Source organism: Oncorhynchus kisutch, linkage group LG20 (assembly GCF_002021735.2).
Source record: "Oncorhynchus kisutch isolate 150728-3 linkage group LG20, Okis_V2, whole genome shotgun sequence".
In the NCBI taxonomy this organism is placed as follows: Eukaryota; Metazoa; Chordata; class Actinopteri; order Salmoniformes; family Salmonidae; genus Oncorhynchus; species Oncorhynchus kisutch.
The window spans coordinates 23,842,440-23,966,227 of NC_034193.2; the positions used below are offsets into that span (position 1 = coordinate 23,842,440).

A 123,788-nucleotide genomic window follows, 5' to 3' on the forward strand; every position below is an offset into this window, starting at 1 on the left:
CACCATGTCTAGGAGCTTATTGATATTATAGTCCAAGAGAGTATTGCTAAATAAAGAAAGAGTCATTTTGTAACACTTAGCTTTATATATGCTCATGTTTTCTAGTGAAGTATGACTAGGCTGTCTGCAGATATCCAGTGAAAATACCAGCTAGATCATGTTACTAATTATATTCTAAAACACTGAATAACAATACAATGAAAATACCAAAAGCAGCAAGGATGCTCAAGTAGAGATACTAAAATGGAGGAATAGGCCAGACAAACCAGGGCAGTTCTTTTGGAGAAATGCTTAAACACATCACACCATAAATAGCTAATAAGTGCTGAGTGTTTGGAAGGTTCGAGCCAACATAATGAACCCTTTGATTTATTAGGATCCCCATTAGCCTGATGCCAATGGCGACAGCTAGTCTTACTGGGGTCCGACATATAACGAAAAATACATTACTTTACATACACTTAAAAACATAAACGTGTGTGTGTGTGTGTGTGTGTGTGTGTGTGTGTGTGTGTGTGTGTGTGTGTGTGTGTGTGTGTGTGTGTGTGTGTGTGTGTGTGTGTGTGTGTGTGAATCTATCAGTTACACATGGAGTACTAGGGGGCAACTAGCCCCCCCCCCCTAAGAACAATGTGTAATTGTTGACACGAAAAAGCAACATTTGGAAGAAAGAAACAGTATGTGGATGAAGATCATGCTTAGGCAAATAAACTATAAAGGGAAATAAATGGCTACAGTTTACACTGGGTGTTTTTTTTAAAGTACCCAGGTACCTTGACATTCAGGAGCAAAAGGTATTTAATCGTTTTTAATTCATAAAAAAAATATTAATTGGAATATAATATTGGAATGGAATATAACTAATAACAGTAAATAACATTGGAATGTAACATTTAGTAACAATAACTGAACTAATTAACTCAGTGTAACATTGATGTGGCAACTTTCATGCTCTGCTATTGCACGATTATAATTTGTACATACAGTTGAAGTCTGAAGTTAACATAAACCTTAAGCCAAATCAATTTAAACTCAGTTTTTCACAATTCCTGATATTTAATCCTAATAAAAATTACCTGTCTTAGGTCAGTTAGGATCACCACTTTATTTTAAGAATGTGAAATGTCAGAATAATAATCAAGATATTTATTTCAGCTTTTATTTCTTTCATCAAATTCCCAGTGGGCCAGAAGTTTACATACACTCAATTAGTATTTGGTAGCATTGCTTTTAAATTGTTAAATTTGAGTCAAATGTTTAGGGTGGCCTTCCACAAGCTTCCCACAATAAATTGGATTAATTTTGGCCCATTCCTCCTGACAGAGCTGGTGTAACTGAGTCAGGTTTGTAGGCCTCCTTGCTCGCACACGCTTTTTCAGTTCCGCCCACAATTTTCCTATAGGTTTGAGGTCAGGGCTTTGTGATGGCCACTCCAATACCTTGACTTCGTTGTCCTTAAGCCGTTTTGCCACAACTTTGGAAGAATGCTTGGGGTCATTGTCCATTTGGAAGATCCATTTGCGACCAAGCTTTAACCTCCTGACTGATGTCTTGAGATGTTGCTTCAAGATATCCACATAATTTTCCCTACCTCATGATGCCATCTATTTTCTGAGGTGCACCAGTCCCTCCTGCAGCAAAGCACCTCCACAACATGATGCTGCCACACCCGTGCTTCACGTTGGGATGGTGTTCTTCAGCTTTTTTTACCCCACCAAACATAAAGATGGTCATTATGGCCAAACAGTTCTATTTTTGTGTCATCAGACACTTATAGGACTTGTTTTACTGTGGATATACAGTGCCTTGCGAAAGTATTCGGCCCCCTTGAACTTTGCGACCTTTTGCCACATTTCAGGCTTCAAACATAAAGATATAAAACTGTATTTTTTTGTGAAGAATCAACAACAAGTGGGACACAATCATGAAGTGGAACGACATTTATTGGATATTTCAAACTTTTTTAACAAATCAAAAACTGAGAAATTGGGCGTGCGAAATTATTCAGCCCCCTTAAGTTAATACTTTGTAGCGCCACCTTTTGCTGCGATTCCCCAAGCGAATTACAGCTGTAATGTCTCTATCAGTTTTGCACATCGAGAGACTGAACTTTTTTCCCATTCCTCCTTGCAAAACAGCTCGAGCTCAGTGAGGTTGGATGGAGAGCATTTGTGAACAGCAGTTTTCAGTTCTTTCCACAGATTCTCGATTGGATTCAGGTCTGGACTTTGACTTGGCCATTCTAACATCTGGATATGTTTATTTTTGAACCATTCCATTGTAGATTTTGCTTTATGTTTTGGATCATTGTCTTGTTGGAAGACAAATCTCCGTCCCAGTCTCAGGTCTTTTGCAGACTCCATCAGGTTTTCTTCCAGAATGGTCTTGTATTTGGCTCCATCCATCTTCCCATCAATTTTAACCATCTTCCCTGTCCCTGCTGAAGAAAAGCAGGCCCAAACCATGATGCTGCCATCACCATGTTTGACAGTGAGGATGATGTGTTCAGGGTGATGAGCTGTGTTGCTTTTACGCCAAACATAACGTTTTGCATTGTTGCCAAAAAGTTCAATTTTGGTTTCATCTGACCAGAGCACCTTCTTCCACATGTTTGGTGTGTCTCCCAGGTGGCTTGTGGCAAACTTTAAACAACACTTTTTATGGATATCTTTAAGAAATGGCTTTTTTCTTGCCACTCTTCCATAAAGGCCAGATTTGTGCAATATACGACTGATTGTTGTCCTATGGACAGAGTCTCCCACCTCAGCTGTAGATCTCTGCAGTTCATCCAGAGTGATCATGGTCCTCTTGGCTGCATCTCTGATCAGTCTTCTCCTTGTATGAGCTGAAAGTTTAGAGGGACGGCCAGGTCTTGGTAGATTTGCAGTGATCTGATACTCCTTCCATTTCAATATTATCGCTTGCACAGTGCTCCTTGGGATGTTTAAAGCTTGGGAAATATTTTTGTATCCAAATCCGGCTTTAAACTTCTTCACAACAGTATCTCGGACCTGCCTGGTGTGTTCCTTGTTCTTCATGATGCTCTCTGCGCTTTTAACGGACCTCTGAGACTATCACAGTGCAGGTGCATTTATACGGAGACTTGATTACACACAGGTGGATTGTATTTATCATCATTAGTCATTTAGGTCAACATTGGATCATTCAGAGATCCTCACTGAACTTCTGGAGAGAGTTTGCTGCACTGAAAGTAAAGGGGCTGAATAATTTTGCACGCCCAATTTTTCAGTTTTTGATTTGTTAAAAAAGTTTGAAATATCCAATAAATGTCGTTCCACTTCATGATTGTGTCCCACTTGTTGTTGATTCTTCACAAAAAATACAGTTTTATATCTTTATGTTTGAAGCCTGAAATGTGGCAAAAGTTCGCAAAGTTCAAGGGGGCCGAATACTTTCGCAAGGCACTGTAGATACTTTTGTACCTGTTTCCTCCAGCATCTTCACAAGGTCCTTTGCTGCTGTTCTGAGATTGTTTTGCACTTTTCGCACCAAAGTACATTCATCTCTAGGAGACAGAACGCATCTCCTTCCTGAGCGGTATGACGGCTGCGTGGTCCCATGGTGTTTATACTTGTATACTATTGTTTGTACAGATGAAAGTGATGCCTTCAGGCGTTTGGAAATGGCTCCCAAGGATGAACCAGGCTTGTGAAGGTCTACAATTTTTTTCTGAGGTCTTGGCTGATTTCTTTTGATATTCCCATGATGTTAAGCAAAGAGGCACTGAGTTTGAAGGTAGGCCTTGAAATACTTCCACAGGTACACCTCCAATTGACTCAAATGATGTCAATTAGCCTATCAGAAGCTTCTAAAGCCATGACATAATTTTCTGGCATTTTCCAAGCTGTTTAAAGCACAATTAACTTAGCATATGTAAACTTCTGACCCACTGGAATTGTGATACTGTGAATTATAAGTGAAATAATCTTCTTTAAACAATCGTTGGAAAAATGACTTGTGTCATGCACAAAGTAGATGTACTAACCAACTTGCCAAAACTATAGGGCGAGTTGTCCCCAACACACTCAGCCAATATATTACTACTACTCATATTAAGGCTTTCCTACTTGTATATTTAAATATTATAAATATTTAAAAAACAATTATAGATCTAATTTCATTGGAATATATATATATATATACATATATATGACTTTTATAACATTTCCAGAAAATTGATACATTTACCACAAAATGGTTTCGTTGAAATATGTCCAAAAGTTGTGATGACACAGGAATTATTTGTCGTTGAGCAAGAGCAGTGGCAGCCAGGGAAAGTGTTGGGGAAATCATTTGGTGACATCTTGTGGTCTCAATGTGGTACAACATGTAGGTCACATGGAGAGGCATTGTGCCATGGTGTTGCTTTGTTTTGTTTTTTTAAACCAGGTTTGCTGTTCACTTGCGCTATATGAGATGGAATGGAGTTCCACGCCCTCATGCCTCTGCATAAGACTGTAGTTTCCTTGAATTTGTTCTGGACCTGGGTACTGTGAAAATAATGGTTGGGTAAGTGTGTGTGTCAGTTGACTATGCAAACCGTTTGTAATTTCCAACACATTAATGTTTCTTATAAAAACAAGAAGTGGCACAGTCAATCTTGCCACAACCAACTCCTAGCCAAGAGAGACGGCATTCATAGTATTAATATTAGCCCTCTGATTACAATGAAGAGCAAGACGTGCCGCTCTGTTCTGGGCTTTCTTCGCAGCACTTAAGCATATGACAGAGCAATAATCAAGATATGATAAAACTAGAGCCTGCATAACTTGCTTTGTGGAGTGTGGTGTCAAAAAAACTGAGCATTTATTTGTTACAGACTTTAGAGCACTCCCTCGTGGTGGATGTACGATTGATGTTGGTTTGGACTGCCCTCTAGTGGACATAAAAGCACATCATTCACCAAGACAGTATGTTGCTTCTAGAAAAGGCCCTGGGATTTTTATTTTTTATTTAACTAGGCAAGCCAGTTAAGAACAAATTCTTATTTACAATGACGGCCTACCCCGGTCAAACACCGGACGACACTGGGCCAATTGTGCACCGCCCTGTGGAACTCCCAATCATCGGCCGGATGTGATACAGCCTGGATTTGAACCTGAGATCCAGTGCCTTAGACCCCTGTGCCACTCGGATGCTCAGAGAGAGATGCTGTACAGCAATTCAGCTCGACTCCGAGGGTAGATTGTGGGGGCTCATCCTGGATCTGAGTTTTTACAGAAATGTCTCAGAAATAAAAAATGGAAACACATGACTATTAAAAAAATCAACATTTGCATGTGTAATTGTCCTCTACCATCTTTTCAGCAGTCTCTTTTCCCAAAGCTTCAACCGAAGGGCGGTCCACAGAATAAAATTTATTATCCAGAAAATAAATATTTCATTAATGTCTCTAGCTCTAGCTAGAGTTTCACCTGTTCTCTGAAGAAGGGAACGCGGCGAGAATTCCATTAAATGTAGCATTTCTGATTATCAACAGCAATGGACGGCACACGGCATCTTAAGAAAATTTACAAAATATAAACTTTATTAAAAACAACACATACACAAATATCGGCCTTTCACACCAAGTTACCCTGAGAATAAACGACCTCCACGCTCCTTCCCTCTAAATTGGTAACAATACGTTCGGTGATCTGATCAGAGATCAGATGATACAGTAATAGGAACCAGAATGTTGCTACATGTATGTAGCTCCAGCCATCAGGAAATATTGGCTCTACAGTATAAACTTGAGAAGAAGTCACACAATCATCATAAGCATGCTGTAGCTGTAGTCCGATTGAGAATGTTAAAGTGGCATGTAAAACCTTGTTATCTATAAGCATTAGCACATGCGTCATTGGGATGGCGAAGCTGTGACTGAGTAACATTGTGCACTATGTCTATCTCATAGTTGCTCCTTGTCTGTGTTGACCGACATTTGCTTATTCATTCGGAAAGCGCTCTTTCATAGTACATCTGAATAAATAAGTAAATAAATATACATTTTACAAACTGTATAATCTAGATCAGATTAAAGAGGAGAAGACACCATGGTTTTATATTGACGGCACTAAAACGACAAGGAAGATTCAACTCTTTAAAAGAACACACAAGCTCATACTACAATGAATAGTTTACAACTCATAGTTTAAATAATAAATAGCATGACCATGGAAAGCGATAAGCATGTCACTCAATCTCCTTTATTTTTCTGGCAAGCAATTTACGGTAGTGTAATTCTATGTTCCTACACCAGTCAATCGTTTAATGCCTCCCCTGGTGAGTGTAGTGTTAAACAGGCATGTATGTTTTTCTGCTACACGTATTGCTGCTTTCACACTTTAGGCCAGTGACAGTTTGCCATTCAGCTGTCTTAAACATTTGTAAATCCCTGTTTTTCAATCCCTATTTTTTCACTCTTTTGTTTCTCTCTCTTTTTGTGACAGGATCACAACTGAGGGTCATCCTGTTATCACATCCTGTTGTCACACCTGAGTTACCAGGGGTTCCCTGAGGTACATATTCGCCCCACTCGACTCCCTGCTCTGCCCAGTGCACAGCCCCCCCAACAGAGTCCTATTCAGAGGGTTGCAGATGCCCTCTATGGCATTGTAATCTCCTTCTCCGTCCCCTTCTTCCTCCCCCTCCTGGTGCTCCTCGTCCTCCCACAGCGAGGTCCTGATGTGTGTGTACTGGGTCTGGTCCTCGCACTCCGTCTCGCGGTGGTAGAAGTAGCTGAAGTTGGACACGATGACGGGCACGGGCAGCGAGATGGTAAGCACGCCGGCGATGGCGCACATGGAGCCAACCAGCTTGCCCCACACCGTCTCTGGGTACATGTCACCGTAGCCCACAGTGGTCATGGTAACCACGGCCCACCAGAAGGCGCAGGGGATGCTGACAAACGCGGTGTCCTTGTGGTCGGCCTCGGCGAAGAAGACGGCGCTGGCGAAGATGATGACGCCAATGAAGAGGAAAAAGATGAGTAGGCCTAGCTCACGCATGCTGGCCCTCAGCGTCTGGCCCAGGATCTGCAGGCCCTTGGAGTGGCGGGACAGCTTGAAGATCCTGAACACTCTAACTAACCGGATTACACGGATGATGGCCAGTGACATTCCCGGTGCGTTCTCCGTGTCCTTGGAGAGCTCAGTGATCAGTGTCACGAAGAAGGGCAGGATGGCGGTGAAGTCGATGACGTTCATCACGTCCTTGAAAAAGTGCATCTTGCTGGGCGAGCAAATGAAACGCATGAACAGCTCAAAAGAGAACCAGCAGATACATATAGTCTCCACCAGGAAGAAGGGATCCTGGAAGACACTGGCAGGGGGAAGCATGTGTATGGAGATGTTCTTGTCGTGGGCGTGGTACTTGTAGAAGTACTCCTGGACAAAGGGAGAGGAGAAGACAGGGAGGCAGGGAGGAAGAGGGGGAAATGAGTAAGAAAAAAATGCTAATTTAACTTCTAATCTGTCAGAGGATAAAGATGAGACATTATGGGCCTACTGTGATTTGTAGAGCATTTTTCTGTGTTATGTATTGCAACATTTTCGGTATATTTGGGTTTGGTATCTTGGAGCGAAAACTGAGCAGATAATGGGACTTGAAATAAACTTTCATTTCGATTTACAGATTTCACTTCCTAAAAACATAATTATACTTCCCCCTCTGCTTATTATTAGTTTATGCCTTACTAATCATCTAGTACTTATTGCCAATGAAAAATACTGTTTTGTTGGTCCAGCCTGATCACACAATGTTCTCCTCAGTTAGTTATAAACAATTCATATTTTTATGATGATGAAGTAACAAAATGTACTACAAGCAAATACAAAATGTTGCGCCATTTCTTGGGGGTTCATTTGTTCCCTTACGGAAAAAGCACGTCAAATTTGCAGATGCCCATTTTCACATGTGAAATAGCTGTTTTCACACTTTGAGCTCAAATTATTTCTGGCTTTGAGTTTCAATCTGTCCGGTGACAGTCGATAGACTGTCCAACTGTCTGTCTATTTTCCCCTGTCAGAGTGCCAGACTGTACACCGATTATTTCTTTCAGCCTCTCACATTTAATGTCGAGTGATCAAAACGTCTCGAGGGGAAAAAAGTCACCACAACAACCAGGAGTGCAATGTGTGAAATATGACTGTGTGTCTGGAGATACAATACAAGTCAAACGTATAATCTAGTAGGACCTATTCACGATTTCTCTCTGGTAGGAGGTCGCAGTCGACGTGTTTATTAATAAAGGCAGATATCTACGTGTTGATGTACTCTTAGGAGTGTCCCGGCACTATATATAGCCCCCTGAGATCGCCAAGGAGAAACATGAGTGTTCACGCTACTCCCCATCCATCTCCACTGTCCGCTATATCCCGTCTTCCTCCCAGCATAGCCAACACAAGTCTTCAAGTCAGCCAGCCGCTCCTCACTGCGTTTCTTGGCCGTCGGCCCTCGCGCAAAAAGGCAGCCGCCATCAGCCTAGCACAGCTCTCCTGAAGGAATGTGTTAACATGACACAACTTATGTCGCTTTATCTCCCAAGGTCTTCCCATCTCATCTTCGTGACTGAAGTATATTGTAGAGGTCTTAGGCCACCAGCTGACTAAAATAATCACGCGTCAGCCTTACTCTTATCTCTCCTTGATTTGTCTCCCTGTCAATATTTCTCCACATAATTCACTGTAATCAGCTATGCACACCGGTAGTGTTTACCTAAACACCTGCTGGTTAGTGGTATCCGGTTGCCGTTTGACACATGTGACAACACACATCCCATTCAAGACACACAGACCATGTGAGGTAGGCAATTGCTTGATGAGTTGACTGTACGACACAAAACACGTGTCACCCTACTCATTCAATCCCATATCTGAAGTAAATATCCAATATCCGATTTGAACGGTTCCAATTATTATTATGATTTAAAAAATGACACATGGCTCTCATTTATCTTTCCCTCCATCCATCTTGTTCTCGTGACGCGTTTCAAAATTCTATTAAATATTCAAAAGCAGATAAGTGGGAGCTAGACCAAAATGTAGTATTTCATTTGATTGTTTCAATGACATCATTGTTTTTATGAAGTAATTCTTTTATTGACGTCATTGCCTCGCTTCTTATATGCTTGTTATGCATCTTTCACAAAATATAATATTTACCCTCTCCCTTTCCAATACATGTCCAGTATGTCACAATGTTCTGTAACACTTTCCTTCTACTGAATGTTCACTCCAAAAGCCTTTGCCCACTCAATCTCCTTCTATAGCATCAGTGCTTGATTTGGGCAGGAGCTCACCAGAGCTGAGTACCGGCACCTCACATTTTCTACTGCTTGAGCTCCAGTTCGTTCCTCTTATAGAATATTAGCGTAATTGCTCCTGCACCTAACTATAAACAATACCGGCACCCAAAATGAGTACCAGCACTTATTTCAGTCCAAGTTGAACACTGAATTTGAAGAATCAAACAAGAATAAGTAAGTCCTCCAGTTGGCCACTAACATATTCTATCTGACTTCCAGTTATACAGAGCTCTCAGATTAGTGCCGATGAAGATGAGGAAACAAGTGGAGGATGCCAGTTTGGACTATTGAGAAACTACCCCACACACACAAAACACCAACTTGTTCCATTGTCCTTGTCTCCTATTTATCCCACCTCACTCCTCCCTTGCCCTCTCGCTGCCTTACCTCACGAAGCTCCTTCTCGCTCCTGAAGTCAGGCAGCGTCTCTAGGCAGAAGATGAGGATGGACACCACGATCACCATGACGCTGACGATGGCGATGATGCGCGCGCCCGATGACGACTCCGGGTGCTCGAAAAGCATCCACAGACTCCGCTGGACCTCGTTGACGGGCAGCGATGGGGCTTCCTCCTTGGGGAAACCCTCATCCTCCTTGAAGCGTGCCATGATCTCCTCGCCCAGCTCATAGAAATACAGCTCGTCTATGAAAATGTCCAGGGGCACGTTGGCGGGCCGCCGGAGCCGCCCGCCCGACTGGTAGAAGTAGAGGATGGCGTCAAAACAGGCCCGGTTGCGGTCCAAGAAGAGCTCCTTGCGCAATGGGTCGAAGTAGCGAAGCCGCCGCCTGGGGTCGCCCAGCATGGAGTCTGGGAACTGGGCCAAGGTGCGGAGCTGGGTCTCGTAGCGCATCCCTGAGACGTTGATCGCAAGACGTTCGCTCGGCACCCAGCCGCTCCTCCACAGTGATCCGGACCGCCGGCTCACCCGCTTCCTCTCCTTCTCACCGCCCACTTGGTTCTCTTTCTCGCCCTTCTCCTCGCTGTTGAGTTGGTTCTTCAGCCGTTTGTCTTTCTCTCCTTCTATGTCTCTCCTTCCTCCTTCTCCACCTCCTTCTGGGTCGTTGTTTTCCATCCCTGCCTTTATTGGCGTAGTCCACAATCCGGGCCCTTTCTCCTTTGTGTGTAGTAAGGACAGTTTGGACTTAAAGAGGATGTGGGTCTGAAACCAGAGTGGGAATTGGATCAGTGTGGGAATAGAGGCATTATCACTACACATATGATATAGTCATTATTAGTTGCAGGATGTAAGCTGTGCAAGAGGAAGTAGTCATGTCGAACATCTTTGTTACTGTTGAGTTCTCTGTCAGACATGTAAATGTACAAAAGCCTGTACTGTACAAAATCCTCTTCAAACTATGTGTAATTATGTCTAAGGTACGCTATGTCCACATAATCCAAACATGTTTGTACAGTATACTCTTCATTTATTTCACACATTTCATTGGTAATGGTTATGCAACACCTTTCATCCATAAAATAATTGTTTGAGACAGAACAGTAACGACAATGCACTATAAACGTGAGGTATAATGACTAATGAGCAATCGATAGCCAGATGTAGCGTGTCACTCACTGAGTGACTGGCAGCCGCTAACGGAGACTAATTGCGGGATGGAAAGTCACATTGTTTTTCTCCCATGAATCTTTCGGTCTGTCACCATGTCGGCCTGTCCGTCCAACACGTGGTCTTCTACGGTTGTCCCCAACCCCGAGACACTCCTTGATGGACACTCCTCCAGTACTCGTCCACTCCTGTCTCTCACCTCTCTGACCTGTTCACGAATTATCCTTTCTACCTGTTTGCTGTTCAATACTCACAATTCTGTCCTTCCCTCTTCTCTCTCTTATGTTGTCTGTCTTAAATTTTTTTGGGAATGCTGTCCTGTTGAAATTCAATCTGCGCCTGGCCCCTCCCGTCCTTTCGCTCCCTTTTGCTCCAGGGCCGGGAACAACCTTCACCCTCCCTCTCAAATGTCACCGCCTCTGCACTGGTACTTGGTGTGTTACAGTAAGCTCCCTAACTGAAATGGGGCCCGCTCCATGAGACTGACAACTGAGATGGCTGACTGTCAATTTGTTGGATCGAGTGCCCTTTGAATGCCAGGATTGATTTCAGTGATGGACTGTATAAAGTTCTAATGTATAAGGATAAACATCATGTCAGCCCACAAATCTAAATGATCAGTGATGTGCTGCTTAGGTAGATGTGATGTTCATCAGGTTCTCAACTTATGATGATCTGAACATTCCAAATCTAGCAGGTTAGAAAATGTATTGGCAATGAAATACAGAAATATCTTATTTACATAAGTATTCACACCCCTGAGTCAATACTATCTAGAAGAACCTTTGGCAGCGATGACATCTGTGAGTCTTTCTGGGTAAGTCTCTAAGAGATATCCATTCCTGGATTGTGCAACATTCGCCCATTATTCTTTTCAAAATTCTTCAAGCTCTGTGAAATTGGTGGTTGATCATTGACAAACAACCATTTTCAGGTCTTGCCGTAGACTTTCATGTAGAGACCTTAACCCGGCCTCTCAGGAACATTCACTGTCTTCTCGGTAAGAAACTACAGTGTAGTTTTGGCCTTGTGTTTTAGGTTCATGTTCTGCTGAAAGGAGAATTCATCTCCCAGTGTCTGGAGGAAAGTAGACTGAATTTGTGATTTCCAACTTGTTGTGTAATGTTTTTGTCCAATGGCTGATGAGCACCGATACATTTTATCTTTGATTTCTTTTCATTATTTATTTTCTTATGACAAATGTTAAAAAGGATTTGCCAGTAGATTGTCGACTTGATTCATGACGATGACAGCTAGCTTAGATTTTGAAAGTATGATGTTGACATGATCAGTCCAATAAAAGCTACTGTAGATTTAACGTGATATGACGTCATTTTATCTGTGGCCAATAACCTTGAGCCTTCTTGGATGGGCACTTCTAATGTAACTCTATGGCAGCACCCAAGGGGCTTGAAATTTCGAGCTCTCTCGATAGATTTGGCGGTGACATAATGTCCTCACGAGTGACAGAACACTGAGCCAATCACAGCGCAACAAGAGAACATTACCAACCCCTACACTCCGTATTTTCCACTGGTTGCCCCACCACCACTGAAAGCACTGAGCTAGCCTGAAACACCTGCATTTTGGAGCTGCCTTACTCAAGAATACAAAATGTTTGTATGGGGCTTTATGACCTCAATTATATACAGTGGGGCAAAAAAGTATTTAGTCAGCCACCAATTGTGCAAGTTCTCCCACTTAAAAAGATGAGAGAGGCCTGTAATTTTCAATATAGGTACACTTCAACTATGACAGACAAAATGAGAAGAAAAAAAATATCCAGAAAATCACATTGTAGGATTTTTAATGAATTTATTTGCAAATTATGGTGGAAAATAAGTATTTGGTCACCTACAAACAAGCAAGATTTCTGGCTCTCACAGACCTGTAACTTCTTCTTTAAGAGGCTCCTCTGTCCTCCACTCGTTACTTGTATTAATGGCACCTGCCTGAACTTGTTATCAGTATAAAAGACACCTGTCCACAACCTCAAACAGTCACACTCCAAACTCCACTATGGCCAGACCAAAGAGCTGTCAAAGGACACCAGAAACAAAATTGTAGACCTGCACCAGGCTGGGAAGACTGAATCTGCAATAGGTAAGCAGCTTGGTTTGAAGAAATCAACTGTGGGAGTAATTATTAGGAAATGGAAGACATACAAGACCACTGATAATCTCCCTCGATCTGGGGCTCCATGCAAGATCTCACCCCGTGGGGTCAAAATGATCACAATAACGGTGAGCAAAAATCCCAGAACCACACGGGGGGACCTAGTGAATGACCTGCAGAGAGCTGGGACCAAAGTAACAAAGCCTACCATCAGTAACACACTACGCCGCCAGGGACTCAAATCCTGCAGTGCCAGATGTGTCTCCCTGCTTAAGCCAGTACATGTCCAGGCCCGTCTGAAGTTTGCTAGAGAGCATTTGGATGATCCAGAAGAGGATTGGGAGAATGTCATATGGTCAGATGAAACCAAAATATAACTTTTTGGTAAAAACTCAACTCGTCGTGTTTGGAGGACAAAGAATGCTGAGTTGCATCCAAAGAACACCATACCTACTGTGAAGCATGGGGGTGGAAACGTCATGCTTTGGGGCTGTATTTCTGCAAAGGGACCAGGACGACTGATCCGTGTAAAGGAAAGAATGAATGGGGCCATGTATCTTGAGATTTTGAGTGAAAACCTCCTTCTATCAGCAAGGGCATTGAAGATGAAACGTGGCTGGGTCTTTCAGCATGACAATGATCCCAAACACACCGCCCGGTCAATGAAGGAGTGGCTTCGTAAGAAGCATTTCAAGGTCCTGGAGTGGCCTAGCCAGTCTCCAGATCTCAACCCCATAGAACATCTTTGGAGGGAGTTGAAAGTCCGTGTTGCCCAGCAACAGCCCCAAAACATCACTGCTCTAGAGGAGATCTGCATGGAGGAATGGGCCAAAATACCAGCAACAGTGTGTGAAAACCTTGTGAAGACTTACAGAAAACGTTTGACCTCTGTCATTGCTAACAAAGGGTATATAACAAAATATTGAGATAAACTTTTGTTATTGACCAAATACTTATTTTCCACCATAATTTGCAAATAAATTCATAAAAAATCCTACAATGTGATTTTCTGGATTTTTTTTTCTCATTTTGTCTGTCATAGTTGAAGTGTACCTATGATGAAAATTACAGGCCTTTCTCATCTTTTTTAAGTGGGAGAACTTGCACAATTGGTGGCTGACTAAATACTTTTTTGCATGGTTTGAAAACTGATATGTGACATGTATTAATGCCAAAATAACATGCAAAAAAGGCAACCCCCCCAACAAACAAAAAACATATTTAACACCAATACAACACAAGTTTTATTTGTATTTTTGTTTTGTTGGGCTCAAAGTCAGGAACATTCAATGTCATCTTGGTAAGCAATTCCATTGTATATTAGGCCTTCTTCGAAGAAGGCACTGTAATGCCGAAACGTGATTTACCCAATAAATCACTGGGAGTTTATACATAGAGTGTGCGATTCTCTTTATGATTTTAAATACATTCAAGTGATTGGATATGATTTGGAAAGGCACACACCTGTCTAAGGTCCCACAGTTGACAGTGCATGTCAGAGCAAAAACCAAGCCATGATGTTGAAGGAATTGTCCATAGAGATCTGAGACAAGATTGTGTCGAGGCGCAGATCTGGGGAATGGTACTTAAACATGTCTGCAGTTTTGAATGTCCCCAAAAACACGGTGGTCTCCATCATTCTTAAATGGAAGAAGTTTGGAACCATCAAGACTCTTCCAAGAGCTGGCCGCCCGGCGAAACCGAGCAATCGGGGGAGAAGGGCCTTGGTCAGGGAGGTGACCAAGAACCCGATGGTCACTCTGACAGAGCTCCAGAGTTCCTCTGTGGAGATGGGAGAACCTTCCAGAAGTACAACCATCTCTACAGCACTCCACCAATCAGGCCTTTATGGTAGAGTGGCCAGACGGAAGCCACTCCTCAGTAAAAGGCACATGACAGCCCGCTTGGAGTTTGCCAAAAGACACCGAAAGGACTCAGACCATGAGAAACAAAATTCTCCTTTCAGCACTATTTGGCCTGAATGCCAAGTGTCACATCTGGAGGAAACCTGGCATCATCCCTACGGTGAAGCATGGTGGTGGCAGCATCATGCTGTGGGGATGTTTTTCAGGAGCAGGGACTGGGAGACTAATCAGGATCAAGGGAAAGATGAACAAAGCAAAGTACAGAGAGATCCTTCATGAAAACCTGCTCCAGAGTGCTCAGGACCTCAGACTGGGCTGAAGGTTCACCTTCCAACAGGACAAGAACCCTAAGCACACAGCCAAGACAACGCAGAGCTCGGACTTGAATCTGATCTAACATCTCTGGAGAGATCTGAAAATAGCAGCGACGCTCCCCATCCAGTCTGACAAAGCTTGAGAGGATCTGTAGAGAAGAATAGGAGAAACTCCCCAAATACAAGTGTGCCAAGCTTGTAGCGTCATACCCAAGAAGACTCGAGGCTGTAATCTCTGCCAAAGGTGCTTCAACAAAGTCCTGAGTAAAGTGTCTGAATACTTATGTAAATGTAATATTTCCGTTTTTTATTTTTAATAAAGTTGCAAAAATGTCAAAAAACCTGTTTTTGCTTTGTCATGAAGTGGTATTGTGTGTAGATTGAATCCATTTTAGAATAAGGCTGTAAAGTAAATTATTTTGGGGAAAAGTGAAGGGGTATGAATACTTCTCAAATGCACTGTAATAGTAAAAGTCAAACATTGCCTCAACTGAACTGAAACCCAACGGATAGACGCGGAACTACATGTGGTCATCTTGTTTTGAGAGAAAGGTTGTGAGGAAATTCCCAGGGAGGGGTGTCCCAGGCTTGTGCCAGGGGTGTGTCCTGAAGGTCAACTGGTGTCACAATGAAGGGGTTTCATTTCTTGTAGTGCTTTGGTACTGTACTAAATGTTTTCCATCTCAATTACTAGTCAGACTTCACGGCCAAGACTAAATCTCACCACCTGAGGGGGGTGGTGTATTGGCACATTGCAGTAAAAGCTGAAAAAGGCCCCTGCTGACATTTGCTCAGGCGGCCTGCACACACAAACACACACACCGACTGCTTTTTTGTCCGTAACGTTATCTAGTAATATTGAACAAGCACTCAATTTATCCCACTTAATGTGTGTGATTTATTGTATTGGCACACTAAAAGGATGAATCATGAGAGCCATCAAGAGCATTCTGACCAGTTGCATCACCACCCAAGTTTTAGACTGTTTTCTCTTCTACCGCACGGCAAGCGGTACCGGAGGGCCAAGTCTAGGACCAAAAGGCTCCTCAACAGCTTCTACCCTCAAGCCATTAGACTGCTGAATAATTCATAAAAATCATAACCGGACAATTTACATTGACCCCCCCCCCCCCTCCCTCTTGTACACTGCTGGTACTCGCTGTTTGTTTATTATCTATGCATAGTCACTTCGCCCCCACCTACATGTACAGATTACCTCACCTAGCCTGTACCCCCGCACACTGACTCGGTACCGGTGCCCCCTGTATATAGCCTCGTTATTGTTATTCTTATTGTGTTATTTGTTATTACTACTTTTTATTTTAGCCTACTTGGTAAATATTTTCTTCTTCTTGAACTGCACTGTTGGTTAAGGGCTTGTAAGTAAGCATTTCACGGTAAAGTCCACACTTGTTGTATTCGGCGCGTGTGGCAAACAAAGTTTGATTTGATTGGACGATTCTCTCATGGAATGGACATCCTATGTGTTGTTTTTGTCCTTGATTGGTCATTCATCTTTCCGTGGATTGTCAATTGCGGTAACACACATAGGCATAATGTTACAAAACCATTTTATATGGCTTCAGTGTACTATATGTCTATTTGCAATGACACATTAGTCCATGTGATGTCAGCTGCAGCCATTTGATAGTGAGTATTCTGCCACACCAGAGTTATATATAGAGATACATGGCTCTGAGCCACACTATGATGAAATGTCATGTGACATTATGCAGTGAACACTGGTGTATAGATTTTGTGTTATTTGGCAATAAGGCCTACCTACACATTCACTTGACACAATGTCACAAAAAAAACATTTATCTGGTGTATGAAGAATATAATGGCCTGAAATATCTACTTTAAGCACCTTCTCTTATATCTTATGAGTGCCCACAATTTCAATTGATATTACAGATTTAGTGTATTATCATGAATAAGGTTAAAGTCATGCTATTTTGTTTGCAAACTAAATTGTGCATCATCAAATATCTCCAGCCCCATGTCTTCAACATTAAAACGAAGTCAACATAAAACTCATTTATGTTTTGAAATGTTTCTGTTTCTCATGGAATGGGCAACACACACGTTTAAATGAAACAGACACTGATCATACAGTGCCTTCAGAAAGTATTCATGGAGCTCCGAGACAGGATTGTGTCAGGATTGTGACAGGATTGTGTCAAGGCACAGATCTGGGGAAGGGTACCAAACATTTCTACAGCATTGAAGGTCCCCAAGAACACAGTGGCCTCCATCATTTTTAAATTGAAGAAATGTGGAACCACCTAGACTCTTCCTAGAGCTGACTGCCTGGCCAAACTGAGAAATCTGGTAAGGTGAGCAAGCTTTGGTCAGGGAGGTGACCAAGAACCCGATGGTCACTCTGACAGAGCACCAGAGTTCCTCTGTGGAGATGGGAGAACTTTTCAGAAGGACAACCATGTCTGCAGCACTACACCAATCAGGCCTTTATGGCAAAGTGGCCAGACGGAAGCCACTAGTCAGGATCAAGGGAAAAATGAACGGAGCAAAGTACAGAGAGATCCTTGATTTTTTTAAACTGTTCCAGAGAGCTCAGGACCTCAGACTGGGGTGGAGGTTCACTTTCCAACAGGACAACGACTCTAAGTACACAGCCAAGACAACGCAGGAGTGACTTCGGGACAAGTCTCTGAATGTCCTTGAGTGGCCCAGCCAGAGGCCGGACATGAAACCGATGGAACATCTCTTGAGAGACCTGAAATTAGCCGTGCAGTGACACTGCCCATCCAACCTGACAGAGCTTGAGAGGATTTGTAGAGAAGAATGGGAGAAACTCCTCAAATATTGGTATTCCAAGCTTGTAGCGTCATACCAAAGAAGACTCGAGGCTGTAATCGCTGCCAAAGGTGCTTCAACAAAGTACTGAGTAAAGGATCTGAATACTTATGTAAATTTAATATTTCAGTTTTTTATATGCCTACCTGGTTAAATAAAGGTAAAATAAAAATAAATAAATAAATAAATATTTAATAAATTTGCAAACATTTCTAAAAATCTGTTTTTTCTTTTTCATTGTGGGGTATTGTATGCAGGTTGATGAGGGGGGGAAAACATGTGATCCATTTTAGAATAAGGCTGTAATGTAACAAAATGTGTAAAAAGTCAAGGGGTCTGAATACTTTCAGAATACACTGTAAGCATTCACACCCCTGAGTCAATACTTCTTCAAGCTGGTTGTTGGTCAAATTGGTTGTTGGTCATTACTAAACAACCATTTTCGGGTCTTGTCATAGATTTTCAAGTACAATAGATTTAAGTCAAAACTGTACCTCCGCCATTCCGGGACACTCCGTGTATTTTTGGTAAGCGACTCCGGTGTAGAAGGTGAATTCATCTCCCAGTGTCTGGTGAAAAGTAGACTGAACCAGGATTTTTCCTGTGCTGAGCTTCATTTCAGTTATTTTTTTATCCTGAAAAACTCCCCAGTCCTTAATGATTACAAGCATACTCATAACATGATGCAGCCACCACTATGCTTGAAAATATGGAAAGTGTCACTCAATACTGTGTTGTATTGGATTTGCCACAAACATAACACTTTGTATTCAGGACAAAAAGTGAATTGCTTTGCCATATTCTTTGCGGTATTACTTTACTGCCTTGTTTCAAACAGGATGCATGTTTTGTAATATCTGTATTCTGTACAGGCTTCCTTTTTTTCACTCTGTCATTTAGGTTTGTATTGTGGAGTAACTAATATGTTGTTGATCCATCCTCAGTGTTCTCCTATCACAGCCATTAAACTCTGTAACTGATTTAAAGTCACCATTGGCCTCGTGATGAAATCCCTGAGCAGTTTCCTTTCTCTTCAGCAACTGAGTTAGGAAGGACACCTGTGTCTTTGTTGTGACTGGGTGTATTGATACATAATCCAAAGTTTAATTAACAACCTCACCAATCTCAAAGGGATATTCAATGTCTGCTTTTTTTACCCATATACCAATAGCTGCCCTTTGCAAAGCATTGGAAAATCTTACTGGTCTTTGTGGTTGAATCGGTGTTTTGAAATTCATTGCTCGACTGAGGGACCTTACAGATAATTGTACGTGAGGGACACAAAGATGAGGTAGTTCAAAAATCATATTTAACACTATTATTGGTCACAGAGTGTGTCCATGCAACCTATTATCTGACTTGTTAAGCACATTTGTATTTAGACTTGCCATAACTAAAGGGTTGAATACTTATTGACTCAAGACATTTCAGATTTTCATTTTTAATTCATTTGTAAACATCTTGAAAAACAATTCCACTTTGACATTATGGGGTATTGTGTGTAAGCCAATGACAAACAAATCTCAATTTAATTCATTTTAAATTCAGGCTGTAAAAGAACAAAATGTGGAAAAGTCAAGGGGTGTGAATATTTTCTGAAAGCGTTGTAGTTATGATGATCGATACAATATTAAAGTGTCGACGCAGACATAATGCAAACAACACTATTGATTTGAAATATTTTGTCATTTATTTGAAGTTCATTTCAATGATTCGAAGCAATTGAGTGTCTTTGAAAAAGCAGTTCATGACTTTAATCATTTATTCGTTCAAGCTGCTAAGGAGATTTCTGTTCACATTAGATCGCATTGACATTCATACATTTTAAGTCTCAATAGTCGAAATAATGTGCAATTATGATACTTTATTGATATGTTTCTATTTTTTTCTTCAGAATATAAAAAGATAGATCATGAACATTCCATCGAAATAAATATACTTTATACAGTTTCTTGATGAATAATACTTTTGTGTTTCCAACATTTCAAAAATAAAATACAGCGTTAGTCTCAACCATGTGTTCCAGTGACCACTTCTTTTCTCCTATTCCTTCTCCTACCATGGCAGCAAACAATAACACCTAAGTCTGTTTTTTACAAAGTGTTGTGAAAAAATGAGATACATTTTGTCTTTGGAATGCTGATGACTAGGTTTACATATGTCTGTCGATATTTCAACTCAAGGCCGTGCGTGAACTGAGGGTCCACAGGTAATAATATGTTTTTTTAATGAGTTTGTGGTGACCCTTAATAACAACTTTCAAGTATACGCATTCAACTATGTAAGTAGTATACATACTATTAATAAACAGGTTTTTTACTTTTTTATTTATTTTGCAAGCATTTCAGTAACATGTATCATCATTTCTAATGGCTTGTTCATGAGTTATTATAAAGTGTTACTGTATTTGCCTTTAGGTTGTGTCTGTATATATCCATATGGGTATGATACAGTAGGTTCAATAGGTATATCTATGTTTCTCTGTCTGTCATTATACTATGTGTTGAGGTAATACAACTGCATTAGGGTAAGAGTTAGTTGTTTGTTTTCTTACAGACAACTTACTACTCGAAACTAGCTTGGCAATGTATTTATCCATACCCATAGTATACCCATACAAGTAGTTCAACCGCATAGTTGTCTCTGGTTTCTATCACACACAAAACAATTGTTGATAGTACATGAAATACATAAGTAGTACCAGTGGAATTTACGGTGAACCTTCAATTCAAAATGAGAACAAACGGAAATCAGAGAATCCATTGACTGTAGATAGATCATCCAGGTATACAAAAGGGGTCGGTGAGGGTAAATAAGGACTTCATAATACCATTGAGTGGATATGTTAAAGTCACTTAACTCGTTGCATGTGTGGGTGAATCTCACATAATGTGTCATCTACAGTAGCTGTTGTTGAGGATTGGTTATGAAGTCCATATCTACGTATATCCCTTGGTAAAAAAAAAAAAAGAAGGCATTTTGTAAATGGAACATAAAACAGACTTAGCACTCTTAACACTGTAACCCATTGTGTTCAACATTGTTAAATCAAATGTCAGTATTGTGCAATAGAAAACGAGAAAAAAAAAAGACATCTTGTTTTTAGCCTGAAGTGGGCAGTCACATATAATATAATAATGATAATAAAGGAATGTAATACTCATCAGTCAATAACAGAGAAAGTATTAACAATACTGTGCTATATTATAACATAACCACCCCAAAAAATATCAAAAATTCGTAGGAATTTGCGAGTGTGTTCAGTTCACGAACCGTGGTTACTGGAAGTTTACCCCTGGAATATTTATCAACACTACAGTTCGCAACCCCCAAAGCCTAAGTGGCTTAATGCCTTCTAAAAAAATCCTGAAATCATAGTTTGAAAGGAAAAAGTGAACAAAACACATTGAGGAAGAAGAAAAATATCATGGACCAATTTTCGCGGGAAAGTGGACAACGTTGTAGACCCTGTAAAAACCAACATAGATTGAACTAAATAAGTGAGTAGCCTCCGTAGTTCATTCATTTAAGTCTAGTCTAGTGGTGATAGTCCAATTAGAATGCATGATTAGGGATGGACAGAGATAGCTTTTTTATTTTTTATTTTTTACAGCTGCCTGGGCTGATCCTGGACCTGCCAGGGCTTACACCCTCAAGAGAAAGCCACTGTTATTAAAGATAGTGTCTGGAAAACCAACATTCACCCAACCTGTTCAACAGTGGAGAACTCTAGTGAAATACACATTTCTACACCTACCCAACTTGCACAGTAGTGGCCACTGGTTCTTTCAATCTCACCCCTCCATTTTAAAGTACTTCAATGACATCAGTTTGGAAGCTCTGGGTCTTTGTATGAAGTGTGATATAACATGTTATAACGTGTATGAAGCGTGTTATAACATTACGTATGCTACCGTGAGCTGCTGCCCGTCGACGACTATCAGCTGGATGGTTCTCGAATGGATGACGAACGAATGCAAGACCTGACCACCTAACAACAAGGACAAGCTACCTCTACACACCCATGCTGACACTGAGAGTGTGTGTAGTGTTCAGTTGTCTCTCCGAGGAAGACGTTGCTGCTCTACGACACGGCACAGTGTTCATAACATCAGGACTGGTTTCATGACACACAACAAAGGAGCTTGGGATATGGCGAGACCGCGTTCCCTCAGGAGATCGACAATCAAGTCACAATGCATGCGTTTCACGTCACTGTAAGGTGTTCACATTATTTTATCTATATACTAGAATTTATTATATACGGAAAATAGCAAACCACCTAAATCCACACAAACCACCGACACACCTGAGTCTCTTTTAAAACAGACACAACTTTGGAATGGCAGTTTGTTTCATGCAAACCTGAAATCTCTCGACTAGTAACAAATCTCTCTCTCTCTCTCTCTCTCTCTCTCTCTCATGAACAGATATTGCACTTTATTGGATAACTAACTAAGGCCCTGGATTCAATCCAGCACAGAAATTGATTTCAAAAGACACAGATAATGTTCGCTGCAAAAGCCGCAGATGTCGACTCAAACAGTTTAAATCGCCTTTAAAAATCGATCGCAGTGCACAGGTCATTCATCTGCATTCGTTTGAACCCCGGGCCAAAGTCTGTGATTCAATCCAATCGCACTTTGTCAGCTATGCACCTTTTAAAGGTAACGTACCCACGTTTGCGGAGACCGTGTTCACGGCTCAATTGGAAATTACCTTTAAATCTCAAGCGCACTATAACACGGATCTACCGCTGATCAGATTAAATCCCGGCCTAACCCCCCTTTTCACCGTCTCTCCCCTGAGGACTGATGGAAGAAGACTGCCTTCCCCAGAACATAACCACCCAGCCACTTCCAAAAACAAACGGTTACAAACTTCCCCAAACGGGCATAGAAGGTAACCATCCATGGTATCAATTTGCCCTGCTACAATCATATGACAAATAGTCTATTATTCTCAACAACAACTAAAAGCAAACATTGAATATTTGTAATGTATACACCCTTCAAACATACAGTATGGAGCGCTATCGATTTAAAATGGCTGCTACAGTGGTGGCGAAAATGATTCAAGGAAGGGAAACATTGAGTTTTTGAATCGATGAAAAGGGCTAAGATCACTTCTCAAAAATGAAGAGTGAAATTAACCCTTAAATGCAAATTTTAGATAGAATTATAACTGGCTAGAATGAAAAACAAAAATGAAACAACAAACAACAAACACTTAAGTACAGCTTAATAAAAGCAGACAGTACTGCAGAGGTCAATAAAATTGAATGAATGAATGCAGAATGTGGGGCAGTAGTAGCAGAGAGATTTCATCTAACAAAACATAGTTCAGTGTGTATTTTGCAAACATACATGTTTCAATTTTCACATTTTTTACTTTTTCAAAACAAAATATAGCTCTTCTCTTTCATTATAATCTTTTTTTCATATATATTAATTGCATATAACATTTTTTAAATAATTCCTTTTATATATGTGGTTTTTTTGTTGTATCTCTAGCACCCTTGTCTTCAACAAAGGGCTTGCAGAAAAGACAGTCATGCAGGGTAGTCATGCTGGTAAACAAAGTTACAAAAATGCATTTTCTTTTTTTTCCTTCTTCATTGTTTAGTACAGCGTCCACCTACTCCGGGCCATCCCTACTCTGGGCCCCACCCACTCTGGGCTGTCCCTACTCCGGGTCCCACCCACTCTGGGCCGTCCCCACTCCGGGCCCCACCCACTCCGGGCCGTCCCCACTCCGGGCCGTCCCCACTCCGGGCCGCCCCCATAGCTTTCTCTCACTCATGTGACTCTCCATTATTATACTCTCCATGTGTTCTCAAACACAGTCGCTCCTGTCAAACCACCACACCAACCTTCCAAAAACGTAATTCTCATATATTATTATTCCTCTACTTTTCTCTTTCTTTTTTTGCCAAACCAGTTCCGATATAGGTTTTCATGATATTCACAGACGTTTGCAACTGCTTTTCCCAATGGCATTTTGACCCTGTTTTCAGTTGGTGCTCCTTCTCCGTCTGAAGCCATGGATAGCTGATTTGTTTATCAAAATATAGATTTGTTCTCTTTGTACACGTCCCCCCCTTTTTACTTCCTTGGTCCATTTCTCCACCGTTTTACTTTATTAATGGTCTCATTTGGAGGGCATCGCTTTCTTGTTGGAGGCTTGACTTAACCCTGAAGCAGTCATTGGTCATTGCTTGGCAGCAAGGGAACAAGAGAGAGATGAGGGAAGTATATGCGTCTGGGGAGGGGGGGCAGTATAAGCATAAGGGGACGTATTTTCCTCATTGGCAGTATATATGCATCTGATATAATAATAATAGTAGTATTATGTGCATGTTTAGTTCCTTGTAAAAAACACAGCAGAGGACTTTTTCCCCCACCGGATACACTTTGATGTGACTTCAAGGTATCCTTATTATGGAGGCCTCCTCTGTGCTGTATTTAAGTTAGAACCTTATTCCTCCTGTTGGCAGGTCTGTGCATGGGACTTGACCTTTAGTCAGTCTGTGCTCTACTCATGATTGATTTGAGCAGCAGGTAAGTTAGTCAATTTATAGTGACCGATACCAGTGTCTGTCATACGCATACGTTCATGAAGTATTTTTTTGTTTGTTCAAGAGGAATGTAATTGTAATAAATATAATTCAATTAAATATGTTTTAAAATATACTCAGGAATTACCTCTGTTATATACACACACACACACACACACGAGTGGCATTTCCAGCTTGCACGTTTGTACCAAAGCGAGGCGATAATGAAGGTGTCGAGGGCAGTTCAAAGCTTTGCACTAGATATATGGAATGTTCATCCCATAGCAGCCCGTACTGTTGTTACTTTATAGGCAAGTCATACAGCGAGTGCATGCATAGGACCTTTGGTACAGTATGCCACGTGGATTTCAAAGTCAGTACGTGAGAGACAGAGAGAGTCTTGTTCACCAATAATTATTTTGCAGGGGGGGGGGGGGGGGGGGGGGGGGGGGAATATAGTACTAATTGGTCCTCTGTTGATGCTACGTCCATTTTGGTATGGTCATCTATGTACTTCTATCATATGTACGTAGTACTTCTATCATATGGACGTAGTACACTATGTTGAGGGCCTGGCATCGTCTTTCCAGATTGGATGGAAATTAATGGGAGACGTAAAGGCTTGATTGATAACCAGTCTCTTTAACTTCTACAAGTCATGAACTCCTTCATGAGGTGGGAGAACAGATATATTATCAAACGTCCAAATTCAGTTCTCTGATTCATTTAACCTGCAACTGGTTCAGTTGCTCTCACACATTTTTTTTGAAAAAAAAAAGAACAGTTCGAGGGCAACTTGTCTTTGTCTCTCATGTACAATAGTTTCTTGTAAAAAGGAAATAACACAAGAGGACAACGGCATGTAAAGTTTTCATTTAGTGCGTCGTTCCGCATCACTCTGTTCAAAACTGTCAAAGGATAAGGTCATGACGTTACTTTCCCAGCTAACAAATGCTACAGTGTTAGCAGAGATGCTACATAGTTAGTTAGACCTGGTCGCTCGTTTATAGGTGAGTGATAATTAATTGATTCTCTAAGTTTCTCAGTAGATCAGCACTGCAGTCGGTTATTGGTCACTGTACTGTGAGATGGTTGAGCGTCACAATATAATGTCTTCTGGAATGTTGCAGTAGGAGTCCTTTTCTCTCTGAGTGTGTCAGTGCAATGCTCAGTCAGTCGTCATTGTGATCTGTCAGACAGTCTTCAAAAGTGTGGCCGGAGTTTCCAAGAGGCTGCTTTGGTAACAACGTAAAGATCCAACCTCATGTTTATCTTGATCTCCCTCTGGTCTCTCTCTCTCTCGTCACGCCAAAGATATGCCTTTTAACTGTCCATCCGTGTCACACGTCTTGGTTAAAGTGGCTCCCTCCGCTCATTTCTGATTAACTGACTCAGTATGTCTTCGTCAGAGAAATTGCTAGAAACTTAACACTGCAAAGACAAGAATAAACAGCTGTTAATTTTGTACACTTTAAGATTGAATAGGATTACAATGAATGTTTAGAAATTAGCATGCTACCAATACAGAAGTTTATTAATGTATTTCTGAGTATAAAAGGACAAATAAGGCCCCCAACTGTTACTCATTTCCCTAAATGTATATCAACATGGTATTACATATATTCCTAGGTCATATTAAATGTAACTTATACATAATTGACAATATGAAATGATGTGGGATCTGCTTTACCTGGATGCTGCAGGTTTACTGTGTATGTGAGAGTAAAATGGACATATATTGTACTATAAATTACAATTCTATAGACATCAAGGACATTTGACATACATTGGGGGCATTTCTCTACATTAACGATGTACCTTCACCTGCAACTACAGGTGACAGATTTATTTGCAGTCACACGTTACATCCAATGACACCATCACCCAACCAACCAACCAATCCACTCTCCAGTCAAACTACTGTACACACATTCAATCTTCACTTTGCATTATATACCTTTTTTTTGTTGCAAAAAAATACTTGACCAACATCTTGTGTGTGTTAGTTAGTGTGTGTGTGTGAGGGGTATTGTAGAATTGTATGTGTTTGTTTGTACTGTATGTTAGTGTGTGTGTGTGAGGGGTATTGTAGAATTGTATGTGTTTGTTTGTACTGTATGTGCGTGTGTGTGCGTGTGTGTGTGTTTGTGTTTGTGTGAGACACAAATGGCACAACACTTTCAAGACAGACACAGACAAGACAGACAGACAGATATATGATCTTAATAATCTTATGTCAACAGGACAGGCACTGTACATCCGAGTAGACTCAACACTACATTAGAACTTCATATCATCTTTATAAGCCCTGCATAATACCTTGGGAATCAAATACATTAACATGAATAAAGTAAGTATAAATACATGTGTGGTAGCAACTGGTAATGTTGTGGCATTACCTGTTATTTCAAATATGTTTGTGTTTCTCATAAGAGCACAATGCATTGCATATGGATGTGTTAAGAAATTCTTATATAGTCTCACCACAAATTACACAACATTCTCTCACACTTAGAATGTCTCTTCTCAAACTGATCTTCATTCCATCTCTCTTCATCTGTCAATGTCCACTGAAAAATAGCTGGTTAAAGTTTTCTCCAGGAAAACGTGCAAGTATCCACATAAATATCCTGCTATTCATTGATGTTATTTTTGTTTAGTTTATATTCATAAAACTGAATGATGTCATCCTTTTTACTAATTCAACACGCTGCTACATTCACAATTTATGATTATTCTATTGGGTCTGTTGGCTCCTGCATTTTTTATAAACTACTAGCAGGTTTCAAACATAACAGCACAGTTTGAGGATGCATATCAACTCATAAATCATCTACTGTAGGTGTTTATATATCCTGAAATTCATAAGCGAAAAGCTGATTGGAATTAAAGTGAGCGAAGAAATTAGGCCAAAACTAACAGAGATAATCATTAAGTATAAAATCAAGTCAATAAATTATATATTTAAAAAAATAGTACATCATCTAGTGGTGTAAGACAAGGATGCCCTTTATCACCATATCTATTTTTTTAGGGATTGAAAAACTTTCAAACATGAAAAACACTTTCAAATTACAAATAGGAACACATCATACATGTTTTTGTTCAAATTTAACTGATTATCAATGATAAAACATAATGCAAGTCCTTTATACTGCAAAATGTTATGTTTATGCATTGTTAAAGTACTTATGTCAAGAAAAATGGCTTATCCAAGCAGTGGATTGTAGTAACATGCATAAAGTTGTAAAGTTGTAGTAACATGTTTTTGTGATTCAGCGATATCTATCTATTGTTTTGAATGCTAGAAAGCATCCAAAAGTATTTAAGATATTGTATAGATAGAAAATCAAAGGCTATTAAATCCCTATTTTGTGTGTGTTTCCAAAAATGCTGTGGAATTAGTGTTACTGCCCTTGAAAATCTGTCATTTTAAAGATATACAAGGACCTTGAGCATTTCCTCCAGTGGCAAACTGTTATTGCAGGAGGGTCTCTGTCGAAGAAAATGACTAGCTAATCACAGTGTGATTTAGTGTCATATATTTTAGGATTCCATTGATAATTTGGTATAAAAAGTGTAATTTGTGTTACTCAATTAAAATGAAGGGAAATTACATTGTGAACAAATTATTGATCAAATCACTTCAGTTTAAAAAATGTAAAGGGTTACTGACCTTAGATTTTAGCATCTGTGGCTTTCATTTAAGAACATCCTAAATTATCAAAAATGTGTAATTGGTGTTAATCAATCAATCAATCAACATCATTGGTTTTACTACTCCTGTTGCTGGCACAATGTATTCATAATGGTAAAAATATTTGTGGTCATTAAGCTGCCATAGTAGTTGATTTAGAATGGGAAATACCCAAATACATTTTTTTTAAATTAAAAAATCCAAAATGCCATGCCCAAATGCCACCGCAATTCAAGAACTACCCTGCTATAAAGGTAACATGTTACCATCAAAGGGGAGCTCCCCAAAAAAACGTGGGAACTTTATATACTGAACAAAAAATATAAATACAACATGCAACAATTTCAAAGATTTTGCTGAGATACAGTTCATTTAAGGAAATCAGTCTACTTAAATTCATCAGGCCCTAAGATATGGGTTTTACAATACTGGGCAGGGGCGCAGCCATGGGTGGGCTTGGGAGGACACTTGGGAGCCAGGCACACCCACTCGGAAGTCAGGCCCAGCCAATCAGAATGAGTTTTTTCCCACAAAAGGGCTTGATTACAGACAGAAATACTACTCAGCACCCTGTCCCCTCTGAGGATCTTGCAGGTGAAGAAGCTGGATGTGGAGGTCTGGCATGGTTACACGTGGTCTGCGGTTGTGAGGCCGGTTGGAAATAATTTTCTAAAACGATGTTGGAGGCAGCTTATGGTAGAGAATTAACATTCAATTCTCTGGAAACAGCTCTGGTGGACATTCATGCCAATTGCATGCTCCCTCAAAACTCGAAACATCTGTGGCATTGTATTGCCTGACAAAACTGCACATTTTAGAGTGGCCTTTTATTGTCCCCTGCTCAAGGTGCACCTGTGTAATGATCATGCTATTTAATCAGCTGGCAGGATTATCTTGACAAAGGATCAAATGCTCACTAACAGGAATGGAAACAAATTTGTGCACAACATTTGAGAGAAATTTGCTTTATGTGCATATGGAACATTTCAGGGATCTTTTATTTCAGCTCATGAAACATGGGACCAACACTTTACATGTTGCGTTTATATTTTGTTCAGTGTATTATTTCCTTTTTAAGCTTTACCTTTACAGTACATGTCTTTCACCACTGACCATACAGTTACCTTATGTCAAAGTGTGTATAGTTCTCAAATATTACATTCCTATGTACAGTTGAAGTCTGAAGTTTACATACACCTTAGCCAAATACATTTAAACTCCGTTTTTCACAATTCCTGACATTTTAATCCTAGTAACAATTCCCTGTCTTAGGTCAGTTAGGATCACCACTTTATTTTAAGAATGTGAAATGTCAGAATAATAGTAGAGAGAATAATTTCATTCAGCTTTTATTTCTTTCATCACATTCCCAGTGGGTCAGAAGTTTACATACACTCAATTAGTATTTGGTAGCATTGTCTTTAAAATGTTTAACTTGGGTCAAACGTTTTGGGTAGCCTTCCACAAGCTTCCCACTATAAGTTGGGTGAATTTTGGCCCATTCCTCCTGACAGAGCTGGTGTAACTGAATCAGCTTTGTAGGCCTCCTTGCTCGCACATGCTTTTTCAGTTCTGCCCACATTTTTCTATAGATTGAGGTCAGGGCTTTGTGATGGCCACTCCAATACCTTGACTTTGTTGTCCTTAAGCTATTTTGCCACAACTTTGGAAGTATGCTTGGGAGTCATTGACCATTTGGAAGACCCATTTGCGACCAAGCTTTAACTTCCTGACTGATGTCTTCAGATGTTGCTTCAATATATCCACGTAATTTTCCTTCCTCATGATCTATTTTGTGAAGTGCACCAGTCCCTCCTGCAGCAAATCACCCCCACAACATGATGCTGCCACCCCCACAACATGATTTTGCCACCCCCACAACATGATTCTGCCACCCCTGTGCTTCACGGTTGGGATGGTGTTCTTTGGGCTTGCAAGTCCTCCCCTTTTTCCTCCAAACATAACGATGGTCATTATGGCCACACAGTTCTATTTTTGTTTCATCAGACCAGAGGATATTACTCCAAAAGTACAATCTTTGTCCCCATGTGCAGTTGCAAACCGTAGTCTGGCTTTTTTATGGAGGTTTTGGAGCAGTGGCTTCTTCCTTGCTGAGCGGCCTTTCAGGTTATGTCACTATAGGACTAGTTTTACTGTGGATATACATACTTTAATACCTGTTTCCTCCATCATCTTCACAAGGTCCTTTGCTGTTGTTCTGGGATTTATTTGCACTTTTCGCACCAAAGTACGTTCATCTCTAGGACACAGAACGAGTCTCCTTCCTGAGCGGTATGATGGCAGCATGGTCCCATGGTGTTTGTACTTGCGTACTATTGTTTGTAGAGATGAACCTGGTACCTTCAGGCGTTTGAAAATTGCTCAAATTGCTCAAAATGATGAACCAGACTTGTGGAGGTCTACAATTTTTTTCCCGAGGTCTTGGCTGATTTCTTTTGATTTTCCCATGATGTCAAACAATTCAAGCACTGAGTTTGAAGGTCAGCCTTTAAATACATCCACAGGTACACCTCCAATTGACTCAAATGATGTCAATTAGCCTACCAGAAGCTTCTAAAGCCATAACATCATTTTCTGGAATTTTCCAAGCTGTTTAAAGGCACAGCCAACTTAGTGTATGTAAACTTCTGACCCACTGGAATTGTGATACAGTGAATTATAAGTGAAATAATCTGTCTGTAAACAATTGTTGGAAAAATTACTTGTGTCATGCACAAAGTAGATGTCCTAACCGACTTGCCAAAACTATAGTTTGTTAACAAGAAATTTGTGGAGTGGTTGAAAAACAGGTTTTAAGGACTCCAACCTAAGTGTATGTAAACTTCAGACTTCAACTGTACATAAAAGAAGCAGATATGACCATGTATAGCATACATCCAGCATTAGTAAACTATTTTACTGAATGTTTAAGATCATTTCAGCTGAGTTGCATATGTTGCTTTTTTTTACAGGAATTCAAATAGCCCACACAAACATGACATAAACATGACAGTTTAAATACGACATAATGATTAACAGTTATGGAAATGAAACTGAGAATGTTGTACAATTCCCCTCTTAGCATATTCACAGACACATGGTGTTTGTAGCATTAATAATAAACTATTAAAATAACCATCTGGATCAGGCTAAATCCAATTTGGCAATCACATCCAAGCTTGCCTCTTCCCCACAGACAAAGTATACATCGAAAAATGAATTTCAGGTGACTTTAATATATATTCACATATGTCGATACAGTTATGTGCTTATTCAATATTCACCATTTCATTGACAAGCATTGCTTTGCAGGTGTAGCTAGGTAAATCTAGCTAGCTTGTATGGGTTCCTAGATTGACATTGCAGCCTATAGAATCCTCATAGAGGCCCTTTCAACATTTTGTCGGTCTGTTCTAAGTGTGTTGTATTGAGCACAGCAATATGATACCAGCCTTCATTCTCTACAGAAACAAAGTTTATACATTCTTATATGTCAGGTACAATTATGAACAGGTGGTATGTTTACAAATGGAGAATGAAAATACGAGTAAATCGAACTATGTGACTATGCAAATGACACACAAAAAAAGTTCGAAACCACCATTGATCATAAACTATAGACAATCAGTCATCGTAGAACGAAAACATTCCAATGAAGAGAAATGGGTGGGCATTTTCTTTAATTGCTTAATTTACATAACAGCTGTGTTTCCTTCAAATTAGCACAGCAATTGCATTCAAATATTATTTGAATAGCACCTGCTGTAGTAATGATACATATTCTACATGTTTTCCTCTATAGACAATGTGCAGGTGTGCAGAAATATGGACACGTCCTAACCTAAGATATGCATGTGCAATGCAAATGTTAACTTACATCAATCACTGACATCAATGGAGGCTTTGCTTTAAAAAAAGGCACATGCATATCTCAAATTGGGATATGGCCTTACATCAGGATTCTGGAAACTCAAATGTAGGGAAGCTCTTGGATTTCCAGGAAAAAATAAATGCTTTTCAGAGTCATACAATAAGCTGCTAGACAAAGAGTAGTGAGGGGAGACTACGACGACTTTGACTGTCGGTCAATAATATATGTAGGTCCATAATAAGTACTGGTAGGCAGGATGTACTGATAGGCAGAATTTGGCTCAGCCAAGATTCAAATCTTGATTGAATCCCATAGGACCGATTCCAAACATGCGATCTGCGTGCACAACTTGCGCTATCACGTAAATCATGCGTTGATAGCAAATAGGAAATTTGTGTGAGAACTCGAGTGACATGCGCAGATCTCAAGTTGGGATTCGGCTTTTTCGTATTTTTTTTCTCTTTCTGCTTTTCACAAATTTGTCTGTCATATTTCCTTTGTGTTATGTTATGGAATGTAGGTACTTACGATGATATGGATCTGAAGGTAGTGGTGAGACCTTTTGAGGACAAATATTTGTTTAAATATGGATGGGTACAGAAAATACATTTCTTACAATGAATACACACGACCAATACAAGAAATACAAAATGATCTCAGCTTACAAAATAAAAAAAAGAACATCTACATCTACAACATCAAAATCTATAAGACCATCAAGACAAGACCAACTTGAACAAGACAAATGGCTCATGTCATTCTTATACAGTAAGTACATTTAGATTGTGAACAGTTTTTTATTTAACCAGGCAAGTCAGTTAAGAACAAATGATTATTTACAATGATGGCCTAGGAACAGTGGGTTAACTGCCTTGTTCAGGGGCAGAATGACAGAGTTTTTTTACCTTGTCAGCTCGGGGATTCAATCTAGCAACCTTTCAGTAAATGGCCCGACGCTCTAACCACTAGGCTACCTACCGCCCCAATTAGATTGCCTATTAAGTCTGTGCACTCTTTGAAGATTAAAAATAGATTTGCATAATTACGTGTATGTGCTCAGTATGTTTCCCGCATTAATGTTATATTGCATGTAATATTGCATATATGAGCATGAGTGATTCTCTTTTCATAGGACATGTTCATATCTATTCATTATTGTATACGAAGATGGCAATCCAAGAGGGAAGACTGGTTGTGGAAATTGATGACAATCTGTTGTACTTAATAAAGATCATTCAAAATATATATTGACTGTATTCTAGCTAGATTGTTCTTCTTCACTGTATCCCATTTGAGGACCAGTCTCATCCCCTCTATTGAATTACTTTTGAGAGGTGGAATAAATTGTTTCATAGAATTGTTCTATTCCTTTTCTTTTCATTCTTTTTTTGATTTTCAAGAAGCAAAAGACGAACTAATAATGAAAAAGTACAAAATGATTATCAAAAGTAAAAGGTGAAACAGATATTTATAAAAACGAAACATCCTACTGTTAGAAATATTGATCCTGAAGGTTGAGCCTTCAGTGGGTTGGAATAAATGTAAAATATTGACGTCCCTGTTATGCTTTTTACGATAATGTATATATCTTTCATGTATTGTAAAGTGGTGTGTGTTTATGTATAATCTGCACATGCAACTTGTAAAGTAATAATACACGTTGGTAAAGTGTTTCCATTAGTGATACCTAATACATACAGTATACTAGTCAATCCGGCTTATTTTATACATCATTTTGTATAATTCAGAGTATTTGAACAAATATTTGAATATTCTAGTAATATATATTTACTTATTTCCATTCTCTCCATTCACCCACACTTCCTATCACTCACTAACATGGATGTATCTTCTTATTCTAACTACTTATATCAACTATTTTACTCAACGCTACAGTGTTGAGCAACACTACAGTAGAAGCAACACTACAGTGTTGAGCAACACTACAGTAGAAGCAACACTACAGTAGAAGCAACGACCTTTACACAACAGTTCATGACAGTGTATAACAAACACCAGTGTCTTAACCATCGAGTGTGATGTTCAAATATTAATTCAACATTTCGTCTTAGCCGTGACAACTGTCGATAGTTATTGTCATAATCTTTCGTGACCTGCTAGGACAGGACTTAAGTTGCAGTTGTATCGTTTCGCTATGAGAGTGTTATTTTGAGGTCGCTCAAAGGGGTACTCTAAGTCTTTGGGATTTTGGCAATGATGCCCTTTATCTAATTCCCCCATAATCAGATGAACTCCAGTCATTGCGCTAACGCTACTTAGCATTGGCTCGAATAACTACCTCTGACGTCCTTCATACTGGACACCAGAGGAGCTTGGTGGGAGGAGCTATAGGAGGATGGGCTCATTGTAATGGCTGAAATGGAATAAATGGAACAGAGAGTCAAACATGTGGTTTCCGTATGGTTGATGTGTTTGATAGAATTTAATGTATTCCATTCCAGCCATTACAATGAGCCCTTCCTCCTATAGCTCCTCCCACCAAGCTCCTCTGCTGGACCTGGAAACATAAAAATGGTATCCAGGAGTTCATCCAACTCTGGGGAAGTAGGTAAAGGGCCTCATTGCCAACGTCCTGAAGTATCCCTTTAAATGTGTTAGAAACTATTAACTGAAAGTGCCTTGTGATTATTAAATGGATAGTTCTTCATTTTGAGCCTATATTTATATACATTTTTTTTTAAGGAGCATGTGATGAATACCAAAAAAAGGTGTCTATACAGGTGTATATTGATATTTACATGTAGAAACCTACTTAAAATTGACCATATCTACAACAACAACAAAAAATTCCCTTTGGCTACATGAATTGTAGACGTTTCATTTCTTCACTTTTTTTCTGGACAGAATTAGCTTCGGTTGTTTGGTCAAGAAAGCACAAAAATGGCAGTATAGTTAATCTACACACATATTCTGCAATTGAATATGTAACTGTAGTTTGAGAAACAGACGCCTCACAAGTCCTCAACTGGCAGCTTCATTAAATAGTACCCGCAAAACACCAGCCTCAACGTCAACAATGAAGAGGGGACTCCGGGATGCTGGCCTTCTAGGCAGAATTCCTCTTTCCAGTGTCTTTTGCCCATCTAAATCTTTAATTTTTATTGGCCAGTCTGAGATATGGCTTTTTCTTTGCAACTCTGCCAACATCCCGGAGTCACCTCTTCACTGAAAATAACATTTGTTGCCACATAGTTTCTTAGTTAACTTAATACCATGTAAATACCAGGTAAATACCAGGTAAATACCATGTAAATACCAGGTAAATACCAGCTTAAACTGGGCTGTAAAATAAAACATTACCACTAAATCTTCATTTGACCCCATCAGCTACCTGACGCATGCATCTTAAACCATGTTTTTACAAGACAAGTGGTCAGAATCTTTCTACGTTCAAAATCATTATCGTTATTGCTATTTGTTTTGCATTGTACACAACCCTAGTGGCAGCATGAATGCATTCTGTCCTTATCCATCATTTTGTTTGTCCTGAACCTCCTTTCTGCTACAAAATGGAGGGGATGGGGGAACGGCAGCGGCGCAATGGTCCTGGGGCCTCATAGGTTTCAAAGGGCGGGCTAGTAATTGGAGTGAGGCGCAAGGTTGACCCAGCCATTCCTGATATGCTGTTCAGGCTGTGAGATTTCTCATAGCCAGTTGCTTTAGAGGAGAACATTGAATGAAAGGAAATAGTTTACAACAATTATTTTGTTTAGTTGTGGGATTTGTTATTTAGGATTAAATTAAATGCAAGTAAAAAATAAAAAAAAAAGTTGAAATGTTTATGCATGTGATGACAAGGTGGACATGGGAAATTTACATATTGATGGTTATTTGGGTGTTGAATGAAGGATGCATATAATTGAAAAATATATTGAGAGTGTTAGCATATAGAGGTAAGATAGAGGTTAGTAACAGTACACGATAGAAAGTAATCAAATGAGAATAAATCAAATTGTGATTAAATCATATTAAAACGTTAGGAGACATACAAAAGACAGACGAGGACAGACATAGAGACAAGACAGGACGGGACAGAACAAGAAAATGCGAGTTATGATTTATGTCAAGTCATTATTCTTTTCAATAGAGAAAACAAAAAAAGTTCTGATTAAATAGGTATTTAGGATTAGAACATTCAAACCTTCAGACCAGTTGAATAAAGCACCCAACATAGCCGAATAAGACAACAGCTCTGACCAGGTTCCTATGTTCAGGTGTTTTAGACAACCATTTGGTCAAAGGCAAAGCAGTTCTTTTCAGACCAAGACACAGCAGCAAATACACAAAGCTCAGGTTTCACTGACCAAAACGGTCGACCAAATGAAGTTGTCAGGGACGTAAAATAGCCATTTTTTTGAAAATGGTGTCTCATTCTGAGTCATACATGTGTCCATTTTCCCGACTAACGTGAGAGTGATACGAGCCAAGACTCATGGACACAAAATCCGTGGTTACAAACAGGCCATTTCTCGAGACTCCCTTTGGAGTCCTGACAATTTCACATGGCCAACATCAGAACACATTTCCCCCCCCCCCACATTCAAACTCACTTCCTCTTTCCTGGGAACCACATCCTGCAACAGAGAATTATTTATAGGGGGAAAAGCAACATTTGGTAAATCAGTGCTCTACTCCTGTATGTTAAAACACAGAGCGCTGCTAAATTGAAACCAAGCCAAATCTATTGTACTACAATGGCCGCTGGTATTCTCACTGAATTTCTGCTTTTATATCAAACTCTGCGTGAAGGTTTCTGTGTAAAGCACCACAAAACATATAGCTTTTCCCTCTGTACTTTCAGTCGATATCACTGGGCAAGGCATGCAAGACATTGAGCGCCCCCCGTAGAGAGCAGAAAGAGAGTAGACACTACACAGTGGTGTGCTGAAGAGTGCTGTTGAGTCAGGTGACATATAAAACCCCATAACTGACCCATAGCGGGTAAAGCTGTGTGGTCTGCAGGTGTCAATCTGCGATTTGAACCATTAGAGCACCACTGGGTTATCAAGCTATTATTTTTACAGTGTGTGGCAGTCCAGCCAATTGTGTAAATGCTAGCTAATCTCCTCTAATGGCGGCATCGGGCATAGTCTCATTAGAGAGTCACTGTCTGTAGGAGTGTAGAACTCCAACAATCATGGGTCTTCACTCCAAAGATAGACAACAAAGAACACCCCTTGGCATGAGGCTCTTTCTGCCTCCTTGCTGCATTGGGGAAAAAAACACTTCACTATGGCAACGTCACAGTCCACAGTGACCAACTAGACCACTCTACATTAAACATCACTAGTCCATAAATAAAAAGGTTCCTTTTTTTTATTTTATTCTAGCTGGCTGAGGCACATTAGTGGGAAGGCAACTCAGTGAAATATTGATGAGGACATTATCACTGGGCTTCTCCAGTGCTACACACACAACCGTGTCTTGAACAGTGGCAGGGTGCTGTAAAGGGGACTGTTGTTGCTCCATCCATAGCTGACCTTTTTTTTATGTCCCGCTCACACTCCAAAGCTCAGATGGACGATCAACTTATCCGAACTGTGTAGATTGTGTAGCGCATTTAACTTTGACCTTCCCTTATGTTCCGACATGTGCATGTGTTGGCTGGGAGTGTGTTCCCGAAACTATTATATCCCACACTGAACTGTTATATCACATTCTAAAAGTACAAATGAATAACTTTTGTGAAGAACCTCACATGGCAAAGGTTCAAATGGGTCTACAGCCAGTCGATAGCTTACAACATTCCAGTCTAAACATTTTCTCATGTGATGAATTTGAATCGATACAGTCCTGGACTGGATTAATTGCCACCAATATTGTTTGCCAACATCGAGTTCCTTTAAATGCTGAAATGATTGGCCATTTAATTTTTACCAGTGTACGTATACTAATGATGACAAATATACTGTAGGTTCACGCATTAGACGGTGATATTCTATGTTTGCTACTGTGGAAGTGTAGGGCTGGAGAGAGAGTTATTATAGCGAGACACACCAGTAGCATGTATGCTGGGGATTTTCTCCTAGTGCTATTCCTGGAAATCAACATGCAACATGCCATACTTGGAGACGGAGAGAGACAACCCCCAAAAAATTAAAAAAGAGTGAGAGGCTCACACAAACGGTTCATGTGATCCAAAACTAAACTGATCAAAGCTACATGAAAACAATATATTAATCCACATCTTATCAACTAATCTTCTGAGGAAACAGATCAAGCCCCATTAAGCAAAACCTTTTCTTAAAAAAAAAAAAAAAATGAACGTCCACAGTAGCTTTCTTTACATTGAATCTGGTAACACTAGCAGTATGAAAGATGGAGACTCACATGGACAACACAAGGAACACACATCTTTCCTTGACAGTTTGACTCTACTTAGAAGTTTGGTAAACGGACGTGGAAAGACGTACCTAATGTCAGGCATTGTATGGTGACTTAAATGGACCCAGGATGCACCCAAAAGCTAAATGCTACTTCTACCAGGCATAAAACGTCTTTGCTACGACAAAAACATTTATACCTACTTACAGCCAGACTTACATTACACTTAAAGGGAGTTAATATCTACTGTCATGAGATTAGCTACATTATAAAACAATAAATGGACAGTACATGTAAATAAACCATATCAGGGGACTTAATCTACTTTGTTTCACTTTGACTTTGATACGGACCTAAAGCCAAACTTAATTGGCACTACATGAAAGGGGAAGTACCTACCTACCGTCAGACTTTAGTTACACTTGCACTGCACTGGCGGCCTGGGAATGGGATGGAGAATGAATGTTAATCACAGAGGGAGAGGTCGATGGAGGGAACATGAAGAACAGAGAAAAAGTACAAATATTCAGACCAGTTTTAACCCAAAATAAGGTTTTCCTTGGCAAGTCTATACTACGTTATACTTCTCGTCTTGTATATTATACTTACATGAGATAATACAGTGCGTTCGGAAAGTATTCAGACCCCTTGACTTGATCCATATTTTGTTAAGTTACAGCCATATTCTAAAAGTGATAAACCCCCCCCCCCCCCAAATATCACATTTACATAAGTATTCAGACCCTTTACTCAGTACTTTGTTGAAGCACCTTTGGCAGCAATTACAGCCTCGAGTCTTCTTGGGTATGACGCTACAAGCTTGGCACACCTGTATTTGGGGAGTTTCTCCCATTCTTCTCTACAGATCCTCTCAAGCTCTGTCAGGTCGGATTGGGAATGTCACTGCACAGCTATTTTCAGATCTCTCCAGAGATGTTTGAACGGGTTCAAGCCCCGCATTCTGGCTGGGCCACTCAAGGACATTCAGAGGGACTCTGGAGCTCTGTCAGAGTGACCATCAGATTCTTGGCCAAGGCCCTTATCCCCCGATTGCTCAGTTTGGCCTAGGCGGCAAGCTCTTGGAAGAGTCTTGGTGATTCCAAACTTCTTCCATTTAAGAATGATGGAGGCCACTGTGTTCTTGGGGACCTTCAATGCTGCAGAAAGTTTTTGGTACCTTTCCCCAGATCTGTGCCTCGACACAATCCTGTCTCGGAGCTCTACGGACGATTTGGTTTTTGCTCTGACATGCACTGTCAACTGTGTGCCTTTTCAAATCATGTCCAATCAGTTGGATTTTCCACAGATGGACTCCAATCAAGTTGTAGAAACATCTGCACCTGGGCTCAATTTCGAGACTCATAGCAAAGAGTCTGAATACTTAGGTAAATAAGGTATTTATTTATTTATTTTATTTTTATTTTGCCCCAATTTCGTGGTATCCAATTGTTTTAGTAGCTACTATCTTGTCTCATCGCTACAACTCCCGTACGGGCTCGGGAGAGACGAAGGTTGAAAGTCATGCGTCCTCCGATACACAACCCAACCAAGCCGCACTGCTTCTTAACACAGCGCCATCCAACCTGGAAGCCAGCGCCCGGCCTGCCACAGGAGTCGCTAGTGCGCGATGAGACAAGGATTTCCCTACCGGCCAGGGTCTGAATACTTCCCATTGGTACTGGAGGTTGTTAAAGAAGGTGTGGGTTTGTATTACCCATACTTAAATATATTGGTCTGTTTTTGCACCATAACACAAGCCACAATGTGCTCAGCACTTGCCTCGGATGTGTTTTGGGAAAACACACCATATATTATGCTGGCAGTGACTTGTTAACCATACTGTATCTAGGTCATACTGTATGTGCGTCAGCTACCCTCTTCCTACTCTCCAAGGAGATATATATTTTACAATTTATACAGGTCATATATGTCTAATAATAGATTGGGTAAAAAGCTGTCATGGGTGAAAATATTAGCAGTGTTGTTATGGAGAGACGTGAGTAACAGTGACATTTGACATAGAGAATTAGATGCATTTATGAAATGCAACAACAAACAATTCATTTTTCATACATTCACATTTGAAAAATATTTTGAGAGAACAATGAATTAGGACAGGATGAAATTGACAGATAAAAACATTTTTTTTTTGAAGATCTGCCTATTAGAAGTGGCTTCAAATTGAGGATATCCTTGTTAAGTGTTCCATCCAAAACATACACTACCGGTCAAAAGGTTTAGAACCCCCTACTCATTCAAGAGTTTTCTTTATTTTTACGATTTTATAAATTTTAGAATAATAGACATCAAAACTATGAAATAACACATATGGAATCATGTAATAACCAAAAAAGTGTTCAACAAATAGCCACACTTGATGACAACTTTGCACACTCTTGACAGTCTCTCAACCAGCTTCACCTGGAATACTTTTCCAACATTCTTGAAGGAGTTCCCACATATGTGACCCGATTTAGGAAACTAGGCGTATGTCGCAAGTCATAACTTCACAGGAGAGCCTTTTGAATGTAATTATTTTTATCAAAATGCTTCTTTTTGGCAGAAATTCCATTGTGAACTTTCATGTGCCTTAATATCAAACTACTATGTCATCGGTAAATACAAATAAAATTGTTAAATTATGAGCCTAGTTGGTTTTAGCCACAGAGAAAGACATCAACCTTCCCGCTAGCCATGATTGGCAGAGATAATGAGTGGGCTGGACATGCCGAAAGATGAGTTTGGATTGGTCTGTGGTCTGTGTTGCATCTTGTAAAATGAGCTGCTCATAATGTGTAAATAATCCTTTCTACTGCAGTTTTTTTTTAAAGATAGAACGTTAGCCATGGAGAACTGCAAATATGTTGCTACTACTCTAAATAGCATTGCTGCCCTGAATTTATCAGGCGCTATCAACAAAAGTCAGTGGGAAAAAGTTGTGATTTCTGTCTGACTCTCTCTCACTCTGAAAATAACACGTTTTGAAATCAGTGGAACACAACGGGCCAAATAAGCTGTGCAAACTAAACGGAAACAACACAGGATGTCTTATAAAAAGGGATTGCAGTCTGCCGTGAAGCGTTCATCCATGTATACAGGTAAGAATCTAGCTACAGATTCAGATATTATTATTATCAACTACATGCACCATTTCTTCACCAACTACGGAGTTGGGAAAACACATGTGGACCTGAATTGTGATAACTGCAGAGGCCAAAACAAGAACAAGTTTGTGCTCTGGTATTGTACCTGGTGTCACCATGCACAAGCTCCACCAAAATCTGGACCTTCACTTCCTGATCACAGGCCACACCAAGTTTGCCACTGACTGGTGCTTCGGCCTCATCAAGCAGCGCTTCAGAAAGACCAGAGTGAACACTGTCTAAGATTGCTGCTGTTGTGAAGGACAGCACTGTGACAGGGGTCAACATCCCATAGCTGGTTTGACTGGAGGATGGTACAATGCTGGTGGAAAGCTATGGCTGGCAACAACACCTGACTCCGTACTTCAGGCCGCTGCCACAGAATTTCAGGTAAAAAATCATTTTCATTGTATGAGGTTTTTCTTATCTAAACTTGGGAGGTGAAGTGATGTTGTAATGTCTCCTGATTTTGTTGTTGTTGTTATTCCCTGTTTTACAGCTTCGATGCTCTGGAGCCTGGTGTTGTCGCCAAGGAGCGTCCGGACTGTCGGGACCAGGTTTCAGCTGCTGCGCAACGCTGACATCCTACCTCCCACAGATGGTCTGCCTGTACAAGCACCAACTGGACTGGACAAAGCTAGACAAACTATCTCTTAGACAAGATCAGGGAGTTTTGTGACGAAGAGGCTATGGACATCACATGCCCTGCAACCAAAGTCAAGGGCAGGACAGAAACAGGCTCTCCGAATATAGATTCCCCTGTTCATGCGTGGTTTGGACGGACCAGTCATCACAACTATCTGCAGTGCCTCTATTCACATGACTCTCTACTAACACGCCATACGTTGCTGCTACAAAAAAAAACATTTATCCTGTTGCTCAGCCACTTTACCCCTGATTGTATGCATGTAACGACCTCATCTATCACTGATATCGTTATTGATATTGTTCTTGTACATAGTGTCAATATAAACAAAGTAGACAGTATCTATTTCTGATATTGCAACTATGCAAGTAACCAATTGGCTGTACTGTTTACACCTTCTGCACCATCCACTTAGCAAGACTTAGCAAAATATTGATATATAAAAATGAATATTGATATGTGTGGTCATGACATGATTTTGTGACATACCACAACTATATCATGTGACCGAATGAAGTGTCCATCACATTCATATATGGCGCTTGCATCTGTTTATGTACTGTACATGTGCACCTCACTCTGGTTTTAACTTATGTATGGAATACTGTGTGATAAGTGCATGTGTAACAGTATAAAAAAAGTATGCTAATATACTGGTGTGAAGGCATTTGGGCAGTGGTGTAGAGTACTTAAGTATTTGTTTATGGTATCTGTACATTACTTAACTATTTATATTTTTCGCAACTTTCACTTCACCACAGTCATACATTACATTTTCCTTGACACCCAAAAGTACTTGTTACATTTTGACAGGAAAATGGTCCAATTCACACACTTATCAAGAGAACATCCCTGGTCATCCCTACTGCCTCTGATCTGGCAGAGTCACTAAACACAAATGCTTCGTTTGTAAAATATGTCTGAGCGTTGGAGTGTGCCCCTGGCTATCCGTCAATAATGAACTTATCCTCTGCAGCAGAGGTAACTCTGGGTCTTCCTTTCCTGTGGCGGTCCTCATGAGAGCCAGTTTCATCATAGCGCTTGATGGTTTTTGCGACTGCACTTGAAGAGACTTTCTAAGTTCTTGAAATGTTCCGTATTGACTGACCTTCATGTCTTAAAGTAATGATGGACGGTTGTTTATCTTTGCTTATTTGAGCTGTTCTTGCCATAATATGGACTCAGCCAATTTGGTAAAATACCATCTTCTGTATAACCCCCCCCCCCCCCCCCCCCCCCCCCCCTCCCCACCCACAACTGATTGGCTCAAACGCATTAAGGAAAGAAATTCCACAAATTAACTTTTAAGAAGGCACACCTGTTAAACAAAATGCATTCCAGGTGACTGCCTCATGAAGTTGGTTGAGAGAATGCTAAGAGTGTGCAAAGCTGTCATCAAGGCAAAGGGTGGCTACTTGAAGAATCGCAAAAATAAATATATTTTGATTTGTTTAACACTTTTTTGGTTACTACATGATTTCATATGTGTTATTTCATAGTTTTGATGTCTTCAATATTATTCTACAATCTATATAATAGTAAAAAATATATATATCCTTAGTTAGAATATGCAGAATCTTTCACCAGCTCAAAGTTTCAACTATTATCAAAATGTTCCACTACACTACAACATACTGTATCAATCAACAATCTATTCTCTCCAAAACAGGCATCCAAGAGAAGAGAAAAAAAGAGAGTAAAAAGAGAAAAATAGAGAAAATCCCTGTTTATACCTGGTGCTAACGTGTCCTTTGTCCTGATCTTGTCCACATTCTGATTGTGCCCATATTAGCCGTTGGACCTACACATGGTATTGAATGTGTCTCTTACCCATCCATCCACTGTGTCCATTATGACCAGATTTTCCTGTATGCAAATGATTTGACAGCTTTTCTTTTCCAAAGAACATTTATTTATTTATTTTAAGACAAATATTTATGCAATAAGTCAATGGTGCCTAAATATAACCTTATTGTAAATGTATTTTCTGAAGGTCAAAGGTTTTTTGATTACTTAATTCATTTAAATTGAAATTAAGACTGAAATACAATCAAATCCACACTGTGGATGTAACTTATTAAAATATTTGTTGTATTTTTTAACATTTTTTTTATTATTTTTTATAAAAATACATGTGTATTGTTCATTTATGCATTTAATTTAATAAAATGATCCCAATTATAAAAAATAAGCATAGGTGATGGGAAGATTGAGAGGAGGAAAGGTAGATAGACAGTCTGACTAAAGACAAACAGACTACAAAGCACACCAACATGTAGAGACATGTAGAGACAAAGTAACTGACAACATTACACACTTGACACGGAAACAACGGAAACAGACTCAAATGACTCAAATCAGCTTCACACGGATGCCATGGTATTCCGTTACTATCAAATGTTACACGTTTCAGGTTACAGAGGGAACTCTGATTGACAATGGTCCTTGACAAACAGACATTAAACACACACAACAAAATCAACTAATAGAATCTAGAGAAATGAAGATGAACAGAAATCTCAAAGAGAGACACACAAAACAATACACACACACAAAACACATTAATACACACACATATAGGCCATGTCTAAATACCCATACTTGCATTCTAAATATTAGGCTATTTGGGTATGCGAAAATAGGACATTTTATAGTATGTGAAATTTCAAAAATGTTGTATGCCCTGAATGCCAGGATGTACCACTCACATCAACTATTTCATCTAGCTACTAGATTTTAGTAGCGTTCAATGCACACTACTGTGGAAGAGAATCGGCTTTTCAGACCACTTTCGACAACAGATAAGGGGACGCACTGTACCGAAATGAACGCGTGGTGGGGAACAAGCGTGGTTGCACATTAGAAGGCTCCTTCTCAGTATGGATGAGCCTAATATGTTGATAGCTGTTGCTTACTGCATTCGTTGTTGACAGCATGTCTAAACAGTACTGTATGTAGTACGATTAGTATACAGTGTGCAGTTTTAGTAAGTAGTTAGGCAAGAGAGATTTTGGACATGGCCATAGACACAGAAACATACACAGAGAGTGAGGGAGAGGGTAAAGAGAAAGAAAGAAAAATAAGAAAAATAAGAAAAAAAGAACAGATGAGAGGACAGTATTGAGGGGGAAAGGGAATGACTGCGAGTGAGCAATCAAAGAGGTAATTGACCCTTTGACCTTTTTTGAACCCTGCATATTGCATTTCGGGTTGAAGGAGGTCAAACGGACAAGTATCTTGTAGAGAGACTTAAAATACTAGTGAAATAACTTAAGCACTGCACATACAGAGATCTAAGAACGAGACTGTGGGAAAAGCACACAACACCAGTTTGAGAGCACAATAGGGCATCCCACTTTAAAACAAAAAAAAGGGAAGACATCGTTAAGCCATTATTACTTTCAGCTGGGGCAATTATGGCCATCAAACCTCCGGTGATTTTACAGTGTTCCCTTTGGGTTTCTTCACCTCGTTCCTATCCACTTGGCATTCAATTCGATTTTTGGTCAATATGAGATTGAATGGCAATGCTGCCCGGAGGCATTCTATTTTTAGTTCAGCTTCACACGGATGCAACGGTCTTCCGTTACTATCAAATGTTACACGTTTCAGGTTACAGAGGGAAGTCAAGTTTCTGTGACCCTCGAGTCCCCCTACTGATACCAATATGTTCAGCAATGCTGAGAGCTGAAGGTTGGCATGTAGAATTGGCACAAATATCGGTAAATGTTCTGGGAGTTAAAGATTTTATAGCTTTCCCCCCACCAAACGCTTGTACCGTGATAACGAGAGCAGGATTCATTCAGTAAACACCGAATGTCATCCTATGAAACCTCTAGTGCTTCTGGCTTCCTGCTTAAAATGGCCTCCGTTTTGGTTTTAAAGAGGGATTTGCGGAATTAAGTTGAGGTTTTATGCACAAAATAGAACCGTTGAAAACACACAACACCGAAGCAGTCCGGGGCTTCCAAGAGAGGAGTTCAACAGCTCAAGGCTCGCTTACCTTAGATGGCATGTAGCCAGTTGTCGGTCAATCAGTCTGTCATAGGGTCTGTCTGGCAGTGTGAAGTCGGCATCAGTCAGTGAGTCAGTATTTCGGTGTTTCTTTCATTCACCAAGTGCAGTTAACTGTACAAATGCAGCTAACTACAATCTTAGAAAAAAAGGGTTCCTCGGCTGTCCCCAAAGGGGAACACTTTTGGGTTCCAAGTTTTTTTTATTTTACCTTTATTTAACCAGGCAAGTCCGTTAAGAACAAATTCTTATTTTCAATGACAGCCTAGGAACAGTGGGTTAACTGCCTGTTCAGGGGCAGAACGACAGATTTGTACCTTGTCAGCTGAGGGGTTTGAACTTGCAACCTTTCAGTTACTAGTCCAACGCTCTAACCACTACCCTACCCTGCCGCCCCAGTACAATCATCTGTGGAAAGGGTTCTACCTGGAACCAAAAAGGGTTCTTCAAAGGGTTATCCTATGGGGACAGAGTATACTCAGGTCACTACAGTACAGCCAAGAAATCCCGTCTGACCTTTTTAACTACACTAGGCACTGAAAGCACACATTTTGAGGTCTTGGGAATAGTGTTTTCGAAACACGACACACTTAAAACACAACTTTTCGTCAATCAGCATTGCATTGATGTTAGTTTGTCGCATTTGTCTGTCAATGTGAGGACTGTACAATGTTGAGGAGAGCCATATGATGATATGGCTGAAAATGTTGTTCCCGCCATGGCATGTATCGTAAGGTACTATTCCCGTGACCTTGGAGGCTCCGCTGACCCCACTGACCTTTGACCCAAAGATGGCCGCTGTACAACATCGCATTCAAAACCATCCATTATCTAAGCCCTAAATATAGCTAGAATATGTACATAATCATATCATGATAGAAATCTGTGAGATGGGAAATTTCACTCCGGTGCATAGGCTGATTTCTTCAAAGAGCGATGTGTCTTTTGCTATCTGTCAGGGCGAATGTCAGTGAGGTAGAGAGGGCACCAGTGACAGAAAACAGAACACAGTAAAAGCCACACACACGACAACAACACAAACACGACACTCGGACGGCATTGAGAGTCGGACAGAGACACAGTGTAACGTGTAAGAATGAAAAAGCCCACATACAAACGCGTGATATGACACAACCTGAAGAGAGAGACAGCAACACAGAGCAGATCAGACAACACGTGACCCGCCGTTCCTGATAGTCCTCAAGTGTTACCGGGCTACTTCAGTGCAACGGCCGCACGCGGCACACACAATCGCACTCTGGCCGCAGTCTCTCAAATACACAGCCTGGTGCACACACACACACACAGTATCTTACACTATACATTATATATGGAAAACACGTCGATTCTCTTATTTCATGATATGAGAAAAGAAAGATCAGGTTATTCTGAATAATAGATTATACTGATTGGATGATACTCTGAGCAATACAATGGAATTGGGCCTTGATATACAAATCACAGTTTTACCCTTAGCTCAATAGCTTGGTGCTGTTGTTCCCCTATCTATCTATTCCCTTACGGAAAGAACACATGGCATTACACACATTCTCACGTGAACACGTTTTCATGTGATCACATGTGATCTGCTGCGAAGTTAATGTGATAACAGGTGACAGTATGTAAAGAAACATGTGATAACATGAAACTACAGACGTGTAATCATGTGATTTTCTGTAAGGGTTGATTTCATTATTTGAACTTACCTACACTAACACAGAGAGCAATTTATGGGTGATACTTCAACTTTACCTAACATACTGTACAGACACAGCACAGTGAACACAGTGGGTACTAGTTGTGATTTGCAGTCATACATAGTGTACTGTATGTGAGAGTGTGAGTGTGTTCTGTGTTCAAGTGTGTCTGTGGGTGCTATGTTTCAGTGTCAACTGCCAACATGCAATGTCATGGAGTTGAGAGAACCTAAAAATGTTTGGCTGACGGATTAGGTCCAAAAAATAATATGGTACAGCTAACGGGGGTTCCATTTCGGGGTCCCCATGGTTTTAAGGTGTTACCTCTTGGCCCTATGGTTTGATCCAGGAAGAGGTGGAGTTTGCATTGAGGTCCTGCTGTAGGAGAGACCCTTCCAGCTTATACCATTCATCAGCCAAAGGGGAGTCTGTGCTGGCTGCCAAGCCTGCGGCCTCTAGTTTAGCGTCAAAAGTGGCGTTGAGAGTTTGGGAGGAGTGTAAAGGAGAAGTGTTTGGTGCAGGTTTGGTGGTGGTGGTTGTAGGTGGTAAAAAAGGTTTGTTGCAGCCGTAAAGAAATGGATCGAGGTATTGCGTTTCAGGATCAGAACAAGAGAATACATGGGGTAAGCAGGTGTAAATAAGGCATGTTTCGAGGAGGAAAGGAAAAGAGGAGGGAAAAGAATGGGGATATGGAATCAAAGGGGGGACAAGGAAAGGGGGTGGGGGGGACAGTGCATCAAGTGGGAGTCAGCCAAACAAGGGGGAGGAGGGGAGGCAGGAGAGAGAGAGGGAGGGAGGGAGAGAGAGAGAGAAAGAAACAGAAGTGACGAGAGATCAATTAATGCATGGTCAACTGTCTATGTACAAGAGACAGAGAAAGAGAGAGAAGCCATGAGCGTGAGAGAGGGTGAGAATTACAAAGGAGAAAATGGAGGATGACAATTTGAGGCCGTGAATGAAAGAGAGAGGGGACAGAAAATACAGACAGGAAGAAAGAAAGGTGATACCAAGTGTGATGGAAGTCTCACAGCATGAAGGTGACGAGGTGGAAACATAAGAGGCCAGGGCAAAGAAGAGCAGAAGAGTAAAGATGTTGTACGTGGGTGTTGTTGTGTCCTGTCAGAAACTAGTGTTTGGAACCTCTCTGTCACACAAACAGGGCTCTTCCCACAATGCTCTTGGCCGTTGCATGTGTCTGTCTGCGTGTTCTCAGTAACTAACCATAAATCAGTTCCCATATATGCTGTATTTGATCATGTATACATCACTTGTGTACATATTTGTCCCCTGTGCACCTGCCCTATTAGCATCTTCTATATGCAGAGAATATGTTCATCTGTATCAGTGCTTGTGCCTTATGGCATCTTGTGTGTAGCTCTGTTGACCTATGTGGTGTATGTGATTACGGTTTTGTCCCCTGTGGGAGTGACGTACCTTTCCGCACATTCCCATCTGTGGCGCGGAATTCCCTGGTGTTGAGCAGGAAGCAAGCGCGGTCCTGCTGGTAGCGTTCCCGGGTTACTCCGGTGCCCCCTCGCCCCGCGGGACTCCGCTCGTCCGGGCTCAGCACCTGGTCGATAGTAGGGCAGTCCTCGTTCGCCAGGGCCGCAGTGGCCGCGTCGCCGTTCTGCTTGGAATCTTTCGGGAAAAGAAGGAGACAGGGAAAGGGGGGGCCGGAAGCAGAACAAGGGAGAAGCAGAGAGTGAAGGAGAAGGAATGAAGGAAGAGGAGAGGAGGAGAGAAGTGAGGTATCTGGATAGTAGAGGAGGAAAGGTTGTGATGGGAGACTGAGGCCAAACTGGACCGTGTTTCCACATCCACACTAGCATACCATTTAGGATGCATGCCCATTACATTGCTTCATTCTCCGCAATATGTTAGTACGGACATTGGAACATAGTTTGAGGGAAGGAGTTGCAGACTTGATGATTCAATTGGCCCAATCAGAGAGCTTGCGGTTGCAAGCTGAGGGACTTTGATTGGCTGCTATATCGAAGGTTTTGGCATGGCACCTTGGCCCGACGATACAGAAATCATGAATCCCCAGTCTCCCATCACTGGAAAAAGGTATATAAGAAAATAGCCAAAGGAATGAGGGTGGGGGGGGGGGGTTACTGCATGTAAACTGATCACAATTTAATACTGCAGATGAGATACACGAGATGCATAAGCAAAGACAGATTCAGTAAAATAGTGTGTTGTGTATTTATTCATTGTGTTATTATTTTTCAATTATTCATTTTTCTTCTCTCTCCGCATTGTTGGGAAGGGCCCGTAAGTAATAATTTCCCTGATAGCCCGTCACCTGTTGTTTACAAAGCATGTGACGGAAAACATTTAATTTGACTACGATATGTAAATGATAATGGCTAACGTGTCAAAGTTCATGCCTATACTGGCTTAGCTAGACAGCATGGTAAACAAAAAACTGGACATGGTTATATAGGAGTTGGGGTCGAGGGTGTGAGCTGATGCTGCAGTAGGACTGTTGCTTATACAGCCTTATTCTAAACTGGATTAAAACAGGTTTTTAATAAAAATGTTCAAAATGTATAAAAAATAAATAAACTCAAATATCACATTTACATAAGTATTCAGACCCTTTACTTTGTTGAAGCACCTTTGGCAGCAATTATAGCCTTGAGTCTTTTTGGGTATGGCGCTACAAGCTTGGCATACTTGTATTTGTGGAGTTTCTCCCATTCTTCTCTGCAGATCCTCTCAAGCTCTGTCAGGTTGGATGGGGAGCATTGCTGTACAGATATTTTCAGGTCTCTCCAGAGATGTTCAATCACGTTCAAGTCCGAGCTCTGGCTGGGCTACTCAAGGACATTCAGAGACTTGTCCCCGAAGCCACTCCTGCGTTGTCTTGGCTGTGTGCTAAGGGTCATTGTCTTGTTGGAAAGGCGAACCTTTGCCCCAGTCTGAGGTCCTGAGCCCTCTGGAGCATGATGCTGCCACCAACGTGCTTCACCGTAGGGAAGGTGGCAGGTTTCTTCCAGACTTGAGACTTGGCGTTCAGGCCAAAGTGTAGAATCTTGGTTTCATCAGACCAGAAAATCTTGTTTCTCATGGTCTGAGAGTCTTTGGGTGCCTTTCGGCAACCTCCAAGCAGGCTGTTGTGTGCGTTTTTCTGAGGAGTGGCTTCCGTCTGGCCACTGTATCATTAAGGCCTGATTGGTGGAGTTCTGCAGAGATGGTTGTCCTTCTGTAAGGTTCTCCCATCTCCACAGAGGAACTCTGGAGCTCTGCCAGTGACCATCAGATTCTTGGTCACCTCCCTGACCAATGCCCTTCTCCCCCGATTGCTCAGTTTGGCCGGGCGGCCAGCTCTAGGAGGAGTCCTGGTGTTTCCAAACTTCTTCCATTTAAGAATGATGGAGGACACTGTGTTCTTGGGGGATCTTCAATGCTGCAGAAAGGTTTTGGTACCCTTCCCCAAATCTGTGCCTCGACACAGTCCTGTCTCGGAGCTCTACGGAAAATTCCTTCGACCTCATGGCTTGGTTTCTGTCAACCGTGGGACCTTATATAGACAGGTGTGTGCCTTTCCAAATCATGTCCAATCAATTGAATTTAGGTGGACTCCAAGTTGTAGAAACATCTCAAGGATGATCAATGGAAACAAGTTGCACCTGAGCTCAATTGTCAGTCTCATAGCAAAGGGTCATTATACTTATGTAAAAAAGGCATTTCTGTTTTGTATTTGGAATACATTTGCAACAATTTCTAACAACCTGTTTTTGCTTGGTCATTATGGGGTATTGAGAGTAGATTGCTGAGGATTTGAAGGTATTTAATCCATTTTAGAATAAGGTTGTAACTTAACAAAATGTGGAAAAAGTAAAGGGGTCTGAATACTTTCTGAAGGCACTGTATCCTCAGACCACAGGAGGTTGGTGGCACATTAATTGGGAAGGACAGGCTCTTGGAGCAGAATGAGTGGAATTAATGTGTTTGTGTGTTTGATGCCATTCCATTCGCTCCAGCCATTATTATGAGCTGCCTCCACTGCCTCAGACACAGCTGTCAAATCTGATCTCAGATGAGTTCCCGCTCAACAGCCTACTAACAACCTACAACAAAATTCTTAACAAAAGAGAGCGTGAAAGACAGTAAGAGAGTGGTGGGGTACTATAGGCGCTTATGCAATAAAATACTATTATTGCTGACTCACTAATGATTTCTCAAGGGCTACAAAACACATGTGATCTATTGTCGTATGTGGATGTTGGGTTTATATTAGGTGATATACAACCAGTGGACAACCCGTCACACCTGTTTTGAGCCCCACATTTTTTTAAAGGAAAATATTATATATTTTTGGGGGATGGGGGGTGTACAGTAGTTTTGATTGGACTGATCATGTCAACATCATACTTTCACAATCTTAGGATAGCAGTCATCATCATGAATCAAGTCGACAATCTACTGGCAAATCCTTTTTAATCCTTGTCATATGACGAGAAACACTGAAGAGAAATTATAGATAACTTATCGGTGCTCATGGCCATTGGACATAAACATTACACAACAAGTTGGAAATCGCAAATTCAAGGAGTGGTTTGGAAGGAATCAGTGACAGTGGCTGTGTGGTCCCGAATCTTGGATTAAGGGGCTCTTTTCCCTAGTTTAAAATGATAAACATTCAACATGGCCATGCTGTCAGTGAAGCATGATTTGTGCCGCGCTCAAAACAACTGTTAACTCGGAGGACCGCCGCGCCACCTTCCTGTTCAAGTTAGCCGAGCACAACAATGTGAGTCCAAAATGTATTGTATGCAGCTTCATAAATTATGTAATATTCCAGGGAGATATGTATACTGTGGCTAAGAAAGTAATACTAAGGGTATGTTGTGTAGTAAGATGTTAGTAGCCCATGTGTCTCACCCTAATAATTTGGTCAATTTACGCCTCTTAATTTCGCCTACTGTTCTGACTGTTCTACTGTAGCCTATAACCTGTTTTAGAGAAATGTAATCATTGAATATTATAAGAGCTTTCATTGTCTGCTTATATGCCCCCTTAATTTATCCTATGGTTCTGACTTGGTGTACAGGGAGAACACTGTAAAAACGGCCAATGTTCTGAATTCTGTCGCTGTACATTTCAAAAGTGCTAAACAAATAGTTATATTGACTAACGTTGCGTCGATCCTAGCTTGCTCATTGTCTTAATCGAAATTACGGATTGCCTCCTATCCGCTTGTCGTCCCCTTATGCCATAGTCTGTACATCTCAATTGTCATTAGAAACCACATTTGTTTAAGAAAATCAGCCATATCAGCAATGTTTTTTTAAAAGGCAGTAAATCAGGCTGAATGAATTGTTTCACTGCCAGACAAGGCTCCGCTGATAGCCAGGTGTAGCATTGGTAAGATGTTGGGACTGCTGTTGGGAGAGATTTATGTAGGCCCAAATAGTTTGTGGGCACCGTTTGGCACCGTTATAGTGCAATTAATGTATTGTTTAGTGTTGTGTACTGGCTTTACTGGCATGCATTCCACATTTATTTATTGTTGCTCCACCAAGATTTACATGTAAAGTTGCCACTGTATATAACCATGCCAAAGGAAAAAGGCATTACATACTAGTGTAATCTTAAACATTGATCCAATCGTTAGCACATTGGTCTGTTGCAAACAGATCCAAATGGGTACATTTTTTATGTACTGTGTTTGTTCTACGCGGGCAGATGGAGGCCTCTCGGCAAATGTGTACTCACCAGTTGATTATAAATTACCCATAAGTTCTGATGGGCTAGCCATCTCTCAAGGGCAGATTCAGAATCAGCCACCCCCCACACCCCCTCCCGCCCCCAATCTATCCCTATCAGGGACATAGGCACTCTAAACCCCAACTCACACCCCACACCTCATGGATCGGCAGGACTGTACTATTACTGAGATTACTGAGTGCCTGTAACTAGCTGTCAGATAACATTCGGATTCCTAAATCTTATACAGACCAGAATCCTCCACTTACTGTGCAAATCCCTGTTCCAAATTTGATTGCCTATCTGTTGATGCTAAACTGTGCAGTTTCACAACCTCTTTGCCAAAAATACAATATTTTGACGGAGTAGTTTGTGTTCTACGCCCTTGGGGAGGCTAGTGGTAGAATGCCCAGATGCTCAGCAGAGCTCCATGTTGTGTTGATGAACTCCTGCAGATTTTACAAGTCAAGGTCGAAGCCAGTTTGTTAACTTGCAGTCTGCCTCTTAAAATATGGTACTGAAGAATGAAAACAGAAATGTCTCACCTCGGTTGATTTCTATGATCTCCTCTTGAGCAAGGGGGCAGTCGAAGCCTCCAGACCCGATCACCTCGCCGAGTACATTACCCAGGATCCTATGGGGCGAGGCGGTGGCCATAGCGAGAGCGTCAGGCTTGCAGTAGTTGGGCGAGCCCGGCATGGTGGGCCGGGGGATGTGCTTGCCCTTCTTTTTGGGAAGCTTCTGCTTGGCCATGGCCAGTGAGTAGTACATGCCAAAGTTGTTGACGATGACGGGCACAGGCATGGCGATGGTCAGCACCCCTGCCAGGGCGCACAGCGCACCCACCAGCATCCCCGACCACGTTTCGGGGTACATGTCCCCGTAGCCCAGAGTGGTCATGGTGACCACGGCCCACCAGAAACCAATGGGGATATTCTTGAAGTTTGTGTGTTTGGCAGCCGTAGGGTCATCAGGGTCGGCGCCGATGCGCTCGGCATAGTAGATCATGGTGGCGAAGATGAGCACTCCGAGAGCGAGGAAGATGATGAGCAGGAGGAACTCGTTGGTGCTGGCACGGAGCGTGTGGCCCAGGACGCGAAGCCCCACAAAGTGGCGGGTCAGCTTGAAGATACGCAGGATGCGAACGAAGCGGACCACGCGCAGGAAGCCCAACACGTCCTTGGCGGCTTTGGAGGACAGGCCGCTCAGCCCCACCTCCAGGTAGAAAGGCATGATGGCAATGAAGTCGATGATGTTGAGGGTGCTCCTGAAGAACTCGACCTTGTCCGGGCAGAAGACCACGCGTGCCATCACCTCAATGGTGAACCAGATGACGCACATGCCCTCCACGTACGTAAGCCAGCTGTCGGTCACCACCTCGTAGACGATCACCTCGCGCGTCATGTTTCCCTCCGTCACATTCTCCGTCTTGTTGTAGATGGTGTTGAAGGCCTCGTGCGTCTCCATGCAGAAGGTGGAGATGGAGATGAGGATGAACAGAAGGGAGAGGAATGCGCAGTACTGGAGGAGAAGAACAGAAAGAGCCAGAGAGAGGAGGGGGAAGGCAGGAAGACAGAAGGCAAAGAGAAAGAGTTGAAGATAGAGGGACAGTAAGGGAGAAAAGAGAGAGGAAGGAGAGAAGAGTTACAGTCATATACAAACAACATAGCTAGAAAAACAGATGGTGTGTTGCTCAACAGTTAGTCAGCCCCTACAGGACACTGCAGGGCATTACTCAGTCAGATGAGATCATGAGCCCAGATGATTAAACCTGACTAGACACCTAAATGGGATAATTGTTGACCTGGAGGGTGACTGCAGGGTCAAACTGGACCAAGCACTGAGGGATACTCTATCTGACACTTATCAAAAAGGCCGCAACGGTCATCGGCAATGACAGTCCAAGGAGAAGTGGTGGAAAAAAATAGAAAACCGGGAGCCACACGTCATAAACCGAGAGAATGTAGGAAAGGCTGGAATGAGAATACAGAATACTACTGTCTCATTGGAGCAGCCCCGACACAGAGAAAAGGGCAAGAAAAGAAAGACGGATAGGACACAAAAGAAAGTGATGGGGAAAAGAGAGTCGTAAACGGTAAAAGCTGATGAATTATAAATATTCATGTATCTCAGAGTGCACTGAATAGGTTTCAAAATCAGGATGGGGCATGTGCTCACTCCCTCATACTGAATGTTCAACATAAAGGGTCTGAAACATGTGGCATTGAGCCTGTTTGTGGCCCAGCATGATGAAATGTGGTCCCAACTTGATGCTCCAATAACTAGCCAGTCTGATTATTTGAAAATGTGTAATGTTGGAGAAATTACAATTCGCACCTAAGTCAAAGTATTATACATAAAGTAAAAGGACTGACAGCTCTATTGTACATTATGTATCTACAAACATTTTGACCCTTACAACTACTATATTAATCATACAGTGGAAATCCCTAAAGCCTAAAGTGCTTGAGATGGCACTCTATTTTATCCTCAACATAATCCATTACAGTCCAGTGCAAGGTAACAGTAACCGGAAGCCAATACTCACCATTAAGTAATGCAATTAACCCCCTACTTTTCAAAAGTTCTGTGAATGCAGAGTTACTTGCAAGAAACAATATTGCTAAGACATTATCATCCTCCAATTAACACACATGATACTAATTGTTGGGTTCTACCCTAAAATATACTTCCACATGTTACTATATTAGACCTTAGTGATTATGTTATCTGCATAATGAATATATAGTATATGTTATGTGGCAATTAATGTTGAAGAGGAACTTTGTGTATGGAATTGTATTGTAAGAGAAAAAATGAACACAATGTACAGTGCCTTCGGAAAGTATTCAGACCCCTTGACGTTTTCCACATTTTGTTACATTACAGCCTTACTCTAAAATGGATTAAATTAATGTTTTTCCTCATCAATCTGCATACAATACACCATAATGACAAAGCGAAAACAGTTTTTTTTACATTTTTGCAAATTTAGAAAAAAAATCCAAACTGAAATACCTTATTTACATAAGTATTCAGACCCTTTGCTATGAGACTCGAACTTGAGCTCAGGAGCATCCTGTTTCTATTGATCATCCTTGAGATGTTTCCACAACTTGATTGGAGTCCACCTGTGGTAAATTCAATTGATTGGACATGATTTGGAAAGGCACACACTTGTCTATATAAGGTCCCAAAGTTGACAGTGCATGTCAGAGCAAGAGGTTGAAAAAATTGTCCGTAGAGCTCTGAGAAAGGATTGTGTCGAGGCACAGCATTGAAGGTCCCCAAGAACACAGTGGCTTCCATAATTCCTCAATGGAAGAAGTTTGGAACCACCTAGACTCTTCATAGAGATGGCCAACGGGCAAAACTGAGCAATCAGGGGAGAAGGACCTTGGTCAGGGAGGTGACCAAGAACACGATGGCCACTCTGACAGAGCTCCAGCGTTCCACTGTGGAGATGGGAGAACCTTCCAGAAGGACAACCATCTCTGCAGACGGAAGCCACTCCTCAGTAAAAGGCACATGACAGCCCTGCTTGGAGTTTGCCAAAAAGCACCTAAAGGACTGTCAGACCATGAGGAACAAGATTCTCTGGTCTGATGAAACCAATATTGAAGTCTTTGGCCTGAATGCCAAAGACATGACATCTGGAGGAAATGACATCTGGAGGAAACCTGGCACCATCCCTACGGTGAAGCATGGTGAAGGCAGCATCATGCTCTGGGATGTTTTTCAGCGACAGAGACTGGGAGACTAGTCAGAATTGAGGGAAAGATGAACGGAGCAAAGTACTGAGAGATCCTTGATGAAAATCTGCTCCAGAGCATTCAGGACCTCAGACTGGGGGCGAAGGTTCACCTTCCAACAGAACAACGACCCTAAGCACACAGCCAAGACAACACAGGAGTGGCTTTGGGACAGGTCTCTGAATGTCCTTGAGTGGCCCAGCCAGAGCCCGGACTTGAACCCGATCGAACATCTCTGGAGAGACCTAAAAATAGCTGTGCAGCGACGCTTCCCATTCAACCTGACAGAGCTTGAGAGGATCTGCAAGAATGGGAGAAACTCCCCAAATACAGGTGTTCCAAGCTTGTAGCGTCATACCCAAGAAGACTCAAGGCTGTAATTACTGCCAATGATGCTTCAACAAAGTCCTGAATAAAGAGTCTGAATACTTGTGTAAATGTAATATTGCAGGTTTTTTTTATACATTTGCAGAAATTTCTAAAAACAATTTTTTTCTTTGTCATTATTGAGAATTGGGTGTAGATTGATGAGGGGGAAAAACGATGTAATCAATTTTAGAATAAGGCTGTAATGGGAAAAAAAATGGAAAAGGTCAAGGTGTCTGAATATTTATATTATATAATTCACTGTATGTCCAAAGTCTGTTGAGTAAGGTGAACATATGGTCACTTGTAACTATCATGGAGAAGTGACAGGATGAAGTGGAACTGCTTCCAGGCCGCTCGACCGCAAAGACAACAGCGCAACATTTATGCAGTTTTGGGAAACAGATGGACAGTTCTGAGAAGTCATACCTCTAACCTCATCATGACAAATAAATGCCTGTTAGATCATATGCAAAGTGTGTTTGCAGCTAAAGCATCCAATGGGTTGAATAAACTTGGTTCGAGCTTTTTCTAGCCGTCTGTTTTGAGTTTTTGCTTCATTTGTTCAGAACCTAACACCATACTGTATACCTTATACTACCACTATTATTGTGCTACTGTATAAACAGGGTTTTCAAAACCCGGTCCTCGGGACTCCAAGGGGTGCACGTTTGTTTTTTTGCCCTAGCACTACACAGCTGATTCAAAGCTTGATGATTAGTTGATTATAATAATCAGCTGTGTAGTGCTACGGCAGAAAAACAAAACGTTCACCCCTTGGGGGTCCCGTGGACCGAGTTAGGTAAACGCTGCTATAAAGCATTGTGAGAATGACACCTGACTAAATATCAAGTATAATGCACGGCATGGGTGCTAAAACCTGGTACTTGTGTATTAACCATTGATCAATTCAGACAGCACAACAGGAGGGCAATCAGCCAGAGGCTTCATATCAATCAAAACTCAACAAGGCGTCGAACTGAATATTATCCTCTTGAAGTGTTCATTTGAGATATCCAAACTGCCAGAATTAGTTTCGAACTCTATTAATTGTGTGAACTAATCCTGCAAATGTTTTATGGGCTGCCCTGTAACTAAATGACAACATTCAGTCTATAACCATAGCCATGTAACCATATCTGGTTGGCGTCCTATCTGTCTGCTCAATAACGACTACAAAATACTAGCCTCTATATTTGCAAAAAGATTGAAGGCAGTGTTGAACTAAATTATAGAAGAGACCCAATCTGGCTTCATGAGAAATAGACATATATCTAATAGTATCCGACTAGTGTTAGACCTTATTGACTATTCTGATCTAATCTTCGAAAATAGTTTTATTGTCTTCTTAGATTTTTATAAAGCCTTGGATACAGTGGAACATGAGTTTCTATTTCTCTCCCTTGAGAAATTTGGTTTTGGGGAATTCTTTTGTATTACTATTAAAACTCTTTATATGAATGGGAACATTTCCATTACATTAAATCATGGCACTTCTAGATTTGATTTGAAAAGAGGAATTAGGCAAGGTTGCCCCATTTCGCCTTACCTCTTTCTGCTTGCAACCCAACTTCTTACAAGTTTTGTTAAATCCAGCAATATAAAAGGGATCTCTATTGCTGACAGAGATATTATCATAACTCAGCTTGCAGATGACACCCCCCTCTTTTTGAAAGATGCTGACCAGATTCCTAGAGCAGTCAATGTGATAAAAAAAATCCAAAGCATCTGGTCTTTGCCTAAACCTTAATAAGTGTGAATTGTTTGCTATTAAAGACTGTGTGATACCCTCTATATGCAATAATCCAGTTAAGGAAAAAGTAACATACCTTGGGATTACCATATCTAAGGATCGACAGGAAAGATGCTCATTAAATTTCATATAATTTATTGAAAAAAAATAAAAGATGTTGAACCATTGGTTGCAGAGGGATTTATCCTTGAAAGGTTGAGTATTGCTTTCTAAAGCTGAAAGTGTCTCCAGACTTATTTATGCAGCCCAGTCCCTACATCTTGATAACAAAATAGGTAAAGCGGTTGACCAGATGCTTTCAAACTTCATCTGGAAAAATTTTACACATTATATTAGGAAATCTGTCATTGTGAACACATATGGTGGTCTCAATTGTTTGATTTTCCTACTTTGAATAATAATTTTAAGATAAATTGGGCTACACATTTGGAATTTCATCCCTCATTATATCTTCTCCTGTGTTGATGTCTTTAATTGTATGTTACTTTGTAACTATAACATTGATAAGATTCCTACAAAATGATCAGATTTTCATAGAACGTTCGCCATAGTCTTTGATGATATTCCATCTGGAACTCTTACGTTGTTTAGAGGTGTAACCAGACCTCACCTTCTTGACCTACCCTCGCTTAATCCAGTTGATTCTCCAATAGAAAAACTGTGTTTCTCCTTGCTCCCTCAGAACAACAGACCTACTGTATACGTGCTTTATTTCAAAGGGATATTGTATCCATTCCTTGTCACAATTTACTGGAATACATTTGTCAATAATATCTGTTGGGAAAAAGTCTGGTTATTACCACACAAAATACCTGCTTGTTAACAAGGTCAAAGAGGTCTCTTTCAGAATGATCCATAATTACCAAGAGAATCATTACCTGAAGAAACTCAACAAAGACATTAACATTAACTCTACTTTTTGTGTTCAGCATCCAGAAACAGTTTTGCATTTATTTTAGCATTGTCTCCATGTAAATAAATTATGGATACATATTAATAGTTTTATAATTGTCAATATTCTTGATTACTTAAAAAAAGATATATTATAGGAGAATGTGTTGCTCGGTTTCCTTAACTATAATAAGGATAAAGAAAAACTCATAAATCTAATTGTGCTAATGGAAAAATGTCATATTCATAAATGTAAATTCATTTTCTATAAGGAATTCAAACAGTACATTAAGACCATTCTAATTTATTCTAATAAGAAAGCTGTTAAAACAATCAATATGTTTCTTTTAGGGTCTTTGTATAACCTGTCATTTGCTGTACCCACTAGCCTAGCATATGTTATTATTGTCTGTTTGTATACTTCTAGCATTTCTGCAATAAACCATATCTGGTTAGAGTGGTCCTAGTGATCCTGTGTGGCTCAGTTGGTGAGCGTGTGACCAAGGTCATGAGTTCAATTCCCACAGTGATCACTTACGTTTACAAGAAATGCATGCACTCAATGTGATTCGATTTTAAAAGCATCTGTGTCTGTCTTTCAGTTTGGGGATGGTCTGCCTTTCAGTTTGGGGATGGGAGTTAAACATTAGCCGCGAGCCTAAATAAGATGGAATCTCCTGACCATTTTGACAAAATGACATCCTATACACCACTGACAAGAAAGCAATGGGATACACTAAAAAGCACTGAGTGTCATTAGTGTACTTCAATTGCTGTTTGGACACTGCCTCCCTTTCTCTCTGCCTCAGGAGAATACCCCTATCTACAAACAGAACTACAGCCTAGCTCATTTCTTTTCCAAAACTCTCTCTGTCCCCTGGGACTCATTTCTTGGACAGAGAGCAAAAACAAAGAACAAACGGGCAAAGTTATTAAAGCATCCCGGCACTGAGATATTCAATCTGCCCAGACCGTTTCTTATAACGAGATGGTGACTCAGTTTTGGAAAAAGAGAGTCTCTTTATTTTCTTCGCCGTCCTCTCTTTTTCCTCACTTACTCACTGAGGCGGTATATTTTGTTGGCATACATTCGGAAAGTATTCAAATGTGATAAGCTTGACATAGAAACACTGGATTTTAGGTTGTCTATTTTAAATAATGTTGATTAATTACGAAATTATGAAAAAATAGGAATAACGTTTCCCTCGTGAGGGCAAAAGGACATTTTATAGGGCTACAAATTTTTTCACTGAACTCAAATCAATTCACATTTAGAATCAGAAGATATACATATAAATATCTGCAGAGAAAATCTGAAGAAAAGGAACTTAAGTTATGTTCTGTATATCAGAGATTAGCTGAAAAGCAGTAGCATCTCACAGTAGCGAGTGACCTTCTTGGAAAGCCATAAAACATAAAAAAAAATATACATACACTTAAAGGATATGCCAGTATCGCTGCATTTGATTGGCACAACAGTAATTATGGATGACCATATAGGCAGACCATATGAATGGAGAGAAATGTGCGTATTGTTTCTACATCTGAGTGGGGATCTGAAATACAATGCTTCCTTTCATTCTTGAATTTTACAGAGCCTGTGAAAGAGAAGTCAGGGATGGGTAACACTGAACACACCAATTCATTCAGGATGGGACCCAAGCAACAATAGTCTTTTGGCTCTTTGTCCCTTCCAAGTCTCTCTTCATGTCTCTGTCTCTACGTCTGTCTGACGCCCCATGTCCTGGCCTCTCTACCTTATGTACCTTCTGTTCTTCCTCCTCTTTTCTCACCCCCCATTTCTCTCCAATCTTCTTCTCTTCCTTTCTCTCCCTCCTTTCTCCTCTGCCATGTTTCTCTCCACTCTGTCTGACCTACCTTTTCCAGATTGCTGCAGTGCTCCCCCTCCTCTATAACATGCATAAACACATACACACACACACACACACACACACACACACACACACACACACACACACACACACACACACACACACACACACACACACACACACACACAAACAAACACAAACACAAACAAACACACACACAAATAAACACACACACACACATTAACACACACAAACACGAGCACACACACGTACGGAGAGCTGCATTCCTCAATCATCTCCACCCGCCACCCCCATCCCATGGAACTAGACGGAACCAGTGGGACCTGCACACAGCGCTCTCTCATTGGCTCAGGACAGTACACACAGCGGTGGTACTGAGCAGAGCAGAGCGTTTCCATCCAATGGCGTTGGTGGTGGTGACGACGGTGGAGGCAAGACTTTCTTCTAGTTGGACTAGAAACGCGATTCGGGTTCTGAGATGATGACGGCGGGGATGATGGGGATGACAATGATGACGGCGATGGCGATGACGGCGATGGTGATGAGGATGGTGATGATGATGGTTGTTAGCAATACCACTAGAAGTAGTGTTACTCATAGCACTTTACGGTCATCATCATAATCATGAATATTGGAAAAACATTACACAGTAGATTTACCATCACGCTATACAAGCCTTGCCTGAGAGGCATTTTCCTTCTCGGTTTGTTTGACTCTTTCTGTCTCTCACAACTTATCTCTCTCATACACACACATGCACAGAGTACACTTGGCTACACACACACCGCCAAAAAGTGCCTAACACAGAAAAATGTTATGTAGGTTGCACAGGTGGGGAGACAGAGGGGGGCAGACAAAAAGGAGGGAGTGGGGGGGGGGACCAGTTGATGTAACAAGGACAGGAGAACATGAGAGGGGGGTTAAGAGTATATACATGGAATAGAGGACAACAAAGGATACAACCAGGAGCAAAACACACAAGATAAATGGATGCGTTACCAGAGGACAAGGCCGGACAATCGGAACCTTCTCTCGCACCTGTACCACTTAAGCCGTGCAGGACGCGTTAGTGTTGGGTTAGGCTAGGCTAGTATAAAGATAGGCGTTAGTGCAGGGCTAGCATAGCTGAGGCTAGACATTGGTCCAGGGCTAGGCTAGTTATTCAACCAGGCCTAGCGCAGGGGTAAGTTAGCCTAGGCAAGTGCAGGGCTAGGCTAGGATAGGCTAGGCATTAGTCCAGGCTAAGGTAAAAGAATATATAAAAAAATAATGGATACTAACTGGCAGACCATAGTGGTAAAAATACAACATTCAACACCAGGGAAGACAGGAAAAGAGAGAAAGAGGGTGTCACGTCCTGACCTTAGTTCCTTTGTTATGTTTCTTGTTTAGGTTGGTCAGGGTGTGAGTTGGGGTGGGCATTCTATGTGTTCTAGTTTTGGTTTTCTATGTGTTTGGCCTGGTATGGTTCTCAATCAGAGGCAGCTGTCAATCGTTGTCTCTGATTGAGAACCATATTTAGGTAGCCTGTTTTTCCCACTTGATTTGTGGGTAGTTGTTTTCTGTTTAGTGTATGTCACCTTACAGAACTGTTTCGTTTCATTCGCCGTTGTTATTTTGTTTAGTGTTCTCTGTTTGATAAATGTGAACATGGACACGTACCACGCTAAATATTGGTCCGATCTCTCCTACTCCTCCTCAGACGAGGACGACGAACGTTACAGAGGGAAAGAGATTTTTTACCAACAATCGTTGACCAATTTCCCGCATAGCCTACACTGCAATTGTTTAAAAGGTAATGGGGTCTACTACAATACATAAATCCAATAGTAGTAAAGTATGCCTTGAACAAATCTTTAACCACAACCACAATAAATACAGCAGAATATTTCAAGGTGAAACAAAGGTTGGTATACTACGCAGCAACCTGAACGTGTTTATAGTAAAGTCAGACCCCACAGTATACTGCAAGTCATATAGACGAAGGTGGGATTTTAAAAAAAGGGTTAAAGCAACGATTTTACCAGTCGTTTTGAAAAATGTGGCGCAAGACTTACACCGTCACAGTAGTAGCTGTATCAACTATAACGCTCATACCGTAGTAATAGTACACATTAGCAATGCCTCATTTCCTCACTGAATAAAATGTAGCTCTGTACACCAGATCAATAGATAAATCCATCACTTCAGTCAATCCAGATTACCTATAGTATGTTGTGAAGGTATTCTACTGTGCTTGTGGAGTGATGATACATTGAAATACTCAAGTGGCTTGACCGCTAATGAAATGTACTGTACTTCAAGCTATTCATCAAGTCTTTATGAATGCAGGTGTGTGTGTGTGCGTGTGTGTGTGTGTGTGTGTGTGTGTGTGTGTGTGTGTGTGTCTAGTAGAAAAAGACTAACAGCCTATGGGCGGGAAGAAGGAAGGTGTGGGCAACACTTGCAGATCGCAGATAGAGACTTGTAGCTACATGAACACTGCATTGAGGTAACCGTGAAGGATGGGCAGAGGGAGGAGAGAGAGATGGAGAGAGAGAATGGGAGAGGAGAAGAGAAGGAAAAGAGGAGGAGTGGGAGGGAGGGAGGGAGGGAGGGAGGGAGGGAGGGAGGGAGGGAGGGAGGGAGGGAGGGAGGGAGGGAGGGAGGGAGGGAGGGAGGGAGGGAGGGAGGGAGGGAGGGAGGGAGGGGAGGGAGGGAGGGAGGGAGGGATGGAGGGAGGGAATATGAAAGGTGGAGTAGCACTTCACACTTATTTATCTCCAGAGGCTCTTTCTCTCTGTTGTCTGCCTCATCCCTCTCTCTTTTTCTTCTCTACTCATCCCTCTCTTTACTGCATCATAATGACATGGACCAAGGCATCCCCTTGATAGAGTGGAGGAAAGGAGTGGGGGTGGAGGATTCTGGACAGCACAGAAAGTCCATATGGACTCACACAGCAATCTTTGGACGGACATTGAGAGAGCACAGTGAGTTAGTATACTATGATCTAAGGTTCTCTGTGTGAATAACACGTTATATACAGTGCATGTACCTAGTCCAATGACCTTCAAGCCTCAATAGAGTCTCTCTGCAATTAGATTGAGAAAGAGCATCAACATAAATTCTAAACAGAGAGAGACAAAGAGCTAGAGAGAGAGAGGGAGATACAGAGAGAGAAAGAGAAAGAGAGAGAGCTAGAGAGAGAGAGAGAGAGAGAGAAAGAGAGAGAGAGAAAGAGAGAGAGGGAGAGAGAGAGAGAGAGAGAGAGAGAGAGAGAGAGAGAGAGAGAGAGAGAGAGAGAGAGAGAGAGAGAGAGAGAGAGAGAGAGAGAGAGAGAAATGAGAAATGGACAATGAAAAAGAGAAAGTGTTCAAGGGAGTTTATGAGAGAGATGAGATTGTGTGGGGATGGAATGAAGCGAGGGGGCAAATGGCTGTAAGGAAGAAAATAAAGGGTGGGTGAGAGAGAGACTGGGAGGGAGGGGAAAAAAGGTCAATGAAGAAGTCAACCATTTCCCCAGTCAAGAGAGAGGGTGACAAAATATTCAAGCCAAGAATGATGAAGGAGTGAGTGACCCCGAGAGAGGGAGAAAGAGACAGAAAGAGTGAATGAATGAACTAAGGAGTAAATGAATGAAGGAAAGTGACATACTCAGAGAGACTGAGGAGAAATAGGTAAGAGCCCATAGCCGTTAGCCGTTTTGCATGCAGCTCGTGTGGTGCTTTTTTAACGGGACCCTAGTGGCAGTGTTTACTGCGGCACAATCCAGAAGAGCTTTATCATTACAGTATTACCAGGGCCTGCCTGTGTCACCATGACAACCACTGCTTTAGCGAGACCTTCTCTCCTTTCAGCACCAAGGACAGGGATCAACAGCCAAATACTGCTCCTCCACTGCCTCACATGGCCGTGTTTTAGGAAGTGAGACTCTGTCAAATAGTGATAATATTTGGGCTGGACAATCATGTCAAATGAATGTAAAAGTGCTAAATTGATGTAGGTGTATTTCGAATGACCTTGAGTGTACGATAGATAAATGACTTAAATGAACATATTGCCTGTGTTCCGTTATTAACATAACAATGTGTCCCATTATTAACATAACACTGTGTTCCATTATTAACATAACACTGTGTTCCATTATTAACATAACACTGTGTTCCATTATTAACATAACATTGTGTTCCATTATTTCCATAACACGGTGTTCCATTATTAACATAACACTGTGTTCCATTATTAACATAACACTGTGTTCCATTATTAACATAACACTGTGTTCCATTATTAACATAACACGGTGTTCCATTATTAACATAACACTGTGTTCCATTATTAACATAACACTGTGTTCCACGATTAACATAAGACTGTGTTCCATTATTAACATAACACTGTGTTCCATTATTAACATAACACTGTGTTCCATTATTAACATAACACTGTGTTCCATTATTAACATAACACTGTGTTCCATTATTAACATAACACTGTGTTCCACTATTAACATAACACTGTGTTCCATTATTAACATAACACTGTGTCCCGTTATTAACATAACACTGTGTTCCATTATTAACATAACACTGTGTTCCATTATTAACATAACACTGTGTTCCATTATTAACATAACACTGTGTTCCACTATTAACATAAGACTGTGTTCCATTATTAACATAACACTGTGTTCCATTATTAACATAACACTGTGTTCCATTATTAACAGAACACCGTGTTCCATTACTATGATATTGGATCATTGTTACTACGGTATAACCACCATCAATTCGATTTCGTGTAGGATCTTTTCTTCAAGAGTTCAAAGCATATCGGCAATGACACAACCGCAGTCGGCTATGATATCTGCTCGTCAAGGGCAACTTGTACGGTAGGTTACATTTTAGGGAAGGGAAAGGGGATACCTGGTCAGCTTTACAACTTAAATGTATTCAACTGAAATGTGTTTTCCACATTTAACCCAAGGTTCGACATCATCGGCGCCTGGGAAGCAGTTGCTGTTGCTTTTAAACCAAGAAGGTACTTCATATAACTCTTCATATAAGGTTTCAGTCATACCCCCTTAAGATAATATATGAACCACTTGGCAGGTAGCCTCGCGGTTACGGGCATTGGGCCAGTATTGGCAAGGTTTCTGGTTTGAATCCCTGAGCTGGAAAAGTGCCGTTTTGCCCTTGAGTACCATTCCTAAGTCAGTATAACTGTCTTGCTCAAGGGCAGAACAGCAGATTTTTCCACCTTGCCGGCTAGGGAATTCAAACCCAACGCTCTTAATCGCTGGGCTACCTGCCAAGTGGTTCATTGATGTATTATCTTAAGGGGGTATGACTGAAACCTTATATGAAGAGTTATATGAAGTACCTTCTTGGTGTAAAAGCTTTGACTTTGGATTTAACCTTGAGTCGGTAACAAGGATTTGAGTTAGACCAAGTGCATCATCATCATCATCATTATTATTATTAAAATCTTCTTCGTCATCATCATTACTAAAGTAACTGTTTAACAGTACGTTTTAAATTGGACTTTCTACTTCAACCAGAGATTAAACAGAACCCCTTATTCATTCCCACCCCCCATTACAGTGTTTCCGACCGGCATAATATGTCCTCAACCCCCCCCCCCCCCCCCCCAAAAGTACATGTTCATATAGTTCCTTTTCGTAAAAATAAAAAAAATGTTTACCCATTAAATCAACGTTGTTTTTACATTCAGCAAATTCATTTACTCCACCAATTAGCGCAGACGGAGCAGCTTGCTATGGAACTGGTAAGCTAGTTATTTACATGTTTGATTGGTCAGGTAATGCAGGCGTGATATGCGTCTGAAATATCACAGGTGGGGAGGGGGGGGTTGGACATGGAGGGGGTTTGGCTTGAAGCACTGAACATCATGACGTGACGTGACTTGGAGTGTGTTTACTCTATTATAGGCATCATCACCCCACTGACTTACAAATTCTACACTACTGTAGACAATTAGGAATAATTTTGGAACACATTATTGACTGGTTCTCGGGAACACTACAGATCACTTTCGTTCCCCTGAAATGTAAAATGCCGGTACAACCGTACTAAACTTCTCACTTGTTTTATGCTGAACAATGGCCTGGTGGGGCTCGCAACACAGTGAGTGTGAGAAAGCAGCACCCTATGGCGAGGTAGTGTGTGAAATGGACAGAGCCTGAAAGTGAGGACAGAAAAAGAAGAGACGGGGAAAGGGGTAAGTCGTTTTCTCTCACCATGTTATTTTCAATTCGAATGAGGAATTCTCACAGTGGATTTGAGTAACTGTGACTTCCCATACCAAAGGTTTCTCAACAGTGTTGTCATATAGGAGTTTGGGAGTTCTACTGTATATATTTAAGGTTATTTTGAATTGTACACATAAAAAAAAGTTTGTGGTATTTGAGATCTAGTATACGATATTACGGTCATTCAGCATTAAGCAAGTTAAAGGCCCAGTGGAGTCAAAATGCAGTTTTCCCTGTGTTTTGTATCATATCGTGCAACAGCTGATAAAACTAGCACTGTAAAAGTGTGAACGAAAATGTATCTGTGTCATTTCATGATAGTTGCTGGTTGAAAACACAATCTACACAGGACCTTCTAATCAGCAGGTTTGAAGGAGAGGGAGTTTTGGCTTTCCATGGTGACATCACCATGCGATAAATTGGTTAATAAGACCAATAACAAATAAAGTTATAAACTTCTCTGCCAATAACAGCTAGTTTTCCCCTCCCCACTCTTGCTTGAGAATTGTTTTGTTGTTGCTAAAAAAGCTATTTTTGCCCATTTTAATAGAACTCTGTTGTAGTAAGGTACTAAATTCTTACTCGGAAATGATTTGATATTGATATAAAAACGGCTGCATTGGCCCTTTATGCTTCTTCAGTGTGACGGTCCATGAAATATAGCATCATTGTAAGACACCAAATGATGACTTGTTCTGTGTTTAGCAATCACCGAGAAGCTTGTTATAGATATTAGTAGTGTGCACTTTTCTCAATACCAGAACGAAAGCAAACTTTCAAGCACATTCATACATTTGAGCAGTAAAATAGCAAGAATGACAAAGTACCATAGCTCCGCAATACGAAGAGACAAGAAACCATCAACATAAGATTTGGCTACATGCCAAAATCCATAATGGCCACTTACCACTTAGAATGCATGCCCAATAGCCTACCACTTAGAATGCATGCCCAATACACTACCACTTAGAGTGCATGCCCAATACACTACCACTTAGAATGCATGCCCAATACACTACCACGTAGAATGCATGCAATATACACTACCACTTAGAATGCACGCCCAATACACTACCACTTAGAATGCATGCCCAATACACTACCACTTACAATGCATGCCCAATACACTACCACTTAGAATGCATGCCCAATACACTACCACTTAGAATGCATGCCCAATACACTACCACTTACAATGCATGCCCAATACACTACCATTTAGAATGCATGCCCAATACACTATCACTTACAATGCATGCTCAATACACTACAACTTACAACGCATGCCCAATACACTACCATTTAGAATGCATGTCCAATACACTATCACTTACAATGCATGCTCAATACACTACCACTTACAACGCATGCCCAATACACTACCACTTAGAATGCATGCCCAATACACTACCACTTACAATGCATGCTCAATACACTACCACTTAGAATGTATGCCCAATACACTACCACTTACAATGCATGCCCAATACATTACCACTTAGAATGCATGCTCAATACACTACCACTTAGAATGCATGCTCAATATACTACCACTTACAATGTATGCCCAATGCATGGTTGTGTTGGTAAAACGCTGTAGTAAGCACAAAAACAAACTTCCCATTGGGTTTCATTCTACAATGATATTGGAATGTAGCCAGAGACCCCTCTGCCGCCAGCCACATCCCCACCATCCCCGCCTCTCACTTTGGTGCTAAGGGGAATCAGGTGACAGCTACTTGAGAAGAAGTGAGGGAAAACGCAAGGCGAAGCAGCACCAGATAGATATACCGGAAAAGGTGTGGAGGAAGGAACACCGGCCAAGTCTGCACCCCAGGGATACTAGACTGGATAGGAGGAGAGGCGGGTTAGGGAAGAACCTGGTGCACCAGAGCTATGAAGACCCAGTGGCGAAGCGAGACTGAGACTGGAGCCCCAGACAGGGGTCATCTAACACGGGACTCTGCGGGACAATGAAGGGCATGAGGGGGGGGGGGGATTGAGATGCATGGGTGTGTGTTTGTGGCGCTTGCACGTGAGTGCGTGTCTGTTTCGGAAGTGTGTGATTATGTACTGTACACACACCAAGGACGTAAGTAAAGAGAGAGAAGTACGCAAGAATGGAAGCCACAGGGTGTTACTAAAAACTAAGTCCTCTCACATGCTACATACAGCCTTAGAAAAAAAGGTTCCAAAAGGGTTCTTCAGCTGTCCACATAGGACAACCCTTTTTGGTTCCAGGTATAACCATTTTGGGTTCCATCCCCCCTCTCTCTCTCCCTCTCTCTCTTCATCCCCCCCCCTCTCTCTCCCTCTCTCTCTTCATCCCCCCTCTCTCTCTCCCTCTCTCTCTTCATCCCCCCCCTCTCTCTCTCTCCCTCTCTCTCTTCATCGGGCCCCCCCCTCTCTCTCTCTCCCCTCTCTCTCGTCAATCCCCCCCTCTCTCATCTCTCCCTCTCTCTCTTCATCCCCCCCTCTTCTTCATCCCTCTCTCTTCAACCCCCCTCCTCTCTCTCTCCTCTCCCTCTCTCTCTTCATCCCCCCCCTCATCTCTCCTCTCTCCCTCTCTCTCTTCATCCCCCCCTCTCTCTCCCCTCTCTCTCGTCATCCCCCCACTCTCTCTCCCCTCTGCTCTCTCATCCCCCCCTCCTCTCCTCCCTCTCCTCTCTTGCATCCCACCCCCTCCTCCATCGCTCTCTCTCTTCATCCCCACCTCTCTCTGCTCGCTCTCTCTCTCATCCCCCCCTCTCTCTCTCCCTCTCTCTCTTCATCCCCCCCTCCTCTCTCTCCCTCTCTCTCATCCCATCCCCCCCCCTCTCCTCTGCTCCCCTCTCTCTCTTCATCCCCCACTCTCTCTCCCTCTCTCTCTTCACCCCCCCTCTCTCTCCCTCTCTCTCTTCATCCCCCCTCTCTCTCTCGCTCTCTCTCTCTTCATCCCCCCCCTCTCTCTCTCCCTCTCTCTCTTCATCCCCCCTCTCTCTCTCCCTCTCTCTCTTCATCCCCCCCCTCTCTCCCTCTCTCTCTCTCTTCATCCCCCCCCTTCTCTCTCTCTCTTCATCCCCCCCTCTCTCTCCCTCTCTCTCTTCATCCCCCCCCTCTCTCTCCCTCTCTCTCTTCATCCCCCCTCTCTCTCTCCCTCTCTCTCTTCATCCCCCCTCTCTCTCTCGCTCTCGCTCTCTCTCTCTCTCTTCATCCCCCCCTCTCTCTCCCTCTCTCTCTTCATCCCCCCTCTCTCTCTCGCTCTCTCTCTCTCTCTCTCTCTCTCTCTCTCTCACTGCTATCTCTATATCTCTCTGTCCTTAATCTAACTGAGGGCATCGTGACGAAAAAAACGGCTTTGTAAGAGAAACAGGAAAGACATGGGGCACACAGACCGACTGCAGGTTCCCGTGGTTTACTCACCACCAAGGACATTTCAGAGCTCTAACCAGCATCAACCCACTCACTCACCACCCCCAACTTTACCGGCCAGAAGCCGGTGAAGAGCTAAAAATAGGTCAATCTCTGGTTGAATAAAAATGTCCTCGTAGAGCTACCTATTGCCTACCTCGTGAGGACATTCAGATCTGTGCCTCGTGAGAGCACTCCGATTTGTTCATTGTGAGGACCTTGAGACATTTAAACGGTGGTCCATCTGAGACCTTACATTTCAGGTCTTTACGGGGGACATTTTAATAAACCCCTTCGATATGACATAACATGTTCGCTTAAACCGGTCATTCACTGGTGCTATCAAACGTTCGCTCGCTCGCTCTTCCCTCTCCAGTGACTTACGGGGTAGAACCATCGTGAGCTAGCAGATGGTCACACAGGAATTGTTCCAGTGTCGCACCCTCCCTACCCATGTCATTTTTTTATTGGAATGAGCAGTGATCCAGCATGACTGTTTAAGTGTCACAGGGCACAGGGAGCCACAGCGGAGCCGAACGTCACGCATTGTCAAACCAGTCATACTCACTCACAAACCTTATACCAGATGCAAATAACCCTGCCTCGCGGAACTCACAACAACTCACGAGATGCTTTAGGACTCGTGTTTTAGAGCAGTCTGTTTTAAAACTATATATTTTCAATCAATCAATCTGAGTACAGGTCTTGCCAGCATAGGTAACTCTGGGTCTTCCTTTCCTATGGCGGTCCTCATGAGAGCCAGGTTCATCATAGCGCTTGATGGTTTTTGCGATTGCACTTGAAGAAACTTTGAAAATTCTTGAAATGTTCTGTATTGACTGACCTTCGTGTCTTAAAGTAATTACAGACTGTTGTTTCTCTTTGCTTATTTGAGCTGTTCTTGCCATAATATAGACTTGGCCTTTTACCAAATAGGGATATCTTCTGTATACCACACCTACCTTGTCACAACACAACTGATTGTCTCAAAAGCATTAAGGAAAGAAATTCCACAAATGAACTTTTAACAAGGCACACCTGTTAGTTGAAATTCATTCCAGGTGACTACCTCACGAAGCTGGTTAAGAGAATTCCAAGAGTGTGCAAAGCTGTCATCAAGGCAAATGGTGGCTACTTTGAAGAATCTCAAATATAAAATATATTTTGATTTGTTTTACACCTTTTTCTTTACTACATGATTCCATATGTGTTATTTCATCGTTCTGATGTCTTTGCTACTGTTCTACAATGTAGAAAATAGTCCAAATAAAGGAATACCCTTGAGTAGGTGTGTCCAGACTTTCGACTGGTGCTGTATATATTTACTCACTCCAAGTATCAGTCCTTGCATCCATAGCTCCATCAATGAATTTGAGTGTGGTTACATTCCTCCAGCCCCATACCTCCGCTTTATGGCAAACCAAGGTGATATGGGGATGGGAAACAGATGAATATGTCTCCGATATATTGGATAGATGTGTGTCTGTATGCGTGCCAGTATTTGTATTTATGGGTGTGTGGGTGTGTGTCTTTTCAATGTATGGATGTAACACAATTGAGGGCTGGATTCAATCCGTATTGCAGAAGTATCGCGAAGAATCCGCGTTACAGCTCGACTGGAATTGAAAGGAATTGTTCCCACGTTTGCTGAGACCTCATTCACGGTGAACACTGCATATGTCGGCTCAATTGGAAATGACCTTGGCATTTCAACGCAATACTTCCGCGATACGGATTGAACCCAGCCCTAATACAGCTCGTATATAAAAGACAACAGGTCCATTCTTTGACATTTGAACATTTAGGGCTCGCTGAAGACCTGCGCTACAGTGAATTAGAATTTTAAATGCAATGTTCGCGGAGACGGCATTCACGGTGATGTCGGCTCAATCGAAAACGACCTTGACATTTCAATCGCGCTACAGCGACTGAGAAGGACTCAAGAGTGCCAGATAATTGCTGAGATTTAATTGACCGTCTAAATAACACCAACAGTTTTTAGTTTTTCGGCATTTTAGGCTAATTGTTACATTCTTCCTAATTCAGAAAAATTTTCTGCATTCAAATTGCAGGTCCAGCAAATAGTTTATGTGCACCTTGCTATCCATTCTACTAGTTTATGTGCATAGCTGTGGAATAAAAAGTTAATGTGGAGCTCTGTGTATAATGTTCTGATGTACGTGTGTGTAGCTACAGTGTACTGGTTAATGTGCATAGGTGAGTACAGTACTCCATGGTTTATTGGCATATCTGAGTACAGTGGAAAAAGGTTTATGTGGACTCTTATGTGGACTCTGAGAACAGCAAGTGATGTCTTTGCTGTTGGTGTGTAGCTACAGTGTGCTGGTTAATGTACACTGACATTTACAGTGTAAAGGTTTATGGGCAGAGGGGTGTACTATGATTCATGATTTATGTGTACTTCATACTGCAGGTGTGTACAGCGTAACGGTAAATGAAGAGGTGTACGGGTCATGTTTTATGTGAACAGCGTAAGGGTGAATAAGCAGTAGGAAGGTTTATGGGGAAAGTGTTAAGGTTAATGTGTTGGAGTGTGTGCAGATTAGAAAATGTGCATGTATACAGGTGTGTACAGTGTTCAGGTATATAATATAGTTCTCGTCGGCGTAAAGTGCACTGCCTAAAGAGGTAAGCACGGCATCTACTTTCTGTCTGTCAAGTGTTTTCCCTGCCATTGATAAGCGGGGCAGGCCATCCAGCCTAGCTCTTCAGCCCTCCGTCGAAGATAATGTGGTTTCTAAAGGCTTCCGTCCTCGAGGGTTGCTTTGAGGGACTTAAATAATAGGGTGGGGAAAGACGGGTTCTGCACCGAACACAACAGCATGTATAGGTGTGTACAGTACTGAGTCCTCAACCTCCCTCGCTCTCCCGTGTTTTGACTGGATTTAAGGGATTCAGTTGGGCACCGCTTTATCCTGTTCTGGCACCAGCCGAACTCTCCAGCCTCGCCGGTGTCCAAACAGATTTCAGCTTGAGAAGTGAGATGGCGGAAAGTAACAAGGGGTTACCACTGCGGAGGAGGACAGAGTGGGGGGGGGGGAGAAGAGGTTGTGAGGGAGGAAGGAAGGGAGGAGTTTGTAAGGGAGGGAGGGGGGGGGGGTTGTGAGGGAGGAAGGGAGGAGTTTGTAAGGGAGGGAGGGAGGTAGCAGGGGATGGATGATGAAGGCTGGGATGGATGGATGGATGGGGGTGGGAGGCACAGATGTAGGGTGGTTATGAGGGAGGTTGGGAGGGAGCGAGGGAGTGGGGGGGGGCACTCTTGCAACAGGCATTGTCATCGCAAAATACTTTATATAGTGTGAAACATAATGCATATTAGGATGGAAAAGTTAGAGGCTGAGAAACAACGAAAATGTGTTTTTTTCAAAGCACGTTTACAGATTACAGTTAGTTCACAGTAAGTGTTGATGCGAATCGCGTGATTGTTGTGTCCACTTTTCTCCTTTGGCACGATATCACGCATCCATCCTCAAAAATACCAAACAACAGACAGAGATAGTATTACATTGACACTACACTAAATTGAGGGGTTCGGATTGCTGTGTTGATACAAACACAAGACCTGGGCACAACACCTCGTCAGGGAAAATAGAAACCGAACGTGATGGTTTTCCCAAACACGTGCACCAAAAAGGGAAGTCTGCTAATCGTTAGTCATGCCCTTCCCATGAGTCCTCCCGTGACACGCCGTGTACCCGTAATAAACTCGCTTAGCGCTGAGAATGGCTCTTAAATGAACAACCCATGTTCACCTGGCAGCCAAACAGTTGGTGTGGTGTCACAGGCTATTTTCGGCGTCAACCTGTTTGGTGTAAGCGTTGTTAATATCAAATGGTCGTACGGGCCAGATGATATTCTGCAAGCAACAGAGGGATAGACCTGCCAAGAGAGAATGGGATTAAAGACTCGTCTCCTTGCTACTATTCAAGGTATCTCTCGTTCTATTTTTAGAGGGATTTCATAAGTGGGGAAAAGCAAGAATGAAAGTGAGAGGCCTTCGTTTACAATCAGGTTTTGAATGAACACACTGGAGAATCAATCATAATGTCGTGGAAGATTAAGGATATTTATTTTATATTTTAAAGACACATACGTCCCAGTGCAGGTGAGGATATCACTTAGAAATAAACCCTCTGTATGTTGCCTTTTTTCTTGTGTAGTGCTTTGCTGAATGGAACACTTTAAGGGATGGTTTCCCCGGACACAAATGAAACCTAGTCGAGGACTAAAAAACCGTCTCAATGGAGATTCTCTTTTGAAAGAGCTTTTTTAGTCCAGGACTAAGATTAATTTGTGTCCGGGGAAACCACCCCTTAAAGCGTTCCATTCAGCGAACCACTACACAATACAAAGGCAACGTACTTTTGATTTGATTTCATTTATTTCTATCACCTGCACTGGGACATTAACAGTGTGGGGGAAAGCGTTGAGTTTCACACATTTAGGAGAAGTCCCAACTATTCTAACGGTGAGAAGCACATTGTGATCTTGAGTGAGTGGTTCCCTTTAATGACAGAAACATTGGCTCTGGGGCCCCTCGTTGATGTGGATGGTGATGTAATGGAGAGCACAGCAGGAATCCTTGGGGCTCTCCTCCAATCACAAAGAAGCGAGGAGAGGAGAAGAACAAGATGCCACCATGATTGGCTGGGAGGCTCACCAGGATTGGCTGACTCTCAGACAACCCACAGTCCCGTTCAGCACGTATCGCAAAACAAAACCCAGACTGCACAGAGTAGGAGGTGGTTGCTTCAGGGCAAAATGGTGCGGGAAAACTCTCACACGACTACGCAAAATGAGAACTGACCCAGTACAGAAATAGAGAGCCCACAAGCGGTCTACGCTAAAAGAAGACAGGAGGATGTTGTTGTATATGCTGCGTGTGAAGCACGAGTGCTTTCAGAATCTACTGCCAATTTTGAAACCTACACCAATTATATTTGATAGGAAAACTTCCACTTCCGTCCCAAACATACCATCCGCTCATTCACTCCTTTGAGAATTCAAGCTTCCAAGATTCAAGGTACCCAGAAAAAAGAACGCAATGTCCCCGCACCAATAATGGCAAACTCCCCCCAAACCCTGCCCCAAGTATATCGTCCAATAACTACTGTTCTAACTATAGGAACCCCTGTTAATAGGCTACCTTTTTATTTCCTGGTCAGCACAGTGTTTTCTACCCGAACACACCCTGTTTTGGTCACGTTTGTGTTAATGACAGGAAGGTTGCGCTCTGACACTGAACACAGTAGAGAAGAACAGCAGACAATGAACCCCCGGAGGGTCTGAACCCTCAACCAGGACGCAACGCTGCCCCAACAACACTGACACAGCCAACACAGCCAGGTTCAATCATACTGTATTTGTGAAGCTTGAGAGAGGGTATCAGACAAGGCCTAAAAAAGGACCATGTGAATAGGAGCCAGCACAGTTTGGTTTGGGTAGGCATGATAGGCATGATAGTGTGAAAAAGGGTATGGGTGAGGTTCATAATGTATACGATGTGCATAACAGACCACAAATTAGATATGTCAGTAGATACGTTACTGACGGACAATCGTACCATTCCACTGTAGAGGAAGAAATAACTGAATGTCTCTATGACTGTCATAAGTAATGTTTTTGTTGTAAGGCCTTTCCTGCAGTCAAATGACCTAGTGGCCTCAATGGGTGTAATGTTAATCATATTTGTCAGAACTTACATACTTTGACATACTTAATCAACATTATTTGGGTTTATCCAGTGTTTCTATGTCAAACGGTTTTGTTATCTTTCAGTGTTCTGTGATGTGTATGAGGTTAATATTGGGACGCAAACTCAAATCTGGAAACATTTCAACTCTACATCTGACGCGGTGCGGGTGTCTTCTTTTTTTTGAAGCCCTTGACCGTGAGCGTGAGGCGTATACTTTTGTTTCAAGTTAAACGCGTGTCAGACTAACCAAGAAACACTCTGTGTGACCCTGATTTAGCCCGCTGCAGTAAAAAGGTTAAATGGACATGGTGTAAGTGATTTCCTGAACTTACAGAAATAGGATCAAAAGCATTCTATTGGGTTCTACTGTATGTTCTTGTATCGGTAGAGCAGGCACAAATATATGGCGTGTGATAGAACTGTGATAGCATATCATAGTAAAGCGTGCTCGCCGCTTATAGTAATTCCATGCCTCACCGTGTCTACCTTCCATTGATAGCCTGGCCGTATATTTGCTTCAATCACTCAACTAAAGCTGGGACGATAAACCGAAAATGATCGCCACCGACCATACCGGTATTTTGCTGATATCGTTTGTTACAATAAGTACTATACTAGAGGGATGTAGCCTATACTAGAGGGATGTAGCCTATACTAGAGGGATGTAGCCTATACTAGAGGGATGTAGCCTATACTAGAGGGATGTAGCCAATACTAGAGGGATGTAGCCTATACTAGAGGGATGTAGCCTATACTAGAGGGATGTAGCCTATACTAGAGGGATGTAGCCTATACTAGAGGGATGTAGCCAATACTAGAGGGATGTAGCCTATACTAGAGGGATGTAGCCTATACTAGAGGGATGTAGCCTATACTAGAGGGATGTAACCTATACTAGAGGGATGTAGCCTATACTAGAGGGCTGTAGCCAATACTAGAGGGATGTAGCCTATACTAGAGGGATGTAGCCAATACTAGAGGGATGTAGCCTATACTAGAGGGATGTAGCCTATACTAGAGGGATGTAGCCTATACTAGAGGGATGTAGCCTATACTAGAGGGATGTAGCCTATACTAGAGGGATGTAGCCTATACTAGAGGGATGTAGCCTATACTAGAGGGATGTAGCCTATACTAGAGGGATGTAGCCTATACTAGAGGGATGTAACCTATACTAGAGGGATGTAGCCAATACTAGAGGGATGTAGCCTATACTAGAGGGATGTAGCCTATACTAGAGGGATGTAGCCTATACTAGAGGGATGTAGCCTATACTAAAGGGATGTAGCCTATACTAGAGGGATGTAGCCTATACTAGAGGGATGTAGCCTATACTAGAGGGATGTAACCTATACTAGAGGGATGTAGCCTATACTAGAGGGATGTGACGTTTTAAATGATGTAAGTTGACTCATATGAATGATTTTTAATTGGACAATCGATGGTCACAAACAGTCGTAGTTTAAAGGATAGTTTTAAAAAACTGTGCTGGACATTAATATTGTAAACTTAACGTCCTGTTTATCATTATCGCATCAATTCAGGCAATTTATCCCGATATGGATTTTTGTCCATATCGCCCAGCTCTCCACTGAACACAACTGGTGCTTATTGGAAACAGGCTTCTATTTGAGCCAGGCCTCTATTTCCTTAATGCACACAGCTTTTGCTCAATAAAATGTTGAAAAGACGGCCACACGGTTTATTATGACCAGTATAAACATAATAACAAATCCATCGCAGATCAGACTTGCAAAGACGAGGCTGCTTATCATACACTCCCGATGTCCTGCTTCAGCACCATTCTCTCGCTCTTTGCACCATTCTCTCGCTCTTTGCACCATTCTCTCGCTCTTTGCACCATTCTCTCGCTCTTTGCACCTCTCCTCTTGAATGAGACACTGATGTCTCATTCACTGCAATGATTTTGCTCTCATTAATCGTCTTTCGCACAATCTTTATGTTACTCGCTAATGTTCACTCTTAAACAATTCACTTAGACCTGCCGTTATTTGAAACAGGTATTTATTTGCTGAATTGAGTGCCGATACCGGGCTTTTAAAAGGGACAGGCCTCTATTTGGGACTCAGTGTTTAATTGAAGTTTTACGCTATTCGAATATCTACAAACACTGCATTCCGCAGAAATCTATTGGGTACACATTACCACTGTTCTGTTGACCAACTTGATTGACAAGCAATACAATCTAATTAGACCACAGCTGATTCCAATCGTTAAAATACCGGTTCATAAACATCAAGATCTCCTTTGTTGTTGGAAATGAGTTAAGGGGAGAAATTGCGACAAAACAACACCGTTAAACAAGAATTCTATTGAGGTTATATTAAGTTAGGATCAAGGAATGTCAATTATGTGATGACACTGTGATTAATCGCACTGTGAAACTCAATCTCGAGCCATTAGGGATCAATAGAAGATGCTAAGTTGAATAATACACCACATCCAGAGCCATATGCCGTCAATACCAAATGAGATGGTAAAATATTCATATAATATCACTTAAAAACAAAGCCTCAATTCATGTTTAAACATCTTTACATTTTAAAGGGCGAGAAAAAATACTGAATTGAAATGCAGACAAAAAGAGAAGATAATCAATCAAATATCAGATTGCATTGCAGATTGGATTGCTAAAGCCTTCATTGCGGATGGAAGATGAATCCAGCACACACACACACACACACACACAGAGACACACACCTCCCAATGTCTATTTGTCTCTAGCGATACCCCCATCTCCGTCTCTGCCCTCCTGCCACTATATCTCTCCTTCCCCTCTCTCTCTCTCTCTCTTTACCCATCTCTTTCTCTCCCTTTCTCTATCCCCGTCCCTATCTATTCCCTCTCCATCTCTGTCGCTCCACCTTTCCCTCTCTCTCATCATCCCCTCTCTCTCTCTCTCGCCGGTGCTCCCCCTCCTTTCTCTTCCCGTGTCTACTGCAGCAGAAAAGCCAGCACAGACAGCAGCTTGTCTGTCTGTCTGTCTGTCCGTCTGGTGTGTGTGTGTGTGTGTGTGTGTGTGTGTGTGTGTGTGTGTGTGTGTGTGTGTGTGTGTGTGTGTGTGTGTGTGTGTGTGTGTGTGTGTGTGTGTGTGTGTGTGTGTGTGTGTGTGTGTGTGTGTGTGTTTTGCTACGGTATATCCATGCACCACATGCACTCGTGCGCAATTTTAAAAAACAGCCCTTTGAATAGTACTATGAATAATGTCTCTGATCATTGATCGCTGATCATATGTAGATCCGTCAGTCACAAGCGCGCCGCCCATGTCTTCCGGTTCAAGAAACCCTGGAGTGCCGGTCAGGAATCCATCCTACTCATGTGGTCTCCGCCATCGGCTGGAGCGCCCAATAGAGAGGCACTTCCTGTTATCCAACATTAAAGCCAATGCCTGCCAAAGGGAAAGATCAGGTGACCCAATCCAGATGATATATCTATCTAACCCTGAGACACAGCTCTTCCTGTGCTGAGACCAGATACTGGATGTGGACAGTTGCGTAGTTTCTACAGTCAGGTTAGACTGGACTAGAGAGAGAGATGCAGTGTGTGTAGGATGGGGGGGTGTGAGCGTGCGTGTGTGTGTGTGTGTGTGTGTGTGTGTGTGTGTGTGTGTGTGTGTGTGTGTGTGTGTGTGTGTGTGTGTGTGTGTGTGTGTGTGTGTGTGTGTGTGTGTGTGTGTGTGTGTGTGTGTATGGATGTGTATTTGTATACTTATTTTTGCACATACAGTACAGGTACTTGGATCTATACATGTTTGCGCTGCAGGTGTTGTTTTGTCTGTTGTCTGCCTGTGTATGTGTGTGTATGTATGTGCCTAAAGAGGAGTGTTTTGCAGTGTCATCAACGAGGAAACGTGTATGGTACTCAACATCAATAGGAGTGTGCATGATTTTTACAACATGCATGATTTTAACATCAAAGCAAACTGTATGGCCAGCTAATTGAGCATACATGTTATTTCATAATGGCATGTGTGGATGAAGAAACATAGCCTATTCAATCCAGTTATTTTAATCTATACATCTTCATCAAAAACCCTGTATCCTTCTTCTTGCTACCCGTATATTATGCTATGTTTGACGTTTGCACTATCAAAGAGAATCAATCATCAAACGGTAAAAGCATTTTTACATTCGGCACCTCGGGTCTCGTTACTATTAGCTTGAGAACCAGCTGATTCGAAACGAACGCAGCTTCTAGGAAATGGGTCTGAAAAGCGTGCATGGAGGGGCTTTATCATAGCCTCGCACTGTAATGGGGGACAGATACACTCGCCAAAAATGAGAATCACCGAGGGCAAATGGGGAAATACGAAAAGAAGACTTGTTTTATGTTCCAGTTTCGAGGTCGCATGAAGGCTCAAATGAGCGCTAAATAAATAACATAATAAATCAAACTCAGCGTGCATAGGCGCATCGACACAAACAGGCTAATGAGTTGGCTACGGGAGGGGGACAGAGAAAAAAGTGCGTTTGGATGCAGGTATGGGACCTGTTACAGCACGCTAAATTATCTCGACAATATTACTATGAAAACATACATTTGGTGGATTATGATTCAAATATATATGTTATCAGTATCACTGTCAACTCATTGACTTGGCAGCACCCTCATAACGAAACAATATCAACACGTAGGCTACTTTATAGTCTACGATCTGGAATTAACATAGGAGCCATACGATTTTTCATTTTTTTTTCACATGCTAACACAATGAATTATTCAGCATCCGTGAGTCACAAGCAAACTGTCAAGGAAGTCAAAGCCTACCGAAGTGGCCTGCTCGATTATGATGGCTTATTGAACGAAAATCTCAGGTGGCATTATTCATGTCAACTATACGTATATACTGGTTGTTTAGTAAGGGAAGCTCATTTTCATAAACTTTCAACAACTTATTGCGACTCAGATATTTGTGGTCAAAGTTGGAATGGCAAATGTAATATGACATTTAAAGCAGTCAAACATAACAAAGAGCCACTCACCCGGGCGTATTTAGAGGAATAAGGGTCTTCAAAAAGGGCCCACATTCTGGGCCGCCAGATTTCCCACCAAGTCTTTTTCCTTCCGTCCTCATGCAAGCACAGTCTTTTCATGTCCCCATCTGCGCCTCCTGGTAGAGTTGGGTCGTCTTCTGGCAACTCCGGTTCGGGATTCTCAAAGCTGTCCAACGCCTCCTCTGCGTCCCTGTGTTGCCGGTAATTCATCCAGCAACAAGCCTCCACGTCCGTCTCATCGATGCCCCAGAATGCCAGCTCCTCTTCGAACAGCGGGCCGCACACATCGTTCGGACAGTGCAACTTCCCTGTGCGGTAATAGTTGAGGATGAATGAAAAGACGGATGGGTGGCGATCGAAGAAGAACTCGTCGTTTTTGTGGTCGTAATCGAAGTTGCTAAAGGCGTCCGGTTCGGTAAGCCAAGATAAGCGGGTACCGGGCAACGTTTTTAGGGTGCTTCGATAGGTTTCATGCCGCACCCCCCCGCAGTTGATCACGATTTTCTCGCTTTCCGACGGACAAGTCATGTCTGCAGTGTAACATGCTTTGTTGGATGACTTGTTCCCACCCTTGCGCCCTTTGAAAGAGGAGACGCAGACCGAACTGAGCATAGAAGAACTGGGGGAGGGAGAGGAGGAGAGAAAACGGAGGGAGGAGGAGTCTGCGGGTAGAGAAAGGGACATCATTTTAGCAAAAAGGAAAGGTATGTATGTATAAAATATGAACATTAGAAACAGTAATCGTCTTTCAGTTACTGCTATAATTCCTCATGTAATGCGCATAGAGTGTAGTAAATGACCTTGCAGCCGGTTCATTAGGCTATAAGAAAGAACGATTTCAATAGATAAAACAGGTTGAATGTAAAGTTGGTTTATCAAGGCTATTCAGATAAGTAATATTCACCAGAAGACAGGAGAGATGTAGGCCTAGTCTATATTCAGTCACTAACACACAGCAATAAATGAGTGAAATGCGGAGAATGTCACATGTTTGATTCAACATTGATGATACACTTCAAATGTGTAGGCTGAAATATGAGACTAATAAGATGAGTTAAAAGCAAGGCAAAAACGGAGACCACCGGACTACTGCGTGAGCATTTAAAAATACATGTTGTGTTATGAATGTGCTATAAGCAAAATATCTTCCATTTCATATTTCAACACCTAGTATCACTCTTATTCGACTGGTTCCATTTTGTGCCTCGTGCTGCTGTTACTGTAAGATGATGTACACTGTACATGATTCCAAAAGGATTCTAATTTCTCCCAATTCATTGATATAGTATCTCTAATTAGGCCACTAAAGACCCCAGCAGAGCGAACCCCCATCCCCTCCACTGCAATCTGCTTGCCTCGGTACCAAATAGCAGAGAGAGAGAGAGAGGGGTGTGTGTATGTGTGTGTCGTTGGGGAGAGAGAGAAGGAGAGCATCCGAGGAGGGATGAGAACGAGAGAACGAGGGAGAGAATTTGAAGGAGGTATAACATAACAAATCAGGGATACATTTCGCTCCTTCGCTTTTCCTTTCTCTAGGTCCCTAATGCTTTTCTGACGTTAGGTGGCACAGCATTCGATGCGTGTGTGTGTGTTAATCGCTTCCCAGGAGTGTAGTGTCCATACTAATGTTAGATCGACTCAATCAGTCTGCTACAGGCACCATGTTTCCCTATATCCCTCTACTGCCTTTACTTTCAACTGAAGCAAGGTTATGTCATGCTGTTCCAATAGTGTCTTCTGCATTGTATGTGTCTGTCTGTGTGTGTGTGTGTGTGTGTGTGTGAGTTTGTGTGTGTGAGTTTGTGTGTGTGTGTGTGTTTATGTGTGTGTGTGTGTGTGTGTGTGTGTGTGTGTGTGTGTATGTGTGTGTGTGTGTGTGTGCCCATGTGTGTCCATGTGTGTCCATGTGTGTGTGTGTGTGTGTGTGTGTGTGTGTGTGTGTGTGTGTGTGTGTGTGCGTGCGTGCGTGCGTGCGTGCGTGCGTGCGTGCGTGCGTGCGTGTGTGTGTGTGTGTGTACATGTGTAAGAGAGAGGGAGAGAGAGAGAGGAAAATAGAGAGGAGTGGGGAGTGAGAGATCAGAAATCAGCTTTTTAATGGAGTGATCGGAAAGGATAGAAATAATCTAGATTGGGAAAAACAAGTGATGCTCAACAAATACCTGGGGACGGGAAAGCTAGAGGGAATGGAAGAGAGAGAGAGAGCGAGACAGAGAGAGACAGAGGCAGAGGCAGGGAGAGATAGAGAGAGGATGAGAGGCAGAGAGAGAATGCTCGGAGGTAGGGAGAGAGAGATGATGAGAGCCAGCGAGAGAGAGATAAAGGCAGAGAGAGACAGAGAGAGAAAGAGAGATTGAGAAGCAGGGAAAGAGGGAGAGAGAGACAGAGAGCGAGAGAGAGAGGATGAGAGTCAGGCAGAGGGAGAGAGAGTGCGCTATACAAGTGAATGAATTCCACTGCAGTAAAAAGCCAGAATTATTTGCTTTCTCTCCTGCCCCTCGCTAGGTTAGCACATCAACATTGCAGTGCATTGTCAGTGTAGAATCCATTTCCTTCTGAAAAGGTGTTCTTCAATGCAAAGCCTCTGCATACTGTAAACCATATGCATGTTGTTTACCTCATTTTCTATTCTAATGGAATACGCCCCTTTCCTCCCCCTCTTCCTCGTCCTACCCCCTCTCCAGCGCTCTCTCAGTCTCTAGCCCTCCCTTCCCCTCTCTTGCTCTCTCTCTCTCTATCTCTCTCTCTCTCTTCCTTGTTCCCTCAATCTCATATTCCGCATAAGGGGCTCACATTTCATTCAAGGGGAATCTGGACTTCAGTTTCCTCCTCATCTCACACTCTCTCTTTCCTTTCTCAGTGTCCCCCTCTCGTCCCACCTCTGCACTCTTCTTCTCTTTTCCTTCTTTTTCTTCACTGCATTTTACTCGAGCGTTCTTTCTTCCTCACTCGCACTTTCCTTCCTTTCTCCCCTCATTTTGTTCTTTCTTTCTCAAAAAGTCACCCACTTTGCTCTTTACTATTTTATCACCCCTTCATTTCTTTGGGGACTTTTTCTCAAACCATTTACATTTAGCGTGATGCATTTTTTTCTCTCTTCAACAACATTGTCAATGTCTTGTCTTCAGCTTTTTTTTTACTTTCTCAACAGCACAAACAACTTTTAAGATATTTCCAAAGTGCATCTTTAACTTGGAACTTGTTTTCAATCTTTTTTTTCTATTTGGACTGTTTTCTGCTCATTTCTTTCTAGTTTTGTGTTTTGTTTGAAACATTATCTAGATATAAAGATTCCAGAATTCAAGAGAGCCTCCCCTCAGGTAAGGTTTACCAACTATCAGAGGCTGCTGCATGGGATGGACTGGCAGCATATGGAACATATATAAGCACAGGTCTGAGAACAGTACTTAGAGGGATTAGAGACTGACAGGACATTAGATACTTAAGATACACTGATTTGGGCACAGTTGATGTATGTATACGTCACAGAAATCTAATAATAAGTACTAGTAGAGTAATAGATAGGTAAGACAGGATTCCAATTCCTTAGTCTTGACTGCCCAAGTCAAACTTGGCAGTAGTCTTCACTGCAGTACTCCTGATATTGCTTGCTCAACAAAAAATGCCAGGAGCACTTTGAATTTAAGAACACTGCAAAATCATATCAGTGTTTTGTTTTTGTGTGTTTACTGCATGTCTTGCAGTTGGAAATGGACTATTTCAAAGGACGATATAAAGATACAGGAGAGTTGAAGCAAGAAAGAAAGATACATTAAATAACTTGGAATGGCTTCCAGCAGAGAAGCACTTCTATTGTTAATTAAGCGATCAGATTTCAGCACCATGGACAGCAGCACTGCATGGGACGGGATAGAGTCTCTACTGCACCCACAGGGGACGGAAATAGAGAATCTTAAACTATCTGAGTGAAATAGATAGACCAATGTATTGTTGAGGGATCACATTTCAGCACCATAGACAGCAGACATTGCTGTTTTCCTATGCATGGGACGGAATAGGGATTCTAGTTGACTCTAGTGCACCCAAAGTCCAAGGGGGAATTATTGTTTTTATAAAACCTGCATAGATAGACCAATGTATTGTTGAGGGATAACATTTCAGCACCATGGACAGCATACACTGCTGTTTTCCTATGCATGGGACGGAATAGGGGTTCTAGTTGACTCTAATGCACGCAAAGTCCAAGGGGGAATTTCTATTTTTAAATACCTGCATAGATAGGCCAATGTGTTGTTGATGGATACCATTTCAGCACCATGGACAGCAGACACTGCTGTTTTCCTATGCATGGGACGGGACAGGGGCTCTACTGCACCCAAACCCCAAGGTGGGGGGAGTGTAAATCTGGAACTATCTGCGTAGTCCAAGGTATTATTGAGAGATAACATTTCAGCACCATGGACAGCAGGCACTGCTGTTTTCCTATGCATGGAATCGGATAGGGGCTCTACTCAACTCTAGTGCACCCAAAGTCCAAGGGGTGGGGGGTGGGGGACAAAGAATCTTGAACTATCTGCATAGAGCAATGATTACTTTTTAAATCCCTATTCTTCAAAATGCAGTAAAAAATGTTTTACTTTATGTAGAGTTTGGGGTTTATTTGGTTACTATTTGGTCATAATTAATAGCCTACACAAACAACAAGTTGTCAACATTGCCAAATGCTAAACCCTATCCAGCCAATATGTTTTCTCTGCAATACAACCATATGGGGAGACCATATTGATTTTAGCATGTTAATTAAAGTAATGTAACCATTCAAGAGAATTAATGAAGGAAGAGAAAGCAACTTTACAAGAATATCAATAAACCTTTCCTGTGGAAGAGATTACCTACATTTAAACATTATAAGTACTTGAGATAAATGCTCAATGCTCATTGTCAAAGGAAAATGTATATAGTAGGTCTGGGCTTCGCGTTAACAAGATAATTGGGTGGCTTCGGACGACGCTGGCCAGTGTTTGGAGCGCAGTATTGAAGTAGCTACGCACGTCTCAACTGCAACAACAAAAAAAGGTGTGGGGGGGTTATGGGTTATGGCGAGGAAGAAGAACTTGTGCTCAAATGGGAGGGGGAGAAAAGCGAGGGACATAGAGAGAGAGAAGGACAGACAAAATGACTGGAGAGAAAGAGTGGTAGAGATGAAAGTGATCAAGAGTAAAGCGAAGGAGGAACCGTACCCCCCTCTTTCTTCCTCTCAGAGCTATACCTGCCCTGGCCACCGTGTCCTGCGCTCCACAGCTACTTCTCCTCTTCACAAACGTACACACACACACAGGCTCACCTGGCTGAGTGTCAGCACTGCATACAAAAGCATTCAAAAGCATAAAAAAAATATATGAAGTAAACAATTTAAGGGAAAAGCGCTGCTTAATCATAATGAACTTGGAATGAGAGAGAAGGGGAGGTCAATGAGGAGGTAAAAATAGAGAGAAAGCAAGAGAGAGTGCACTGCTCGTGCACGATGGCTGCACTGACGCTAATATATATTAGCAGAAACACTGCAGCAAGAGGGGGAGGGAGCGCGGGATTATGGGGCGCATCGACTGTGAGGTACCAGCAGAAAGGAACAGGGGGAGGGGAGAAGACTGTGAGAGAGAGGGAAAGGGGGAGAGAAGCAGGGAGGAATTTGGTAGGAGTGCTGACTGCGCAGAACATGAGCGTCGTGGTTGGCGGAAAAAGCAAAACCCTTTCCCAATTCACAGAGAGAACGAGATAGAGTGTGATAGAAGGAGGAGGAGAGAGGCGGTGGATGAGGGGGGGTTGGTAGAAATAGGAATGGAAGGAGAAGAAATGGAAAGTGGGGATAAGGCAGGGGAGGTAGAGGTGACGTGAGAGCCATTTGTGTGAGAAGGTGGGATGGATGGAGGAGAGAGAGGGATGGAATAGAATTATATATGAACAATGATGGGAAACATGAAAGAGAGGCAATAAAAAGAGGGAGGGGAAAGAGAGAGAGATGATAAAGGGCAGGGGATGAGAAGAGCGGAGGATGAGGGAGAGGAGGAGAGAACAGGTGATGAGATAGAAGAGGGAGCAATCTTGCAGGGGTTCGGTAATGACGGTAAAGCATCTGAATGGAAGTGAGGAAGGAGAGGGAGAGAGGGAGGGAGGGGTAACGAGGGAGCGGGACAACACTTAGAGGGGATATACAGCAGGGTGGGAGGAGGGGGTGATAGACAGAGCACATTAAGAGGAGGGAGGGACAGAAGATGGGTAAGAGGAATAATGAGGGGAGAGAAAGACAGACATGTATGTGTACAGCTATGCTGAAGCGCAAGGGAGAAGGTGGGCTGTGGGCTGGTGTGTGTGTGTGTGTGTGTGTGTGTGTGTGTGTGTGTGTGTGTGTGTGTGTGTGTGTGTGTGTGTGTGTGTGTGTGTGTGTGTGTGTGTGTGTGTGTGTGTGTGTGTGTGTGTGTGTGTGTGTGTGTGTGTGTGTGCGTGCGTGCGTGCGTGTGTGTGTGTTTTTTCCTCCACCACCCATCTCCTCATCAAAGGATGTACCACAAGGTTTCTTGCTGTTCTCTCTCTACATCTTTACCCTCCCCCAATTTTCCATCTCCCTCACACTCCCCAGTACTGGTGAGACACCATCAGGAGAAATGGAGGCACTGCAGCAAGAGGAAAGTACTGCAGTCACCTCCCCTTTTAGTGCAGTGTCACCGTATGATGTCCTCTCCCTCCGACTGTCTTTGTGTTTAATGGTGGAACTCTACATTCTGCTATTCTACTATCGGAGAAGCAAGAGAGCGGAGTGTGGGTAGTATTTGGGGGAAACAAGAGATGAGAGACAGTATGAATGAATGTGAAAGGACAAGAAAGCAGGTGGGGGAGAGAGAGGGAGGTGAGCAGAGAGAGACAGCCACAGAGAGAGAGACACAGAGAGAGAGAGAGAGAAACACAGAGAGAGAGAGCATGAGAGAGAGAGAGCGAGAGAGAGAGAGAGTAATATACACTTAGAAAAAAGGAGTCTTTGACAGGGACAAGGGCTGATGAAAGAAATAAAGGGTTGTTTGTTGAGTGAAAAGATACAAACCGAAGAATGCTTTATCGTTTAAGGTAGAACCTTTTTCAGAGTATGCAATGGGCCACGGGATTAGCAAAGAAACACACAGCCAAGGTACACTGAGACGAGGGCATCGTAAGGAACGATCAGGCTAGCTTACACCAATGACCAATTCCCTAACCAACTGTGCATTAAAAAAGACAATCAATTAACCGTGCATGAGAGAACTGGACTCTGGGAAATCTCCCAGAGGCCCTAGCTTATCTACCCGGCGACACCAGTGCAGCAACCTCAGGGGTGCGCCACTCATGACCAATCCCCATGTAGAACCACATCATCAGAGGGGCCCCGAGCCCCTAGGGCAGTGGTTCTAGTGCATATTGATAAAACTAAATCACCCTCCAAAGGATAACTCCTCTTCAACCCTTCAGGCTTTGTTTTGGAATGAAAGACTCCATTTTGAAAGATACCCTGAACAGCGGTTATCTCCTCTTTAGCAGGCTGGAAATGAATGATTAATATATGAGCTTGATTCAGGAATAGACCCATGGACAAAGGACGGAGAGGCTGAAATAGAGGATTGGACATTTAGAAACGGAGCTGAGCAAAAGCCCTTTGGGTGCTGAGCCAAATGTCCTTCAGAATGGGTGTGGCGACTTAGTCTTGTGTGGGAGGTTTCGACATAAACAAATAAGCGTTAACAGCAGCAATTAGAGATTCAGCACTAGTCAAGTGGACAGCAACGGAATCCAAATCTCAAAGTCCAAACTCTGCATCAACATGATGCTGACCAATTGTCCTTCAGACATAGTGCTGCCCAAAGCTAGGGGTCAAGTCCACAATGTCTAGCTCATAGAAATAAAAGCCTTCTGTAGCACCCTAATAATTGTGTCACAAAGAATTATGTCACTAGTTCCTCACTGTGAACTTTGCATTGTTTGCGGCTCTTTGTGAAGCAGGGCACCCTTGCAAAATAGGCGTTGGTCTCAATGAGACTTCCCTGCATAAGTAAAGGTTAAATTAAATAAATAACGGCAAGGTCTAGTGGGTGGACACCGTTAGCATGCCATAGTAAATGTGTAGGGACTAGGGAGTAAGAATACCGAAGCATTCTATATGGAGATAGGATGTTATAGCACCCCTTGGTGGGTAAGAGGATAACACACCAGTAACAATCCAAAGGGCATTAAGAAAATGCCAAACAGAGCCTTGGTCATGTTCAGTAGGATCGAAATGGAAGAAAGCGCTCTGAAACGGAGTAAAACCAGGTGGTACTATTTGAACGTATCCAATAAGAAACACTTGTCTTTGTTTCCTTACGGTGGGGCCTAATGAACACAACCCAGGTGTGACAGAAAGAAAAGGGAGAAAGAAACAGTGCTGTTACCAGTTTAAACATTAACAGTCGTCATTTCGCAGGGGTGCTTTTATCCAAAGCGACTTACAGAACTGTGGACATTGACAGTGACATTTATATTCGGTATATGTGGCCCGTCCGGGAATAAAATCCACAGGTGTTGCTAGCTCCATGCCCTTACAAACCGACTGAGCCATTATCTCACTAACCCACAGCTCAACAACAAGGGATACTATTGGAGGATCATGTACACCAGAGTCATATCCAACCCCCCCCCCCCACCCCTAAGAAATTAGCATAATGACCGTAGAGTTTGAACTTTGAACCCTGTACCTCGTCTGTCACTCACGACATTAAATCTGGTCAGTTTCTTCATTAATGACACTGGCCTCCATGGCTCATTACAACCATTAGAAGCCTAAGGTGGAGTGATGGGGGACACGGTGTGAGTCACATTTAGGGATGGAATGAGGAACAGTACATTACCGCTCGGAGCCCTGGGTCTGTATTTTAAAAAATGTCTGGGAGTAGGAGTGCTGATCTAGGATTATGTCGTCGTCCCCTGTCCCCGTCCATATAAATTGTATTAATTATGGTTGAAAAGGCTAAACTGATCCTCTGAGGCTCTTAATGAATATGGTCCCTGACCTTTGAACCGGCTGATGATTATAGGCTACTAAAGAGAGGGGAGGTGAAGAAATTAGAAATGAGATGTGAAGTTTAACCATTGAAGTCAGGGATGGGAAAGCAGTAAAGGAGTAAAATAGCGAGACGTTAACGGAGAGAAGTACGAGAGAGAAATTGCACATGTTAAGAGTTAAAGGTGAGGGGTAAAGTCCTGATTTAATGAAAAAGAGACAGGTTAGAGTTAGGAGGAGATATGTGGGGTTATGTGATGGTTTTGAGATTGAGTTAGAGAGGCATTTGAGATAGATTTGGGTCACGTTCATTAGGCACTAAATGGCAGAAAACTACTTGGTTTTGTCCAGTGAGAAACCCACATTTCCCGTTGTGAACGAACACACCTAATGAACACGACCCCGGTTAGAGCTGGAGATGAGACAGATTTAGGAAGGGCGAAGCAACATGGGAAAGATGGAGATCTATTGTTTGAGTTGGATATAGATATGAGTTGAAGAGGTAGTTAGTTAGAACATAGCCTGGAGTAATGTAATACAATCACAGTTAGTTTATGGATTATACTTCTGGTGTGTTACGTATTGTTGGATCTATTACCTATACGTCTAGTATATTTATAAAAAATTGTATAACATAGACTGTAAATTGGGTATACCAAGTTATACAGTATTATATCAACTGGTATATACACGAATATAAACCTTTGATACATGCCGTTGTTCTAAAAGTAGAAGGAGGTTTTCTGGGTTACCCTCAATAACTATAGATGCAGCTGTAGATTGATAATACAAGGGGGGAAAGCAGTGGAAGCAACATGAACAGTGCAGAAAGTGCAGAAGTCAGATGGTAGCCTAAGCACAATAAGAGCCTACATACGCTCATGAATCAAAGAAAGTTTAGTACTAGGAAAGAGAGCGATATGCAGAACTGAGGACAGACTTTGTGCACACAGAAATAATGGAGTGAAAATGTGGATGGATCGTTGGTTGGTCAACTTGACAAAATGATCAACTATTGATGATGTGACTGGATAGGACGAAGAGTGTTTAAAGAAGAAAGAGCATCTAGTCTAGACATCAAACTGCCACTATTGACTTCCTGTATTAGGTGGTCCCTTAGATGCCATGCACATCCTTCCTTCCTGTCATCGTCCCCCCCCCCCCCCCCCCCCCTCCCCAACAGAGCTATATCAAAACCTCCATTTCAGGCCTTGACACTTCCCCTGTGCTACCCATTTACACACGCACACACACCGAATGAGACAGACACTCAAACACACTAGCAAAACAACAGACAGACAGGCACACCCACACTCAGACAAAAACACATCCCTTTAAGAGACATGTAACTATAAAGACCTACTTGGGGAAACGCCCACCTCATATATGCAATGTTAGGTTATAATCTGGCATATATCAAAGTGTAAGTAAGAGTACGGGCTATGTAACACTATCAATAAGTTATCTGAATATTAATCTGATAACCCAGTGGAGAGCTTTATGTTTTTCTATTTGAACACATAGTACTGATTTACTGATTGCTCACCTTGTTATTGAATAAAAACACCCCTCGTTTGCATTAGGTCTGACAGTGAAGAGAACAATACCTGTTGAACGTAGACGCTTTGCCTTTATTTTTGGCCTGTAAGGCTCGATGATTTTCGAATAAATAGTGTTTAATACATGACATCAATTCACAAATACACACACACGATCAATACTCACTTGCTTTTGTTTCGGGTTCGTTTCGTGTGCGTGCGTGCGTGCAAGATCACGCACATTAACTCACAAGATCAATCAAAATGTAGTTTTCTTTGTAAGGTCGTTTTTTTGTATGCTTTCAGAGATAATATCCATGCAGTGTCCTGTCGGCTTTCAGATGACAGGGTCTCTTTCCGAATAATAATAATGAGACAAAATAGGAGTGTCTGTTGTTGAAAATTACGTTTAGTTATCGTTATTGTCGCTTATTACTTCTACCTAAGATCATGCTGACGACAATACATTACTCTCACGCATTCAACGAATCAGAATTTACACAGAAACTGTCTCAGGCTGTTTTTTTCTCGGTTTCGATGCCCCTCTCCCACCTCTGTTATTGCCAAAAAATGATTCCCAGTCTTCCCTATGGTGACTCTACGCTTCTACGCGCAGGGTGTAGCTACCATTCAATTCTTTCTAGATCTCCTCCTCCCAATGTCACAATGGAGATATTGTATAGCCTGTAGACAACTCCTCTCCTTATTTCTTCGCGCGCACGTTTCTGCCTCTCTGTTTGCTTGGAGGAGCGTCACCTTCTGCACTGTCCCCCCCCCCCCCCCCCCCCTTTTTTTAGATGACACATGTGGGCGGGTTAGAGAATAAGGGAGAGGGTGGGGGGGACCCAAACGAATATAAAGGCTAACTTGTGATACGATTTCAATGACCTTTCTTCGAAGAAAAAAATTAAACCAAGAAGACAACAATGGGCTCACGACTGTGAAAGCGTCCGTGTAAATGGGCCTATAGGCGAAAAGTAACCCGTATTTAACATTTTACTCACACACACATTTACATGTTCGCTGGCACGCACACACACACACACACACACCCGTTTGACTACAGGTCCCCATCCTTGATTCAAGCATAGCTGACATCACAACAGTCGTGATATGAGGGAGGAAAGAGTAGAGCTGAAAGCAGCACGCAGACCACGGAGAAAGAGAGGTATTCATAGAGGCGGAGTGGAGCGGGATCTAGAAATGGAAACATAACCTACAGTAGTAATTTGTTACATAACAGCACGACAACACTGAAAGTCTCCGATTAAAATGGAATATCTTCTATCTGTATCATACCTATAGGTTTTTGTCAATGCTGTAAATGAACCTATGCATTTGTAAATGCTTTTGAAAATGTATGAATCAATGTTTTCTTACTAAAACGTGTTTGCTCCCTCTCTTTGATTGGCATGTTATATAGCCTATTTACCTACAGAGTAGGTGACTAATTCAAAGTTGTGTTAAATCATTTTGGTACAGCATACACTTGACTTCTTGGCATAAGTATACTGTGCAATATAAGTATGCAATGTATGACACATAACCAGAAGAAAACGTTTTGTGCATCAAATATCTCACCTGGTTGTATTTGGTTACAGTTCAACTAAATGAACCATTTATATAAACATTGAAAGACCTATCTACCGTATTGGTTCTGATTTGTTACGGGTGGAGAATGCACCTGTTTCTCTCCGTCAGCATCTCGAAGGTATGCTGAATGGCACTGCGGAAATATTATGGAAATAAACCTATCATCCATGCTTCTCTGCTCTACTTGACAACTGTCACCATGAGTGCTGATAGCAGTTGGTGTGATTCAACCTCTGTCTCTGTGGAGGACTGTCTATGACGAGCGATATACCATCTGGGCTCGTGGAGACATCATCTGGCCAAGTTAAGCGCTGCATGGTGTACTGAGGCCAAACGTTTGTCACATCGCAGATGATACGTACAGCAGGTGGAGGATACTTCAGACAGTGTTTATAGCGGATCAGGGACCTCATGGCCCCATACGGAGGACCATAACTTGGGTGCTGAAGACCTCAGGTAAGCCAGCACAATGTATTTGGGCCCTAGTAGAATAGAATGACATCATTTAAATGATATAAATCTATTATATTCCAGTTGATTATATTCGATGTTAAATCTAATATATTACTTTTCTGATCTGTTATATTATTCTATACTGTTCTATTCTAGCATAATGTTCCCAAGTGTAAATAACAGGCATCACATATCATGTATGAAGCAATGCATTGGTCTGAATTCTGTTCAGTCGTGTAAAGTACATTTTGGGGATGACCAACAAGCTGATGAAGAAAGCTGGGAAGCTTTACTCTTATCGAAGACCAAACAAACGATTACAGTGCTTATTAAAAGTATTCACCCCCTCATATTTTGGGGGTTACAGTTACAAAGTGAGATTAAAATTGATTTAATTAGGATTTTACTCTGTTATGGCAAATTGGAGGATGGGAATAATTTTTTATTTTTTTTAATCCTCCACAGCGATGTAAGATTCATCAACAACTACAGGAAGCACTTGGTTGCAGTCATTGCAGCTAAAGGTGGCACAACCAGTTATTGAGTGTAAGGGGGCAATTACTTTTTCACACAGAGGGATTGGGTTGTTGTATCATTTTGTTTATTAAATCAAATGTATATACTCAGGTTCCCTTAATCTAATATTAGGTTTTGGTTGAAGATCTGATAACATTCAATATCAAAAATATACTAAAATAAAGAAAACCAGAAAGGGGTCAAATACTTTTTCACGGCATTGTAAAGACTATTTGCTAGACTTAGATTATTCAAAACATGGATGTCAACCCATTTGTAAAAACCAGGACAAATAGCAGGACAAATTATACATAATTAATAGGTTATATGTTGCCAATTCACTAATGGTCACATACTGTACTTTTGTATATACAGTTGAAGTCGGAAGTTTACATACACTTTAGCCAAATACATTTAAACTCTTTATTTTTTTATATATTTTTTTACAATTCCTGACATTTAATCCTAGTAAAAATTCCCTGTCTTAGGTCAGTTAGGATCACCACTTCATTTTAAGAATGTGAAATCTCAGAATAATAGTAGAGAGAAGGATTTATTTCAGCTTTTATTTATTTCATCACATACCCAGTGGGTCAGACGTTTACATACACTCAATTAGCATTTGGTAGCATTGCCTTTAAATTGTTTAACTTAGGTCAAACGTTTCAGGTAGCCTTCCACAAGCTTCCCACAATAAGTTGAGTGAATTTTGTCCCATTTCTCCAGACAGAACTGGTGTAACTGAGTCAGGTTTTTAGGCCTCCTTGCTCACACAAACTTTTTTAATTCTGCCCACAAAATTTCTATGGGATTGAAGTCAGGGCTTTGTGATGGACACTCCAATACCGTGACTTTGTTGTCCTTAAGCCATTTTGCCACAACTTTGGAAGTATGCTTGTGGTCATTATCCATTTGGAAGACCCATTTGCGACCAAGCTTTAACTTCCTGACTGATGTCTTCAGATGTTGCTTCAATATATATCCACATAATTTTCCTCCCTCATGATGCCATTTATTTTGTGAAGTGCACCAGTCCCTCCTGCAGAATAGCCACCCCCACAACATGATGCTGCCACCCCCCGTGCTTCACGGTTGGGATGGTGTTCTTCGGCTTGCAAGCCTCCCCTTTTTTCCTCCAAACATAATGATTGTCATTATGGTCAAACAGTTCTATTTTTGTTTCATCAGACCAGAGGACATTTCTCCAAAAAGTACGATCTTTGTCCCCATGTGCAGTTGCAAACCGTAGTCTGGAATTTTTATGGCGGTTTTGGAGCAGTGGCTTCGTCCTTGCTGAGTGGCCTTTCAGGTTATGTTGATGTTGGACTCGTTTTACTGTGGATATAGATACTTTTGTACCTGTTTCCTCCAGCATCTTCCCAAGGTCCTTTGCTGTTGTTCTGGGATTGATTTGCACTTTTCGCACCAAAGTACGTTCATCTCTAGGAGACAGAACGCGTCTCCTTCCTGGGCTGTATGATGGCTGCATGGTCCCATGGTGTTTATACTTGCGTGCTATTGTTTGTACAGATGAACGTGGTCCCTTCAGGCGTTTGGAAATTGCTCCCAAGGATGAACCAGACTTGTGGAGGTCTACAAAACATTTTCTGAGGTCTTGGCTGATTTCTTTTGACTTTCCCATGATGTTAAGCAAACAGGCACTGAGTTTGAAGGTCAGCCTTGATATACATCCACAGGTACACCTCCAATTGACTCAAATGATGTCAATTAGTCTATCAGGAGCTTCTAAAGCCATGACATCATTTTCTGGAATTTTCCAAGCTGTTTAAAGGCACAGTCAACTTAGTGTATGTAAACTTCTGACCCACTGGAATTGTGATATAGTGAATTATAGGTGAAATAATCTGTCTGTAAACAATTGTTGGAAAAATTACTTGCATCATGCACAAAGTAGATGTCCTTACCGACTTGCCAAACTATAGTTAGTTAACAAGAAATGTATGGAGTGGTTGAAAACTAGTTTTAATGACTCCAACCTAAGTGTATGTAAACTTCCGACTTCAACTGTACTGTATAGTGTATTTGCTCCTACAACCTTAGAAATAAATGATTGCATTTTAAAATACCTTTTACTACACTCCTATCAGAAAGCGTGTAATGCACCCAGAAATATCATATCTCTGTTGGAGATTATTTTTTAAAGGAACCCTATTACATACAGTGGGGCAAAAAAGTATTTAGTCAGCCACCAATTGTGCAAGTTCTCCCACTTAAAAAGATGAGAGAGGCCTGTAATTTTCATCATAGGTACACTTCAACTATGACAGACAAAATGAGAAAAAAAGTCCAGAAAATCACATTGTAGGATTTTTAATGAATTTATTTGCAAATTATGGTGGAAAATAAGTATTATCACTTAAGTTTAAATGTACCAAATAAAAATAAAAAAATCTAAAATTTCCGTCACATTTTTAACTCTACTGGTAGTTTTGTCCCCCAAAATTTTGGTGCGTGCGCCCTAGCCAAACAGTTCGCAGATACAGTGCGGGTAGGCTAGTCTACATGATGAGATTACTATAGATATGAGCAAGAATATTTTTATTTGTCAAACGGCAGTCAAGCATCGATCATCATGTCACCAGAATAAGACCCTTGGAAATGTGCATCAAGATCACCGTGCACTTCCCCACCCTGTGAATTTCTTCAGAATTTATTTAATCTGCAGCCTAATAAACTGCATGGTTTCCTGAGTCGTAGTGGGAGGACCACACAGTATGTCATTGCGTAACTCCAAGTTTACTTCGATATCATGGTTTTTATAGCAATATTTGGTAATAAAGGCGTTTCTACCGCCATTTCTCGCATAATACATTTTAACTGACACAAAAAGATCCCAACATGTCGAACGAACCAGAGTCGGTGTGTTATTATCTATAAACACAAACCATCTTGGTCTGTCGGAATTTATAAAATTGTACCCGAAACTTTCTGTTTCCATCAGAGCTGTCGTGATTTATTTTATACAGTACGACTTTACTCGCATAAAAACTGTGGATGGAAATGTGGTAAGGTGCTTAAATAGTTACCCAGAAATATTGGATATCAAAATAATAACAGCTGTGCACTGGGCCTTTTAACAAAGCATGTCTGAGGGTCTCGTGTACACTTAATAAGGTGGGCTACTAGTAAATATTGGAGTACGTAGTTATATTAGGCCATCTAATGAAAATAATGAGGTAATAATATAAGAATTCCGGTATTGGAAGTTTTTGAGATTCATAATGCAGGTGATTTATGTGTCTTTGTAATGAAATGGCAGGGGGCCAAATCTGATCCATACCTGTAGGTGGCATATATAGACCCCTTTCTGTGTTAGCAAACATTGCCGCATGAGGGCGATCCGCGCCAGTTGGTGGCAGAAAAAAAGGGGAGTTCTTATAGAACAGCAGCGAAAAAAAGTGCATTTCACACTACTTTTGGATTAGAATTACATTTTAAGGCTCGTCTGAATGTCCTGCTTAATATAATGTTTGTGTCATCATCGCAAATCAATTATTTTGCAAAGATCACAACCGGAAATAATCTTAGGGACTGTTCATGCAAGAATCAAAACATAACTGTAAGCATATGAGAACCCAAGACTGTTATTCTTTTTTTTTAGGATTAATCAAAACGTAAATCTAGGCTATGTTGAAAAGGCGTAGATGACGATGGCTTTCTTACTGCCCTTTCTTACTGCCCCCAATAAGTCGGTCAGTGTGCCGTGTACTGGAAAGGGGTCGATATCCACTCAGAATTTTGCACGCTACATCTCATTCTTACATATTGATTTTGTTTTTGATGTATTGAGAGGGAAATGATAAGGTTTGCCATATTTTCATTTAAATGTGATATTCTGAATTTGGGAATACAATATATTGTATATAGTGGTGTAAAGTAACTAAGTAAAGAAAATATGTACTTTTTACTCCTATTATACATTATACATTTTCCCTGACACCCAAAAGTACTCGTTAAATTACGAATGCTCAGGCAAGACGTCAATATGGTCCACTTCATGTAACGCGTTGTCATCCCTACTGCTTCTGATCTGGTGGATTCACTAACCATAAATGCAGCATTTGTTCATGAAATGTTGGAGTGTGCCCCTGGCAGTCTGTACATTAAAAACATAAGAAAATCGTGCCATCTAGTTTGCTTGCTATAAGGAATTTGATGTATAGCATTTACTTAGTCCTTTTTTCCACCAATCTACTTAAGTACATTTAAAACCAGATACTTTTTAACTTTTACTCAACTTTTACTCAAGTAGTATTTTACTGGGTGACTTTTATTTTAGCTTGAGTTATTTTCTATTAAAGGTATCTTTACTTTTACTCAAGTATGAGTATTGAGGACTTTTTCCCACCACTGATTTTATCAATACATTATTTTGAGAGTCTGTAAAATACGTGTCATACTGTACATTTGCAGCAAAGGCTTCTCGAGCCCTCCAGCCCATAGATGGCAGTGTACCCATTGGGTGTAACCCTTTACAGACCATGTCCACCAATGAAGGTGTACTTCCTTCCTCCACCACGTTTTTCATTGTTTACAATCGTTCGGCGCAAAGAAACTTGTGTATTTGAAGCTTAACGTGAATGAAATGTGACATGTTTAGGATTTAGATAAGTAGCTTCCCGGAATGTTCTAATTTCATGCCGAGCATCCAACACGGGTTCTTTCTCTGCAAACATTTGCCTGTTAGTCTAGCCTAGACATGGCTTTTGCTCCCGCTGTGTGGTTAGCTGCTCAAGCAGAACTCTACGAGGACGACGAAGAGGCCGAGGTAAACAACTTCCCAGAGCCACAGAAAAACTACTTGGGCGATTACAATGATGATTATTTATTTGAGAGGTTCCGTTTAACTAGACCTTGCATTAGTTTCATCACGGATTGCGTCAGGCTCCGGATGAAAGTCACGCTCCAGCAAATGAATGGACCTTCCGTCGATGAAATGGTGATAGTGGCACTGGACTATTACGTAAATGGTATTTTGTCGACCAAAGTCGTAGATATGATTCAAATGGAGCAAATGGAGATTCACGAAGTCATCAACAATGTCTCCAAAGTGTTGTCAGGTATGGTCAGGGAGTTTATCACTTTCCCGGCGAATGGTGAGGAACGAGCAAATGTGGCGCACGAGATCAAGAAAATATGCGGGATTCCGACCTCCATGGGCTTGGTGGGATGCATGCATGTCAAGGTGAGACCACCTCATCACGACAAGGAAGCTTTTCGGAACACAATGGATAACCACACCGTCATGACCCAAGTCATATGCGATTGTGAAGGGAATTTAATGAGTGTTGAAAACTGCTGCGTTGGCAGCACACCAGAGCAAACCATATGGGATATGTCGGATATTGCCCAGCAACTAAAGCATGGAGCACATGGGACGCATTGGATCATTGGTAAGCTAATTCTACACAGGAATATGTTTTATACATTTGTTATCACTAGAAATACTGTGCAGACCCACTAGCCACCCCTGTTATGAAGGGTCTCCAACTCAGGGTCCTTGGAGCGCTATTAAGTGTGCAGGCTGTTTCAGCCCAGTACTAACATCCGTTTTAAACCATCAACAAGCTGAAATCAGGTACGTTGGTCTGGAACAGTTCTGAGTGAGTTAGACCATAAACAGTGGTCTAACTTTAGGTGGGTCACTCCGTCAGTGTTTTAAAAAAAAAAGTCTGTGTGATTGTGAACAAATTAGGATAATCAGGGTGGAAGATGAATTGACAATCAATGAACTGTATTTCATGGTCAACTGGAAGGATCTTTATCGTTTGGAAGAATTGTTTTTACCCTGTGTCTTGAACGCTTTATGCATTTGTTTTCAGCAGATTTCACCAATGTTCATACTTGCCTCTTTTTTTGTTCGTTTGATCCCACAAAGCCGGAAAAGGCTATGCGTTGAGCAGACACCTCCTGACGACCGTTTCACCAGCCAAAGAGAAGGCGGATCGGCGGTTCAATGCAGCCCACGGCATGATCCACTCGGTCCTCCAGAGGACCATCACCTTGGTGAAGAGGCGCTTCAGGTGCCTGGCCAATCTGGGCCACGTGCAGCAGAACAGTCTGGACAAGAAGGCTGAGATCATCAAGGCCTGCTGCGTCTTGCATAACATCGCCAAGAAGTTTTCGGTGCCTGCGCTCAACGATACCGTGTTAGAGACTATGCACCCGGCCAAGAATCACCAGGTGCCGGTGGTGGAGGTGCCTAGCTACGCAGAGAAATCCAGAGCTGCCATTATCGGCATTTATTTCTCGCATTCCTCCGGGAATGACGGCATTTCAGACTGAGGACAATGGAAATATTTGTCTAAAATGGTTGTTGACATTTGGGTTTAATAGGAGGATGGTTCGGTCCCTTATTATAACAGTTTGTGAAAGTAGGTGCTACTGGATTGACAAAAAGTATTTTATTTTATCACGCTTTGTGATACATGAAAACCAAATGACAATACTTTGGGTTTATCTATTTACATGTTTTTATGCATTGTCAATAAACGTCAAGTAAGAATCTAATCCTCCCATGAATCATTTGAATTGCAATTGAGAAATTGATAGACTAAAATTGACATTTATTGAGAACACAAGCAGCATTTTCTAACACAATGATACAAAAAAAAGTACCTGGGTGAATGTGAAGTGTGCTGAATTCTCCTGAACATAGCCAGTGAATGATTACATACAATATATGCTTAAACATTATGTACATGTGAATATATTTAAATAAAAATCTTAACATACAGAAGAAATGAGCAAGATGAAACTTTTTGTTTAAGTCAATCACATTGGTGCAATTTTCACAAACATATGGTACATTTTCACAAACATATGGTACATTTTCACAAACATACGGTACATTTTCACAACTCAAAACAGATCATCAAAAAGGCTCATGATTCAAATCTTAACGTTTTCAATTGACTGATTACAACAAACATTCAGTCACTTGTTCACTGCACCAAATCATTCTTTCAATTTGGATACATATTCAGTCTACATTGAACAAAAATCTAAACATGTAAAGTTATGAGCTGAAAAATAAATCCTACACATTTTCCATCGCACAAAAGTCTTATCTCAAATGTTGTGCACAAATTTGTTTACATCCCTTTTAGTGAGCGTTTCTCCTTTGTCAAGATAATCTATCCACCTGACATGTGTGGTATATCAAGAAGCTGATTAAACGGCATGATCATTACACAGGTGCACCTTGTGCAACACAATGCCACAGATGTTTCAGGTAATATGCAATTGGCATGCTAATTGGAGGCCAACATTGTTTTACAGAATTTGGCAGTACGTCCAACTGGCCTCACAACAGCAGACCATGTGTAACCACGCCAGCCCAGGACCTCCACATCCGGCTACTTCACTTGATGGATGTTGCATTTATATTTTTGTTCAGTGTAAGTATCTGCTTTTCAAAATGTAATACTCACTTTACTTTTGATATGATTTGTCATTTGTTAACAATACAATTAACTCAAAACTAATAACTACTGAACCAAAATGATGTATTGCCTAGTTACATTTACATTTTTGTAATTTAGCAGACACTGTTATCCAGAGTGACTTTAAGGAGCAATTACGGTTAAATGCCATTTTCAAGGGCAGATCGACAGATTTTTCAGCTAGTCGGTTCAGGGATTCGAACCAGTGAACTAGTTAACATGTATAGTTTGATAACTGCTGAACACTACAATTCTATATTTTTATCTCATAAATCTTATCAATTTGACATGAATTTCTGTTGGAAGGTAAAAACAAATCATACATGGATGTGGCTGTAAATACTTCATCATCCTCCTCCATCAGTCTGTGTGCTTCAATAGGACAATGTGGAAAGAGTCGCTATGTGCTACCATTGGGAATAATAGTGTATTAAAAACTGGGTGGTTCAAGCCCTGAATGCTGATTGCCTGACAGCCATGGTATATCAGACCGTATACTACAAGTATGACGAAACATTTATTTTTACTGCTCGAATTACGTTGGTAACCAGTTTATAATAGCAATAAGGCACCTTGGGGGTTTGTGATATATGGCCAGCGCGATGCAGCTTGCCTAAGAACAGCCCTTAGCCGTGGTATATTGACCATATAGCACACCTCCTTGAGCATTATTGCTTAAGTAAGGGGCATTACAAGTGTTATCAGTTTAGAATTTTGTACTTAAGAGAGTTTTTCAAGTATACCATTTACATCTGAAAAATGTTCCAAAGTGATTGGAACAATAAAACGAACTCACAGCAGACAATCCATGGCCTTATCTTCAGGCCTTTGGATTGGCAGCTTGGAACTCCCTCAGTGCTGTGGCGTTGGCGTAGATCAGGTCCGAGTTCTCGTAAAGGGCCTCTTGTATCATCTTCTCTTTGGGCTCCAGAGAATCCATGATGCATTGGTGCAGGAAAACATACTGCGACTAAAAGAGTGTAAATGGCCATGATAAGCCACAAATGGAGCCTCATAAGTCATGTATAAATTTTTTATCAACCCTTTAGTCTTTAAACCCAAAGAGGGCAGGGCTGCGGAGCTGTGTGTTACGCCACTGGTTATAACTACAATTTAAGTATAACAAAGAAATGTAAGATGTGTCAAATAAATGATATCCAGCTCAGGCCTCCAGCTATGCATTTGGTTTGCTAAGTGGCTAGATGTCAAGATCAAGCTTCTAGGTTACAGTAGATCAAGCTTCCGGATCAAGATCACTGTTGCCTAAATTGTTTTGTGCATGTTCGGTAATACCGTATACCCCAGTATGGTACAGAAACGGTATGACAATCTAGATATCGCCCAACCCTAATCAATAGATATTGTCCATATTTTAGGGTAGTACCTAGCGTTAATGTGGTGATCGTTTCTATGAGGCTAACACAGGCCTTACCTCTGTCTGAACCATGAGCGGCCGACTCAGCCTCATCTTGTGCACAAAGGCAGCGATTCCCACCGCCTTCTCCCTCTCCAACTGTTGTAGCATCACGTCCAGAGCAATGATGGTGCCCGTCCTCCCCACCCCAGCACTGAGAGACAGGGAGAATGATGTAAACATAATGTACACCAACAGAACAATATAGTTCAATGAAGAGACCACCTAAAACTAGGCCTATACTTGAACTGTCACCACCAGTCATTGAAAACACACCTCACTTGTTGGTTAACGGTGCATTCTTCAAACACCGCAATAGCGTTGCCACATTGCACATCCCTATTTAGAATTTTTCTCTGTGTAGAGTAATGGCTGGGTGTTGTAGGTACTGTACGTTACCTGCAGTGCACCACAGTGGGTCCGCTGTTCTCTTGGCTCTCTATGTGCTGTCTGACCAGCCCTCTGAACTGGATCAGAGCCTCCGTTCCCTCTGGGACTCCGTGGTCGGGCCAGGCCGTGAAGTGGAAGTGTTTCACAGGGCGCTCCTCAGATGTGTCCCTCTGAAAGACAGAATTATTTAAATGCAGAGGCGATATTCACACGGGTAGTAAGCAGAGAATGCACTGAAAACCTTGTCCAGGGGGGTGTTCAGAAGGGAGAGAACATTTTGAAACAGAGTGCTACCGAAAGGAACTACCTGATCTTGTCCAATAAGATCAGAGATGTTCATTTTTTTGTAGCAGAACGTTTTGCAACTGTGTGCCCTACTGAACATGATGACCCAGATTTCATAAGTAGAACAAGCACTTTGCTTACACTTTTCACTACAAACTCCCGCAGGGTCCAGTTGGTTTCCCTTTTCTCTGACCTGACTGTTACCAACAGGTCTCCGTACAGGCAAGGGGTGTAGTCCAAAGGCCAGTACTGCTCACATTTAGTCTAGGGAGACACAGACAGAATAGGTGATTGTTTCTATATAAATACAGTACATAGAATGAAATCTGTCAAATTGCCATGTTCTGAGGGGCTTTGCCCGTTCTAGTGATTCTATTTCTATGACTATCACGGTTTATCTGTGATGTCACCACATTCTCCACACACACAATGCAAAGCAAACACATTAAGGAGGACTCCAGCAGGACTCACCCTCCCTCCTTCGGTGCAGTTGGTTACCATGACCACACCCTTTACCCTTTGCTCCCAGATCATTCTCCAGAAGTCGTCAACAGTGGTGGGCAGGGGACCCTGTGCAGCGATGTACTGTCTGCCGTTACCGTAGCCCTGAGACAAAAAACACCCGGGTTAAGAAAACACACCTATTCGACTTAGAGTAATCCATGATGACTCAGATGTGTAAACATTGACAGGTGCAAGAACTTCCTCTAAGGCATCATATTATTCAGCGATACCGTAACGTGACACTAGAATATTTTTTACATTATGCCATTTTATAACTGACATAAAGGTTTGTGTGGGGATGTATTGGAAAACATATACGGGGCAAATAACTTGTAAGATTGGTGAAAGTTGACCTTTGGTGTTATGCAATGTTTCAAGCCAACCCTTTACCGTAAGTAGGCCTTTTACAGCAGGCTATCAAGGTTGAGATCAACATAGTAGATCATTCTAGTACTGACCTAATTACTGCAGTCACAGTAAGAATAGCTGTATAGGATATCTAGGACTGATATGGACATTGCTCTGTATTAGGAAATCCATGACTGATATGCTGCTGTACGTACTGGCATGTAATTGGCATTTATGTAGTCAGAGCTCATGTTGTGGTTTAGGATGGTTAGCTTCACCCGACACCAGTCATCTGGAGAGAGAGAGAGAGAGACAGAGGGAGAGAGAGAGACAGAGGGAGAGAGACAGAGAGAGAGAGAGAGAGAGAGAGACAGAGGGAGAGAGAGAGAGGGAGAGAGAGAGAGAGAGAGAGAGAGAAAGGATTTAAAACGGTTGATGATTTAACAACTTCACTTTGGGGATTAAAACGATTAAAACTATAACCTCAAATTGTATCAAATCTGCAGGTGGGGTGATTAAGCCAAAACTCTGCCTGGAATCTGAGGGATATCTGATCCACCCTATTATACTTAGTCGATTGGCTGACACAAAGTTCAACTATTGCAATAAAAAGTGGTGATGTCAATTCAACAACGGTATGTTGTTCACATGATGTGTACTGTAGAAATGGCAGCCAGAGTACACTTACATGGCAGTACATTGGTGAAGCGGTTCTTGTTCTTGTTCTCCTCCAGAATGGCTGCTTTTTGAGTCTGCTCTGTGCCAACAGGGACGAAGTCCTGCATAGAGATATGAAGCATAGATCGTGCATAAAGTAAAGTAAAACAAATGGATGTTTACATATTCAGAAGGGTCCGCTAAAGTTTTATGCGCAGACAAACAAGATGGATTACAAGACGACAAAATGAAAAAAATGCATTCTAATACGGTAGGGAACGTTGGACAATCGCCCAACCACTTTGCATTGCCAACACCATGATGGAAACAAACAGAGCGAGCACGTTATCCTTATCGCTACCTCATACTCCTCACTGAATCCTCTGTTCGTGTCAGCGCTCATTGTGTGGTAGTGGTCTGAAAACTTCCCCGTGGGAATAGCTCTGGGGGAAAAAGGGAAGATAGTAAGTTCTCAGTTGAATATTCCAAAGTAGTTACTGTTATTAACAGCTGTGGGGTCTAATACATGTCTTTTTGGCTTTGCTGCACATAGTCGCTAAAGGGTTGGAGTTTAAGGCTAAGTCTGACTCTTAAATACTGAAAATGAACTCTATACTGTACATACTTGAATTTATTGCTGGTTAGTTTGGATTCCACAAACAACAACTTGGGCCGGCTATTGGAAACGGAAAAGAAAAGCATTGATTATTGAGTCCACATGGTTTCCTTATCGAACGTCATTGTGAAGGCAGCCGCACCGACCTGAATATTTCTGGCTTCCGACGCCATATGAAGAAAGCCAGACAAACCAGGAGGCAGAGTAGCAGCACAGCCATGACTGACCCTGCAATGACCCCTATAGGGAAGAAACCTGGGCTTTAGTATGAGCGCATAGGGCATGACATGTTAATAAATGGGTTATAGGTTTACTTCTAAACATGTAAGAGTAATCTGAGCAAATGAGCAACACACTTTTAGTATCAAAAGATCATATAAAACAAGATGTAAAAGCTCTCCATTTTGAATACAGGAAGCGGGTAAGATCCCATGGTTTTCCGCCAGAAGAAGGCATGGCAGCTACATCACATCATGCTGTGTGTAGATGCTGTTATCGGTGGTAATACAAGTATCATTGACCAATCATTGAACCTTTTAACATGAAATGCTTAAATATAAATGCTAGGCTCACTCACCTCTTGGGTCTGTATTACAGCTGAAAGAGACAGCCTTACTTATCCGACGCCCAGAGATTGAGGCCAAAGACACTCGATAGGTCTGGGCAGGTTGAACCCCATTGATGTCCACCTTCCTCACCCACTCTCCCTCCACCCTCTGAGGGCTTTTCCCAGTCACATTCACCTCCACACTGGTCCATATTCCCTCCGGCACATCCCAGGCCAGAGAGAAAGCGTAGCCACTGGACAAATAGTCACATCTCGGTCTTATCAGGGCTGGGGGAACTGATTAAAACAAAAGAAGGAAGATGTCACCTTAACTCCCTGCTAAAGTCACTATCCTACAGGTGTACCATAATACATCAATGCTAGACTACTAATATATTTAGTGGGAAAGTGGACTAAACACAATAGGTCACTTTGACAAAGTAAGAGACTGACTCACCCACAGTCTCCACCTGTTCACACAAGGGAAGTCTTGTAGAATCCTTTTCAAACCAAAGAGTCACTGTGTACTCTGCCCCAGGGTAAAGGAGAGTGAATGACAGATTGCCATTAATGTTAGAGGCGACATGAGTCTGACTTCCATTATTGGCTACTCCATTGGAGACGATCTCGGACAGGAGCACAGTCTGAATGGATGAGCTGGTGACCTCCCAGGATAAAGTAGAGCAGAATATCTCTGCAGGGAAAAGCAAGGGACTTCTGTTGATAGCGTTCACATTTAACGATTGAATTAGGTTTTTATGTGTCAAATGACTGTGTTATTCAGGCAATACTTCTGCTGAGTTTTCGACTCAATCCTTCTCCATAATATATGAAACTCTAGACCATCTGGACTATCCAAATAAAGTGGGACCGACTTGAAGAGCGAACTTTCACTGTAGCCACAATAAAACAACTGATTGGACAATTTTAGGGTAAGAACTGTGAGATGATTCTAATTGGGAATCAAGGTTTAAAAAAAAAAAGCTAATTTACTTGTTACTGTGAAGTTGCTTTTTCCACTGCTCTTGATGCCTTCAAACACAGTGAAGAGGGTGAAGGCATATCTTTTCCCAGACTCGAGAGTTGAAACTTGATGTGTCACTGTTTCTCCTGCATTAAGAATGTCTTTATTTTTCACATCGTCGAAATGCAGCACATAACTAGAGACTCCTTTCGCCGGCCTCTTCCACTCCAGAGTTACACTGGTCTTATTTCGGTGTGTCTCTCCTACAGTGACAGCCTCGACATTAAGGGGAGCTAATACAGAGAGAAGAAACATAACCAATCAACACAGTCAATGCACCGCTTCAAAAATGACTACCGTACATGTCTGATCTTTAAATAACCCCAATAACTATTCAGCATCAGAAGATTCCAGAGTTAAAAAGCATGAATCCAAATCTAAAATGTTCAAATTTAATAACAATATTTCTGAGAAGACAAACCATATATATATATATTTTAAGGTTGTAGATACATTAAATACTGATATATCTCACACAAGGGTGATCCATGAAAATACTGAAAGACAATCTAGTACCCCCCCCTCCAATTTCTAAAAATAAATAAACTTACCGGTGACTGCAGACAATTTACTTCCAACAGTACTCCTGACACCTTCAAACACAGAGAAGAGAGTGAACGTATATTTTGTCCCAGCAGTGAGAGGTGAAACTATGTGTGTCACTGTTCCACTTTCATCAGATGCAGGGATGATAGTATTGTTCTCAGAGGTGCCCAGCAGCTCATAAGTGATCCCTGTGCCATTCACTTTGCTCCACTGCAAAGTTATACTGGTCTCATCTTGCCCTGTCACATTGACATCACCTACACCGAGGGGACCTAAGATATAAAGACAGCAAGATGACAATGACAATTAATGCATTCACAATGTGTATTTAGAATGCATTCACAATGTATTTACAAGGCATTCAAAATGCATTTACAATGCATTCACAATGCATTCACAATGTATTTACAATGCACTCGCAAAGTATATTTACAATGCATTCACAATGTATTCACAATGTATTTACAATGCACTCGCAAAGTATATTTACAATGCATTCACAATGCATTCACAATGTATTTACAGTGCACTCGCAAAGTATATTTACAATGCATTCACAATGCATTCACAATGTATTTACAATGCACTCGCAAAGTATATTTACAATGCATTCACAATGTATTTACAATGCACTCGCAAAGTATATTTACAATGCATTCACAATGTATTTACAATGCACTCGCAAAGTATATTTACAATGCATTCACAATGTATTTACAATGCACTCGCAAAGTATATTTACAATGCATTCACAATGTATTTACAATGCACTCGCAAAGTATATTTACAATGCATTCACAATGTATTTACAATGCGTTCACAACTCATGTCACTCACTTTGTAGATTTTAGAATGTGTAGATGTAATATTATCTTAAGACATCATAAGCAAGATATTATATGCCATTTAGCAGACACTTTCATCCGAAGCGACTTACGGTCATGAGTGCACACATTGACAGGCATTGAGAGGCATTTAAGGATGCAAGAAATGACACAGAATCCAATTCTCAAGAGACTCACGGGTGATTGCGGAGAAATTGTATCCCGTGCTTGGTACTACTTTGAACACAGTGAAGAGAAGGAACTCGTAGTGTGTCCCAGCATTGAGAGGTGAGACTGTGTATGTCACCGATCCATCCACATCAGATACAGGGACGGTAGTATTATTAGTCCCATCCGTGAACTGCAGCTCATAAGTGATCCCGTTCCCATTCACTTTGTTCCACTGCAGAGTTACATTAGTCTCCTCTTGCCCTGTCACATTGACCTGAGCTACATTTTTGGGAGCTGAGGGGGAAAGCAGAGAGGCAAATCAAATATGACAGAAGCATGCATGTACTTTATCACGGAACCGCAGCCAATAACAGCCCGACGCCATTCTCCGGTTTGTTCCAACGCAGAGTTATACTGGTATCATTATGCCCTGTCACGTTGACATGATCTACATTGACAGGAGCTGAGACACAAAACGTTTTTTTTTTTGTTGTTGAAAAAGGTCAGTTGTATTTCCTTAAACCAGTATGCAAATGATTTCACTGTACAGGTACAGTGTACTGTATACGTTCATGTATGAACAGCTTAAAGACCTATATTAATAGCTGAAAATGTATCCAATGTCCACCTACCAGTATCAGCTGTAAAGTCAAATCCATCGCTCCTGTCACTCTCACGTACACTGAAGAGAGTGAAGTTGTATTCTGTCCCGGGAGTGAGAAAGGAGACTGTCTGTGTCTCTAGCTCCTGATTTTTTTCCGTGGTGTTTATCAATGATGTCCCATTTTGGAACTGTAGTTCATACGTGTACTCCGGTTTCTTCATCCACTGCAGAGTTACACTGGTCTCATTTTGCCCTATCACAGTGACATTTGCATTTGCTACCGCCGTGGGAGCTGAGACACAAAACAGAACAATTCAGTCAGTAAAATGTTTTGCAATATCATTGTTCTCCCCCAAAAAAAAAAGGACTTAGTCTCATCTGCTATGACTTGGGCCCTGTGCTTTGTTTTGATCATCTCACATGGCCTGGATTTGAATCTTTCTTTTCAGCTTTTTCCGTAAATGAGACCCCCCCCCCAAAAAAATTAAAATAAATAAATAATCAAGCAAGCAATGTCTGAAGATGGTGCTGGAGCATCTGACTTAAAGTGAAAAGGGGACCGTTTGATGGGAAAATATAGGGTCAAATCCAATTCATGTTACATGATTAACCAAAAAACCCAGGGCCCTAGCTATGACATGTAATATAACTCAAATATCATGTACACGACGTTAAAACATTACACAATCACCCGTCAAATGATGCAGGGTATGAGATTGAACACATACCTGGATTAAGGGTTGAAGATGGGATTGAAGGTGTAGTAGATTGGCACTGAAAGCAGAATTACAGCTATGTTAGAAGAACATACAAAAAGATGGGACACTGGTGGCAAGACACACACACACACACTAACATAGCTTCAGTATAACTATATTTAGTAGGTGGGTTATAACAGCTGTCAAATGAACTACACATCTGACTGATTCTCCAAAGTGTGTTCTCACACTCCTTCTGCTCCTCCTTCCTGCTTTTACATTTCATACAGCTGTTGTCATTTCTGCTTTTTCTCTTCTCCATTACCCGAACGTTGTAAATCAAACCATGTGAATTATCTGAAATGGCCCTCCCTCCCTTCTCGAAATCCCAAACTGTTTTGGTTTTCAGCTTTCTGTAACAAGCATATTCACGCAATTTCAGCTTGAATGTGTTTGCTTTCACCTTATTAGTCTCTCCTACTACTTATAGTACTTGTATAAGGCAGTGTAGTAGGCTATGTTGATTAGTGTCTTACTAGTATACAGTATCATGGGGAACCAAAGAACAACTGTACAGTATTTGTACAATATATGCAGGACAGAGGAGTCTATCGCTTACAACATCAGTTCTCTGGAAATGATTGTGTATTTCCCCAAATTGTGACACAAACCTCAGAGGTCCAAAAATAACTCACGCTATCTTAGGGGATCTTATTCAACCTTAATTACATGCGACTGTTATAATTCAATTGACCATTCAAATTGGCCTATTCCTAATTCCAATGTAAACTTACAAAACCAGTTACGGCTAACTATCAGTAGCTAACAATGTTTAATGCCACCACTGCATGTCCAATATATCACTATGTGTGTTTATTTCATGAGAATAACTCAAAATATACATTTTTTTTATTATTTATTTCCCTGTGCCTCCTTTTGCCATTGAAATGCTCAGCCTGATCGTGTGATACAAATGTAAATATATTTACATATACAGCCCTGATTGGCGGATAGGATAATCTAGACTCTGGACTAGAGCCTACCTCGCGTACTCCTTCAAATTAGGAGGATACATATGCAAATATAGGATGACTGGTCATTGGTCAGAATAATTTGATCAGATTGTGATGTCATGCTGTGGTCCAAAAACTCCCTCCCACCGGAACAGGTTGAAATTCCAGGCATTTTTTAAATATATTTTTAAAGCTTTCACAGGGTGTTATTTCGACCTCATAGTGTGTAAATATCATAATAAAAGGAAAATCACATTTTTGACTGCACTGCCCCTTTAAAGCGTTAGGAACATTGAAGAAAGTGTATGATGGTTGCATTCATAAGGGTTACATATCTCCCCCAATAAATCGATCTCATTTTGACTACAGTAAATGTCAAAATTCCAGCTGATGTCCGACAGCAGCTAGACTTATAGAGTATCAGAGATCAGTTATAGAGATCAGTTTCCAATCATCTGGTTGGGGGAGTATCTGCCTTTTGATAAGAAAATAATTTCAGAGCGAACACTACAGCAAGATGCATTAAAGGTATGTCTCCTTAGGCTGTGTTTCACTAGCAGCCCAATTCTGACATTTTGCCCAATTATTGATCGGATCTGATTGGTCAAAAGACTAATTAGTGGCAAAAGATCAGAATGCCTGTGTAGAAGTAAATTCGTATTGAATTACTTTGTATAACAAATATATTTTGTTTGCTGCTTTTAACAAAGTCAAGTCATAAAATGTTACTGTACAATATCTATATTTAACAGTACACCTGTTAGAGTCAATTCCATTTGAATTCAGTCACTTCAGAGGAAAAAATTGAATTCCAACTCAATAATTGTTTATTTTTAACTTCTTGAATTGGAATTCCAAGAAAATAGACCCAAAACCTGCGTAACGCAGCAATTCATGTGCACTGTACTGATTCAAGTGTTGTTGCCTTTTCATTTAAGCTTTAATTGATATAGGCATATTTTCTGCTCTAAACAAACTTTTTTTCAAGCAGACAAAGTTTTAAAAACTATCAAACCACTAGCATACGTCAAACAACAGAGGCCCGGACTATTCAAGTGACACAAGAAGCAAAGTGAAAATGACTCACCCACACTCCTGCCACACAGAGGCACATTATAACGTGAGATAATCCCATTGCTAGTGACGAAGACCACACCATGCCAAGGCACGGTACAAATGTTGACACCAATGACTATTTTCTATTGAAATTATTATCAACTAAAAGCAACAGTATCTTGGCCCTCCTAGGTTATCTTCGTGCCCTGATTATCCTACACCGATCCTTTATTTGCTTAATTCCACCAGTGTTGACTTTTCATTTTCTCACACGTCCTCCTCTCGGTCACCTCTGATCTCATATCATGGCTGTCTGCAACTTGTTTTATTGTTACTTCTCTTTTTTTCTGCTTGAAACAACCACAGAGGGAGAGAGAGAGAGAGAGAGAGAGAGAGAGAGAGAGAGAGAGAGAGAGAGACATTTGCCCCGCCTGTTACTTCCTTATTATCTCATCACCTCCTGTCAAGTCTTGGAGAGCATCTCTATCGTGTAAATGTATTAGGTTCATGCAAATTGAACATATGTTTACTCTTTATCAGTTGGACGATTGAGTGCTGTCTATTAAAAAGCGAAATGGGGAAAAGGTGTTGGCGTGTTGTTGAGTGTGTCTCGGTGTGCATGTGGGGTGTGTAAGGAAATTAAGCAACAGAAATACGTAGCGCTAGGTGTTGAATATCAAATCAAATCAAATTCTATTTGTCACATGCGCCAAATTTGTGTAGACCTTAAGGTTAAATGCCTACTTACAAGCCCTTAACCAACAATGCAATTTTAAGAAAAATACATGTTAAGTAAAAAAGAAATTATAAGTAAAAAATGTAAATAACATATAATTAAAGAGCCGCAGTAAAATAACAGTAGCGAGGCAATATACAGGGGGTACCGGTACAGAGTCAACGTATATGATACAGTAGCTGTTTCTGTTTTCATAGCTGTGGTTGTGTGGCTTTGCTGCTTGAGTGACAGGAACAGAATCGGTATTTATGGTTTTACAGAGAACGGCAAAATCTAAGTACTTTGACCTTGTGGTTTTCAAGCAACAGAACAATAAGGAAATGGGCCCAGAAACCACTGATAACACATTTGCATAGTAGCGACACGCTAACAGGCCAAATAAAATATGACTTTGTAATACTTCAATAAAACATTAGAAAAATGAAAGACTACTTTGACACACAATGAGGAATTAGAGAGAGAGCACGAGGTAACACAGCACTGAAGTGGAACCTTCAAGTTCAGATTTGAAAGGGTTCATTCACCTCAAAGGTGGCACAATTTGACTGTGTTTTACATTGAACTCTGCAAATAAATGACTATTTCCCAAAAGTCACATGTCTGTATGACATGTACTGTACACCCTTTAGAAAAACAATGGAAAAGCATGGCAGCATGCAGTATTTGATGAAAGACTTGTTTTTTCCAGAGGTTTAAAAAAAAAATGTATTGTAAATGAGCTGGGTGACATCGTACAACGTCACGATAACTGCTATTTTCTTTCTATTTACTACAACTATTGAGATGAGGAATCGGTGTGGGTGCGAGCAGGGCGGGGGATCTTCTAGTCTTTATTTGGAAGCCCCTATTGACACCACGAGTCTACTATCCTGCTCTCAAGTACCAGATCAGGTTTTTCCAGTTTTCTGTGCACACATCAACACTTTCCGAGGCAGCATATTCTCTCTGCCTGCCCACATATGCAAATAGAAAAAGGCTCACTCTCATCTGTAGAGTCCCAAATCAGGTGATTAAAACATATGGGACTGTGTGACAGTATGCCTAACCAGAGATCTGTCAACACTGAGTATACAACACATTAGGAACGCTCAGAACAGCCTCAATTGGTCGGGGCATGGACTCTACAAGGTGTCAAATGCGTTCCGCAGGGAGGCTGGTCCATGTTGACTCCAATGCTTCCCACAGTTGTGTCTGGATGTTGGCTGGATGTCCTTTGGGGGGTGGACCATTCTTGATACACACGGGAAACTGTGTGCACCTGGCACCTTCTACCATTCCCCGTTCAGAGGCAGTTAAATATTTTGTCTTGCCCATTCACCCTCTGAATGGCACACATACACAATCCATGTCTCAAATGTCTCAAGGCTTAACAATCCTTCTCTAGCCTGTCTCCTTCCCTTCATCTACACTGTTTGAAGTGGACTTAACAAGTGACATCAATAAGGGATCATAGCTTTCACCCGGATACACCTGGTCAGTCTATGTCATGGAAAGAGCAGGAGTTCTTAATGTTTTGTAGACTCAGTGTATTATTTAATTTAATTTATTTCCCCTTTATTTAACCCGGTAGGCTAGTTGAGAACAAGTTCTCAATTGCAACTGCGATCTGGCCAAGATAAAGCATAGCAATTCGACACATACGACAACACAGAGTTACACATGGAATAAACAAAACATACAGTCAATAATACAGTAGAACAAAAGAAAACAAAAAGTCTATATACAGTGAGTGCAAATGAGGTAAGTTAAGGAAATAAATAGGCCATGGTGGCGAAGTAATTACAATATAGCAATTAAACACTGGAATGGTAGATCGGCAGAAGATGAATGTGCAAGTAGAGATACTTGGGTGCAAAGGAGCAAGATAAATAAATAAATAAATACAGTATGGGGATGAGGTAGGTAGATAGATGGGCTGTTTACAGATGGGCTATGTACAGGTGCATTGATCTGTGAGCTGCTCTGACAGCTGGAGCTTAAAGCTAGTGAGGGAGATGTGAGTCTCCAGCTTCAGAGATTTTTGCAGTTCGTTCCAGTCATGGGCAGCAGAGAACTGGAAGGAAAGACGACCAAAGCTCACCAGTGAGATATACCTGCTGGAGCGCGTGCTACGAGTGGGTGCTGCTATGGTGACCAGTGAGCTGAGATAATGCGGGGCTTTACATAGCAGAGACTTGTAGATAACCTGTAGCCAGTGGGTTTAGGCGACGAGTATGAAGCGAGGGCCAACCAACGAGAGCGTACAGGTCGCAAAAAACGGATGGCACTGTGATAGACTGCATCCAGTTTGTTGACTATAGTGTTGGAGGCTATTTTATAGATGACATCACTGAAGACGAGGATCGGAAGGATGGTCAGTTTAACGAGGGTATGTTTGGCAGCATGAGTGAAGGACGCTTTGTTGCGATATAGGAAGCCGATTCTAGATTTAATTTTGGATTGGAGATGCTTAATGTGAGTCTGGAAGGAGAGTTTACAGTCTAACCAGACACCCAGGTATTTGTAGTTGTCTACGTATTCTAAGTCAGAGCCGTCCAGAGTAGTGATGCTGGACGGGGGAGCAGGTGCGGACAGTGATCGATTGAATAGCATGCATTTAGTTTTACTTGAGTTTAAGAGCAGTTGGAGGCCACGGAAGGAGAGTTGTATGGCATTGAAGCTCGTCTGGAGGTTAGTTAACCTTTATGGGATAGGGGGCAGCATTTTCACCTTTGGATGAATAGCGTGCCCAGAGTGAACTGCCTCCTACTCTGTCCCAGATGCTAATATATGCATTTTATCATTCCAGTGCTTCTCTCGTTCCAGTGCTTCTCTGAAGACAAAGGAATTCTCCGGTTGGAACATTATTGATGTTTTATGTTAAAAACATCCTAACGATTGATTCCATACATCGTTTGACATGTTTCTAAAGGACTGTAACGGAACTTTTTGAGTTTTTGTCTGGATGAAATGCTTGCCCCTCATGAAGATGGATTACTGGGCTGAACACGCTAACAACAAGTGGCTATTTGGACATAAATGATGGAACTTTATGGAACAAATCAGTCATTTATTGTCCAACTGGGATTCCTGGGAGTGCCTTCTGATGCAGATCATCAAAGGTAAGTGAATATTTATGGTGTTGTTTCTAACTTTGTTGATTCCAAAATGGCGGATATTTCTCTGGCTGTTTTGGGTTCTGAGCTCCGTTCTCAGATTATGCTTTTTCCGTAAAGTTTTTAAAAATCTGACACAGCGGTTGCATTAAGGAGAAGTATATCTTTAATTCTGTGAATAACACTAGTATCTTTTATCAATGTTTATTATTAGTATTTCTGCAAAATCACCGGATGTTTTGGAATCAAAACATTACTGCACGTAAGGCGCCAATGTAAACTGAGATTTTTGGATATAAATATGCACATTATCGAACAAAACATATATGTATTGTGTAACATGATGTCCTATGAGTGTCATCTGATGAATATCATCAAAGGTTAGTGATTCATTTTATCTAAATTTCTGATTTTTCTGACTCCTATCTTTGGCTGGAAAAATGGCTGTGTGTTTTTTCGACTTGGCGGTGATCTAACATAATCATATGTTGTGCTTTAGCTGTAAAGCATTTTTTAAATCGGACACGATGGGTAGATTAACAAGATGTCTATCTTTCATTTGCTGTATTGGACTTGTTAATGTGTGAAAGTTGCATATTTCAAAAAAATATTTTCTGCCTTTTCAGCGGAACCCCTGCACTAGAAAGGTTAACACAGTGTCCAAAGATGGGCCAGAAGTATACAGAATGGTTTCGTCTGCGTAGAGGTGGATCAGAGAATCACCAGCAGCAAGAGCAACATCATTGATGTATACAGAAAAGAGAGTCGGCCCGAGAATTGAACCCTGTGGCACACCCATAGAGACTGCCAGAGGTTCGGACAACAGGCCCTCCGATTTGACACACTGAACTCTATCAGAGAAGTAGTTGTTAAACCAGGTGAGGCAATCATTTGAGAAACCAAGGCTGTCGAGTCTGCCAATAAGAATGTTGTAATTGACAGAGTCGAAAGCCTTGGCCAGGTTGATGAATAAGGCTGCACAGTAATGTCTCTTATCGATGGCGGTTATGATGTCGTTTAGGACCTTGAGCATGGCTGAGGTGCACCCATGACCAGCTCTGAAACCAGATTGCATAGCAGAGAAGGTACGGTGAGATTCGAAATGGTCGGTAATCTGTTTGTTAACTAGGCTTTCGAAGACCTTAGAAAGATAGGGTAGGCTATTTTTTATTTTACCTTTATTTAACTAGGCAAGGGTAGGCAACAACATCTCCACCCCGCTGATCCTCAACACTGGGACCCACAAGGGTGCGTTCTGAGCCCTCTCCTGTACTCCCTGTTCACCCACGACTGCGTGGCCACGCACGCCTCCAACTCAATCATCAAGTTTGTGGACGACACAACAGTGGTAGGCTTGATTACCAACAACGACGAGACGGCCTACAGGGAGGAGGTGAGGGCCATCGGAGTGTGGTGTCAGGAAAATAACCTCACACTCAACGTCAACAAAACTAAGGAGATGATTGTGGACTTCAGGAAACAGCAGAGGGAACACCCCCCTATCCACATCGATGGAACAGTAGTGGAGAGGGTAGTAAGTTTTAAGTTCCTCGGCGTACACATCACAGACAAACTGAATTGGTCCACCCACACAGACAGCATCGTGAAGAAGGCGCAGCAGCGTCTCTTCAACCTCAGGAGGCTGAAGAAATTCGGCTTGTCACCAGAAGCACTCACAAACTTCTACAGATGCACAATCGAGAGCATCCTGTCGGGCTGTATCACCGCCTGGTAAGGCAACTGCTCCGCCCACAACCGTAAGGCTCTCCAGAGGGTAGTGAGGTCTGCACAACGCATCACCGGGGGCAAACTACCTGCCCTCCAGGACACCTACACCACCCGATGTCACAGGAAGGCCATAAAGATCATCAAGGACAACAACCACCTGAGCCACTGCCTGTTCACCCCGCTATCATCCAGAAGGCGAGATCAGTACAGGTGCATCAAAGCTGGGACCGAGAGACTGAAAAACAGCTTCTATCTCAAGGCCATCAGACTGTTAAACAGCCACCACTAACATTGAGTGGCTGCTGCCAACACACTGACTCAACTCCAGCCACTATAATAATGGGAATTGATGGGAAATGATGTAAAATATATCACTAGCCTCTTTAAACAATGCTACCTAATATAATGTTTACATACCCTACATTATTCATCTCATATATATACGTATATACTGTACTCTATATCATCTACTGCATCTTTATGTAATACATGTATCACTAGCCACTTTAACTATTCCACTTTGTTTACATACTCATCTCATATGTATATACTGTACTCGATACCATCTACTGTATCTTGCCTATGCCGCTCTGTACCATCACTCATTCATATGTCTTTATGTACATATTCTTTATCCCCTTACACTTGTGTGTATAAGGTAGTAGTTTTGGAATTGTTAGTTAGATTACTTGTTGGTTATTACTGCATTGTCGGAACTAGAAGCACAAGCATTTCGCATTAACATCTGCTAACCATGTGTATGTGACAAATACATTTGATTTGATTTTTGATTTGATAGTAAAGAACAAATTCTTATTTTCAATGACGGCCTAGGAACAGTGGGTTAACTGCCTGGGCAGAACGACAGATTTGTACCTTGTCAGCTCGGGTGTTTGAACTTGCAACCTTCCAGTTACTAATCCAACGCTCTAACCACTAGGCTACCACTAGGCTACCCTGCCACCCTATAGGTCCATATAGGTCTGTAGCAGTTTGAGTCTAGAGTGTCACCGCCTTTGAAGAGGGGGATGACCGCGGCAGCTTTCCAATCTTTGGGAATAATCTCATAATGATGAGATGCTTCTCCGCCCTGGCAGGCGAGAAGCTTAGGTCCAAAATAAGCCCATAGAAAGAAATTGGGCTTTTTTTGGACAGATTTTGGTGAGAGTGAAACTTTTTGCTTAGCCTCTTACTCTCTGGCGGAACTAATAGTGAACAATGGCAACTTGACAACAGAGAGACCACTATTGTGCAACATATCGTACGCAGAAGGGAATGCAACTGTTATGTAGATCCATCTCCATAATGACTCTTAAATTCAGTCATCCCCCCACTGGAACATATTGGTAACGAGCGACAACTAGGTGGCTAAGGAAGTATTAAGAAGAGCCCAGGCAATATGGATCTTGAATGGATCTCACAGTTCTCAAAGACATCATGAAGTCATGGCATGCATCCATTCAACTTTGGCGAAACGCTGCCGTTTAAAAGAACAAACACACTTTTGAGTTTATTCTCGTCATTGCTAGCTACAGTCTCATCTTCATACGGAATGTTGGACACCTAGGTTATGATGAAAAAGGAGGATGAGGATGGAAGGCTAGTAGGCCTACTGTTGCACTTCTCACTTTTAAGTCAGCAGCACTAGGCTTCAGTGACCCCCCCCCCCCCCCCCCAAACACACACACACACGCTGCGAAAGAGGTAGGTGGTGTAGTATTCGAAACAAATGCAACTGATAGAGGAGCGCGTTTTATGCACTGAGATATAACAGAGATTTCTCCCCGACCCCTCCTGTCTCAGCCTCCAGTATTTATGCTGCAGTAGTTCATGTGTCGTGGGGGGGTGTCTGTTATATCTGGAGTACTTCTCCTGTCTTATCCGGTGTCCTGTGTGAATTTAAGTATGCTCTCTCTAATTCTCTCTTTCTTTCTTTCTCTCTCTCGGAGGACCTGAGCCCTAGGACCATGCCTCAGGACTACCTGGCATGATGACTCCTTGCTGTCCCCAGTCCACCTGGCCATGCTGCTACTCCAGTTTCAACTGTTCTGCCTGCGGCTATGGAACCCGGGCCTGTTCACCGGACGTGCAACCTGTCCCAGACTTGCTGTTTTCAACTCTCTAGAGACAGCAGGAGCGGTAGAGATACTCTGAATGATCGGCTATGAAAAGCCAACTGACATTTACTCCTGAGGTGCTGACCTGTTGCACCCTCGACAACCACTGTGATTATTATTATTTGACCCTGCTGTTCATCTATGGACATTTGAACATCTTATCCATGTTCTGTTATACTCTCCACCCGGCACAGCCAGAAGAGGACTGGCCACCCCTCATAGCCTGGTTCCTCTCTATGTTTCTTCCTAGGTTCTAGTCTTTCTAGGGAGTTTTTCCTAGCCACCGTGCTTCTACACCTGCATTGCTTGCTGTTTGGGGTTTTAGGCTGGGTTTCTGTACAGCACTTTGAGATATCAGCTGATGTAAGAAGGGCTTTATAAATACATTTGATTTGGATATAATGACGAGATACCTATGTCGTCACCCTAACATTGGGATTCGTTGTCCACAGAGCACAACGGCAGGCTGTCAAGCTCCTGACTATTTTTCTCTGGTGAATACAGCTAGTCATTATTTAGTCATTATTTGTATTTCTTTGTCTCGTTTTTATCATTTTAGATCAGCTTCATTATTGCAGATAGATTGTAGGTTCTATGCATTTAATTGTTTTCATAATATACCTGTTTCCCCCTACCCTACCATCCCTACCCTGATTGGAGTAAACAAACGAACAACAATAATTCTACTGCTACTCTCAACTATTTCACTCACATCTATGGTACCTGTAGTTAAATAATTATACATACAGTATATTCTCAATTTCTTCTTTCTACAAGTGCTGGATTTTCACCTACGGCACCAATCCACCATTAATTCTGATCTTTACTCCAACCTTCCAATGTCCAGATGAACCCATCTTTCCCAGTTTAATGTCATTTTGCTCTCTCCTTTGCAGTACATCTCTCCATTTTACTGTGATGTCTTGAGGGTCCTGAACCTCCCTATTTGTAACATTTCTGCTGAAATTGCCCTTAAAATAAATTCTTTACCCAAGAGTATAAGGATATTTCCAATTGACTGATCATGGTTTTTCAGATCCCCTAACAATACAGTTTGCAGGTCCATCTGAACCCTCATATTATGACATAACCATTCCTGGACCTGACTCCAAAAGAGCCACCGATGGACAGTACCAGAAAAATCAGTGGAGCCTGCTGAGGGGACGACGGCTCATAATAATGGCTGGAACGGAGCAAATGGATTGGAAACAATGTGTTTGCTGTTTTTAATACCGTTCCACATATTCCGCTCCAGCCATTACCACGAGCCTGTCCTCCCCAATTAAAGTGTCAGCAACCTCCTGTGCAGAAAATATGTTCTATTGATTACGTTTCCTTGTGGCAGAGTCTGCAGAAGGCCGACTGTTCAACGCCCCCATACATTGAGCTATCTTTTCGTAGCAAATATTTTATATAATAGCTTCAATTGAATCTTACTGTTTTGATACTTTTTGAATATTCAATGAAAGGGGTTGACATCAACCGCCTAGTATTCAATGAGAGAGACGCTATGCTACAAGGCTCTTGTTATGAATATGCATGGCCATCTTGAGACAACTCCGCAATAAAGGTTTTTTTTCCTCACAGTTACCGGGATGTCACGTGTCCTACTTATATCAGTACACTTCTAAGTATTGCGAAACTTATATTAGGTCAAATAAACCTCCCGTAGCAAATAAGCCATAAGAAAAATTTGCTGACAAAATTCGACACTCTCTCATTGACCTCAATACAGAAACTAAGCGACTCGCTTGGTGAGTTGGAGAAGACAGATTTTTGGCCCAGTTATCCCTTTCTCTTCGCTCTCAGAAACTGAAACAGACCATTTGTTTTTCCTTTGTGTTTACAGCAACACATTCTGAAGTGATGTGAATGAAAACGTATTGGTGGGACCAAAAGCATTGGCACAAATTCACTTATATGTGTATTAAAGTAGTAAAAAGTTAAGTATTTGGTCCGATATTCATACAGTAGCACACAATGACTACGTCAAGCTTGTGACTTGCATTTGCAGTTTGTTTTGGTTGTGTTTCAGATTATTTTGTGCCCAATAGAAATGAATGGTGAATAATGTATTGTGTCATTTTGGAGTCACATGTTTCTAAACACTTCTACATTAATGTGGATGCTATCATGGATGCTATCATGATCCTGAATGAATCGTGAATAATGA

General features: G+C 41.6%; 4 protein-coding genes across 6 annotated transcripts; 1 reads left to right on the top strand and 3 right to left on the bottom strand.

Moving 5' to 3' along the window:
• Nucleotides 1–5,524: 5,524 nt before the first annotated feature.
• On the bottom strand, nucleotides 5,525–11,388 carry LOC109865508 (potassium voltage-gated channel subfamily A member 7-like). Of its 2 annotated transcripts, none has more exons than XM_020453753.2 (3): nucleotides 11,128–11,388; nucleotides 9,695–10,468; nucleotides 5,525–7,388 (listed from the first exon to the last, which is right to left on the bottom strand). In XM_020453753.2, the coding sequence occupies exons 2-3, from the start codon at nucleotides 10,379–10,381 to the stop codon at nucleotides 6,492–6,494; spliced, it is 1,584 nt and encodes a 527-aa protein (XP_020309342.1). In that variant the 5' UTR covers nucleotides 10,382–10,468; nucleotides 11,128–11,388; the 3' UTR covers nucleotides 5,525–6,491. The 2 variants fall into 2 exon arrangements, with proteins under 2 accessions (XP_020309342.1, XP_020309340.1); XM_020453751.2 differs by having other exon boundaries at nucleotides 10,883–11,387.
• An 8,321-nt stretch (nucleotides 11,389–19,709) lies between these two features.
• kcnc3b (potassium voltage-gated channel, Shaw-related subfamily, member 3b) lies at nucleotides 19,710–93,948 on the bottom strand. Of its 2 annotated transcripts, none has more exons than XM_031798981.1 (5): nucleotides 93,402–93,947; nucleotides 82,646–83,319; nucleotides 54,217–55,192; nucleotides 49,391–49,594; nucleotides 19,710–25,974 (listed from the first exon to the last, which is right to left on the bottom strand). In XM_031798981.1, the coding sequence occupies exons 2-5, from the start codon at nucleotides 83,267–83,269 to the stop codon at nucleotides 25,961–25,963; spliced, it is 1,818 nt and encodes a 605-aa protein (XP_031654841.1). In that variant the 5' UTR covers nucleotides 83,270–83,319; nucleotides 93,402–93,947; the 3' UTR covers nucleotides 19,710–25,960. The 2 variants fall into 2 exon arrangements, with proteins under 2 accessions (XP_031654841.1, XP_031654842.1); XM_031798982.1 differs by lacking the exon at nucleotides 19,710–25,974 and adding an exon at nucleotides 44,253–48,411 and having other exon boundaries at nucleotides 93,402–93,948.
• A 6,247-nt stretch (nucleotides 93,949–100,195) lies between these two features.
• Nucleotides 100,196–102,307, top strand: si:dkey-197c15.6 (putative nuclease HARBI1). Its single transcript, XM_020454447.2, has 2 exons — nucleotides 100,196–101,190; nucleotides 101,676–102,307. The coding sequence occupies exons 1-2, from the start codon at nucleotides 100,497–100,499 to the stop codon at nucleotides 102,080–102,082; spliced, it is 1,101 nt and encodes a 366-aa protein (XP_020310036.1). The 5' UTR covers nucleotides 100,196–100,496; the 3' UTR covers nucleotides 102,083–102,307.
• LOC109865915 (protein tyrosine phosphatase receptor type H) lies at nucleotides 102,183–114,264 on the bottom strand. Its single transcript, XM_020454421.2, has 18 exons — nucleotides 113,971–114,264; nucleotides 111,901–111,946; nucleotides 111,201–111,464; nucleotides 110,596–110,862; nucleotides 109,579–109,845; nucleotides 108,997–109,260; nucleotides 108,461–108,697; nucleotides 108,034–108,300; nucleotides 107,603–107,696; nucleotides 107,466–107,516; nucleotides 107,202–107,283; nucleotides 106,872–106,962; nucleotides 106,399–106,475; nucleotides 105,803–105,937; nucleotides 105,473–105,595; nucleotides 105,056–105,216; nucleotides 104,675–104,810; nucleotides 102,183–104,212 (listed from the first exon to the last, which is right to left on the bottom strand). Exons 1-18 carry the CDS (start codon nucleotides 114,040–114,042, stop codon nucleotides 104,063–104,065), a joined length of 2,784 nt encoding a protein of 927 aa, XP_020310010.1. The 5' UTR covers nucleotides 114,043–114,264; the 3' UTR covers nucleotides 102,183–104,062.
• Nucleotides 114,265–123,788: the final 9,524 nt, after the last annotated feature.

Coding starts and splice junctions, on each gene's coding strand:
- LOC109865915 (XM_020454421.2), bottom strand. CDS start 114,042: ATGGTGTGGTCTTCGTCACTAGCAATGGGATTATCTCACGTTATAATG. Junction 106,963..107,201: donor GATTCAGTGAGGAGTATGAG/GTAGCGATAAGG, acceptor ATCTCTATGCAG/GACTTCGTCCCTGTTGGCAC. Junction 106,476..106,871: donor CTTCACCAATGTACTGCCAT/GTAAGTGTACTC, acceptor CTCTCTCTCCAG/ATGACTGGTGTCGGGTGAAG.
- si:dkey-197c15.6 (XM_020454447.2), top strand. CDS start 100,497: ATGGCTTTTGCTCCCGCTGTGTGGTTAGCTGCTCAAGCAGAACTCTAC. Junction 101,191..101,675: donor TGGGACGCATTGGATCATTG/GTAAGCTAATTC, acceptor GATCCCACAAAG/CCGGAAAAGGCTATGCGTTG.
- kcnc3b (XM_031798982.1), bottom strand. CDS start 83,269: ATGCTCAGTTCGGTCTGCGTCTCCTCTTTCAAAGGGCGCAAGGGTGGG. Junction 55,193..82,645: donor ATTCCTCTAAATACGCCCGG/GTGAGTGGCTCT, acceptor CTTCTCCTCCAG/TACTGCGCATTCCTCTCCCT. Junction 48,412..49,390: donor AGATGGGAATGTGCGGAAAG/GTACGTCACTCC, acceptor ACGCTAAACTAG/AGGCCGCAGGCTTGGCAGCC.
- LOC109865508 (XM_020453753.2), bottom strand. CDS start 10,381: ATGGAAAACAACGACCCAGAAGGAGGTGGAGAAGGAGGAAGGAGAGAC. Junction 7,389..9,694: donor GCGAGAAGGAGCTTCGTGAG/GTAAGGCAGCGA, acceptor CCCTTTGTCCAG/GAGTACTTCTACAAGTACCA.